The sequence below is a fragment of the Miscanthus floridulus genome, chromosome 8, assembly GCF_019320115.1.
Source record: "Miscanthus floridulus cultivar M001 chromosome 8, ASM1932011v1, whole genome shotgun sequence".
Taxonomy (NCBI): Eukaryota; Viridiplantae; Streptophyta; class Magnoliopsida; order Poales; family Poaceae; genus Miscanthus; species Miscanthus floridulus.
The window spans coordinates 187306936-187451114 of record NC_089587.1 but is presented as its reverse complement, the minus strand read 5'-3'; the positions used below and the strand labels follow the sequence as shown (position 1 = coordinate 187451114).

The window sequence follows — 144179 nt, the reverse complement described above, 5'->3', positions numbered from 1 at the left end:
CGTTCCACGCGGAGGGAAGCGAGTCTGCGGGAGCGGTGGAGCCGGTGGATCCGCCGCTACCCTCGGGGTGCTGGCGGAGGATCAGTGGATGGGAGGGGTCAGATCCGAGACCGTCCCCACGGTGCTAGTGGAGGGGGCGGCTCCGACGCCATGCCCCGAGAGGTGATGGAGAGGAGCGGCTCTGGTGCTGCGCCCCATGAGACAGTGGAGGGGAGCGACTCCAACACCACGCCCTGAGAGGTAATGGAGGGGAGCGGCTCTGGTGCTGCGCCCCATGAGATGGTGGAGGGGAGCGGCTCCGACGCCACGCCCCGAGAGGTGATGGAGGGGAGCGGCTCTGGTGCTGCGCCCCATGAGATAGTGGAGGGGAGCGGCTCCAACGCCATGCCCCGAGAGGTGATGGAGGGGAGTGGCTCTAGTGCTACGCCCCATGAGACGGTGGAGTGGAGCGGCTCCGACGCCACGCCTCAAGAGGTGATGGAGGGGAGCGGCTCTGGCGCCGCGCCTCATGAGACAAGGGAGATGAGCCCCCCTACCTCAGAGCAGGGGGCAGGCTCGAAACGATCCCGCCTGCATGAGTTGGAGCAGGGGTCTGGGGGTTCATCCCCGAAACGTACCCGCCGCCTGAAAGCGTCAGAGTACGTCATCGACTCCCCTCGTTGTTCCCTTTATTTTTCTGTTCCGATCTTACGCTTTTTCCTCTTTTGCAGATTCTTGCGACGGGGCCACCCTCTGGGGCCGGCGCCCAAGAAGAGCCTTGCCCTTCAGACGGGATGGCTGGTGCTGCCCGACGTCGCCCCTATTTTGGGCAGGAGCGTCGCGGCCTCGTTGGCCGGTCTGGCAGCGCCCGAGGTGGCGCCCGTGCCCTTTGTGGTTGCTGAACAGGCAACCGCGACCGCGTCAGGCCAGGAGCAGCTGGACACAGCCATGGTCGTGTCCGAGGGGGTGGTGCAGTCCGCGCCTCCGGTGGCCACAGAGACGGCGCCCGATGCGGATCGAGCGGGGTTGGATGCGGCCACATTGGCGTCTGAGGGAGCGGCGCAGTCCGCGCCACCGGAGGTCCAGATGGGGGAGGCCACGACCGTGTCAGGCCCGGCAGGGTCGGATGCAGCCGTGGTGGCCTCCGAGGTGGGCCGAACAGGGGAGGATACGGCCGGTGGGTCTCCGAGCATCTTGGCGGTGGTGGGAAGGACTCACCGGCCATCACCCCCAGCCCTATTGTCGGGGGGGGGGGGCAGCCGTTCCCCCACGTGGAGCGAGCCACCGCTCCATTGGATGGATGCTCAGGATCCGTCGTCAGCTCTGTTCTCGCTTGATGATGTTGTCGAGAGTGTGGAGCGGGAGAACCTTGACATCGGGTTCTCGGCCGTGATCAATGCCTTAAACCAGGCCAATGGAGCCCTGCGTGAAATCATCATTCCTTCTAGCTGGGTATTCGCCTTGTTCTCCTCCTTTTCATATCCTTGTGTTTTCATGTTTTTGATACCGGTCTTCTTTTTAGAATCTTGCTGCCCATAGCCGGAACAAATCCCGGTTTCTCCGCGAGCGAAAGGCGGAGTGGGACCGCCTCACCGAGGAGGCCCGGCTACGAGAAGATGTGAGCGCGCAGCTTGCTATCATCCAACGGCGGGAGGCCAAGGCACGTCGTGACGTGGAGGAGTTCCATGCGATGTTTGAGGATTTGTCGGCGAGGACGAAGCTGGATGAGGAGGAGATCGCCAGGCTCCGAAAGGAGCGAGACAAGCTGCTGCAGAAGAATGTCGCGGCTAGTGAGCGGGCCGGTGAGCTCCTGGCAGAGCTGTAGACGGAGCAGGACCTCAAGCTGAAGGCTGAGGAGAGGTCCGCGATGTTGCAGGAGAATGTGAACCAGGATGCCGTGGTGGTCAATCGGGCCATTCGAGAGCGCGATGAAGCGTGTTGGGAGGCCAAGGCACGCCGGGCGGATCTTGGAGTCGAGGTGGCCCGATGGCTGGATGCCGAGGAAGTTTCTACCGGTCTGTGCGCCAATCTCGTTGAGGCGCGGGGGCTTCTTCAAGTCAAAGGTGATGAGTATGATTGCCTGTCTTCCACTATCCTGGTGGTCTGTGATGAAATGCGGGTGACGCAAGAGGAGGGGGCTGGTTCCCTCACGGTCCATGCTACTAGTATCATGGCACGCGTGGGCCAGCTTGAGGAGAGCGCCTTTTGCCTTGGGATCACCCAAGCCTTCACTGTCGCCCATTCCCATTATGCTCAGGAGACCAACCTAGGGGTGATGAGCCAAGGCTTTGTGCCTATCTATGAAGACGCTGAGCTAGATGAGATGGAGAAGGCGGTGGCTCCCCTTGCGCGGAACCTGGTGGACAAGCTGAAAGAAGAGGTTCTCCCTTCGTGGAAGTAGTTAGTGGAATTGGTTTGATAAACACTTATTTGTAACATGTGAACAAGTGTCAGTGCTTTTGTGTCCTAGAAATGGTTGCGTAAGTCTCGTTTCGTTTGTTTTGATCTTACCTTCTCTTTTGCGATGAAAACGATTTAGACAGTCGACCCTTCCATTTGTTAAGACCATAGGGCCTGAGGTTTTTTTTAGGGAAACTTGATTGTGCTGGTGAGCAAAATTACCATAGCTGTCTGGGCGTGGGCCTTTTGTAGTCTTACCAGTCTGTTCCACCGAACCTTGCCACTGGTCTTGATGCGAAGAGGAGGTCAAATGTAATATTTTCTTGAAAAGAAAAGAAAGGAGGTTCCCATACCTTTATTAGCCCCCGAGTGAGATCCGACCCCTTGTGGTTGCTGGGGTCGGATGTTACTAGAGATCGGAGCGAGGGAGGCGAACTTACATTTGTATTTACTCGTACCCCTTACCTTAGGACTTTGATGATTGCTGCGTGACCGTGCGTTATGAGCTTGCTAACAGGGATGTTCGGACGGAATCCGATCCCGTTTGTTTCGCGACAGGGTCGGCGAAGCCCTCGGGTGGCATTCCGCTACTCCTTGGCCCGCCTTCCAATAGATTCCCCCTTAATGGGGTTTCTATGGGCTCGGCTAGAGGCTGGATTTGAACAAGAAGGTTGAGATGACCCTATTCACCTTAATGCGGGTCGGGCAAAGGCCGTTGAGGCTCATCTGTGTTTTCTCCCCTAGCTCTTGTTCGACGCGAGGCAGCCCTGGACCCTTCGCTGGTCAGCCATCGAACCTCGGTCTCTCAATCTTGGATCGAGTGGCTCGAGCCCCCGAGCCCTTGAGGGTCTGCTAGGGGTCGGCCGTGCTTTCGCGCGCTACCCTGTCCTCGGTTTCCATGGCCAAAGGGGCTGAGTTGATGACACTTGCCTTGATGGCTCGAGAGTCGCGCTCGATGAGCTCGCTAACGGGTATGTTCGTGTGGAATCCAGATCCATCATTCGCTGACGGGGTCGGCAGAGCCCTCATGTGGCATTCCACTACTTCTGAACCCGCCTCCCAGCAGATGCCCGAGCCGTTTGTTGGGCTCAGGCGGCCTATTGGCCTCTCCTTGACAGAGATTCTGTGGGTCTAGCTCGAGGTTAGAATCGAACGAGAAAGGTCGAGATGTCCCTGTCCGCTTCTGAACGGGGTCGGGCAAGGCCGCTGGGGCTCATTTTAGTTTTTCTCCCCTGGCTCTGTTTGACACGAGGTGGCCTCGAGCCCTTTGTGGGCTGGCCTTCGAACCTCGGTCAGGCGTCACTCATATTGAATGAGGCGGCTACCGCTTCGTGACGCGACATGAAGCGTTGAGATGCAAGGATTTGCATATGAAATGTTTGGATATATGGATTTAGCGTATAGATTAATCGAAATGAAAGCGGGGGTCGGTAACGTTACCTTGGTGGTATGAGCCATGGGAAGCTCCTACCAGACATGTCCGTGCCAGGTTTGGGTCCGACGTTTGCGACGAGGCCGGCGTGACCTGCATGAGTATCGCGATTTTTTTGTTTCCATCTCTCGGTGGCAATCCGAGCCGTACGATTGACTTTTAAGCGATCTGTCAGCTTCCCCCCGAAGGGGGCTCTGTAGGTGGACCCCTCCAAACTTCTTTCGGGAAGGCGGGAGCTAAGGCTAGTAGTGTGAGGAACTATGAACACGATTATGCTGGTGAACCAAAAAGACTCCGTAGCCGACGGAGCGTAGAGTCTGGTGGTTCGTCTAGTTGTACTTATTGATTTATTCCCACACGCCGTGCTTTTGGTTCCGCAAACATAAGGAGGGGTCGGGCTAAGAGGGTGTTTAAATAAACAGGCACCCCTGGTAGCCCCCGAGCGATGTCCATGCCCCTGCCGTTGCTAGGGTCGGAGGCTCGGTAAAGAATTTCAACACTCAAAGTAAGTAAACAGGGGTGCTTATCTTTCAATTGGCCGTTCGTTCGTTGTTTTTCCTGGGCCGCCCGATCGACCTAGGAGGCCCGCTGGGCTCCCCCTAGAGGGAGGTTCCATCGTTGGGTCGTTCCATGGTCCTGCCTGGGGAAGCGGAGAGTCGCCTGCAGGTGAGCGTGCCCCGGTTCTCATGTTCGGGGCGCATTAGTGGCGGGCCATGCCCGGGTGATGTTCTGGCTTACCAGGCGGTGTCCCGTCGACCAGAGCGCGTCCCGTCGTTTCTGGCGCGTCCTCTCATATTTCTGTCAGCATTGATTTCACATTTGTATTGAATAGGGGAAGGCAGAGAGTTTTTCATCCAAACCTTTCACCTTTCCTTAGCTGCTAAGCCCCCTCTTTAAATAGGGGGGGAAGAGTTCTCGCCCCACCTCCCCGCCAGCCTCTGAGCCGCCACCTCTTTTCCTTTCTTCTCACCGAATGCATCGACTCCTAAGTGAGAGAGGGTAATGTCAGGGAGAGAAGAACTCACAAGTCCGCCCATGATTCCGAAGCGCGATGTCGAGCTAGAGGTTATCTAATGTAGATGAGATGGCGTGGTTCACCTGTGCTGAGGAGGGGTCACCGCTGCCGAAGGAGAAAAGGTGTCGGAGGGCGATGAGCGTTGTCGATTTCGCCGCCGTTGGTTGCGGCCTTCCTTCAGCGGAAGGCGCTTTCTGCCCCGACACCATTGTCAGGGTTGCGGCTAATGACGATGGCGTAGTCCCTGGGCGCCCCGGCGTTGGGACACCACAGTCGCTGGCGTGGTGCTCATTATTGCAGATGACGACGCTTTTGAAGATCCAGCGAAGCGGTGGGACATCGCCGATGGAGGGCATGGCACGACGGCCGCAGTAGACGAACTGATCCGTGTACATGCCCGGTCATTGCCGATGGAGAGTTTGGCGCAGTGGCCGCAGTAGACGAACTGGTGTACATGCCCGGACGTTGCCGATGGAGAGCTTGGCACGGCGACCGCAGTAGTACTCATAGTAAAGCTAAGCAGAGACTGTAATTGAATAAGTTTGGGGGAGCCCCCGAGTGTACAGTCCTTTGGATTTTAGGAGTACGCTAGTCCTTTGTGTGATGTAATCACTTTGTAAGTGGTGAATCTGTGCAATAATGAACAAGTTTTCATGTTTTGTTACGGAGAACAGTAACTGCTTTTCAGTTCCCTCTTTTTGTGAAGAGGTTTTGATGCCTTCCCATGGCCCAAGTTGCAAAAGACTAGGAATGCGGGTGAATTAGTTCTGATTATGCTGGTGAGCAAAGAGGTTATAGCTGTTGGGGCGTGGGTCTCCCACAGTCCTATCACTCAGAACTTGTTCCTGAAATCTTAGTTTTTAGGACTTGTTATGAGAAGAACCGAAAAACTTAGATGAAGATTTGCAAAGACAATGCAGGAAGTGTTTGCAAAATGTGCTTGTATTATTTGTATCAGCCCCCGAGTGGGGTCCGGCCCCTAGCGATTTGCAGGGGTTGGATGTCACTAAAGATCAGGAATTTGTAAGGACAAAAACTGATAAGAAAAAACATGCGTTTATTTAAGGGTAAAAACGACGTAGCTGCTCAATGTTCTAGGCATTGGTGAAGACCTCGCCGTCGATGGTTTTCAACCTGTAGGCGCCCGGGCGAAGTACTTCCGTGACAATGTACAACCCCTCCTAGGGCGGGGAGAGCTTGTGGCGGTCCTTATTGCTCTGCACAAGGTAGAGGACGAGGTCCTCGACGTTGAAGGCTTGGTCCCGCACCCGTCGGCTATGGTACCGTCGCAACGCCTACTGGTACTTAGCTGAACGGAGGAGGGCGATGTCACGGGCTTCATCTGGCCGGTCCATGGCGTCTTAGTGGGATGCCTCGGCCCCCTATTCGTCGTATGCTCTGATTCTTGGTGCTCCATAGTCAAGGTCCGTTGGGAGATGTAACACCTCGGGTGTTTAAATATTAAAATCTGACATGTCATCATATGCATTGCAAAGCATCTGGCATTTGGTGAAAACTTTGATGTATATTTACTAAAAACAAGTTTACAATTGTGTAATGAATGTTTAATTGTATTGTTTGACTCAAGTTCAATATTTGTATGGATTTTGAATTTTTCCAGAAAACTCCGCTTTTCGACATTTAGATCCTACCCTGAAAATCCATTTCTAAATCTAGGAATATTTTGGGGTTGAGCCTTAAAGCAAAAGTGTAGGGCTTGACTAGTTAAGCAAAGTTTATCTTTGGAGTTTTTCAAGTTGTTTAGAAAATTTTTGAGTAATTCAAAAAGGCGTAATTCGTTAAATATCCCCTATTCAAGTTCAAAAGTTCATTTCAAAATCTAGACCGAATTAGGAGATGGTTATAGAAGCAAAGTTGTAGAACTTTTGATTTTGAACAACTTTTGTTTTTGGAGATTTTTGAGTTGTTATGAAAATTTGAGAGTAATTTGTGAAATTTGGCGAATGGCAAACTTGTAATTACTGTGAACAGTGTTCACCGCTTGCGCTACACCGCCGGCGAGCTTCGGCTTGCTTCCAGTCGCGCGCGTGGCCGTCTGGGCGTCGCGTTGGCGCGCTGAAGGCTTCGTCGTGGCTTCCTTGCGCTTCCTTGGCTGCCCTATAAAGCTCTGGAGCCGCCGCCGTTCTTCTTTCTTCGTTCTCTGTTTTTTTTCCCGTCGCCGCTGCTCCATCTCCGGCGAGCCCGTGCCGTCGTTGTCGTGCTCCACCGTCGCTGATAAGCTAGTCCCAGCTCCGCCTAAACCTTGCGCGTCCATCTGACCCACCAATTTGGCTTGTCTTCACCGGGAACTCGAGTTTCATCGCCTTCTTCCTCACGGACGGTAACCTCACCGTCGCATGCGCATCTCCGTGGCCAGAGCCCGTCGGTGAGCCGTTGCCCTTGATTGGTGTACCTTTAGCTTCGTCTCGATGCCGTAGTGCTCATTTCACTGTTGATTGGCCAGTTTTATCCACTGCAGTCGCCGGCACACCGTCACCGACGATCCTTGCTCCGCCGCCGTTGCTGTTCACATCGACCCACGTCTACGCTGCTTCTCCAGCCTTGCTTTCTGCTCTGTAGTGTTCGTGGTGAGCTCCTAATGCTTCCTGTGCCCTTTGATTAACTGCTACCGTACTCCTGTCGCCGGCGTAACGTCGCCGAGCCACCGCGTCCGCCATGGCCGACGCCAAGCTCCTAACTCGTAGTAATTCGTCTAGCTAGTGCCTTCAGTCGATGCGCCGTGATGATGTGGTCATTTTGGTACCTTGACTGTCGCCTTTAGACTCACCATCGGTGAGTTTGCGCCGGTCAGCGCCGTCGTCGTCGTAGTCAACACGCGGGAGGTAGGTGATGACATGTGGGGTCCGATGTCAGTGACTCAGCGTTGAAATGGATTTTTCTATTTTCAGATTTGAATGAATAGTGTCTGGTTTTTGTTATTTTTGTGTAGATTTATTTAGAGCTCCAAAAATTATGAAAATTTTTGTGTGACTTCTCTGAGATGTATAGTATTTAAGAAAAATATGAAATAGTGTTTTTCAGTAATTTTTAAATGTGATAAAAATTGCTCAATTTATTCATAAATGGATTTCCAGGATTTTTCTAGGCTTATTTATTTATCCAAAAATTATGAAATTTGTTTTGCCACTTAGTTAACATGTAATGAACATGTACTAAAATTTTGAGCTCAATTGGAATAAGTTGATTTATTTCATAATTTTGAATTAAATAATTAATTCATAAAAGCGAATAGTAACCTTTAATGATTTAGGTTTTTGTTTGGAATTTTGGATTGAGTGATGACCTTGGGTCATTTGTTGTTAATGATCCTTGGCAGTTGATGTATGTGTTACGAAAAAGATTTAGTTTGTTTGACTTGCAACTGTACCGCGAAGGAAAGTTGTATTCAAATTATTAATTTTGCATCCATCATCGAGCATCATGTTTCGAATTCCGCATCATGTTAAACATGGCATTGTTATTACGTGTAGTGAACGAAGGTGAGAACGTGGTAGTTAATCAAGTTGTTGAGGAGGTTAATCCGTCTGTTGAGGTCGGATCGAATCCTTGTGTAACGTCGCAGGAGCCGGACTTTTCGTCAACGAAGGCAAGCCCCGGATGCATACAACCCTACCTTGTGTTTTATAAATTAATTTCGCTTTTGCTTTCTGTTACTGCATTAAGTGATTAGGAGTTAAGTAAGAGCCTAATTGGTGCATTACCACCCTTGTTATTCCATATTTACCATATTACCAATTTTAAACTCGTGTATACCTAGCCTTGCTTAGCTATGCGTAGAACGAGGAAAGTCGGGTGACTACCTGCCACCTGCAAGTTTAAACGGAACATTGGTTAACTATGTTAGCATGTGATATGGGAATGTGGAGTAATAAATCTAGACCGGGCGGACTCGGTGTGTGTGAGCCACAAGACATGGAGGTCTTGTGAGCAGGGTCTTTCCGCCTGTGTCGATTAAGGCACGTCCGTTGTTGAATTGCATGAGGTGAGAATTTGTAGTACTAACCACATACTCCGGTAAGCCTGAACTTGGCAATTCTATTACGAGAATGGCTACTCGCGCACTGGGAGTGGAGAGATGGCGGGAATAGCGTGTACCCACGTGGCCATAGGCTGGAATGGTGGAGTACTGTGTTCTCGGGTGGCGCGAACCCGTTCTTGTTTTAGGGGATCCGAGGATAGGTTGGTATATGTAGGTCAGGGGACCTGCATATGTCGTGTGGTCTGGAATTCCCAGCTGGGTTTAATCGGTTCGAATCGTCGTTGCTCCTCGGTTAAGGAGACTCAACTCACTGTTCATCATCGTAGAATTAATAACCAGAACTTGAATAAGGCTTGTGAAGGTGTTGGATATGAAGTTTCATGATCTCAGTGCGGATCGTGTCAGCTTTGTATATAATTCTTGAGAAGTTTTCTATATAAAGAATGTTGTTAAAAGAGCTTTTACGCAAAAGAACTTTGATCATTGTTAAAGCTATACCTTGAATCCCTGAGCCTGCATTACTGAGTTTATCAGTTAATATTTCGGATAAGTCTTGTTGAGTACTTTTGTACTCAGGGTTCGTTGACCCCTTGTTGCAGGTGAGCCTCATGAGCAGATCTATTTTGGATCGTGCTGCATGACTATCGTTCGTTCTGACGATGAGAATGTAAATGTGTGATCCTTGGGCAAGATGTTTATTTGGTGTGATATGTCTATATTAATTATGCCACTCCACTACTACTATGGTTTGTAATAATCATCGAACTTAGTTTGTAAGGTTTGAAACAACTGGTTTGTAAGCTATGTTATCGTAAGACTTCCGCTGTTTTTACTCTGGTTTTGATAATTGAATAAATGTTGTAATACTGCAATGACTCTGTAACGTGATCCTGCTCGGAAATCGTGGATGATTCGGAGTTCCCCGAGGACACCCGACAGTCTTTTTAAGTTAATGGAAACATATGCATAAATGTCAAAGGTCGTCGGACAGTGACAGGTGCATGTGGGCCCTATAACTTAGGAGGTTCTGCCACAGAATGGTATCAGAGCGCCTCGTTACAAGGTTTTTGTTGTATTGTTTTACAAAAACTTCAAAATGATTTGGATGACTAAATTTAACTTGGTAATTTAGTCCAAATTGCTTCTGACTTATCTTATTTCTTTCTCACCATTCCCTATTTGATTAAAAGGTTTTTGTGTGGTGGAGTAGTAATCATACTATGCCCTATATAAAAATAAATGTTGTTTATGTGCATTATAAACTTTGATGTTTTTGTTCGTAAGAACGATTCATGCATCAGGAATAATTCACTTGTTACTTCCTTCACCTCTTAGTCTGGAATTAAGTAGTGAGTCTGGTTGGAGGAATGTAATCCATCTTAGCTACTCTTTGGATTTTGATCAAATGGGCTTACTTGGATTAAATTGGCTTCCTACAGTATGGCTCGTGCCAAGATGACGCCCCGTAAGTCCACCGGACCCAAAGGAGTTCCTCGTCACCAACTTGCCCCTAGAAATGATGGTGCTAGCAGTAGCAGCTCTAGGCCTGATCCCCAGGCAGAGATACTGAGGGTTTCTATGGAGTTAGCACAATCTACTAGAGATAGGGCTTTGGATGTTATACAAATAGGAGAATTACAGGGTCAATTGAGGCAGCTCACCACCGCGCATAGGAACTGCGAAAGTATGTTAGTTCATACGGTGGAAGGAAGAAATGAAGCTTGGCACAGGGAAAATGTAGCTAGAGCTAGAACTCATGAGCTAGAATTCTATGTAGAAGATTTAGAAGAACATAATACATATCTACATGAGGAAGTTCATAGGCTTAGCAATCTACTTAAATCCGAATCATGAGCCTCAAGCTGATGCCATGGACCCCGGTGTCATCCTTGCCGATGATGATGAATCGGGAGAGGAAGAAGAAGAAGATCCTGAAGAATTAGTAATGATCGATGAAAGTGATGATGAAGGCGGTAATAATTCCGGAATGGATACCGAGCCTGAAGTTTGAAGAAATTGAGGAGAAGAGTAGAGTTGTATAATAGTAGCTCTAGTTAAGCTATGTAGTTCTGTTTTCGTACTCGTGGGTTTGTTTGTACATTAGTAAACTCTATGTAAGGTGTCTAGAGTAAGCTTTGGTACAATTCAATAAAGACATGTGAATAAAGTTTGGTTTGTTATGAGCAGATGCGTCGTACACGGGGTTCGTTTATTCCGGGAACTTCACAAGATGAGGACGGTATTCCAGATCCGCCACCAGTTCCAACCAATTTAGCTGATGCTATAACTGCACTTGTCAATGTGACTGGCTGAAAATTCTCGTTTGCTTCATGAGATGGCTCAGAGTAATCAGAATCAGATGTACGGAAACCGTGGACGCCACCATAACCGACAGGAGGCTACATATGTTGATTTTACAGACACAAGACCCCCGGTGTTCACCAAGGCAGATGAACCATTGGAGGCTGATGACTGGCTTCGAACCATGGAGCAGAAATTTGACCTTATCCCATGCACGGAGTATCAGAAACCTACGTTTGCCGCCCAACAACTTAGAGGAGCAGCAAGTGCTTGGTGGGCAAACTTAGTGGCTATGCAACCAGCTGGCATTCCAATAACTTGGGCTGAGTTCCGTACAGCCTTCAGAGCCCATTATATTCCCGAAGGAGTGATGGCTATGAAGCTAGATGAATTCCTTGCTTTGAAACAAGGAGATCAAAGCGTGATGCAGTATGTGGGAAGATTTAATCATCTGTCCCAATATGCATCCGAACATGTCAATACTGATGCCAAGAAGAAGAGGTGGTTTATGAGAGGCCTGAATACCAAGTTGCAGACTATGATGACCACTTGCACCAATGTCACTTACCATGAGGCAGTAAATATTGCAATTGCTTCAGAATCAAAGTATCGGCAGCATAAGGAGCTCAAAAAGAAAAAGAGTGTACCGTCTGGATCTTTTGGGGGAAATCAGAAGAGGCAGAGGGTGATTTATCATCCAGTACATCATAATCGTCCTCCTTATCGTCCGCCGCCGTTCCAAGCTGGGCAACAGTCAAATGTCCGTCCTGCTATAACCTATCCGAGTTCACAGTCAACCAATGCTTCTGGTGGCAATGCTCCAACATCCCAGGGTCACAACTATCCGTGTTACAATTGTGGAAGGACTAGTCATTTCTCCAGGGAATGTCCATATCCTAGGCAGGCTAATCAAAATTATCAGAAGGCTCCTGCCAATCAACAACAGGGTCAGGCACCAAACAAGAACCCCAATCAGAATGCTCAGAAGGGCAAAGATGAGAGGAAGACAGGACGAGTGTTCTATATTCAAGCTGGGGAAATTCCGGAAGGGGAGCCAGTGATGATGGGTATGTTTCCTGTTGCCAATCACCCTGCAGTTATACTTTTTGATTCCGGCGCATCGCATTCATTCATCAATAGAACATTTGTCGTGAAGCATGAAATTTCAATTGGGGCAACAAAGGAAAGTTTCTTTATACAGTCGCCCGGGGGACGTCTGTGTACTAAGGAAATGGTATACCAGGTACCCGTAAACCTGGGTGGGCATATTTTTCCCACTACCATGATTATCCTTAAGGATCAGGATATAGATGTAATTTTGGGAATGAATTGGATGTATCAGCATAAGGCTGTTATAGATGCTTTGAATAGGACCTTACGAGTGAATTTGCCTGATAGTAATTCTCAACTTCTTATCCAACTTCCAACCCTAAGAAGATCAGTGAGCAAGATTTGTGCAACTGTTGTCAAAGAGATTAGAGATATTCCGGTAGTGTGTGAATTTCCGGATGTGTTTCCTAAAGATTTACCCGGTCTACCACCTGATAGGGATGTACAGTTCAATATAGAATTACAACCTGGAACAGCTCCGATTTCTCGGAGAGCTTATAGGATGCCACCTAAGGAATTGGCCGAGTTGAAAACTCAGTTACAAGAATTGATTGAGAAAGGGTTTATCCAACCTAGTTCTTCACCTTGGGGATGTCCGGCAATTTTTGTGAAAAAGAAAGATGAGACCCTGAGGTTATGTGTTGACTATCGTCCATTGAATGAAGTGACCATCAAGAATAAGTATCCATTACCTCGGATAGATCTGCTTTTTGATCAACTGGCCGGAGCCAAAGTTTTCTCCAAGATAGATTTGAGATCAGGATATCATCAAATCAAGAAAAAACCTAAGGATATTCCCAAAACGGCATTTACCACAAGATATGGGTTATATGAATACTTGGTAATGTCTTTTGGTTTGACAAATGCTCCAGCTCATTTCATGTATCTAATGAACTCAGTATTCATGCCTGAGCTAGACAAGTTTGTAGTAGTGTTTATTGATGACATTTCAGTATATTCCAAGAATAAGAAAGAACATGCGGAACATCTCAGAATTGTTCTGACCCGTTTAAGAGAACATCAACTATATGCCAAGTTCAGCAAGTGTGATTTTTGGCTTAAGGAAGTGCAATTTCTTGGACATGTCTTGTCAGCCGAAGGAGTTGCAGTTGATCCAAGCAAAGTGAAGGATGTGCTTGATTGGAAACCGCCAACCACAGTTCATCAAGTTCGGAGTTTTCTGGGTTTGGCGGGATATTACCGTCGGTTTATTCTAGATTTCTCAAAGATATCAAAGTCCATAACTGAATTGTTGAAGAACCAAGTTAAGTTTGTCTGGTCATCAGATTGTGAAGAGGCTTTCCAGACTTTGAAGAGACTGTTAACCACGGCACCAGTATTAGCCCAACCTGATATCGAGAAGCCGTTTGATGTTTATTGTGATGCTTCAGGTATTGGTATTGGATGTGTGTTGATGCAAGAAGGCCGAGTCATTGCCTATGCATCTAGGCAACTTAAGCAACATGAAGAACATTATCCGACACATGACTTGGAGTTAGCAGCTGTGGTTCATGCTCTAAAGATTTGGCGGCATTACCTACTTGGTAATACGTGTCATATGTATACAGACCACAAAAGCCTAAAGTATATCTTTACTCAGTCAGAGTTGAACATGCGACAAAGAAGATGGTTAGAACTGATTAAGGATTATGATTTGGAAGTACATTATCACCCTGGTAAAGCAAATGTAGTTGCAGATGCCCTCAGTCGCAAAAGTTATTGTAATTGTCTGACAGTGAGAACAATGGGTTTGAATTTATGTCAAGAAATGGAAAGGTTGAATGTAGAAGTAGTTCAACAAGGAAGTTTGACCAACATAATTGTTGAAGCCACTATTCGAGATCAAGTTATTGCTGCTCAGAAGGAAAACAAGGGTATAGCCCATATCAAGGAAAGAGTCAAGAATGGAAAAGCGGAATGCTTTAGTATTGACAATGAAGATGTGTTGTGGTTCAAGGATCGCCTGGTGGTACCAAAAGTTCTTGAGTTGCGGCAGTCAATTCTAGATGAGGCACATGCTACTAGGTTATCAATCCATCCGGGAAGTAACAAGATGTACCATGACTTGAAGCAAAGATTCTGGTGGACTAAAATGAAAATAGAGATTGCTAGATACATAGCAAAGTGTGACTACTTGTCAAAAGGTGAAAGCTATACATTTGAGGATCTGCTGGTGAATTACAACCATTACCTATTCCATCTTGGAAGTGGGAGGACATAAGTATGGACTTTATTGTTGGTCTACCCAAGACATCAAAGGGATTTGACTCAGTATGGGTTATTGTAGATCGACTCACTAAGTCAGCGCATTTTCTTCCAGTCAAGACAATATATCCTACGATCCAATATGCCAAAATGTACTTAGCAAGAATCATGAGTCTCCATGGAATACCCAAGACTATTGTGTCAGATAGGGGTACACAGTTTGTCTCCAACTTTTGGAAACAATTGCATTCTTCGTTGGGTACCAAACTTCTGTATAGTACAGCTTATCATCCACAGACTGATGGACAGACTGAAAGAGTTAATCAAGTGCTTGAAGATATGTTAAGGTGTTGTGTCCTTAACTATTCCAATAAGTGGGATGAATGCTTACCTTTGGCCGAGTTCTCATACAACAATAGTTATCAAGAAAGCATTAGAATGGCTCCATTTGAAGCACTCTATGGTCGTAGATGCAGAACATCATTGAGTTGGTCTGAGCCTGGAGAAAGAAGGTTCTTTGGAGTTGACCTTGTGAATGAAACAGAAGACAAGGTTAGGCAAATACAGAATAATTTGAAGATAGCTCAATCCCGTACAAAAGAGTTATGCGGATAGAAGACGGAGACCATTGGTATTTAACAAAGGAGATTTTGTATATCTGAAAGTATCACCAATGAAGGGAGTTACCCGTTTTGGTGTTAAAGGAAAGTTGGCACCCTCGATATATTGGACCATATCAAATTTTGGAAAGGTATGGAAAGGTGGCATATCGCTTGCAATTACCTGAACATCTCACAGCTGTGCATGATGTGTTCCACGTTTCTCAATTGAAGAAATGTCTCCGAGTGCCTGAACAGAATGTTGAAGTTGAAGGAGTGGAACTAGAACCGGATTTAACTTATTCCGAATATCCTATCCGAGTGTTAGATCAGAAAGATCGTGTTACTCGAAGACGGACAATCAAGTTCTATAAAATACAATGGAATCAACATTCAGAAGAGGAAGCTACTTGGGAATCAGAAGATTACTTGTTAGAAAAGTTTCCAGAGTTTTTAGCGTCAATATAGAATAGAGTAGTGTTAGTTGTGCTCGGTTACTACAAGTTGTGTTTTGTAAAGGAACCTCAGCTGTTTTATAGGCAAGTTTTGGATGTTTTTGGACTGACACATTTCCTTTTCCATTACTTACCCTATGGCTTTGAATCTCGGGACGAGATTTCTTTTAGGGGGAAGGATTGTAACACCTCGGGTGTTTAAATATTAAAATCTGACATGTCATCATATGCATTGCAAAGCATCTGGCATTTGGTGAAAACTTTGATGTATATTTACTAAAACAAGTTTACAATTGTGTAATGAATGTTGAATTGTATTGTTTGACTCAAGTTCAATATTTGTATGGATTTTGAATTTTTCCAGAAAACCCCGCTTTTCGACATTTAGATCCTACCCTGAAAATCCATTTCTAAATCTAAGGCATATTTTGGGGTTGAGCCTTAAAGCAAAAGTGTAGGGCTTGACTAGTTAAGCAAAGTTTATCTTTGGAGTTTTTCAAGTTGTTTAGAAAAATTTTGAGTAATTCAAAAAGGCGTAATTCGTTAAATTCCCTATTCAAAGTTCAAAAGTTCATTTCAAAATCTAGACCGAATTAGGAGATGGTTATAGAAGCAAAGTTGTAGAACTTTTGATTTTGAACAACTTTTGTTTTTGGAGATTTTTGAGTTGTTATGAAAATTTGAGAGTAATTTGTGAAATTTGGCGAATGGCAAACTTGTAATTACTGTGAACAGTGTCCACCGCTTGCGCTACACCGCCGGCGAGCTTCGGCTTGCTTCCAGTCGCGCGCGTGGCCGTCTGGGCATCGCGTTGGCACGCTGAAGGCTTCATCGTGGCTTCCTTGCACTTCCTTGGCTGCCCTATAAAGCTCTGGAGCCGTCGCCGTTCTTCTTTCTTCGTTCTCTGTTTTTTCCCGTCGCCGCTGCACCATCTCCAGCGAGCCTGTGCCGTCATTGTCGTGCTCCACCGTCGCTGATAAGCTAGTCCTAGCTCCGCTTGAACCTTGCGCGTCCATCTGACCTACCAATTTGGCTTGTCTTCACCGGGAACTCGAGTTTCATCGCCTTCTTCCTCGCGGCCGGTAACCTCACCGTCGCATGCGCATCTCCGTGGCCAGAGCCCGTCGGTGAGCCGTTGCCCTTGATTGGTGTACCTTTAGCTTCGTCTCGATGCCGTAGTGCTCATTTCACTGTTGATTGGCCGTTTTATCCACTGCAGTCGCCGGCACACCGTCACCGACGATCCTTGCTCCACCGCCGTTGCTGTTCACGTCGACCCGCGTCTACGCTGCTTCTCCAGCCTTGCTTTCTGCTCTGTAGTGTTCGTGGTGAGCTCCTAATGCTTCCTGTGCCCTTTGATTAACTGCTACCGTACTCCTGTCGCCGGCGTAACGTCGCCGAGCCACCGCGTCCGCCATGGCCGACGCCAAGCTCGTAACTCGTAGTAATTCGTCTAGCTAGTGCCTTCAGTCGATGCGCCGTGATGATGTGGTCATTTTGGTACCTTGACCTGTCGCCTTTGGACTCACCGTCGGTGAGTTTGCGCCGGTCAGCGCCGTCGTCGTCGTAGTCAACACGCGGGAGGTAGGTGATGACATGTGGGGTCCGATGTCAGTGACTCAGCGTTCAAATGGATTTTTCTATTTTCAGATTTGAATGAATAGTGTCTGTTTTTGTTATTTTTGTGTAGATTTATTTAGAGCTCCAAAAATTATGAAAATTTTTGTGTGACTTCTCTGAGATGTATAGTATTTAAGAAAAATATGAAATAGTGTTTTTCAGTAATTTTTAAATGTGATAAAAATTGCTCAATTTATTCATAAATGGATTTCCAGGATTTTTCTAGGCTTATTTATTTATCCAAAAATTATGAAATTTGTTTTGCCACTTAGTTAACATGTAATGAACATGTACTAAAATTTTGAGCTCAATTGGAATAAGTTGATTTATTTCATAATTTTGAATTAAATAATTAATTCATAAAAGCGAATAGTAACCTTTAATGATTTAGGTTTTTGTTTGGAATTTTGGATTGAGTGATGACCTTGGGTCATTTGTTGTTAATGATCCTTGGCAGTTGATGTATGTGTTACGAAAAAGATTTAGTTTGTTTGACTTGCAACTGTACCGCGAAGGAAAGTTGTATTCAAATTATTAATTTTGCATCCATCATCGAGCATCATGTTTCGAATTCCGCATCATGTTAAACATGGCATTGTTATTACGTGTAGTGAACGAAGGTGAGAATGTGGTAGTTAATCAAGCTTGTCGAGGAGGTTAATCCGTCTGTTGAGGTCGGATCGAATACTTGTGTAACGTCGCAGGAGCCGGACTTTTCCGTCAACGAAGGCAAGCCCCGGATGCATACAACCCTACCTTGTGTTTTATAAATTAATTTCGCTTTTGCTTTCTGTTACTGCATTAAGTGATTAGGAGTTAAGTAAGAGCCTAATTGGTGCATTACCACCCTTGTTATTCCATATTTACCATATTACCAATTTTAAACTCGTGTATACCTAGCCTTGCTTAGCTATGCGTAGAACGAGGAAAGTCGGGTGACTACCTGCCACCTGCAAGTTTAAACGGAACATTGGTTAACTATGTTAGCATGTGATATGGGAATGTGGAGTAATAAATCTAGACCGGGCGGACTCGGTGTGTGTGAGCCACAAGACATGGAGGTCTTGTGAGCAGGGTTCTTTCCGCCTGTGTCGATTAAGGCACGTCCGTTGTTGAATTGCATGAGGTGAGAATTTGTAGTACTAACCACATACTCCGGTAAGCCTGAACTTGGCAATTCTATTACGAGAATGGCTACTCGCGCACTGGGAGTGGAGAGATGGCGGGAATAGCGTGTACCCACGTGGCCATGGGCTGGAATGGTGGAGTACTGTGTTCTCGGGTGGCGCGAACCCGTTCTTGTTTTAGGGGATCCGAGGGATAGGTTGGTATATGTAGGTCAGGGACCTGCATATGTCGTGTGGTCTGGAATTCCCAGCTGGGTTTAATCGGTTCGAATCGTCGTTGCTCCTCGGTTAAGGAGACTCAACTCACTGTTCATCATCGTAGAATTAATAACCGGAACTTGAATAAGGCTTGTGAAGGTGTTGGATATGAAGTTTCATGATCTCAGTGCGGATCGTGTCAGCTTTGTATATAATTCTTGAGAAGTTTTCTATATAAAGAATGTTGTTAAAAGAGCTTTTACGCAAAAGAACTTTGATCATTGTTAAAGCTATACCTTGAATCCCTGAGCCTGCATTACTGAGTTTATCAGTTAATATTTCGGATAAGTCTTGTTGAGTACTTTTGTACTCAGGGTTCGTTGACCCCTTGTTGCAGGTGAGCCTCATGAGCAGATCTGTTTTGGATCGTGCTGCATGACTATCGTTCGTTCTGACGGATGAGAATGTAAATGTGTGATCCTTGGGCAAGGATGTTTATTTTGTGTGATATGTCTATATTAATTATGCCACTCCACTACTACTATGGGTTGTAATAATCATCGAACTTAGTTTGTAAGGTTTGAAACAACTGGTTTGTAAGCTATGTTATCATAAGACTTCCGCTGTTTTTACTCTGGTTTTGATAATTGAATAAATGTTGTAATACTGCAATGACTCTATAACGTGATCCTGCTCGGAAATCGTGGATGATTCGGGGTTCCCCGAGGACACCCGACAGTCTTTTTAAGTTAATGGAAACATATGCATAAATGTCAAAGGTCGTCGGACAGTGACAGGTGCATGTGGGCCCTATAACTTAGGAGGTTCTGCCACAGGAGAACGGCCTCAGAACCATAGACCATGAAGAAGGGTGTGTAGCCGGTGGCCTGGCTAGGAGTTGTCCTTAGGCTCTAGAGCACGGCCGGAAGCTCAGCGAGCCAGCGTGCGCCGAACTTGTTCAACCGGTTGAAAATTCTAGGCTTAAGGCCTTACAGGAGCATGCCGTTTGCACGCTCGACCTGCCCATTTGTCTGGGGGTGCATGATGGCTGCCCAATCGATCTGGATGTGTTGTTCATTGTAGAATCGAATGAATTTTCTGTCGGTGAACTGCGTGCCATTGTCTCTGATGATGGAGTTCGGTACTCCAAAGCGATGGATGATGTCGAGGAAGAATAGCACAGCTTGCTCGGATTTAATCGTGGAGATCGGTCGAGCTTCGATCCATTTTGTAAACTTGTCTATGGTGACAAGTAGATGGGTGAAGCCCTCGGGCGCATTTTTGAGTGGCCCAACCAGGTCGAGCCCCCATACCGCGAAGGGCCACATGATGGGGATCATCTGGAGCGCCTGGGCTGGAAGGTGAATCTGCCGAGCGTAGTACTAACACCCTTTGCAGGTACGTACAATTTGTTCGGCGTCGTTTACTGCGGTGGGCCAGTAGAAGCCCTGTCGGAATACATTTCCAACCAAGGTCCTTGGTGCGGCATGGTGACTGTAGACCCCACCGTGGATGTCGCTTAGCAGAAGTCTTCCTTGTTCGCTGGGGATGCAGAGCTACAGGATCCCGATGTGGCTCTGTTTGTAGAGTTCACCCTCTACAAGAACGAAGGACTTAGCGTGGCGTGCAAGCCGTCGGGCTTCCGTCTTGTCTGCCGGTAGTGTGTCGTGGAGGAGGTAGTTGAAGTAAAGTGTTCTCTAGTCGTTGAGAGGGTCGGGTTCTACCGCTGGACCCTCTTCAAGCTCCATGACCTCAGGGTTGGGCGGAGCAGTCAGCGGATCAGCCCCCGGGGTCAGATTAGATGGGCCATCATTGGCCTGTTCTGACCCATGTAGCATACCGAGGGCTTGTGTTGATCGCTGGCGAAGACACCTACCGGGACTGGCTCTCGGCCAGACACTGCTTTTGCGAGTGCGTCGGCTGCTTCGTTGAGGTGCCTTGGGCCGATGATCGGATCAACAACTAGTGGGTACCTTCCTGGGTGTGGGATGGTATCCGGATGGTCGGTCCAGTCGAAGGTTATGGCAGATTCTAACCACCGGAGAAAGGCGGGTGTGGCCGGTCCGGCCGTATAGACCTCGCGACGCGCGACCTTCTGGCGGCGTTTGGAGTCGTAGGCCGCTGATCCTCCAAAGATCATGAGGGAGCCGTTCGGCGTCGGGAAGGCATCGTCCTTCTCCTCTGTGTCGTCTGTGGTAGGGGCAGGTTCCTTCCCCTGCTCCCCTTTGTTGAGGCCCCCGAACAAGTATTTGCGCATGAGGCCGCAATCCTTGTATAGATGCTTGGCCAGGAAAGCATGGTTTGGGCATGGCCCCTCGAGCATTTTCTCAAAGTGGTTCGGAGTGCCCTCCATAGGCTTCCAGCCACCCTTACGGTCGGCGGCGGCCACGAGCGAGCTATCGCGCCGTTGCTTCTTGTTTTTTCTTTTGGCGGGACGGTTGGAGGCACCCTCGCCGGCGTCGTCGTCCCACCTCACCTTGCCATCGGAGTGGTCAAAGATGGCTCCAACCGCCTCCTCCCCTGAGGCGTGGCTGGTGGTAATGTCCAGGAGCTCCTTGGTGGTCCACAGGCCCCTTCGCCCTAGCTTGTGTACCAAAGACTCACAGGTTGTCCCAGATAGGAAAACTCCTATCATGTCGGCGTCGGCGACGTTAGGGCGCTCGTTGCACTGCCAAGAGAAGCACCGGATGTACCCGCGGAGGGTTTCATCGGCCTTCTGGCGGCAGTTCTTGAGGTCCTATGGGTTTCTGGGGCGTTTGTACATGCCCTAGAAGTTGCCCACGAAGATCTCTGTAAGATCCACCCAACTTTGAATGGCGTTGGACGGTAGGTGCTCCAACCACGCTCGTGCCGAATCAGCCAAGAATAGTGGGAGATTGTGAATAATGAAATTGTCGTCACTCGCACCACTGGCCAGACATGTAAGCCTGATAGTCTTCGAGCCAAAGCCTGGGGTTTGTTTCCCTAGAATATTTAGGGATGTTGGTTGGCGGTCGGTACCTTAGTGGGAAAGCAGCATTGAGGATGTGTCGGCCGAAGGCCTGGGAGGCCAGGGCTTGGGCTTCGGTCCTCGCCACTGTCGTAGCGTCCGTCGCATCGAGGATGGTAGCCGCAATAGACTCCCTCCCCGGCGTCGCCGTGGGTGCGCCTATGGGCGTCGATGGTGTTGCGCACGTCGCGGTCGTGGCCGAGACATTGATGTACCGCAATGGTGGTGTGCTGCCTACCGCCTGGCGGTGTCTGGTGAATGGACACATCCTTGGTGGGGTGCACCGAGGGTGTGCACTAGCTGGCGTCAGGCTCACGTCATCGAGACAATGAGCTTTCTGCCTACTACGCCTCTGCACGCTCGAGCAACGTGCGAATTTCTTGGCAGGCCCGGCGATCCTCGAACGTCGCAACCTCCAGAAGGCCGTTGCAGCGGCAATGTTTTGGCTTGCCCACGCGAAGTGAGGGAGGGTCCCGTCGTCGGTGAGGATCCTCTGGTGTACAGTGTGGGCCGTGGCGCATGCGCGCCCGCCGTCTACGTGGCGTTCGATCTCGCGATTGATGTCCGCGTACTCCTGGACGAGCCCTTGCCTGGCCTCATCGATCTCCAGCTTGCGGGCCCTTAGCTGCTCCATCCTTAGGTGAGATGGGGCTGCCGTCTCCTCCCCGGACCTACTGCCAGGGTTGCTTGTCGGGGTGGACTCTTCGCCGGAGACACTTTCGACGTGCCCCTTGGGGGTTTGTGCCATGAAGCATTCTCGGGAAGGGTGATGGCTCCCCCCGCTGGAGTCAGAGCTGGAGGACAATCTTGGCTCCTCCGTGAGGAGCCTATGGAGAGTCTCCGTATCATGTTCAATTGTCCCCACGAACTTGCTATCTGTGGGTGGCTGAACCATGCGTAGTGCCAGAAGGTGGCCAGCGGTCGCCGTGGCGTTGCGGAGACCGAACAGAAACGCTATCGGGGCACTCCGTACGGGGCCTTCCGGAGATAGGGTGATGCAATGCGGGGCCTCCCTGGATAACTGGGGTCCAAGGGAGTCGCCTGGCTGGCCCTCAAGTGTCTGGTGGCTGAGGCTAACGGAAGGGAGAGACTGCACGGCCGTGTGGGCCAGTGCCAGCTCTCCTCCTAGTGTGACGATGACATCTAGGTCACCGAAACATTGGTGTGCGCCCGGGACCTAGCTAATTGCGTGGGTGGCCATCCGAGGCCTGATTTGGAACGCACAAAGGCCCCTACCTGGCGCGCCAATAGTTAGTGTTTCGTACAAGCACCGACAAGTAAATTTATAGTAATGTGCGTTAGGCCCGGATGGTGCGCTAAAGGATACAAGATTTATACTAGTTTGGGCCGAATGTCCCTACGTCCAGTCTGTTGTTGCTCATGTTATTAGCACCAAAAAATAGTTCATAGTAGGGGGTATAAACGATCGAGAGAGGGACTGGTCCCAAGTCTCTGATGGAAGGGTCGAAAGGATGCCAAGAGCTTGGTAGCAGCTTGATTGTGTGTGTTGTGTGTTGTGTGTTGTGTTGTCAAGAGTCGGTCCCTTTGTTGGAGGAAGCACATCCCCTTTTATAGATGAAGGGGACGGCTTTACAAGTGAGAGGTCTAGGGTGTGTACGCTACCTAGCCTTGTTGTTCACGTCTACCAAGCCTTATTGTCCATTCCGGTGGGTGCGAAAGGATGATAAGCGCCTACATTACTGTCGATGCCACTGTAGAATGTCAGGATGGCTATAGAGTACTGCCCCGCATAGGGTATGGACTCTGGTACAGTGGTTTTGACTTATGAGCCTTGCCCAGCCTTGCTCCGTATGCCTTCTGGTTCCTATGAGTCTCTGTCGGAGGGACGCGGGGTCGGGGTCCGGAGTAGCGCTGTGGGCAAGGTCTTCCGATTGGAGAGGGCATCCGGAGGCTGAAGCGAGCTCTCTGATCTGGTGGACCCGAGGGGCTGGGAAGCGGACGCCGCTCCCCTGTGATCATAACGTGGTGACCGTACATTCACCATTTGTGGAGGATGCGAGTCCTTTCCTGGACCATAGTGGTTGTCGCATATCTATGTCGGGTTCCATGTCCCAGAGCTGAAGGCGGTGCCTACAACTCTACAGGGCAAAGAGCACGCACCCGCAACACTTTTCAGACTCTGCTACATCTGGGAGGGTCTAGAGCACCCATCCCGTCATTCCCTGGGAGTACTTTTCCTGCCGAGGCGCAGGGTATGGTCCTTGAATCCACGGCTGACCCGAACATCTTGTCCTACCCTGCACCTATCATCATGAGGGAACGGGGAGAGGTTGTCAGGCAAGACGAAACCAGTCCTTGGACATCGAGTGAGGCAAGGTTCATCCTTGAATGTCGGGCACGGCGGAGTCCAGTCCTTGTCCCTCGGGCTAGACCGAGCCCATCCCTCAGGGGTCGGGCAAGGCAGAGTCAATCCCTAAGCTCTCGGGTGAGGTGGAGCTGGCCCTTATCCCTCGGGCGGGACCGAGCCCATCCCTCGGGGGTCAGGCGAGGCGGAGTCAATCCCTAAGCTCTTGGGCGAGGCGGAGCTAGCCCTTATCCCTCGGGCGAGACCGAGCCTGGCCCTCGGGGGTCGGGCGAGGCGGAGTCTATCCCTAAACCCTCGGGCAAGGTGGAGCTGGCCCAAAGGCGTCGGGCGAGGCGGAACCAAACTCCCATCACTCGGGCAAGAAATGCAGTGGCGCCCTTGTCCATCTAGAAGTTTTTAACATTCGATGGTTATTGGTTCCACCTCCTGGGGTACCCCGGTGTTAGGTCCCCGACAATTAGCAAGATGATTTAGTTTTGAGTTTTCACCTTCCTGAACCCCCTTCTTTGGATTTTGGGTGATTTCATTTTCCCAGAGAACTTGGGACTGATCTGGGTGTTGAGATACGAGTTAAGACCCTTGAGGAACATATCTAGAAGTCAATTTGACCAGATTCCTCGTGTGGTCAAAGTTGGGGCATTTTGAGGAAAGTTTAAAAAAACCCATCGATCTGGTCTGGAGATTTCCCGATCTACGGAGTTCCCTTAGTCTTTTGGTCTTCAAACTTTGGGATTATCTTCCAGACTTGTATCTTTACCTCGCTGCCCAATTTCATCTCAATCAGAATTGATTTGAGTGGATTTGCCTTCTAGGAGAAAGTTTTTGGGCTGCTGAAAACAGGCTGCACTAAACTTCAGCGCCCGTACATTGAAGTTTAGCGTTCTGGAGGCTGATAATTGATCTCTAGCAGTTCCAAAGTGTTTCCTTGATTTGCGCTTGTTCCATGGGTTTTTGGTACTGACTAGGAACTTTTCCAAGTCATCAAACCACTGGTTGCTTTGGATGATTTTGGTTTAGACTCTTACTTCACTTTAATTAAAGTTGAGAGCTCCGTTTTCGAGTTTCGAAGTTGTGAGTGGTTTTATGCAGCGGCGAGTGTTCCGCTATGTTCGTTGGTCATCACCGAGAACATCCAGCCACCAGTTGGCTCAAGGACACCACCATTGTGAGTTTCAGTGTTTTTTGGAGGGTTGTGTGGGACAGGGCCTCTAGTTGCCTATTTCGGTCCTTCAAAATCAATATTGGATGTTTTGATGAGTGGTTTTCTTTCTATTTTTTGAGTCAGAGATGAGCATGGTCAAACAAGATACTTCACAAAAATGACTAATTGATGTTCAGCCAAATCAATTTTTCAAATGTTCAATAATCAAATCTTGGTATGAATCGGTAGCCTTGGAGTACAAACAACTTGTCTCCATGGAAACACATAGAGTTTTGTAGCTGGGTGGTTCATTAGTTTCAGCACACTACTCATGCCAGATTTGCCATCTTTATGCTAATCACATTTGAAGACAATTTGAGCTAATTACACAAGATCCACAGAATTATGGCTTGTCTCATTTAATTGATGTGACATATGACTTTCTGATTGCATGTAAGTTAATGGCTATCTCTCTCATTCTCATTCTTTCTCTTGGTAATGGAAGTGTGCAAGCAAGGGCAACTTCCATGAGGGATAGCTGTCGACACAGAATTTTTGTCCCATGCCGAGGACACACGCAGCAAGCCGGAAGGGTCTACTCGATGGAGCTGTAGATCCGCCTAGCTTCAGCGCAGGGGTGGTCGATCCTGCGCACTCCTCCCAAGACATGCCAATCAATTTGACCCTGTAATTGACAAGGAGAGAAAGTTCATCAGTAATTAAGGGCGAAACTTGCTGGTGTTGCTAGACAGTTCTGAATGTGCGGCTCTGAAAGCCGATATGAAAGGAGATCGACTAAATAGTCGATTCCAGCATATTCATGAGAATAAATCGGTTAAAGCTCATTGGGTTGTATAAGAGGAATCTGTTATCATTCAGGATAAATGTCGTTATTTGAACAAATATTAATCAATGGCAATAAGATGTCAACAATGATTGGTTTATACCAAGCCAATGATTACAAGTAACCGAACCCCTTTTTATATAAAGAAACAATTCAACACCACTTAACCGTTTAATAAAGGTAAATTTAATGAACATGTTAGATCTCATCTATCGCTATGACCAGTGGGGCATGAGGCAGAATCATGCAAGCCGTAGAAATCACAATAGACTCGACGACCCTAACTTATTACTAATATCAGTGGGGCATGAGGTAGAATCATGTAGGCCGTAATACAATAATAAGATCATGGGGCTAACATATCTTTCAACCTATCTTTACTTCAATGGTCTTGTGGTGTGAACTGTTCGTGAAAGCACTCGATATCGGCTAAACAGCCGATTCAGGCATAGCGCACAGTTAAAGTCATGCCTTGTTAGGAATAGATCTATCAAATAACGATCCCCACTCCATGGTGCCAACAGTGGGGTGTGAAGCAGAATCACACAGGCCATGATAACGGGCTATGGAATGGTTCTCGCTAGCCAATAAACATACTCAAGACGCAACATGCTTTAACCGCACGCTACGCACGATTAGGATTGACGTAAAACAGCCGATAAAAATGTAACTCATCGTTTAATGTATAGATTAGATCAGTTTCAGATTAGCAAACGATGGGCTAAACAAGATATAAGGCCGATCTATATCAATCCCAATCGGGCAGAGTGATATTGTTGTAATTTAGATAAATAATGAAAGCAACAAGCAATATCGGTAACTTAATGAATCTACCAAAGACTGCCATTCTAAGGTAGAGCCAATAACTTGACCTTGATCTAGTTCATGTAGTGGGGGTCGACCGGATCGATGCAGCCATACTTGAACTAGGCAAGAATTGATAACTAACTTATACCAGAGTCGCAGTGGAGGTCGAACGGATCGATGTAGCCATACGAACAGAGGTATAAGCCATGACGATACTTACAACAAGCAGTGGAGGTCGACCGGATCGATACAGTCGTACTTGCTGAAGAACTCGCCGAGATCTACTCTACTCCTACTCCTAAGGGGTGGCCGAAGCCGAAAAAGTAAATAACTTGTATGTTGGATTGATTGTTGTTCTTTACAATAGTCAGGGCTTGATATTTATACCCAGGACCTACGCATGACTCCTGTCTAAGTACGACTCATCACAATTTTTGACCCTAGAGAAAACATTCCTAATTTAAGATAACTTATACTCTAATCTTTCCCTTTTTGTAGAGTCCAACATGTTTTGTCCTGGCGCCGAACGTAGCCTTTGTCGTTATCCACTGGCGCTATCTAAAGAAAGCCGATTCTAGTTTTTGCATCCGAATCAGCTAGTTCCGACCTGTACACAATTGATTCTTCGATGACATGATCTTGGGATTTTTCGAGTCCCTATGACTCTTTCTTCCAAATTTTGGTGTAAACACATGCCCTCCAATTTTGGGATAAAAGTAATTTTATTCCAAAATTATCATGTCTGTATCCCTGATTGGTCCACAGTCATGGGTAGAGAACCTTGGTCTGGGGTCCACTGTTTGTCGCCGCTTGCATCCACCCATGAGCCTATGCCTCAAAACCTTTTACAGGAGTGTCACTGCTTCACGGGCACTTGGATTCATCTTCCTGGGCCAGCTATAAAATGCCTATCCGACCCTAGCGAGAGCAACTCAATAATTCAGTCATGTTTCTCTTCTATCTGCCTCCTTGAGTGCTCTCGGCTCCGCTGGACCCTCCATGGTCTATCTTATGAAGATCTCAAGCGACTAGAAGAATTCTTGTGTATAGGGTGATTGTGTCACTTACTCAAGCGCCTCGTTGAGCAAGAAGACCAACCATTGCGGTTAGAAGAATTCTTGTGATATCACCTGAGTCTTCTCTCCATGCTCACAAAGTTGTTCTATTGTTTGCGAGGGCTAGAATGTGTGGACACCTTCCCCTTGTTGCTCCTCCAAACGCCCACTGGGAAAGCCTCACGCTTCTTTCTCATAGTTCCTCAACTTATCGAGAAATCTACTGAGCATATGTTAGGCGGGCGACCTTTCTTCTTCTCTGGCACAATTTTATCGATGGGCTGATGTGACTCGTTTTACAACGAGTTTCGGCCTTGCGGAGATTTGGACTCCCTTCAATCCAAAGAAGTTTTGGTGGGTTAATCTCTGGTCAATGTATCCATCCCATGATATTTTGTAATCTAGGGAAGTAATAAATTCGAGTCCGTTATCTCTTTATTATTTGTCCCCTGAATTTCTAGAGTGTTGATCCATTTCTGTTTCTGATTTAAATTCCACACCTCCATCGAAATCTATCTTCTCGCTTTTCTGGGCTATATATACGGGCTATGGCTATGGATAAAAAACAACCCTTTTCGTCTCAATCCTTCTTCATCTCCAGTATATTTCCTGCCTTTCTGTAGGTTCAAGGTCATGGAGAACAACAAGAGGTCTACTGAAGAAGCCCTCAACGGATCTACATTGTCCCACCAACGCCTTCGTCATCAAGAGGACGCATCTTGGGGTGCTCCCATCGTTTCAGGTCAAAGGGTTGACTCTACCTAGCCCTTGGGGTCATCTTTGGCACCAATTTGCCACCAGCTTTCTTGTCACTCGAGGCCATAGATCGGTAATGATGATCTACTGGCCTCCATCGATCGGACCGACCAGCATCTAGCTAACTGCCTCTCCCTAGCGGAATCGGCTTTGGCCATGATTGAAGACCGATCACCCCCCGAGGTCGGCCTGGTGATGGAAAGATTGGCCAGGGCTGAAGCTAGGATCATGGGTGAGATGTCTGCCATTATTTCTCTGTTTTTCCTTGATTTACCCTCAAGATTCGTGATCACTCTTTCCTTGAATATTTTAGATCTAACTGCTCAGTTGGAGAGTCTTTGATCAGCCGCGGATCATGCAGCGGGATTTGTCAATGCTAGGGGTGCCGTTCTGGTGGTTCGCTTGCATGACATCCCAAATCGTGTCAGGGAGGTCGCCCTTCATGGCGTTCGTCATGGCGCTGCCATGGCGTTGGCTGCTGCACAAGCCCGTTCGGGCCATAATCTTTGGCTTCTTCCCCATGGCTTCCCGGATGCAGCGTGCCCTGGGGAGCATGAGCGCTTGGTTGAGGATTTTATGAGCGCCGCCAACTCTATAGCTTTCAATACCCTGGCCGATGATATAGTAGGCAACGTGTTTTTTGGCCCATAGCTTGTAATAGGTGTTGTTTAGCAAACAACTTCCTCGCCTTGAGTGATTTCCCTTTGTTTCATGCTTCATACACATCACTTTGTTCGTGTTTGCTTTGCTTCTATAGGCGATACACATTGTATCGGCTTTTACTCTTTTAGGTTCATTTTTGCACTAGAGACGATACCCTTCCAATATCGGCTATTAAAGTTATCGACTGAACATGTCGTTTATTAAGTATTGCTCCAAACGCTAGGATAATATTTCTTTAAATATTTCCCGTTGATTGCTCGGCCAAATTCTTCCTCTCCTTTTAATGTTTCTAAAATATAAGCATTACCAGGCGCACACCGTTTGACCCGATAGGGTCCTTCCCAGTTGGGTGACCATTTGCCGAATTTACTGTCTTTTGATCCGATCGATAATTTCACTTTCCAGACCAAGTCTCCTTCAGAGAATTGCTTAATCTTGACCTTTGTATTGTAATATTTCGCAACCCTCAGTTTATTGGCTTCAATATTTTCAAGAGCACGCAGTCGAAGGCAACTCAAGTCTTCCAAATTGTCTATCATAAGATTCTTGTAGACCGCGGCTGACAAATCATTCTATAGTGTAACACACCTCGATCCAGTCTAAACTTCCCAAGGAAGAACCGCATTATGGCCATACACAAGTTCATAAGGTGACGTTTTAATTAATCCATGGCAGGCCATCCTATATGCCCATAGCGCCTCATTTAGCGTTGAATGCCTCTTCCTTGGCTGTTCCTCGATCTTTTTCTTAATCAGCTTAATCATAATATGGTTGGACGCATCTACCTAGGCATAGTAAGGGGAGGAATTCAATAGCTTGATTCCCATACTGGCAGCAAAATCCCTGAACTCTTCTGATGTGAACATTGTCCCTTGATCGGTAGTTATAGTTTGAGGAATCCCAAAATGATACACAATGTGTTCCCTGACAAAATCAATCATGTTCTTTGAGGTTACCGTCTTCAAAGGAATTGCCTCAACCCATTTAGTGAAGTAATCTGTTGCCACCAATATGAACTTATGTCCTTTGCTTGAAGGCAGAAAAATCTAGCCAATTAAATCAATTCCCCAACCTCGAAATGGCCAAGGTTTGATTATTGGATTCATGGCCGATGCAGGCGATCTCTGAACATTACCAAAACACTGACAATCCTGACACCCCTTGTAATATTCAAAATAATCTTCTAGTATCGTTGGCCAGAAATATCCAGTTCTGCGAATAATCCATTTTATCTTATAAGTCGATTGATGAGCTCCACATATCCCTTCATGCACCTCACCCATCAACACCTTAGCCTCTTCTTGGTTCAAGCACTTGAGCAACACCCCATCGACTGTTTTATAATATAACTGATCATCTAACAAAACATACTTAGCCGATTTATACCTCAGCCTCCTGGTAACTTTTTAAGACAGATCTCTAAGGTAATCGGCTATTTCAACCCTCCAATCATCACTTGAGGTTTCACTACTCAAGACTTCTTGAAACCTTTGATACACTGATGCGCTTTGAGCTAGTCGATTAGCCTCTTGGTTTTGCGCTCTTGGAATATGCTAGAAAGAGATATAAAGAAACTCCTTGAGCAACTTTTGGCACTCATCATAGTATCCTTTCAAAGTCTCTTCTTTGCACTCATACAGGCCGATCAACTGATTAATAATTAACTGTGAATCTCCAAACACTTCAGCTACTTTGGCCTTTACTTCGTGAAGAAGTTAAAGTCCCTTGAGAATAGCTTCATACTCCGCTTGATTGTTAGTAATCATTAGTTCAGTTGGAAAAGCAAACTCAAAACTTGCCCCCCGAGGCAAAATAATAACAATACCAATGCCACCACCCTGTTTGCATGACGACCCATCAAAGAACAACGTCCAAGGCATCGGCTCTATATAACTAATGCTTGGCTTGTGATGCTGAGTGATAAAATTGGCCATTATTTGTCCTTTGACTGCTTTAGTCGATTAGTACTTCAAGTCGAATTCTGATAACGCAAGAATCCACTTTCCCACTCTTCCATTCAATATTGGCATTGATAACATGTGCTTAACCACATCAACCTTTGAAACAACCATACACTCGGCCGATAATAAGTAGTGTCGCAATTTAGTACAAGAGAAATATAAACACAGGCATAATTTTTCGGTGGGAGAATATCTCATCTCTAGATCCATTAGTCTTCTATTCATAGAAAATAACTCTCTCTTTTCCCTCAAATTCTTGCATCAGGGCCGATCCAATTGTCTTGTCATCAGCCGATATGTACAACTTAAATGGCTTACCTTGCTGAGGAGGAACCAGCACAGGTGGACACTTCATATATTCTTTTATTTCTTCGAATGCCCTTTGTTGTATGTCACCCCACTTGAATTCTTGATCATTTTTCAACTTCAACAAGGGAGAAAATGGTAGGATCCTTTCCGATAAATTTGAAATAAATCTTCTGATGAAATTAATCTTACCAAGTAGAGATTGCAACTCTGTTTTGGTAGTCGGGGGAACTGCTTCATCAATCGTCTTTATGCTTTTCTGACCAACTTTGATTCCTCTCTCGTGGACCATGAATCCCAAAAATTGTCCGGCTGATACTCCAAAAGCACAATTATTAGGATTCATCTTCAAACCATGCTTCCTCGTGCATTCCAGAGTCTCACGCAAGTCAGCCAGGTTTCTTTGTACCCTTTGGATTTTATCATTACATCATCGATGTAGATCTCAACAATCCTGCCGATCAACTTATGGAAAATGTAATTCATCGCCCTTTGATAAGTTGCACCGGCATTCTTCAGACCAAAGGTCATCATGACCCACTCGAATAGACCGATTGCGCTGGGGCACCTAAAAGCGGTCTTTGCTATGTCTTCTTCAGCCATGAAAATTTGGTTGTATCCTGCATTGCCATCTATGAAGCTAATAACCTTGTGCTCGGCTGCTGCATCTACTAACATATCAGCTATTGGCATCGGATAACTGTCCATAGGTGTGGCTTTGTTTAGATCCATGAAATCAATGCAAACTCTCATTTTTCCATTCTTCTTATATATAGGGACAACATTCGATATCCACTCTGCATATTGGCACGGTCGGATAAATTTTGCTTCCAGTAACCTTTCAGTCTTCTTTTTGATATCATCAAGCACGTTCGGGTTGAATCTCCTCGGAGCTTGTTTAAACGGCCGATACCCAGGTTTGATTGGCAACCGATGATCAACAATTGACTGGTCTAAACCAGGCATCTCATAGTATTCCCAAGCAAAGCAGTCTTTAAATTCCTTTAATAAATCAATTAATTCCCGCTTATACTCTGGATCCAACTTAGCACTTACGTACGTCGGCCTAGGTCTATCTCTAGGACCAATATCTACTTCTTCTAATTCATCAGCCGACGCGAAGCCATGTCCTAGTTTGCCATCTATACCATCTATTGGATTATCCATTAATACAAATTTTCAAAGCCGACTGCTTGGGTCGGCTGTTGGCTTTCACCATTGACTCTGAATTCTGATGGCAACAGAAAAGCCATTTGGATATTAGCCGATGGTTGCTTCCTATCGGCTATTTACTTGGTACGCCACACTTGAGCTTTACCGGATGCCTGAGCCTATTCCATCTCTTTGTCCCTTAGGCGTTGCACCCTCCTCTTCTGGCTTCTTGTCAAACCTCCTGTGCACCACTGGCCTTCCTGCCACACATATCTTCTTTTAGTGCCTTCCTCTTCATGATCAGCCCAGTCCTGATCAACGACTCTTTTTCCAAGCCGATCATGAACACTTTTATTTTTTAAGCACCGATCCATGTTATTATGATGATATGCATCTTGAGCATGGATAGACCAGCGGTTGGTTTGAGACCACCTATATTCCCGATATTGATTGCTACATTCCGGACAGTCATGTCTGGTAGGCAACTTCAAACCTTTATTCCAGCAATGTCTGAAGAAAGGGCAACTCCAATGTAATTTGGCTTGTTTCCTTTCATACCTCTCTTCTTTTAGTTGATGCTGGTACGCTTGATCTTTCAACCATTGTTGATAATCATTTTTCCTTCTGCCGCTGCCATTTATTTAACAGAATCCAAGATGTGACATGTGGCTTTGTCGTCTCTACTTTTGACGTCTTCCCCTACTCATATCGGCTCTTTTGCTCGGCACGACGTCTTCTAATCTCTCTGTACTCATCAGCCGATATTTGCATCTTGGGATCGACTGTTCTAGCTTCCTTTGATTTGGTTGATGTTAGGACCTTAGTTTTTCCTTTGAATAGCCCAGCATCAACCATGTTTTGATCTCCTGGGAAAGGATTATCATCAACTTTCATTTTCCAAGGCACATCAAATTTGAGCCTCCCCTGCTGAATAGCTCTCTGTATATGCTGCCTGAAGATTCTGCATTCATTAGTGGAATGAGAAGTAGCATTATGGAACTTGCAGAACTTCTTATTCTTCAACTGATCAGGGGGCAACATGACATTACCATCAGGCAACTTGATTTGCCCTTTCTCAAGCAAGAAATCGAAGAGCTTATCTGATTTGGTGACATCAAAGTCATAGCTCTCCTCGACTCCTCTTCTCCAAGGATTTGGCACCATCACTGTCTTCTTACCCCAATTCCATTCAGCTGCAGCAACCTCTTCTTCTTCATCTTCATAGTCGTCATCGACTGAGTAAGGATCATAAGCTTTGGCTACTGTGGTACTCTTCTAGAACTGAGTATCTTTACGCATACTCTAGAATTGGCTATTGAGCGCTGTTACTCATTGATCCAATTAACCCAAGTTGTCAAATTCCTATCCCAGCAGCCTTTCTTTCCACATCGGCAGCATTCCTTGAACAGCTAAAGCAGCTAGTTGATCATCGGCCAAGTTTAAGGAGAAGCACAAGTTCCTAGTTTCTTAGAACCTCTGAAGAAATCTAGTGCCCGATTCATTAGTCTTCTGTCTTATAGTTGTCAGATCAGTAATCTTCTTTTCTCCAGTCCTAGTGTAAAAATATGTATGAAACTTCTTCTCCAGGTCAGCCCAATTAGCAATGGAATTGACTGGCAATAATGAAAACCAAGTGAAAGCTGGCCCTGATAAGAACAGAGAGAAGAAACGAACTCGATGGGCATCCTCAACTGACGCTTCGCCCAATTATGTAAGGTACCGACTGATATGTTCTATTGTGCTTGTACTATCTTGGCCAGTGAATTTAGCGAATTCTGGGAGCCTATAATTTGTGGGAAGATAGACCAAATCACACCATTCTGGATATGGGCGTTTGTATGAAATGGTCAGCCCTTTTGGCTTCAGACCGAACTGATTCTTCATCATCTCAGTCACCCTCAGCAATAATTCATCAGCTTACAGATTTGGATTTCTCTACACCTGCTGACCCATCTGTGGATTGAAATCTCGTGTGCCTTGATATCCTAGATTTGGCATCATGTGAAGGGTGTTATAATCCATGCCATAGTGATACCCTTGTGGAATCTCAATCTGCTGGGTCCTTTGCTGGCTTGCTGCTTGAAGTCTCTGATTATAGACATAAGGATCTATATCTCTATGGATCCTTTGAATCGATGGTGCTATTTTTTGAGCTGACGACGATATGTGGCCTAATGTGCCAAAATTAATCACCTGGTTTTGACTTTGCCCCACCGGCTGTTGCACATGATGTACTGATAGTCCAGGATTATACTATGTCTGATTTATAGTAGTTCCTCGAGTTTGTTCAGATGAACCCTGAACTGTTTGGACATCACCACTACCAACTGGTGCTGCTTCTTAATGGTTGGTACCAACTTGATTGGTCCCTTGGGTCGACGGATCTGGAATGTTATAATAAGCTAGCCCACCTTGACCAATTGGAAATCCATGAATCGCCTTTATCATGGCGTTGTGGAATACATCCATGAAAGCTTCGTTATGGCTTGATATGGCATCACGAACAGATGTGTCTACAACTTCCTTAAAGAAACGCCTGTCTTCAGCTTCAGTTGTGTCTGTCTGTCTGTGTACCATAACTCTTGGTAGTGGAAATTTTTGAACAATTGTGTTGTCACGTGTTTTAGTGTAGGACAATAAACATTTGTTCTGAAACTCTTCTGTAGCTTTGCTGATGATATCCTTATCCCCATCAGGTAGATCTTCATAATGCAGCATAAGGATGTCATTGTTGTTGTGAACCGCCATGACAATTGTGGGGTCCCACCGGGCGTGCCAGAAACGTGTGTCGACACAGAATTTTTGTCCCATGCCGAGGACACACGCAGCAAGCCGAAAGGGTCTACTCGATGGAGTTGTAGATCTGCCTAGCTTCAGCGCAGGGGTGGTCGATCCTACGCACTCCTCCTAAGACGTGCCAGTCAATTTGAGGCAGAATCACACAAGCCGTGATAACGGGCCATGGAACGGTTCTCGCTAGCCAATAAACCTACTCAAGACGCAACATGCTTTAACCGCACGCTATGCATGATCAGGATTGACGTAAAACAGCCAATAAAAATGTAACTCATCATTTAATGTATAGATTAGATTAGTTTTAGATTAGCAAACGATGGGCTAAACAAGATATAAGGCCGATCTAGATCAATCCCAATCGGGCAGAGTGATATTGCTGTAATTTAGATAAATAATGAAAGCAACAAGTAATATCGGTAACTTAATGAATCTACCAAAGACTGTTATTCTAAGATAGAGCTGATAACTTGACCTTGATCTAGTTCATGCAGTGGGGGTCAATCGGATCGATGCAGCCATACTTGAACTAGGCAAGAATCGATAACTAACTTATACCAGAGTCGCAGTGGAGGTTGACCGGATCGATGCAGCTGTACGAACAGAGGTATAAGCCATGACGGTACTTACAACAAGCAGTGGAGGTCGACCGGATCGATGCAGCTGTACTTGCTGAAGAACTCACCGAGATCTACTCTACTCCTACTCCTAAGGGGTGGCCGAAGCCGAAAAAGTAAATAACTTGTATGTTGGATTGATTGTTGTTCTTTACAATAGCTGGGGCTTGATATTTATACCCGGGACCTACGCATGACTCCTATCTAAGTACGACTCATCACAATTTTTGACCCTAGAGAAAACATTCCTAATTTAAGATAACTTGGACTCTAATCTTTTCCTTTTTGTAGAGTCCAACATGTTTCATCCTGGCGCCGAACGTAGCCTTTGTCGTTATCCGCTGGCACTATCTGAAGAAAGCCGATTCTAGTTTTTGCATCCGAATTAGCTGGTTCCAACCTGTACGCAATTGATTCTTCGATGACATGATCTTGGGATTTTTTGAGTCCCTGTGACTCTTTCTTCCAAATTTTGGTGTAAACTATAGCACACATCGATAGACCTTGTTTTCTGTTGCCACTATTGCTTTATTAGAGCCCTTGCATTTTTCATGGAGGTCAGCATCAATGATATGTAAGCACCTGATCTGGAAAGTTCCTCTCCGCATATCTAACAATGCTGAGTTCACACCCAAAAGATAGAATCAGTTGGCCTTCTGCCTATAATCATCTCTAGAAGTACTATTCCAAAACTATAAACATTCCCACATGTTGATGCATAAACAGTTTGAGCATACTCTACAAAAACATAAGGAAAAACAATTAATACAAACATATATAAGAGGGTATGGCAACATTTGTTATCTGTACCTGGAGCGATATACCCTATAGTTCCTGTCATAGCAAGTGAACTACTATAACCTAATTGTCCAAATGCTATTCACCTAGAACCAACAACGAGACTTGCAATCCCGAAGCCTCCCAAATGAGCATTCATGTCATCATCAAGAAGGATATTAGTTGGTTTTAAATCATAGTGGATAATAGGCCTTCCACAATCATGGTGTAAATAAGCCAATGCATCGGCTATGTCAACACATATGCTTATTCTATGAGCTAAGTCCAAAATCTTTAGAGCTACATCGCCACGTTTCTGATGCAACCATGTATCCAAATTCCCATTGGGCATGAACTCATAAATTAAGGCTTTGAAATCATTATCGTTATTGTCTATAGTTGAACATGCAATTAGTATAGGAAGGAGGTTCTAATGCCAAATGGTTCTCAAAGCCTCACATTCAGTAACAAAACTTTTGTCTGCAAATCTTGTCCCAAGGTCAAAAACCTTAATAGCAACTTGGGTTTTAGCTGGAGTCAACTTCCCTCTGTATACTAAACTATAACTTCCTCTTCCAATAAGGTTGGACTCTGAGAAGTTCCCTGTAGCTTGAGCTAGATCCTTGTAAGAAACTCTAGGGAATTTCTTGCTAAAAGAAAGCAACAACAAGTATGGTCTTCTTGATATCTTCTTGCCATGGATTATGGTGTAAATCAATAAAATAAGTGACACGAAGCCAAATATTGGGATCAATATTTTGACCATATAGTTTATTATTCTTCCTTTTCTTGGATAAACAACATGGCATGAAGGCTCATTAAAATTCATGGCACCTCCACACAGTCCTGGATTACCATTGAGTGAAACAATTGTCGCATTATAGAATACACCATTTCTTGGTATTTCTCCTTGGAAATTATTGAAAGATAAGTCTGGTTTAGTGGGAGACTCTAGATCGTTTAGACAATTTGGGATGGGTCCTGACAAACTATTATGGGAAAGATTGAGTATGCTCAAGCTCTTTAGATTGCTGAAGGTAATCGGAGTGTTTCCTGTAAGAACATTTTGGTCCAATCGAATGGTATATATCTGTTGAAATTGCCCCATACTTTCAGGAATTTCCCCATTTAATCTATTGGATGAAAGATCTAAAGTGGTGAGTTGTCTAAAGTTACCAAACTCAATAGGGATGTTCCCATGGAAATCATTATAGCTTAGGTTCAGCATCAACATTGGTTTAAGGTTTCCCAAGCTAGGTGGTATAAAGCCTGACTCTATTTTTGGCAAAAAGAGAAATATATCAACTGTGTAAGATGATCAATGGAAGGTAGAACTATATCCCAATGAAGTTGTTCGATCGGAGATTCAAATATTCCAAATTTGTCATCTTTTTGACCCATTCCTCAATGGTACCAGTAAGATTGTTGTTTACTAGTGATAGTTTAATTAAGCTACTAAGTTTCTCGATAGTTGGGGGAACTATTCCAGATAGGTTGTTCCAACCCATTAGTAGATATTGAAGAGTGGTGGACAGATTTGAAATTGAATTTGGTATAGATCTGTGTAGAAGATTATCAGACACTGAAAGTTTATTAAGAGAGTGACAGTTTGCCAGGGCATCAAAGAATTGCCAGCCTTCACTATCCCCTGCTTCAAGCATGTTTACCTCAAGGTTTAGAATCTGCAACTGCGATAGGTTTCCAAAAGAGCTTGGGATTTTGCTAGTGAAATAGTTTACTGATAGGTCTATGATTTCTAGACTTGAAGGATTACCTAGGGAAGTTGGAATTCGACCCACAAAATTGTTCTGTGCTAAGTAGAGGTATTGGAGATTAGGGAGGGCATCGCCTATGTTTGATGGCAACGCGCTGCCTAGCATATTGGTGGTCAAGGATAATACCATAAGAGAAGATAAGTTAGACATGGTGTCTGGGATTCCACCTGATAGGTTATTTTGTCCTAGAATCAACTCTACTATGTTTGGCATTTGCCAAACCTCATTAGGAATGCTTCCGTTTAGTTGATTGTCTGAAAGATCAACTACCTCTAATGTGGAGATCTTTCCCAAGGTTGGAGGGATGACCCCGGTGAGATAGTTACTATAAAGGAAGATGATTTTTAGCTTAGTTAGAAAGCCTATGTTAGAAGGAATATAACCCACGAGGTTGTTTTCAGAGAGATTTAGGCCGACTAAGTTGGAACAGTTTGTAAGTCCATCAGGAATAACGCCCTCTAAAAGGTTGCCCCATAGAGAAAGTATGTTCAAGTTTTGGAGCTTGTTAAGAAGAGGTATGGGGTCACTGAAGCTATTGTTGGCAAGATCAAGAGTATTAAGGAAGGTCAGGTTTCCAAGAGAGGAGCTGATTTGGCCAACCAAGCTTTGGCCGGTGAGGTTTAGCCCCGTGAGGCGATATGGTCGCGTGGAATTGCAGTTCACACCATGCCAATGGCAGAAGTGGATGCTGCTGGTGGTGTTCCAATTGCTCAAGGCTCCATGCGGATCGTTAGTGATGCCCTTCTTGAACTCTAGCAATGAGAGAAGATATGTTCTATTGTTGTGGATTGTGGATCAACATGTGTTGCCAACTCCCAAACACAGCAGCAGCAATGGTAACAATATATGCATGCCGAGTTTTGTCATTTGCTTGGATAACACCCTTATCATATCTGCAAGGCATATTTTATAGCATAATTGCTTTGCTAATGAGCATCGACAACCACGAGCACAACGAATTTCAACCAGTAAAGCTAAGAGAGAGGACGGATCGAAGGAAGAGTGTACAAGTTAGTAAGGCGCACCTGTGTTTGTCTGGAAGCGCACAATGCCTTTTTGATCTTTGGGTCAGTGAATGCAATCTGCAATGCTGTGAGACCCGTGAAGGTTGAGTTGGATACTCGGCTGGTTGAGGGCTTGAGGCCTTATTATACGGGTTTAAAGAACAGGTTTATTTTACATCATCCTATCATCCACACACTTGCACTTCAGCTGCCACTGTCACGCCTTGCCTTCGCCTGACTGCTGCCATTGCTGCAAAGACCTTAAGTCTGTCAAACTTACTACTAGTTTGCACACGTGCTGGACTGCAGATATAGGAGTGCAGCATCGTGAGTTCCTGACTGACCGAGTAATCGATTCAATGGTACTTATTGGGCCTTCAGATGCACTCCTTGGTTTATTGGTCCACTTCAGTCACTGCCAAAATCCAGGTCCAGTTCTATAATTTTGCTGTAAGGCTATGTTAAGGCCCATTTTCCGGTCTTGCCCATGCGCTAGTCCTATGATCAATGGTCAGTTAGGTTAACACATACGAACTTAACCTTTAAAAAAAAACACATACGAACTTAAAGAGTCTTTCCCTCTGTGCTAGTCCTATCAAGGGTCAAGATAAACATACAAAGTTCAAGGGCTCACTGAAACATAGGGAATTTATCATAAATTCAAAGGAATCCTAAAAAGAGCATAGCACAAGCTGCCAAGCTTTGTTGATTAGTCCCTCTATTCCAAAGAAAATCGGTAATGTTGCGGTTCATACGTCCGATACCAGCGTAAATCGTCGAACGGCTCTACAGGAGTCCCACGTGTTCTTCTTTCTTCTACTTTCCCCATTCTCATCCAAGCTTGGAGCTCTGCACCATGATGTCCACACCTTCCTCGTGCTATCTGTCATCGATTGGCTATGGCTAGTGGAGATCGACAAAATTAGCTTGCATGAGCTTCAACGTACAGCACACGCCCCAGCCTCACCGTCACTGGACGCCCCATGAATCGGCAACCCAGCCCTCCGGCGTTGTGTCGCGAGAGCGACTGTGGCTCAGCAGTCGGCACTAGGTCAGGTCGTCAGCCTTCTTCTTCTCCCCTGTCGGCCAACAATGCTTCTCCTGCGAATAGGGCCTTTTTGCCCCTCAAGTTCCCTCAAAAAGTGCATCTCCTGCAAAGCTGAATGCAATGGAGACTCCCTTGTGCATCGCATCTTCAAGAAGGACATGCTTCTCACGCCCTCTCCACTGGTACATCTACAATTTTTTTATATATATGTTGCAATATGAGATTTTCAATGTCGATTGGTCATTTGCGATGTTGCAATTTTGATTTTTTTTTTCTTTTGTGTACTACGATGTGTGACATTTGCTATTCCGTGATGTAGCGGCTGTGATATTGTGATGTTGTAACTATTGATTTTAGATGTTGCATCATTTTTATCCGTGCAACATTTGTTTCATTGTGAGATGTTACAAGATTTCTTTCTGTTTGTTGCACCAATGGTACGTTGCACATGCTCTCCGTGAATATTGAACTTAACTTTTGACTTGAAGGTAGCAGGTTGCGGGAGGAGTTTTTTCTACTGTTTGCAGGAGAATGTTGGAGTATTTCATCTCAAATGTTGCAAAGTCTTATATTGTTGCAGTTGAGGTTTTAATTTGTTGCACAAGAACATAATTTGTGTTGCAGTAAATATTTTGTTTTGTTTCAGTTCTAATCACCGACTTTATGGTCACAAGCTCAATCTCCATCCCCCCACCCCATTTTTTGTTGCTAGGAGACTCATCCTACGCGGCTATGCCGGTGGCTGTGCGTGCCTCTCCGCGTCGTGCAGCCAGCCAGTGGCCTCCTTGCTGCTTCGCTCTCCCCCCTCGGTCGCGGGACAAGCTTAGCCGCTCGATTAACTATTAACAGTTCAATTAACGTGGAGTTAGAGCCGGTTGGACGGTGGATGTTGCGTCCGATGCTAGCCGCGTAGCAATAGCATGCGTAGCCACAGTAGGTGGGGCAGGCGCGGGCGTCCGGACGTCCGAGCGTTAGCCATGTCGAAAGAAAATACTCCCTCCGTCTCATAATAAGTGCCATTCTCGCTTCCCGATGAGTCAAACATTTCTAACTTTGACCAAATATATACAAGCAAATATTAACATTTATAGTACATAATTTATATCATTAGATAGATCATTGAATCTATTTTCATAATAAATTTTTTAAAAATATAAATGTTGCTAATATTTCTTGCATATCTAGTCAAATTTAATAAAGTTTACCAGCACGAATACCATAGCGACCATAAACAACACGAATACCATAGCGACCATAAACGAGACATGTTAGGTTGGTGGCCTAGGCAGCATCTCGACTAGGGCCATGTTTAGTTCACCCCCAACTCCCAACTTTGACACTATGCAAAAAGAAGATTCCCCGTTACATCAAATTTGCGGTACATGCATGGAGTACTAAATGTTAACGAAATAAAAAACTAATTGCACAGTTTGGTTGTACTTTGCGAGACGAACGTTTTGAGGCTAATTAGTCAACGATTGAACAATTATTACCAAATACAAACGAAATACTACAGTGCGCTACAGTGTCGCTGGAAATCCGGCGGCGCCAATTCCTGGCGCAACTAAACGCGGCCTAGACATCGATCTCGGCCTGACCAAATTCAGCAACTTAGATCTGTTGACCGGCCGCTCAATCAAACACATCCACAGGCCCTAAACCACTGCATAAGCGTAGGGCCTATGTATTGAGTTAGTGATATTAGTCCCTGCAGCGCAATCGCCATTAATGGTCCGTAAAGATGGGGATGGTTGATCCATGGAGCGAACCATGGCAGAACCACCGATCCATCTAATTAGCTAGTATAGGTGCACCAGTTGCTCCATTTCTGCTAGCTGCTGACCCCTGGGGCCCCAACGGATATTATGGGTCGCAGTTTGCAAGGAATAGCAATGAAGCTTTGGCGCTTTGCCATGAGAGAAGTACGAGTAGAAGAGAGATGATGGATGGATCTCACTGCGGAGCAGGCCCATGTTTGCGGCCTTTCCGGCGCCAAAGTCTAGGTCCTCCAGCCATGGCCGCGCTTCCGTGCCGAGATCACCAGGCTCGCCACTGGTTTCGTCCGGGCGTCGTGCCGCTCCTCGGGAGGTCCACCGTGGAGGCGAGGGCTGGGCCAAGAGGCTCGACGCCTCGTTCGCGTTCCCATTGCCGTTGGCGACGACGCTGATGACGCGGCCATTGTTCTCCGGGTGTGAAGGCGACGCGCGGCAGGCAGCGCGGCCGCACTGCCGCACAGGTCGTGGCGGTCGGTCGTGGGACGGCGGCGCCGGCACCGGCAGGGCATGGTCGTCGGCGCCAGTTTCTAGTGCGTCGTGGCCCAGGCGTGCGGAGGAACTGCACGGTGCCGATGCCATCGCAGAGACAGTGGTTCATGGGTAGTCTGCAGAGGAGAGAGGTCCATGCCGATGCCGTCGTCTGATGGCTCCACCATGAGACGAAGTGAGCTCGAACGGTGAAGGCTTGTGTGGAGGGTCGAGCTCATCCTGGGTAATTCGAGAAGGGAACGCTGGAACGAGGACGACGCATGGCTGGGCCGCCGCCGACGCCGCTGCCAGACGAAGAAAAAAGTGTGGATCGAACCGCTTGATCCTTTGGTTACGTGGCTCCTGACCCGTCGACCCTGACCTGCTATCTGGGTCAGAAGAGGAGCCCATTTGGATAAATATTATGGCTCGGTTCGATGAAGATGAACCAATGGGTTGAACCGAACCACGCCCATCTTTAATGGTCCGCAACGTGACTTGAGCAGCTCGGCTTCAGAAATACTGTGGCGGTATTGTTTGACATCGTAGCCTGGAGTATTCTTTTTTCCAGTAAAAAGCCTCTTGCGGAGTGAAGAAGCCAGCCATACAGCCCACACTAAATGGGCCTTAATACGGCCCACACTAAATGGGCCCTTAAACTAACAAACGGAACATTTTTTTCTTACTCATTACGAAACATTTGTTTGCAAATACGCAAAAGACCTACAATAATGACTTAGCAAATACGCAAAAGACCTACAATAATGACTTAACAACTCTATAAACATCGTCGGTAAACAAAAAACAAATGTCTTGAGAATTTTTTTAAGGGGTAAATAAAGTTGAGTGAACAATACGAAAAGGCACGGATAACAACCAGTGGTTCGATCCAAATGTTTTCAAAGCGACAACAAATTGTATCCTCAAAAAAAAAACGCTAATTGATGGGACTGAAAATAAACACAACAAAAGGCTTGAGAGTGTGAAGGGCCAACGATCGCTTTGGATCCAATATATTTTTGTATGTCAGTTCAAGCAAAGACCCAGATCCTCCCTCCACGTGACACGTGAGAACCTTCCCATTCCACGTGCCATTGATTAGTGCCAAAGAAAAGAGAGGTTAGTGAATGGGATTATATACAGAAAGATAAAGGAATTGGCGGCCGTCAGGCCGGCACATCTGACGTGAGCTGCGACACCGGGTCACCGGCTGGCCGACGCTGCAAAAAAAGAACCAATCTTTTCTTATCGATTGGTATCTGGAGAGAGAGAAAAAAGTCTCTGTGTACTCTGCGTTGCGTCCACCCGTTGTTTGCACCTCTTGAATCATGTCAAACGGCATCATCAAGGTGTGAAGTTGAGACATGTCAAAACGTCGAAAAATCTTATAAAAACAACGTGGAAAATTTTTGTATGGTCGTACCACCGGCATCAGTTTTGGTTTCCACATGAAACGAAGTAACGAAAACTCATCAGTTACCTTGTTGATGGAAAGATTTATTTTCTCCTGGAATTCGATGTGTGTGTCATTGAACTCTGCTGTAGATTTTAACGCTGCATAAGTTCAAATAAAATCTCCTGCAGTGAAAGTGTTTAGTATTATAAAATGCCTGCATACCAAGGTACATATACAGTAATACATTTTAAAAAAAAATTGCATTAGTGGTTTATTGATGATTTTATTTGTAAGTTCCTCGTAAAGTAAAGAGAAATAGGTGGAAGTTTTATCTCTCGTTCTTCCGTTGGAGAAGTAGATCACTTTGTCTTCGCAAGTTCACATAGTGATTACGAAAGTGATAGTAACGGATCAACTACTGCTAATTGCCATGAATCTTATCAAGTACCATTTTCTTAAAAGAAATGCTACATGTACAACAGGTATCCTAAAACTTCAATATGGATCATGTAATGTAGCCGCACTGTATTATTCGCTAGGTTGAGAGTTATTAGGGAATGATCTTTGTTTTTGCACAAAATAAAACTGTAGAAAATGTCTATGTTTTGTAATATTAATACGCACGTTCTTAAATTCCATGTTGCATTATTATTGTATCAGCAACTAATTTCATAGACTACTTTTAAAAATAGGGCAATAGTATATTAGGGCATGTTTGAACATCTCAACTTTTATAAGTCACAATATCAGCGGTATTTTAGCTTTTTATAAGCTATACTAAATGATTGGATAGTTCTAAGTAACTATAAGCTACTCCCTTCGTCCTGAAATACAAGGTACTCTAGTAAGCTTAGGACAAATTATGGAGTAATGCAAATGATGCAAGTAACCTCCATTAATTATAGAGATATTTGTGCTTATCATATTTTGACTCCAGTTATAGACACTAATGGTAGGTACACATGTGATTGGGACTTTGAGGAAGTTAATTTACCTAGAATACTTTGTAATTTGAGATAAATTTTTAATGCTTCAATACAATATATTCGAGGACGGAGGGAGTATATTATAAGTTGGATTATTTGGATTAGTTAGAGTTTTCCTTAGCAACTTTTATATAGCTCTAGCTGATCCAAATAGAGCTTTAATTTCGTAGTATGTTTGATCGTGTGAACTGGATCCTTGAATCGATAGGATCAAACAAGATCTTGATCTAACATCAAAATTTCTCAAACTAAAACCGAGTAATATCTATGAGTAAGTGGATTCAAGATTCTAAAATTTAATCAAAATTAGCATTATTGACTTCTAAATATAGAATACGATTAATGATGCAAATAAATACATCCATTTTCTCAAACAACTGATAAAATCATGATTCTACCATTCGATCATGTCATCATTGGGTATATCCTACTCTCAACAAAAGCGTCATATATATGTGCTTGATCTCATTTTAAGATCTGAAAAATGTCAAATGTTCAGTGAACCTTGCCTTTATGATTCAAAATTCTCACATGACCTTTCACGAATTCTAAAAACACGACACGTTAAAAGCATTCACATGTCACGTCACCAACCTAACCCGCACCGTGCAACGTGCTGGTGTTCCCGTTGCAAATAAGCGCCAATGCGATTAGCACCTGCACATCACGCTGATGCGTGCCGCTTCCGCCCAATTAAAACCCCCTCAGGCTGCATCCAACCGCTCGTTGTTTGCCTGTTTTTGTTGAGGCGGTCAGCGTTCCGTGGCCGCGCCAGCCTTCCGAGACCCTCCACCAAACCAGGCTCCAAGAACGCAACAACAACAGCACGCAGAAAGAATCAACCGGCCGCGCATCCGCACCACCAAAAGGGCATCGTGATACGTGACCATGTCCATGTCCGCCACCGCTCCATCGACGGAGCTCCGGTCTTCTCAGTGAGCAACAGCGGCAGGGCAGGAACGCGCGTGCAGTATGGCGGCGCTGTGGCTTAGTCTGCTGCTCGCCGTCGGGCTCCCCATCGTGGCGCTAGTCGCGTTCATGTTTCTGGTGTACCGGCGCAGGAGCTCGCCCCGTAATGCGCCGCCGGAGCTGCCGGCAGTTTCGCCTACTGCCGGCGAGAAGCCGACGGCGAGCCCCGGGCTGGCGAAGCTCAACATGAGGTACAACGCCGCCAGCGGCCGCGTGGGGCTCCGGTTCCAGCAGTTGCACCAGCACCAGCACCACGCCGTGAGGCACCGTGGCTCGGGCGGCGGCGCGCAGCAGGGCGCGTTCCAGTGGGCCGACCACCCGCGGCTGGTGACGGAGGCGGTGGAGAACGGGTGGGCGCAGTTCGTGTTCGCGGTGGCGCCGCCGCGGTCCAAGTCCGCGTCGTCGTCGCCGCTGTGGGGGACGTGCCCGCTCTGCGACGCCGGGACGAGCCGCGACATGGCGGAGGCGGCCGCGTGGGAGCTCCCCGCGGGGTCCTCCGAGCGGATGCAGGCGGTGCGGCTCAACCCGGCCTCCTCCGCCGCCGCCGCGTCCGGCAGGAAGTGGCTCCCCGGAAGCATCCCGAGCCCGCTCCGCGGCGACGCGGACGCGGGGGCGGGGAACCCCAGCGCGCTGTGCCTCGCCAGGATGAGCCTGCCGCTGCCGGGCCCGCCCCTCGCCGGCACGCCGTTCCCGCAGGACGCCTACTTCGAGATCACCATCATCTACCTGAACACGAAACGGCCGGAGTGGTCAGCGTCCAGGGCGAGCAGGCGTGGGCGGGACGGCGCCAGCGAGAGCGACCGCGTCAAGCTCATCAGTTTTGCACCGGACGCGAAGAACCCGGTCCAAGAAAACATAGCCGCCAAGGACGGTGAACAAGACAAACAGAAGCATCTGGTCATGTCGCTCGGCCTCGCCGCCGTGTCCACCGCGCCGCAACGGCCGTCGCTGGCCGGAACGTACTCGTCGTCCATCGGGTTCCACTCCGACGGCGCCGTCTATCTCGACGGTAGTTAGCAAAACACATAAAGCACGGTGCTTCCAATTAATGATTCTTGAGTGCAAGCAAGACATATCTGAAAGAGTTTCTCTTCGATGGATGATTTCAGGGATGAAGCTGGTGTACGAATCGGACAAGTCGTCGTGGGCGGGCGTGGACAAGGTGGTGGGGTGCGGCTTCGAGCCGGCGAAGCGGAAGATGTTCTTCACGGTGGACGGGCAGCTGGTCCACGCCGTGAGCTGCAACGCGGAGGCGTTCTCGAGCCCGCTGTACCCGGTGCTGGCCTCCAGCTTCGACGTGATGGCGCTGGTCAACCTCGGGCAGGGCAAGTTCCGGTACGCGCCGGCCAACGCGCGGCGCACGGCCAACCCGTGCTTCGTGCGCGCCGCGTCCGCGGTGGACGACGCCCGCGGCGGCAGCGGCTCGATGGGCCTCGACTTCGACGACAGCGGCGAGCTCTTCTCCATGGGGCGGGTGGACTCCGGGTGGCTGGAGACGGCGAAGGTGAGCAGGAGCAGGAAGGAGAGCATCGGCGGCTCCGGCGCGGCGTCCGTCGTCGGCGACCCGGAGGCCGAGTCCGACCTGTTCGAGATCCCGCTGCGGGACTGATGATGAACGCGACGGCCGGAGACCGACTGGTGGCCCATTTGTCAAACATGAATTAGTTGTAGTAATGGCGAATGGTCACGGCGATACTGACACATGCTTAGGAGTTAGGACACGCAGGTTGATTTGGCCGTTGCTGTTGATGTATCATCGTCTAGCTGTTGTTATCTAGATGTGAAAAAGTATTAGGTAGGTTAAAAGGATGAAAAGCTTGTCTTATGCAATGAGCTTTTGATTCGTTGCGTTCTTCTTTTTTCCCTGGGGTGTGTCTTTTTATCTTTATTTATGCTTTCATTATCAAGATGTACAGATGGTGGAGATAGATTCTGGAACTAGAATTTCGAATAAAGAGAAGAAAAAGAAGGTCTCGTTCGCTTCGCTGAAAAAACAAGTCGAAACACTGTTCCGGCTAATTTGTTGTGAGAGAAAAACAGTGTTCCGGCTGAAAAGTACGGATTATAAGAGAAGCGAACAGGACCGAAGTGCCTAGAAAACACCACAATTTGAAAAGATGAATCTTCCTGTGATTCACATTTGCATAGCTAATAATGGTATATCTTTTTACTTTGATTTGCAAAGTCCATGCACTTTATTATACTTTTGTTGGTGGTGACTACTTCCATCACCTCACCTATTTTTATATTTTGAGATTTATTTTTGTTATAACAGAAAATTTTGCATGTAAAGTCAGGTTTGCTTTATAGCACCAGTTGATTCCCAAATTCCCAATGGGCGCACGCTTTGACAATAAATAAAACCATGTTAATGGAGCCATGGAGGCACGGAGCAAGTATCCAACCCCAGCGTGATTGTGATTTTGTTGCTGGTGTTTGCAGCAACAAATGACATACAAAAGGTGACAATGCTTAGTTTTGTATGTTTAATAAGTTATAAACAAATCTTATATTTATTTTATTGAAGCTGTATAGCATGCCTTCTCTTTTACTTGTCAACTAGCCCGTGCAGTTGCATGGCTAAAGAATCCATGTGTGCATGTACCGCTATATTGTGACTTTACCACAAATTTGTAGTTTACCTTACTTTCAGTGGCGGATCTAGGATGAAAATTTAGGGGAGGCTTAAGTTCATACGGGGACAAAGGCATCAAGCTCAGCTCAACGCTCCAGCATCTTTTTCAACCTCAGCTCAACGCTCAAGCTCCTCCTTTCTATCCTCCAATGACAGAAAAATTTAGAGGGGCTGAGGGGAGGCTCCACAAGCTCAGCCACGGTAGAGGGGGCTCGAGCCCCCCAGCCCCCCTAGCAGATCCGCCGCTGCTTACTTTCGCTCTTCTTTATTGTCAATATTATACCTGCTAATAGATATGATTTAAATATTGGTCCATCATAATCATGTCTTCACTTTGCTCTAATTTTTATATGGATACTCTGTGCGCACTTATTCTCATTTTATTTAAAATTTCAGTTGCAAAAACTTTTGTTTATAGGTTGAGAGCTCAGGTCCATTAATAGCAGGTTGCGCCTTTCATTGATATTTATATAGAGTGAGAGAGATCGAGTGATGCAAATAAGTCCCAATGTAATTCATTGAACATTGTTGTACAAATATATACAAGTCTCTAGCTAGACATTTACTTGTGTGAAAGAGAGCAAAAGGACACCCTTATACTGTCTCTACAGGAACATTGTTGTTCCAAATTGTATAATATTTGTGGCTTCTTTTTTTTTACATAACTTTTGTTACGTATCTAGAAAAGCTAGAACATATTATAATTTGGAATGGGGGAGTACATAGATATGTATATTGATGCAGCCTCCAATATAAATATAATGGTTGTGTTTTTCAAGTATGTGTTTATTTTTTTTAAAAAAATATGAAAGTGCAAGTAATACCGTTTCTATATGAAAATTTAAATTGTTTATATGATCACTACTCATTATCTGATACTTTATTTTGCACAAGTGGAGGTAGGATAGATGGACTTTATTTTGCGGCTGATGCCATGTTCACTTGTTTGGCTTATCAACCATGAAACGGTGTTTTTCTCTCAACAAATCAGCTTCAGTCGGCTTATCAGCCGCAGAAACCATTAGCAGAACAACTCTAGATTTTAGTTTAGAGCAAAGCAATCCCTCTCCTTCAAATGAGTTTTCAGTGACTGCACTAAGGATGAGCATGCGGTGAAAAGAATCTGGAATTTGGATCAATGGCATCTCAAGCAACAGGTAGCTTGAATAATGGCATCCAGACATCTGTACCCCGGGAACCTTGTGGGCTGTGGCGATGTGAACCATACGGGAGTTCCCATCAAACCGCGCGGCAGACGCAACGGCAAGGAATCCGCACCATTCCACAACTTGCCATTTGGCCACCCCGTTCCACAAGAACTCTACGAGAAAAAAGCCTACAAGATAAGAATAAGATGAGCCCATGACTTGCTGCGCTTCCGAATAACGCTATCCAGGCATCCAGCAACGCAGAGCAGAGAACAGAGAACTGACAAGCAATTGCCGGCTGCCGCTAGTCAATTAAAAAGGGGTGGAAAACAACAAGCTCGTGCCGTCCGTAACGTCACTGCAGCTCGAATGATGATCTATCTAACAATTGGATCAGAACTAATCCAGGTGTCTCTTTGGCCTCAAGGGATCAATGGCGTCGCGGATTAGCAGCTGCACGCGAAACCAGTGACGTTTCTGTCCGAGTCCTGCCGCGGCACCCGCGGACTTTTTCGTGTTTCTTCATGCGAGTTGTCAGCATCTGAAACCCCTTGTGCGTTCAAGGTGTTGCCGGGCTCTCCTGTCCATTTCAGCTGCCCTGTAGAATACGGCCGTCCTTGTGTGAGCCGGTTTCGGACGGCGCTGCAGCTTCATCTAGAAGCTGAGGTTTGGTCCAGCAATGAGCCATTCACTTTTTCTTATCCCATTCTGCACACGGTTAGGCTACTGCTATATTCCTTTTCCATTTGTTTATCAAAGTAATTAAGTCAGAACATCACATTCCCGTTGAGAAGCCTTCTTGGGATGAGCACTTTTGCCATGACATTGAACAATCCTGCAGCGCTGATGCATTCAGATCTCTACAGTGACCATCCAACCAAATTCAAAAGGCAAATTGGAGCTCTCAAGCTTGCTCACATGCAAGTTTCGTGTGCCGATGTGTCCACAAGTATTAGGAGCAACGGAATACCGATTAGCTGTAACATACTATAATAAGGACCAACGGAGTACAGATAAGCGGTAATATATTATCAGGAGCAACACTCCCGCTATGCTGTAGAGAATAATTATCGAACAAATTCATTCTTTACCCTCTGGGTGCCTACTTAACTATGCGTGTCTGCTGACCCTATGTGTGCCTATTTGCCCCCACCTTCTGTTACGAGATACTGAGATAGCTAGGATAGCAGGAAGAGGAAGCATGAAATGGAGATAGAATCAGAAGAGCACGGCAGGAGCCCGTGGGAATGCCAGGATTTCTTCAGAGTTGAATCGGTAATCCTACAAACAGGACGTCCGACGCTAGCGACTCTCTCTGGACGGCCGCATGGCATGACGTGCCCCACAACTTTGCCCTTTTTTTTTTATTCCCTGATCATTTCCATGTCTCTTATTCGCATCTGGACGCCTCGCCTCACGCCGCTCACTGCTGCGGCGTTCTCCTACCACGCCCTAACCCTATGCCGCTTGCTCGCTCGTTCCTCGCTCTCGTGCCGTTGCGCTCCCCACTTGCGCCGCTCGCTTCTCGCTCCTCTCCCCCACCTGTCGCGCGCCCCACCCGCACCTCGCTCTTTGCTTTGGCCATGCACCGCGCCGCCCGCTTCCTCTCGTAGCACACGCTGCCCACCAGGCTGAGCCAAGGCCGGTGCTAGATGGTGGTGGTGCTCGCGCGCTACCACTTGCCGCCAGATCCCACCCCGATGACCAGAATCGACCGGCCCCAGCATTTTTCTTCCATATGTTGCAAATATATGTTTCAAGTTGTTAGAGATATGGGCCAGGGGTACCTGCACCGCCCATATATATGACTACCACCAAGTTATCGGTCCAGCAGCCGTCAAAGGGGAGGCCCGCAAAGGTTGATGCGATCAACCAACATGGAGATGAAAACAAACCAAGGCGAGCGTATCTGGACAATAGCGAGGATCAATCTGTTGTAACAAACTAGGAAACAATCTGTTAGCCCGATCGTCCTCTCTGTAACCCTACCTCTCCTGCCTATATAAAGGAGGGTAGGGACCTCGGGCTCGAGATCCAATCTTCCATCAATTACATCTACCTCGTAGCTAGGAGCAACAACCCCTGTACTTGAGCATACGAATACAAGAGCCGTCGCACCACTAGAGTAGGGTTAGCGTGTACCACGCCCCGAACCAGTATAAATCTCTATGTCTCGTGTGCTACCATCCGATTCTGTCTACGCGATCATGTTGTTTGATATCGCTGGAGAAAAACAATCCGACAGTTGGCGCGCCAGGTAGGGGCCTTTCGCGTTCAGATTTGTTTTTGTGTTTCGGATGGCTTTTATCTACAGGTCGAGTAAGGGTGTGATCAAGAGGCGGTCGAAGAAGGACGGCCACGGTGCCGCCACCTCCGCGCGATCGAAGGTTCCACGGCGGGGCAACCTCGAGACTCGCACGCCGGCCTCGATGTCATCATTGCCCAATCAGCTCTACCTCGCCAGGCTCAGGGACGCGATCGACGCAGGACCGCTCCAGCTAGCACGTCATGTAAGTCGCTACGCCAAGTCTACTTTTTCACAATTCTGTCTGGAGTACCTCCTCGACACCGCACGTATGATCTGGTGGGAATCACACAATCCAGATGATACACAACCATCGCCATCACTAGACATTGTTCTGCCTAGATTCTTTGACAGGCTCAAGAGCGCTGCGATGGCACGCGCCTGGGAACTCTTACCGACGCCCATGATCAACCCTAACAGGGCCGGGTCACCCCGGATAACGAAGAGAAATCACGGAACCAACTGGCTGAGCGTTAAGCGAAGTCAAAAGCCAAGTTATCGGGTAAATCTTGGCTACGCCATGAACCTTCCATGCCAGAACCATAGATACCTAGTGGCTCATCTCGCCAAAGATTGTAAGATGTATTGTGCGACAGCAGCCACGGTGACTCTCTCATGGGGCACCCCTCAAGTGGACAATCGGCGGTGTAAGGGACACTCGAAACAAACCCTCAAACGTGTGATGACCATTTGTGCCCATACTAGGATCCGGTCAGATTCGGGACATACACCTGTTGTTCGGGAGGCTAACACCGCAGCACCCGCGTCGATGACCCGGTTACCTTGGTCAGAGCACCCGATCACTTTCGACGAAAGTGACCAACCCGTACACTCGATCGACGTCGGCAGGTTCCCCCTGGTTGTCAGTGCAGTTCTAGAGACCGGCCGTGCCACTAAGATCTTTATGGACAGAGGAAGTGATTCCAATATGATATATTGGGACCCACGAAAAAAATAGCGCGCTATTTCGATGCTATAGCGGCGCTATAGCGGCCCACAGGAACTGGCGCGACGCAATTGCTCATTTTTGCGCTATGCGCGCTATTGCCGCTATTGCGCGCTAAAGCGCCGCTAAGTGCGTTTAGCGCCATAGCGCCGCTAACCAGCCGCTATTGCTGGATGTCCCAAAATTGCCAAATTGAACAGACCGGCCCGATCATTACCAAAAAAAAGTGTGTACTTCATGAGTTTATGGCTTTATGCATTTAAACTTTAAAGTTTAATCCCTTTATGATTGTTTGGCTTTGCATGTATGAACCTCATGTGGTTATGTTGCGTGTTTGGCTATCTGCTACTTTGCTCTTATGATTATTATGGTGGATGTTATCAGTTATCACTTATGACTTATGAGTTATGAGTTATCAGATTGAGACATTGAGTGATTGAGGATTGAGTGATTGACAGATTTTTATGTTTTCTGGAATTGTAAACAAATAGCGCGCTATAGCGTGCAAATAGCGGCGCTATAGCGTGAGCAGTCAGTTGACGCTACTGCATTTAGCTGCCGCTATAGCGGAGCCATAGCGCCGCTATAGCGTTCGCTATAGCGCCAATAGCGCCCAGGACAGCCTCACGCTAAAATTGATAGCTCGCGATTTAAAACGTAGATTGGGACACTTTCGAAAGACTAAAGATTGGCACAGACAAATTATGCCCACCAAGTGGCCCGATCACCAGAATAGTACCAGGGAGACAGGTGATGCCTCTCGGCACCATAGATCTACGGGTACGTTCGGTGAGGCGGTGAACTTTCGTCAGGAGATACTCTCCTTTGAGGTTGTGGATTTTCAGGACACCTATCATGCCGTCCTCAGCATACCGTGTTTCATCAAATTCATGGCCGTCTCTCACTATGCGTACCTAAAGATGAAAATGTTAGGTCTCAAAGGTATCATCACGATCTCTAGGGATCTCCAAAATGCCTATCAATGCAATCTACTCGCGCTCGAGAACGTGGTTGTAGGGTCAAGATGGTGGACTAGAGGGGGATGAATAGACCTTTCTAAAACTAATCACACCGGCTCACTAAAACAAGTACGGAATTAAAACTAACGGTCTAGTCAAGACTACACCCCTCTATCTAAGTTCTCAAGCACCTTATAAAAGATCCTAGTCAAGCAAATAAGGTGTCGGGCTAGCTAGAGCTCACCTAACAATTCTAGCTTGCAAGGTCACACAAACCTATGCAACTAGTACATCAAGCAACCGGGGGAGCTCCTACACAACTAGTGCCACTCGATGCACTCTCACAATGCATCACCAAGCTGTCTAGGAGGTGGCAACCTCCAAATGTAACAAGCACCACCAGCTTGCAACATGAACACCTAGTGCCACTCGATGCACTCTCACAATGCAATCGCACTAGAATCACACTCACACTCAATCGGATGATCACTATCAAGCGTATGTGAGTTAGAGGGCTCACAAGCACACCTACACAAGCCACCAAGGCTTAAGGGTGCTCAGCAACCAGCCTATGGCCGAGCTCAACCTCTATTTATAGCCCCCAAGCCAAATAGAGTCGTTGGAGCCTTGGATCACATTTCTGCGCGGTCACCGGACAGCAACGTGTGGGCACCGGACATAGTGTGGCAGTGCCCAATGGTCAAATTGCAAATGGCTATTTCAAACTAGCCATTGGGACCCTAGCATCAGACATAGGGGTGCGGTGCACCACCCTTGGGGTGGCGGTGCCCCTCGACGAAGTTCCCCCTCTCTGGAAAAAAGTGGCGCTGCCACACCGCCATGGTCACCAGATAGTCTGGTGACCCTAACTTGCTCCAAATTGAAATCTATCACTTCAATCTTGTAGAGCTACTTGTTAGCTTTCCAAAAAGTCCTAGATCATCAAAATCGGAGTTTGGAGCTAGTAGTTATGCCCGAAAATACGAAAGGGTGTTGCTGCTGCCCCTTGCACCGCCCCTGGGTGGTGGACTGGCGGTGCACTGCCGGGGGTGGCGGTGCCCTGTCCGGTGCACACCGAAAAGGGCGGTGCCACCCTCTACAATGGCTGCAAGTTGGCTAGAAGTTAGGTTGCAACTTCTGACCCCCGGACAACCAAAACCTTGCCCTTTTCTTCTCCTTTTCAACTCCGAAGTCATCCAAAACAACTCCAACACCTTCTCCTTTGTAAATGTGCCAACACCACCACGTGTCCACCATCTTGTGCACGCGTGTTAGTTTTTTACAAATATTTTACCAAAGGATTAGTCACTCAATTCACCACACCACTCGATCCTAGCAACGATGCAAAGTTAGATCACTCGAGTGGCACTAGATGACCTATATGCAAACAAGTTTGCCCCTCTTGATAGTACGGCCATCTATCCTAAACCTGGTCATAAACTTCTCTACACACCTATGACCGATGAAATGAAATGCCCTATAGGTTATACCTTTGCCTTGCGCATTTTATTTCATCTCCTCTAGTGTTGATGCAACACATGCACCAACCAATCACAAATGATATGATCCACTTCATATCATCACGTGACCTTATTGGTTCATCGATCTTGACCTCACTTGCTTTTCACTGTTGCCTTCGTCCATTAGCGCCAAGTCTTGCTCAAGCTTCATCGCCACGTGGTCCATCACTCCAAAGCCTCTAACTTGCCCTTCACGCTTGCAACCGGTCCATCAAGCCAAGTCTTGTCTTGATCTTCTCCACCTTAGTCACATGACTCCATGTCATGTCTCATATGCAATAATGAGTTTCTTCATCACATGTGTGAGTCTTGCAACAAATCCAAGCCATTTCACCTCCATGGCATAGGTTGCTCACACATGATGTACTTGTGGACTAATCACCTGTGTATCTCACTCAAACACATACTAGTCCACCTAAGGTTGTCACTCAATTACCAAAATCAAACAGGAACCTTTCAACGGTCCGAAACTTGGATCCGGCGTAGTGTGAGCTCGACTATGTCCTCATGCAAGGGCAGGGCTCGGGGGCTCCGACGTCAGCTCCGACGCGTCTCGATTTCTAGTCTGAACCTCCTAAAGAAAGGAGGCTGCCACCAGCCCAGTTCACGTCCTCAGAGCCAACCGTGGCCCATCATTCACGCCTGGGGAAGATTCGAGGAAGGTCCGCTTGGAGAGATCCAATACAAGTAAGACCACGAACATCGGGAGGAGCCTAAACCAGGCAAAAATAGGATGAACTCATCAAATTCCTGATTGACAATCGAGACATATTCGCCTCGAAACCCTCAGACATGCCGGAAATCCCAAGGGAAATCACTGAGCATTTTGTGAGAATCTAGGCCAATGCCAAGCCAGTCAAGCAACGCTTGAGACAGTTTAATGACGAAAGGCATAGGGCTATAGAAGAAGAAAAAGCCAAGCTCCTTGACACATGCTTCATCAGAGATGTCTTGCATCCCGACTGGCTTGCAAACCCCATCCTGGTGCCCAAAAAGAACAAGTGGAGAATGTGTGTCGATTATACGAGCCTTAACAAGATGTGACCGAAGGATCCTTACCCCTTACCCTATATAGATCAAATCATAGACTCCACTGTAGGATCAGAATTACTTTGTTTCCTCGATGCTTACTCCAGTTATCATCATATCCGAATGAAAGAGTCTGACCAACTAGCTACTTCATTTATCACCTCGATCGGAGCATACTGCTACATCACCATGCCTTTTGGGCTAAAGAACGCAGGGGGTACCTACCAGCACTGCATGAAGCACTACCTCCATGAGCAGATCGATAGAAATGTTGAGGCTTACGTCGATGATATCATCGTAAAATCATCTAAAGCTAGGAACCTTATTCAAGATCTCTCGGAGACCTTCAATAACCTCCAAAAGTTCAAGATCAAGCTCAACCCAAAAAAGTGTACCTTTGGGGTACCATCTGACAAAATGCTCGGCTACATCATATCGGCTCATGGGATTGAGACCAATCCAATGAAGGTTAAAGCCATCCTCGATATGGGACCTCCTCGAGCGTTAAGAGACTCCTAGAAGCTCATGGGGTGTCTGGCTTCCCTAAGCCAGTTTATCTCTAGACTAGGAGAGAGGGGACTTCCCCTCTATATGCTCTTACACAAAATGCTAGACTGGCGATGGACCCTGAAGGCTTAGAAAGCTTTCGATGATATCAAGGACTTCCTCACCAAACCCCCATTCTGGTGGCTCCTCATGAAGAAGAGCCTCTACTCTTGTACGTCGCAGCTACCACCTAGGTGGTTAGCATGGCTATAGTTGTAGAGAGAAAGGAAGAAGGCCATATTTAGACCATTCAATGACCAATATACTTTCTCAGTTAAATACTGGCTGAGAGCAAAACTCACTACCCGCACATCCAAAAGATACTCTATGGGGTGTACTTGGCAAAGAAGAAGCTGGTTCACTACTTCGATGCGTACCCGATTACCATGGTCACCTCCTTCCCTCTAGGAGAGAACATCAACAATTGGGACGCAATCAGATGGATAGCTAAATGGGCCCTAGAACTTATGGCGTATGGCATCACTTATATGCCATGCACGTCCATAAAATCCCAGGCTCTGGCAGACTTCGTTGCCGAATGGATAGAAGCACACGTTGAACTGGCTATAGCCGACCTGGAGTACTAGAGCATGTACTTCGACGGCTCTTTGATGCTATAAGGAGCCAGAGCGGGAGTTGTCTTGGTCTCCCCCAATGAGAACCGAATGAGGTACGTACTCTGTTTAAATTTTGAGGGTGATACTAATAACATAGCAGAGTATGAGGCCCCACTCCATGGGTTGCGAACCGCAGTCACCCTTGGAGTCAAGAGACTCTAAGCTTGTTATCAGGCAAATAATGAAAGCCTCAGCGTGCGGCGACCACAAGATGGAAGCCTATTGTGCTGAGGTTAGAAAACTTGAGGCAAAGTTCAACGGACTCGAGCTACACCACATCCCTCAAAGGGACAACGAGGAGGCTGACAACCTCGCTAGAGTCAGCTCGACCTAAGACATGCCCCCAGGTGGCGTGTTCCTTGATGAGCTTACAAGACTATCGACATGATGGGAAGTTGAAACTTAGCCTCCCCCGAGCTGAGAGTGCTTGCCACCACCAAGGCTGCAAGTTCTAACCCAAACTGGGCATAGGAACTCATCGACTATCTGTGATATGACCCTCCCTATTAACATGGATGAAGCTGATCGAGTACGTCAGAGAGCCAAATCCTACGTTATGAGGGATGATAAAATCCATCATAAACGCACGAGTGGAATCTTGCAACGGTGCATACCCATGGAAGATGGGATAAAGCTCTTGCAAGATATACACTCAGGGGCTTATGGCCACCATGCAACACCAAACACTTTGGTGGGTAAAGCCTTTCGACAAGGGTTTTACTGGCCCATCGCGGTTAAAGACGCACAACACATTGTGAGGACTTGCGAAGGATGTCAATACTTTGCTAAGCAAAAAACGCGTACCTTCTCAAGAACTCCAAATGATCCCGATCACATGGCCCTTCGCCATCTAGGGACTCAACCTTGTCGGGAAACTACCACCTGCCCTCAGGGGCTTCGACCACTTGTTTGTCTTGATTGACAAGTTCAACAAGTGGGTGGAGGCCAAACTTGTAGCTACAACAAGCTCGGAGGCGGCGGTCGAGTTCATCAAGGAGGTTATAAACTGGTATGGGGTCATGAACATGATCATCATCGACAACGGCACCTAGTTCACGAGGAGTGCCTTTTGTTAACTTCTGTGGCGAACAATAGATCAACATAAGAAGGGTTGCAGTGGCCCACCCAAAGGCCAATAGTCAGGTAGAAAGGGCGAATGGATGCATCCTTCAGGGCCTCAAACCCTGAATTTTTAGGAAACTAAAAAAGTTCGAGGGTAGATGGGTCCAGGAGCTCTAGCTAGTCATGTGGGGCCCATGGACCACTCCTACTAGGCCGATGGGTGAAAGCTCTAGTTTGGTTTTGGTTAATTGATGAAACCCTAAGTGCTAACCTAGTTTATCAAGATGATTATGAGATAGGTAGCACTACTCCAAGTGATGAAGCAATGGCGAAGATCATGACATGGTGATGGCATGGTGATGGTCAAATGCTTAAACTTGGAAAAGAAGAAAGAGAAAAACAAAAGGCTCAAGGCAAAGGTATAAAATGTAGGAGCCATCTTGTTTTAGTGATCAAGACACTTAGTGAGTGTGATCACATTTAAGATAGATAGCCGTACTATTAAGAGGAGTGAAACTCGTATCGAAATGCAGTTATCAAAGTGCCACTAGATGCTCTAATTCATTGCATATGCATTTAGGATCTAGTTGAGTGCTAACACCCTTGAAAACATTTGTGAAAATATGCTAACACATGTGCACAAGGTGATACACTTGGTGGTTAGCACATTTGAGCAAGGGAGAAGAAGACAGAGGAGATGCCAGCGTCGATCAAGTGATCGGACGCTAGATCTGAATGCACCGGACGCTGACTGCCTGCGTTCAATCATGCTAACTTGGCAGTACAGTAGCTAGGGTATACCACCAGACGCTGGGCTGTGTCCGGTCGAGGTGGACCGGACGTGTTCGGTCGAGGAAAAACGGATTTGGACCCTTACTGTACTCGACCGGACGCTGAGGCTCCAGCGTCTGGTCAGTTTAGCCAGAGCGTCCGATCAGCACTTAGCCGTTGTGATCTAATGGTTTAGTTTTAACTCAGAATGACACGTGGCATAAATCAGTGGACCGAACACTGAGTCCAGGGTCCGGTCAGTATTACCGGAGCATCCGGTCAGAGCGCGTTTGCCCAGTGAAGGGGTATAACGGCTCTTTTCCATAGGGGCTTCTATTTAAGCCCCATGGCCTGCTGAAGCTCAAACTCTTGCACATTTTCATTGACATAGCAACCTTGTGAGCTTAGCCAAAGCCCTCCCACTCATCTCCATCATTGATCCATCATCATTGTGAGATTGGGAGAGAATCCAAGTGCATTGCTTGAGTGATTGCATCTAGAGGCACTTGGTATTCGTGTTGCGCTGCGGATTTTGCTTGTTACTCTTGGTGGTTGCCACCACCTAGACGGCTCGGTGCAGTGGTGGAGGATTGACATGAGTTGGTGATTGTTCATGGCCGCCTTCGGTGATTGTGAGGGGAATTGTACCTTCTCCGGTGGAGTGCCAAAAGGTAACTCTAGTAAATTGCTCGTGTCATTGAGTTACCTCACTTATGGGTTGGTTCTTGTGGTGTCCAATCGTGTGGACGAGGTTTGTGAAACACCTCTTAGCCGCCGAACCACCAAGTGTTGGTCGACACAACGGGGACGTAGCGTGTTGGCAAGCACGTGAACCTCAGGAGAAAATCGATTGTCTCTTGTCTTTGGCATTCTGCCGGTGATTGGCTATATATTCATCTTGTGATTGGTTCATCCCCTACACGTCGGTATAATCACCATACTCACTTATTTACATTCTTGCAAACTAGTTGATACAAGCTCTTTAGTGTAATTAGAATTGAGAGCTTGCTTTATTATTTACATTCATCTAGTTGAGCTCTTTAGAGTAGCAAGATTGAGACCACTTAGTGAGTAATTACATAGCAAGTTTGTGTGCCTAAGTAATCATTGCAACTAGAATTGTTGGATAGGTGGCTTGCAACCCTTGTAGAGCTAGAGCAAGTTTGCATTACGCTATTTGTCATACTAATCAAATTGCTCTAGTTGATTTGTAGAATTTTAAATAGGCTATTCACCCCCCTCTAGCCATATTAGGACCTTTCAAGTGGTATCGGAGCCGTGGTCACCGTTTGATTGAAGGCTTAACAACCTCGGTGTCAAATTATGGCTCAAGTTGTGTTCAACCATATGGGGGGCAAACCACCATTCTTTGATGGCACATGCTATGATTATTGGAAAAGAAAGATGAGGATGTATCTTGGTTCAATCAATGATCAAGTATGGGAAGTGACCGAGAATGACTATGCTATCATTGATCCCGATGATCCAACCAACCAAGATAAGATCAACAAGCAATGCAACACAATGGCTCTCAACACCATATACAATGCCATTGATTCCAAGGTGTTTGAGCAAATCAAGGATTGTGAAAGAGCAAATGAGGTGTGGAAGAGATTGGAGGAAATATATGAGGGCACACCGGTGGTGAAGAGTGCCAAGTTGTACATCCTCAAGGACAAGTTGACAAGTTTCAAGATGAAGGATGATGAGAGCATTCCGGAGATGTTCCATCGGCTACAAGTAATTGTCAATGACTTGAAGGCTTTGGGAGAGAAGATCAAGGATGATGATGTCTCCCATCGATTCTTGATATGCTTACCTCCAAGGTTTGAGATGTTGAGATTGCTCATCATAAGAGGAGGATTGAAGGATATTACCTCTAACCAAGTACTAGGTGATGTCATGACACAAGAGACATATTGTGTGGAAAGGGAGGGGGATGACAAGGATGACAAGAAGGAAGAAGAAGACAAGAAGAAGAAAAGCATAGCATTCAAGGCTAGCTCATCATCATCAAAGAACAAGGGCAAGTCCAAGAAAGAATCAAGTGATGATGATGATCTTAGTGATATTGATGATGAAGCTATGGCTCTCTTTATGCGCAAGATGGGAAAATTCATAAAGAAGAAGGGCTATGGTGCAAGAAAGAGAAGAGATCACACCAAGAAGAAAGAGTATGTGAGAAGATGCTACAATTGCAAAAGCCCCGATCATGTAGTAGCAAATTGTCCATACAATAGTGACAATGATGAGGATGAGAAGAAGAAGCACAAGGAGGATAAGAAAGAAAAGAAGGAGAAGAAGGAGAAGAGAATGACCTTCCAAAAGAAGAAGAAGGGTGGAGGCTATGTGGTCACATGGGATAGTGATGGCTCTTCAGATAGTGATAGCTCTAGTGATGATGACAAGAAATCTATCAAGAGAGCACTAGCAAGCATCGCCATCAACAATAAGCCCTCCATCTTCGACACTCCATCGACGTGCCTAATGGCAAAACCTACCAAGGTAAAATATGATGTGAGTGATGATGATGAATGCAAAAGTGATGCTTGTAGGAGTGATGATGATGATGAGGAGTACTCCAAGGAGGAACTCATGGACATGTGTGAGCAAGTGCATACTTGCTTTGAGATGAAGAGAAAGGAGTGCAAGGAATTGAACAAGAAAGTCAAATTTCTTGAGCAATCCCTTGATGAGCTCAATGCAACTCATGAGAGGCTAATGGAAGCCCATGAGAAGCTTGGCAAAACTCACTCTAAGCTTGAAAAAGCTCACTCCTCTCTCATGGAGCAAGTCAAGAAGGAGGAGGCCAAGAAGGAGCAAGTAATAGTAACATATGATGTGGGACTAACATGTGATATTATTGATGATTCTTTTATGCCCACCATAGTTGCTCCCACTAACACTTCTTGTAGCACTACTACTTCCACTTCATCCTTGAGTGATGGTCTCACTTGTGATGCCTCACTTATAGTGGAAAATGAAACCCTCAAGGAGGTGAATGAGCTCACTCGTGCCTTAGGCAATGCCTATGGTGGAGAAGCCCACTTGCTAAAGTGCTTGGGTAGCCAAAGATTTTCTCTCAATAAAGAGGGATTAGGCTATACCTCCAAGAAGGGCAAGGTGGCCTTTGTCACTCCCAAAGCTAGCTTTATGAAGGGCAATGGTCGATTTTGTAATAGATGCAAGCAAGTTGGGCATATAGAGCAAAATTGCAAGACTAACAAGAATAAGCTACCTAATGTATCCTCAATCAAATTTGATTCTTATTACATGCTTTATAAGGGTGCCAATGGTGTGAAGGCTAAGTTCATTGGTACACCAATTGTGGGCCCAAAGAAGAAGGCCATTTGGGTACCAAAGTCCTTGGTGACTAACCTACAAGCACCCAAGCAAGTTTGGGTACCTAAAAGAAATTGATCTTCTCTTATAGGTCAATTATAAAGCCGGAGGAAGGCATTGGGTGCTTGATAGTGGGTGCACACAACACATGACCGGTGATTCAAGAATGTTCAATTCAATCAATGAAAGCAAGAGCAATGGGATTGATAGTATCACATTTGGTGACAATGACAAAGGCAAGGTCAAAGGGCTTGGTAAGATTGCAATATCCAATGATTTGAGCATTTCAAATGTGCTACTAGTAGAGAGCTTGAACTTCAACCTTTTGTCGGTAGCTCAATTGTGTGATCTTGGTTTCAAGTGCATATTTGGTGTGGATGATGTAGAGATCATAAGTGTAGATGGCTCTAACTTGATATTCAAAGGATTTAGATATGAGAATCTATACTTAGTTGATTTTAATGCTAGAGAAGCTCAATTGTCAACATGTTTGATCACTAAGTCTAGCATGTGTTGGTTATGGCATAGAAGGCTTGGTCATGTTGGAATGAAACAATTGAACAAGTTGATTAAGCATGACTTAGTTAGAGGCTTGAAAGATGTCACTTTTGAGAAAGATAAGCTATGTAGTGCATGTCAAGCCGGAAAGCAAGTTGGTAACACACATCCTAAGAAGAGTATGATGAGCACATCTAAGGCATTTGAGTTAATGCACATGAACTTGTTTGGACCAACCACATACACTAGCATTGGAGGAAACAAATATGGATTTGTGATTGTGGATGATTTCACTAGATACACATGGGTATTCTTTCTTGGTGACAAGAGTGATGTATTTGTAATATTCAAATTATTTATCAAGGGTATTCACAATGAGTTTGAAACAACCATCAAGAAAGTTAGAAGTAACAATGGTAGTGAATTCAAGAACACTAGAATTGATGAGTTGTGTGATGAATTTAGAATTAGACATCAATTCTTGGCCAAGTACACTCCTCAATCAAATGGCTTAGTTGAAAGGAAGAATAGAACTTTGATTGACATGGCAAGATCAATGTTGAGTGAGTACAATGTGAGTCATTCATTTTGGGCCAAAGCAATCAACATGGCTTGCTACTATAGCAACCGACTCTATTGTCACCCAATGATGAAAAGGACACCTTATGAGCTATTGAATGGAAGAAAGCCCAACGTAGCATACTTCTGGGTTTTTGGTTGTAAATGCTATATATTGAAGAAAGGCACTAGATTGAGCAAGTTTGAAAAGAAATGTGATGAAGGTTTCTTGCTTGGTTACTCCACTACTAGCATGGCTTATAGAGTTTGGAATTTGGCTAGTGGTACTCTTGAGGAGGTTCATGATGTGGAGTTTGATGAAACAAATGGTTCCTAAGAGGAAGATGAGAATCTAGATGATGTAAGAGGCACTCAATTGGTCAATGCAATGAAGAACATGGACATTGGTGATATAAGGCCTAGAGAGGTGATTGATATTGAAGATGACAAGAATCAAGTGCTCTCTAACTCAAATGTACAAGCTAGTGGTTCTCATGATCAAATCCAAGCAAGCACTAGTAATGGCAATGTGCAAAATCAACAAATGGCTAGTTCATCATCTCAACCAAGTGATCAATCAAATGCTAGCAATCAAGTGCAAGTGCTTCAACCAACCAATGTTGCAAGAGATCATCCATTGGATACTATCATTGGTGATATTTCAAGAGGTGTGCAAACAAGATCAAGATTGACCTCATTTTGTGAGCATTTCTCATTTATGTCATCCATTGAACCTAAGAAGATAGATGAAGTTTTGAGGGATGTTGATTAGATAAATGCTATGCATGAAGAGCTAAACAACTTCATAAGAAACCAAGTACGAGATTTAGTTGAGAGGCCTAAGGATCATAATGTGATTGGAACTAAGTGGGTCTTTCGGAACAAGCAAGATCAAGATGGGATAGTAATAAGGAACAAAGCAAGATTAGTGGCTCAAGGTTACACTCAAGTTGAAGGTCTTGACTTTGGAGAAACATATGCCCCGGTTGCAAGATTGGAAGCAATTAGGATCTTGCTAGCTTATGCTTGTGCCCACAACATCAAGTTGTACCAAATGGATGTGAAAAGTGTATTTCTCAATGGGTACATCAATGAGCTTGTGTATGTTGAGCAACCTCCCAGTTTTGAAGATGAGAAGAAACCCAACCATGTCTACAAGTTGAGAAAGGCCTTGTATGGATTGAAACAAGCACCTAGAGCATGGTATGAGAGATTGAGGGATTTCCTACTCTCTAAGAGATTCAAGATGGGAAAGGTTGACACCACTCTCTTCACCAAGAAGCTTGGGAATAACTTGTTTGTAATGCAAATCTATGTTGATGATGTTATCTTTGGGTCAACAAATCAAGAATTTTGTGAGGAGTTTGGCAAGATGATGGCAAGTGAGTTTGAGATGTCTATGATTGGAGAGCTTAGTTACTTCCTTGATCTTCAAATCAAGCAAATGAAGAATAGCACATTTATGAGTCAAGGCAAGTATATCAAGGACATACTCAAGAAGTTTGAAATAGATGAGAGTAAAGCTATTAGTACACCAATGAGGACAAGTGGAAGTTTAGATAGTGATGCTAGTGGCAACATGGTGGATCAAAAGATGTATCGGTCTATGATTGGAAGTCTACTCTATGTGACTGCATCAAGGCCGGATGTGATGTTTAGTGTATGCATGTGTACTAGATTTCAAGCCTCACCAAGAGAAAGTCATTTGAAGGCAACTAAGAGAATATTGAGGTACTTGAAGCATACACAACATGTTGGATTATGGTATCCCAAAGGAGCAAGCTTTGAGTTAATTGGATATTCGGACTCCAATTATGTGGGATGCAAAGTTGAGAGAAAGAGCACATCGGGCACATGTCAACTATTGGGAAGATCACTTGTATCTTGGTCATCAAAGGAGCAAAATAGTGTAGCACTTTCAACCGCCGAAGCGGAGTACATTTTGGCCGGTAGTTGTTGTGCTCAATTACTTTGGATGAAGGCTACCTTGAGTGACTTTGGAATCAAGTTCAAGCAAGTGCCATTGCTATGTGACAATGAAAGTGTCGTGAAGCTCACCAACAACCCGGTTCAACACTCAAGAACAAAGCATATAGATGTCTGTCATCATTTCATAAGAGATCGCCAACAAAAAGGGGACATTTACATAGAGAGTGTGGGCACCGAAGATCAACTTGCCAATATATTCACCAAGCCACTTGATGAAAAGAGGTTTTGCAAGCTAAGGAATGAATTGAACATACTTGACTTCTCAAATATGTGTTGATGCACCCCCACTATATGACATGCCTCTCCTTCGAGCAAAGCAAGGTAAAGTTGATTGACATGTCATTCATCCATTACTAAGGACTTGGTTAGTGCATCTAGTCATTCCTATCATGTCCTAGGCTCATTCATGAAAATCAAATGAATTTGATGCTTATATGGTACCACTATTGCTTGAATATTTGAAATGATCTAGTGGTAGCATATGACATGTTTGTGGGCTTGTAAACCTAGTGTTTGATTTAGAAAATGAGCTATAAGTGTTTAACTCAACATGGTACAAGATAACCCTTATTTGGAGGTGTGAAGAAGCTTGTCCTTGGATCAAACCGAGTTAAATATCTTTTGCAAGTAATCTAGATTGAACCAAATTGGGAAAATGATCCTCATTTCACATGGTATCACCCCAACATATCTATAATTTGAGGCTACCTTGTGTGCAAATTGTTGACATTAATAATCCTACCCTATCTATAAGCCTTTGTGATCATTGATGACAAAGGGGGAGAAATAGTGTACAAAGATAGTGAAACAAAGGGGGAGAGATAATATATGACAAAGGAAGGGGATCAATTAAAATTTTGAGCATACAAATAGGGGGAGCAAGCTCATGAACTCATATGGTAAATTTGAATGTGCATTACATATGTTTGCTTGCATGGCATAAGTTTTAATTTCAAATATCCATGCTTGTGTGGTGTATGCTAGTTGTAGGTTTGAATGTTGAAATGAAAAACTAGCATGCATAGGCTATAGTAACTAGACCTATGTTCATTCTATGAAAACTAGACCCTTATTTGTAATATTGATCTCATGGGGTATTCTAGTTTTTTTGTATGTCTAGTTACCAATGGTGCTAAAGATGGTATAATGGTGCACTCCGATTGCTATCACGCTTCAAAGGTCCATCTCTTATACCTTAGCATCATTTGGTAGAAATTGACTCCTATATTTCCTATCTAATCATATGTGCAAAGCTTCAATCCAAACTCTTAGCACATATGTAGGGGGAGCAATTGCTATCATATGGAGTTCATGAAACTTGTCCATATCCTTTACACATGATAAATATACTTAGGCAAGCAATATGGATTCAAATGAACTTTAATTCATATCTTTGTATAAGGGTTGTCATCAATTACCAAAAAGGGGGAGATTGAAAGCTCTAATTTGATTTTGGTTAATTGATGAAACCCTAAGTGCTAACCTAGTTTATCAAGATGATTATGAGATAGGTAGCACTACTCCAAGTGATGAAGCAATGGCGAAGATCATGACATGGTGATGGCATGGTGATGGTCAAATGCTTAAACTTGGAAAAGAAGAAAGAGAAAAACAAAAGGCTCAAGGCAAAGGTATAAAATGTAGGAGCCATCTTGTTTTAGTGATCAAGACACTTAGTGAGTGTGATCACATTTAAGATAGATAGCCATACTATTAAGAGGAGTGAAACTCGTATCGAAATGCGGTTATCAAAGTACCACTAGATGCTCTAATTCATTGCATATGCATTTAGGATCTAGTTGAGTCCTAACACCCTTGAAAACATTTGTGAAAATATGCTAACACATGTGCACAAGGTGATACACTTGGTGGTTAGCACATTTGAGCAAGGGAGAAGAAGACAGAGGAGATGTCAGTGTCGATCAAGTGATCGGATGCTGGATCTGAATGCACCGGACGCTGACTGCCTATGTTCGGTCGCGCTGACTTGGCGGTACAGTAGCTAGGGTATACCACCAGACGCTGGGCTATGTCCGGTCGAGGTGGACCGGACGCGTCCGGTCGAGGAAAATGGATTTGGACCCTTACTGTACTCGACCGGATGCTGAGGCTCCAGCGTCTGGTCAGTTTAGCCAGAGCGTCCGGTCAGCACTTAGCCGTTGTGATCTGACGGTTCAGTTTTAACTCAGAATGACACGTGGCATAAATCAGTGGACCGGACGCTGAGTCCAGGGTCCGATCAGTATGACCGGAGCGTCCGGTCAGAGCGCGTTTTGCCCAGTGAAGGGGTATAATGGCTCTTTTCCATGGGGGCTTCTATTTAAGCCCCATGGCTAGCTGAAGCTCAAACTCTTGCACATTTTCATTGACATAGCAACCTTGTGAGCTTAGCCAAAGCCCTCCCACTCATCTCCATCATTGATCCATCATCATTGTGAGATTGGGAGAGAATCCAAGTGCATTGCTTGAGTGATTGCATCTAGAGGCACTTGGTATTCGTGTTGCACTGTGGATTTTGCTTGTTACTCTTGGTGGTTGCCACCACCTAGACGGCTCGGTGTAGCGGTGGAGGATCGGCACGAGTTGGTGATTGTTCGTGGCCGCCTTCGGTGATTGTGAGGGGAGTTGTACCTTCCCCAGCGGAGTGCCGAAATGTAACTCTAGTAAATTGCTCGTGTCATTGAGTTACCTCACTTGTGGGTCGGTTCTTGCGGTGTCCAATCATGTGGACGAGGTTTGTGAAACACCTCTTAGCCACCGAACCACCAAGTGTTGGTCGACACAACAGGGACGTAGCGTGTTGGCAAGCACGTGAACCTCGGGAGAAAATCGATTGTCTCTTGTCTTTGGCATTCTCCGAGTGATTGGCTATATATTCATCTTGTGATTGGTTCATCCCCTACACGTTAGTATAATCACCCTACTCACTTATTTATATTCTTGCAAACTAGTTGATACAAGCTCTTTAGTGTAATTAGAATTGAGAGCTTACTTTATTATTTACATTCATCTAGTTGAGCTCTTTAGAGTAGCAAGATTGAGAGCACTTAGTGAGTAATTACATAGCAAGTTTGTGTGCCTAAGTAATCATTGCAACTAGAATTGTTGGATAGGTGGCTTGCAACCCTTGTAGAGCTAGAGCAAGTTTGCATTACGCTATTTGTCATACTAATCAAATTGCTCTAGTTGATTTGTAGAATTTTAAATAGGCTATTCACCCCCCTCTAGCCATATTAGGACCTTTCAATAGGGTTCACTCCTTTTTTTCTTATCTATGGTGCAGACATAGTACTACCCAAGGAGATCGGCTACGCCTCTCCTCACGTCTGCGCCTATGATGAGGATACAACAGAGGAAGCCTTACAAGGTTCCCTTGATAGGCCCGACGAGCACCGTGGAACGACACTCGTTCGCTTCGCAAGATATCAGCAATAGTTGCGCAAGTACCACAACAAGCACGTTCGACCACTAAACTTCATGCAAGGCGATCTAGTTCTACGTCGAGTGCAGACAACCAAGGGGAAAAACAAGTTTACACCCCCTTGGAAGGACTGTTTATCATGGCCAAAGTGCTAAGATCGGGAACGTATAAGCTGGCAAACATGAAAGGTGAAGTCTACACGAATGCATGGAATGTTGACTTACTACATCGGTTCTACGCGTAAGAGAGCAGCCCTATGGTAGGGCCAAGTTTACGGATGGTGTACCACCAACCCACAATAAATGCAGTAGGCTCCACCAATAAGATGATCAGTATGCACCTGAACTTAAACTAAGCACCCCAGTAGGTCACGCTGACCTGCTGAGGCACTCAGGGGCTACCCAATCAAAAAGTTTCAAAGAGTATAACACTTTCGGGCAGATCGTATCATGGGTTTCTAGTCAATCACCGCAATACATTATGCTAACCTATTACGGTGATCCGGGGGCTATAACTAACACTACACGAAGCCATGAGGCCATTACTCAGGAAAACACAAAACATGAAGTGCAGAAAAGTCTTTATTCTAAGGCTAATCCAATTTACACATCATGAGGAGCAGAGCGGATTACATCCTCTACTCTCTCAGATTCAATAATGGCGCCTGCTGCGTCTCTAAACTCCACGGCCAGTGCACCAACATTGTCAGGTTCTTCCACTGGTGGAAATCCGATCGCCATACCATGAAGGTCCTCGCCGCTCCGGAGTGTAGCAGCCGCCAATGCCAACGCAACCTCACGACGAACCGCGTACCGAATTACTTTGGTAAACCACCTCAGGACATTGCTGAGGTGCTCTTCCACGCTCACTCCCACTGGTGAGAGCACGTCAATCATGCCACCACATGCCTCTAGCAAGGCAGCATGTTGGTCTTGATATTGACCTACCCTGACCGCCATGGCGGAGGAGTTAGCCACAGCAGCGTCACGGTCGCGCTCTGCCTCCGTCACCTGCTCGGTCAGAATGGCGTTGGCATCATGAAGCATCGCCACCCTGCCTTAGGCAGCGACCAGCTGCTCTTGGACAGCTGAGAAGCATAATTAGAGCAACCGCTCATCAAAGCAAGACATCTCCAGAAGGATGAATAGGGAATCTCACCAGGAACTTACCGAGAAGGTGCGCCTAGGCTTCAGTGTGGGATGTCGTGGTAGCAGCCGCTTCCCGCTCTGACCTAGCCATCACTTCTTGTATGGCCTCCAACTGCGCTCGGAGACGACTCACTTCATCCCCGGCCATCGTGACTACCGGTGGAGTTGCGGCTTCCACCGCCGCAACACTGCCTGGCGATGCGAGAGGACTCGCATCGTCAAGCACAGGAAGCCTAGAAGAACACCTAGTGAGAAGAAGTACAAAGCCCCAAGTTCACCCGATTCAGATTGGTACAGTTACTTACCCGACGAAAGAAGGGTGGATGGATGGATAGCGCTTGCCTACCGCCCGTTTAGCAACCTCCGTCCTCGAGCTCCCCATGCTCTCCATAAAATTAGATCTAAGGGGATAGAGACGGAGGAAGATGAAGAATTAAAGAAAGGGAGGTAAGCTCAACAGTGCGTAGATAAGATTATGCCCATTTATGCCTCCCCTTCTTTATATAAGCAGGAACCGGAGCATGGATGGCATCCCAACCGCACACGCTTGTGCATGGGAAAACAAGCCATCAACATCGACACTCCGGCTTCTGGTAAGCAAACTCACCCACGGATTCAGGCGGTTCGTTTTCAATACACCCTCATCTGAGCCGGTGCAGGCGAGTGGTCTGACACTTAGATCGGGTTCTTGGCCCAGCTCGCCCCTTCAGCAGGTGTAAGCGGTAGCGATTCATTCGCTATCGACCCTGCCCCTCTTGAGTCAGGGGGTATTTGGGAGGGTCACCAGTCTGACTCTAAAACCTCTGGCACTCAGTGTCACATAAATCTCCTAATACTCGGACAAGCTCGAAGTACCTTATTTTAGCGGATGTGTGCCCCTTTGGGGGAAACTAGAAAACTGGTTGGCTCATGGCTGTAACCAAAGTACGAGCTCCTGGAATCTAGAAAACGAGTTTTATGACGTGCCCCTGCTAGTCTAGCTTTGTCCTGCCGCTTCCTTTCAGTGAAGCGGACGTTCACTCGTTCTATCCGTTATCAGCTCGAAGAGTAACACACACAGCTACCAACAGCTGCTCACGCGTTCGTTACTCGCCCGCAGTGATGCCCAAACCGGAACACTGTTATATTGGCCTCAGGGCTCTGGGACAACATCCTTACTCTAGCACTAACGAGGTTCATGAAAATTCGTATCACATCACTTGAGGGATCTCGAAGAAGAACGTGACACCCTGGTGCTCAGACGACCTGCAATAGGTCACCCTAAAAATCAACTGGCTTAGTGACGCACGAGCAATGGAGGTGCACCTACCCCATCCTCATTATTGTTTACGACTAGGACTTAATGATGCGCAACCACTATTTACACGCCGAAATACGTCGGGAACCAACTTATCGAGTACAGCGGTATTTCTACCCTAACACGGCATCTACGATGTCTTGGAAGCTACACTGTCGGTTATCGGGAACACCACCCGAACGCGGCGTTTACAACGTCCCGAGGGCTACGCCTAGGAAACTACGTTTCCCGATATGGGGTGTACCACCCGAGTCAGACACTTACAGTTGCCAGGGGCAACATCCCTTGATGTACGGTGTACCACCACCGCACTCGATGCTTGAAGAATATTCTCGCTACCCGAGAAATACTCTTAGTATTCGAACGGCAACATACTGGCTACCCAACACTTGGGAATATCTAATTACGCTGCTCCATACTTCGACACCCGAAGATGCTCACTATGTACTCACAGTACGCAGGACTTATAGGGGGGAGATTGCGACGTCCCGAGGGCTTAAAGCTACTGTCAGAGATATGGGCCATGGGTACCTGCACCGCCCGTATATGTGACTACCATCAAGCTATCGGCCCAGCAGCCATCAAAGGAGAGGCCCGCAAGGGCTGATGCAATCAACCAACATGGAGATCAAAGCAAACCAAGACGGACGTATCTGGACAATAGCAAGGATCTATCTGATGTAACAAACTAGGAAACAATATGTTAGCCCGATCGTCCTCTCTGTAATCCTACATCTCCTGCCTATATAAAAGAGGGTAGAGACCTCGGGCTCGGGATGCAATCTTCCACCAATTTCATCTACCTTGTAGCTAGGAGCAACAACCCCTGTAATTGAATATACGAATGCAAGAGCCGTCGCACCACTGGAGTAGGGATTAACGTGTACCACGTCGGAACCGGTATAAATCTATGTGTCTCGTATGCTACCATCCGATTCCGTCTATGCGATCATGTTGTTGTATATTGCCGGAGCAAAATAATCCGACACAAGTGTTTCAGATGTTTCAGAAGTATGCCGCAATTGTTACATATGGATGTTGCAGAAGTAGATTGGGACGTTGCACATATTGCATATTTTTGCAATTGTTTTCAGTGTTATGTTGCAAGCGTTTTGAAAAATATTTTCAGACGTATGCTGTAACAAGTATTTTATCTGGATGTTGCATATATTTCACATACATGTTACAAGTGTTTTATCTGGATGTTGCATATGTTTTATACATATGTTGCAACAATATGTTAATGTTTCATCTGTGTCCGACGTATGTAGCATCGAAGTATTTTATGTGGCAAGTGTTTCACAGGGCACGGTGAATGATGAACGCACCGCCCATGCGCCGGGAATGGGGCGCGGCAGAGCTAGGGACCGGCAGACGGGGGCGCAGCAAGCTGGGGCCGACTCTCGAGTCCCGCCCACGCGGAGAGAGATGAGGGGTTTTGAGGGAAGGAGCGGGGCGTAGCGACGTGGCTGGATGCTCATGCGAGGTGGGGCGAGGCGGAGGGGGCGTGCTACGCGGCCGTCCATCTGGACATGAGGAGCAGCAGGCGTAGGTCGCCAACGGTCCCCACAGGTGCGGCCCCCGGGTGGGCACGTGAAAAGTATGCACGAACAGGGTGCAGAGTGCAACGCGCGCTGGAAAACAAATCGGTTCGGTCTATATTATCTTCCGACGGATCAATATGCGATCGAGCAGTTCCGGAGTTGAATAGTTCGGTTTCAATTTAGTTACCGTTCTCCCTTCGCCATCTCGGCTTATAAGCAGTATAAGCACGCTGGACCGGCACAACTCAAGGCAACGACAAGGGCCCAGGCCCACACATACCGGCTAAACCATGAGGCCCACTACGGCTACACCTGATGCTACATTGCTACTACTCCTCTCACTCGTGACGGTGACTCCTTCCCACGGCTTCCACCGCTACGATGGATCTCCGCCAGCCGCTTCCACCGCCCACGGCCGCCACCTCCACTCGTCCCTTCAGAGACAGGCGGCGTTCCGGCGGCGAGCGGACAACAAGCTTGCTTCACTGGATCTCCGCCAGAAGCTTCCACCGCCACGCTGGATCTCCGCCAGCCGCTTCCACCCCTCCCTTCCGAAACAGGCGGCGTGCCCACTCCCAGGCAGGCGGCGTGTGGACGACAGGCTTGCCCAGTCAGCGGGCAGATGCAGGGCTGGTGAGGACCGAGCTTTGGTACAGTTCCCGAACTTGGTGATGATAACTCATCTCCATCTCCTGTTGTGAGTCTACATTGTCTGAAAATTGATTTAGGTGATGTATTTTTTTAGGTAATTTAGGTAATGTATGAGCTGCCTATTTTGAACTGTCATCTCCTTGTTGCGAGGCTTGCCACGGTGAAATTCTAACCAGAAATCTCTTGCCTAATTTCGTAAAGCCCATTACGCCTAACCGATCTAGCTGAGTAGTTAACTACCAAATCCCACTCCTACGACTGGCAAGAAGACCAGTGCCGCCACCTCCCCTTCTCTTGCTATGTAGCATACTCATATGTTCTAGACCAGCAACTTCTAAAAAAAATATTAGTTAAGCAGTGGCATCAATCTGTAGCAGTACTCTTTGGTCTTTCCATTGGTAGCACAAGGAGAATTATGAACAGTCTCAGGTCTTAGCTAAATTTAGTGATGTCTGTTTGGTTCAGGTAGTACAAATGACCAGTTTGGTTCCTTTAGTAGCTGAGACTAGTTTGCAGAGGATTGCCCAGCCTAGCTGAGCAAGGCAAGGCAAGAAAAGATATTAGTGTGTGTTTCACTTGCTGTTTTAGCTAGCTACCAAACAGCTAGGCTAGCTCAGCAAGGCGACCTGGTAGTAAGTAGAAACCATTCCTATCTTGTTTAATTGTTTTCTGATTGTTCTTTATTTGTTTAATTGTTTACACCACTCATTTCAGTTGTATGAGCGACGATGGATACTTGGTGACGGACAAAGACTTGACAGAGGACGGGTCAGATGATAGATACTTGACGATTTACAAAGACTCGACAAAGGACTGGTCGGACGAGTCCCCAACCGCCACGGCAGATGCTATGGAGGGCGGAATCGTATGTCTCTTCCTAGCATGGCTTTGTCCTCATTTTTATGTTTTTTGGCTGTTAATTCAAATGGTGATTGTTTCTTCTTGTAGGAGCCATGGGCTACATCAGTTGGTGAAACAAGTTCCCCGGCTGAATGCCTTGACAAAAGGAAACTATCAGATGACTGGATGAAACAATCTTATCATTGTCGTAAGATCCGACGATTGCAGAGGGACACTGTGTCACTAGATTTGCAAGTGATGGTATTACAGCTAGAAATGACCAGACTATATGCAGATCAGGCGGAAGTAACAGAAATGATAAGTGATTTGAAGGTATGCCTATCCTTCCTCATAGGTGACTTTTGCCTTATTCTTCTCATATCTAAGATTCATGTGTGTGATCCTTAACATGTCCATCTAATATTGCAGAAGTTCTTTTTTGGATAAAACTCAGATATCTTTTTTATGGAATTGAGATCTGCTGCGGTTGCAGTAACTGATGCAACTGGTCCAAACTGTCGAGGGAGCAAGGGGAGGCCTAACCCAAGCTGAGTATGGTTAAAAATACAGTTAACAAAAGCTTTGCCATCCTGGTAGTATGTTATCTAAAAGGCAATGCACAGACGTGAAATGGTTTTTATACTTATGTTTATGGACTCAAGAGGAAGTGCTTGATGCCAAGAACTATGATCTGTCAGCTTGCCGCCTGCTGTCTCACTATCCTGAGTAGTGTGTTGCAATTTGAACCTGATTCTCTGTTGTCTGTTGAATTATAAACCTGGTGTGACACTTGAGCATAATTATGGATTAATTTTGCACAAAATCTCCTGTTGTCTCGTTTACTACTGAGTGGTTCTGAACTATTGGATCATATAGTTGAGCAAATTCTTTAATAATGTGCTCAGTTCGTGGCTTCAAGAAAAGAAATTTAAACATCCAACTCAATGAACGTTTAGTTACATTTGCACTCATACTGGTAGTCGTAATGATACAACAATTATAAGCTAGGAATTTTTTCTACAGCATGTATGATCGTCATCTCTTATTTTAATGCCTTCCTCCCTCTTCTATACAAAAGAAAGCTGACCATGTATCCACAGCCTGAAAATGCCACAATATTCCATGCCGACAAGCCATCAACTCGTCAAACGTCTCCTCTGCATCGAATACATTCACTGGGCTTCATACTTCTTTTCTTCTGAATCTCACATCACCAGAACAACTGAAGGAAACTGTAACAGTTTAGGCTTATCGCTTCGATAATGATGAGAACCGGGCGGCTGGACGCGGTGTTCTGAAGGAAACTGTAACAGTTTAGGCTTATCGCTTCGATAATGATGAGAACCGGGCGGCTGGACGCGCCAATCCACCCTGATCCCCCGCACTCGCTTTCCTCCCGCTCTGCCCGCCCGCTCTCCAGGCCGTCCTGGGATGGGGACGCCGCGCGCGCCCGCCTGTGCTCCCTCCCTCCCTCCCCCCACTAGAGACGAGAACGACCGCAACGGCTCCAACGAGGTAGGTCGATCCTTCTCTGGATCTAAGCCCTCCTCCTCCTCCTTTGGATCTGAGGGACGTGGCGGTGGCTAGGGTTCCGACAAGCTTTGGGGTCCTATTCCCTCCTCCTATCGGCGAGCTCGAAGGTGATGGGCCAAGGGATGTTTTGTACGTTTTATTTTTGCTGTGTTCTCCCCATGTTGTAATGCGTTTTCGGGATGTTGCAACAGATGATTTTCGAATATTGCAATGAGATTTTTTTGGGTCGTTGCAACAGATGTTTTTGCGATGTTGCAGTACTACTATTTGAGATGTTGCAGTACATAATTTTCAATGTTCTAGCATATAATTTTCGATGTTGCAGTACATTTTTTTTTATGTTGCACTACATATTTTGCGATGTTGCAGTACATAATTTTCATTGTTGCAGTACATAATTTTCATGGTTGCAGTACATATTTCTTCGATGTTGCAGTACATGTTTTTCGATGTTGCAATACATATTTTTGCGATGTTGCAATATTTATATTTCGATGTTGCACTTCGTAGTTTTTCCATATGTTTTGCGATGTTGCACTTGAAGTGTATCGTGCTATTTTGGGACAGGGGTACTGTGGGGGAACCGGGTGCGTTGGGGAGGGGAGCAGCATCCGGATTCTATTCCATTCCATCCTGTTCTGGTTTGGGATCCGATTCTGCGGGGGTGGGGGTGTTGGGAAAGGGAGCGGACGTCTGGACGCTAGGATGCCTGTTCTTGCTTTACTAATTGAAAAATAATTGATATTGATTTCAGAAGCACATGATCCGAGCATGTCACCTTCAAGTTGTGTTATGTCTTGTAAGAGAGCAGAACATGAGTCCACTAATACTTCAAGTCCGTGCCGTCTGCGCTAGGAGAGGGAGATAGATGCAGGTCCTGTCCATCGGACTCCGCGCTTGCCAGGGAGCTGCCGGTGCGCTGAGGAGGTTATTGAGGTGTAAAAATACAATTATACCCTTAAAAATTTTAATTAGAAACCAGTTCATGGCCTTCGTATTTTTGTGGTTCCGGTGGTTCTTTATATTTTATAACCATAAGATCTATCTAAATAGATGGCTCTTCTTTTTTTCAAGAACCTTAAAATTTGACTTGTAGTTAGAAGGAGAAATTTGCTGCACTGATTTTGTCCGTAGTTTCCACTGCGGCACGCCGGCACTGCCTGATGATCAAGTCCTCTCGCCATAAATAGTCCACTAGTCCAGCAGTATAGGCAAGTATTCACTTCCAAAAAAAAAGTATAGGCAAGTACAAGAACAGCTCATAGAACACAATTCTGTTCTAGTACTGTAAGGATAAAAGAACCTATTCTCCTTCAATAAATTAACATTTGCACAACCGTGATGTTCATAAATACACACAAAAAAATTTGTCCATGTACGTCAAGAACAAAATGCAGATACGTAGCCCACACCATGTGTCAGAACCAGTTGGCATCAGCCACCACAAGGCTCTGGAAGATCGCTCACTGGGAGCAGGAAACGCATAAACAGAACACGCTAACAAGTACTCCGTAACAATGATCACAAAGTAGCAGCCCTGGCCGGATCCATGTCACACCTGCAGGCTGCAGGCTGCAGGCTGCAGGTTGCAGAGTGCATCCACCATGTCGATCAGTCGGTCTAGGAGCCGCCTTCCACTCTCTTCCTGAACATGATCCTGCCCAGCAGGCTCGTACTGCCCTTCTTCTTCCTCTTCGGGTCAGCGGAAACATCGTCCTGCCGCAGCGGCGCGGCGGCGAACACAGGATGGACGACTATCTGCATCGAATCCTTGTCGTCAGCACCAGCGCCGGTGTTCTCCTGCTGCTGTGCTGCGCTCCTCCTCGGCGTAGCACAGACCTCACCTCCGTCTTTCTTGGACAGCACTTGTTGCTTGGGTGTGGTGGGAGACATGGAGGCCTCGGCGTCGGCGAACTCCTCGGCGAGGATGCTCGCGAGCGACTGCGGCCTGTAGTCGGACGCCGCGTTGCTCGGCCTGGGGATGCAGATGGAGGAGGTGTCTAGAGGACCTGAAGTTGCTGGCATCTTTAGAGCTTTCAGCTGCTTGCTCAGAATCGTGATCGTCTCCTGGCACTCGGCGAGCTTGTCAGCTGCTGCGAGGATCTCTGAGTTCTGCAGTGAATGCTGATGTTGTGAGTTCAGTTCCTGATGATGATATACTGAATATTGTAACTACTACTATACTATTTTCCTGTAAGAATGTATAGCAAGGACACCATAACTTACTGTTGCTAAATGACTTTCCTCTTGAGCTGCACAATTTTCCACACTTGCTTCAGCAACAGGGCTGCATGATAAAGAATATACATCAAAATTCTAAACTGTTGGCAATAGTTTTTAAAAAAAAAAAACATGACTAATACACGTAGTGACATATAAATCTACCTTTTTATCTCACAGTATGCCGATTTTCTTCCTGGAAGGATACTATCATCCTGGGCTTGTATAACATGTATCGGTTCTGTATCAGGCTTCTGTAGATGATTGGCCATAATCTTGCTTTCCACTGACTGAACTGGTTCTTCCTCTGCTTCTGTCTGAATACCTAATTTTGCTGCTGGTTTAGCGCTTTCAGTGTCATGTGTACCATTTACGGGCACTGTACTCAATGACTTAACTCCATCAAAATTTTCTGTATTACTGTTCAAACTGTCAGTCTGATCTTGATCTGAGAAGTATTGGCTCACTATATACTTTAGGACGAGGCAAACCTCATCTATGAACTTTCCAAGGTTACATTTCCCTTCAAGTAGATCATGACAGAAATGAACCAGGTGCTCAAGGCGGCGAAAAAGTTCAGACTTGTTGTGCAACAGCACTCTTGATCTTGCAACATTGTCTTCTGCAGATGTGCGAATCATGGAAGTGATTTCCTCAACCATATTTCTCACCGCCTTCTCTATTTCAGACCGGTCATTCATTGCAACTGAATCATCTCTCTTGGCAGAAATAGCTGTCTGATCCAATGCTTGGCTTATCTGTTCAATAATAGTTTCAACACTTTCCCCACTTGCTTCATGCCTGTGCACAACTAGTTCCCAAATATTCTTAACCTTTTCAGTATGGCCGTTGGAGATACTACCATCCAGGACAGGACCACTGCCATTCTGTTCTTTCGTTACCAGTCCTGTATCTGCCTTCTTCAGAGATGCGCGTTGCGCGTTGCGCTTCTGATCACCTGATGCCATCTCCAGCTTCTCAATCTCAGCGAAATCATCGAGCAAGTTCATCTCAGATGAAGATGGTGCCATGATGGGCGCACCGTTTTGGTTGCCTGACCTGAACTTGTCCAGTTCAGAAACCAGAGCAGAAGCCCAGGATTCAGACTGACTGTTGGCGTCACTCAGCTGCCTGTTCTCCTCCGTCAGTTCCTTGAGCTGCCTCTGAGCCACGGTCAGCTTGCAGGCCTCGTCGGCGTACTTAATCTGCATGAACTGCAGCTCGCTCTCCCTCTTGGCGAGCGCCTGCTTCAGCGCCTTGTTCTCGTCCTCCACGGCGCGGAGCTTGAACGCGTAGCCCTCGGCGTCCGAGACGGAGGAGCGCCGCGGCGACGGGGTCCGCGGCGCGACGACCGACCGCGGCGAGGAGGGCATCGCGAGACGCGGCCGCCTCGGGCTGGCTGATGTGGGGGTCTGGGTCGGCTGCTGATCGACCTCGTCCCTCATCTTGGCGATCGCTGCCGGCCCGGGGAGGCGCTTTCGGACCATGGCGCGCAGCCGCTGGCACTCGGCCTCCAGCTCCGCGATCCGCTTCAGGTGCTCCGCCTGCTGCCGGCGCGCGGCGTCGACGGACTTGAGGTCGTACTCCCGCTCCTGGCCCCGGACCTCCAGCTCCTTCTGGAGCATGCGCACCTCGTACTGCAACGACCCGGCTTGCTTCTGCGCCGATTCTAGCCTCGCCGTCGCGTCGGCGAGCTTGTTCCCAGTGGCCGCCGCGGACTCCCTCAGCTCCCCGATCAGCGCGTCCTTGGAGTCAGCGGCCTTGCTGAGGTGGTTGTTCTCGGCGGCGAGCTTCGCGACCTTCTTGTTCGCGTCCTCCAGCTTCTGCTGGAGCTCGCGCACTTTCTTCTTCTCGGAGGATATCTCGTTGGCCGCCTCCACGATGATCTGCTCCCGCTCTTCCCTGGCAATGACCAGCCGTTCCATGCAGGATCTCAGAGCTTCTCCCATTTCAGCCATTGTTACCTTGATGCTTGCTTCTCCAGATTATCCCTTGAAAACAATCACTGAGTAGTATAGTTAAGCATTGTTAGCTCAGCCTGAGCAATGAGGATATCCAGCTAAAAATTTATGCAGAACAAAGAATACGTGGGAAAAGAAAGAAAGAATTTACGTTAACAACTTCTGTAAGAACAGCTGTTGGGCAAGCCAATTAGGTTTGCATGATGCTCTTTCTTATGTATGAACCCCCAACAACTGCACTAGTTTGGTTCTCACGTTTTGCCAACCAGCTGCTAAAGATAAATAGTCCTACTAGAACTGAACAGTTCTTGATTCCATCCAGCAAAGCTTTTTGTAAAGGAGAAATAGAAATGTGTGGGTTCTGAAGCAACCGCTACTAGTTGACGTGTCTCATTCCGAAGAAAAAAACTTGCTGTTAACTGAACTCTTTGTCGTCAGGAGCGTTGAACATTAGTTCCTCTCAAATTATGACCACCAAACCAACCATGTACTAAGTGTAACAGAACTAGAGAAAGTATGTTTTTGTACTGTTGGGTCGTACTGATGAACCCTGTCTGTCGTTTACATTCAAAAGTACGATGATCATCTAAACCCATGATCCATAATTTGATATTGACTGTCCAATTTAAGACCGATGAAACTGCTGATGTTCTGACAACTGCCTATTTGTTTGAGTTCATCATAAAACTGTAAGATTATTAGCTAAAGACTGAAGTAACGAAAATGTAACGATGAAGAAACAAACCGGAAACCTGATGAAGTGTATCAACTGAATTTGACGAACACATGAAGTAGTAATAATCTAGTTGCAAAACTGAAACTCAGCATTCGAATAACTCGAAACAGAAAGAGCAACGCAGTGCAGGACATTTTCGCGTCGAAAAGCATCAGAACCAAAGCGACAAGAGTCCAACCAGTACCTGGTTGATCAGGCTATGCAATTCGTCAGCCACCGCCCGCAGGGATGCATAGCTAGCTTCTCGGTCAAGGTACCACGGCCGGAGCAGGAAGCAAGAACTGAACCGGCGACTGGCGAGTGGAAACCTCACCTCACTCGCTCAAGGCATTCCGTCAGTAGCAGTAGGCAGCTTGGCTGCTAAGGTGCAAGCGGTACTGGCAGTTTGGTCGGTGTGCCTTGGAGGGGGTTGCGGTTGCAGGAGTAGAGCCTGTTGAGGAGGAAGGCGCCAAGGGGGGCAGCGCGGGTGGCGCTTTCGCTTGGCGGGAAGCGGAGGAGTCAAGGAAGACGCGGAAGCCTGGTGGTTCAGGCATGCTGTCAGAGAGACTGCAAGCTGGAGCAGCAGTTGGGCTGTTCAGTTCTGTCCTGGGTAGTACATCGATACGACCACACACGTCCCACCGGAGATCAGCCGTGGCCTCTTCGGTTCTTCGTCTTCCTCCCCTTGACATTGACATGGCTGCTCGACTGCTCTGCTGGAGGATCAGGATAACCAGTTTGCACGCGACGACTGGAATTTGTTATCAATTTCATTTTTTCCCTCTAGAAAATGTTAGTAACATCGATTTCATGAGTTCTACTTCTTACAATGAGATTGATATATATGTAGTGTGCGTGTGTTTTTTTCTCTCTCAGAAAAATATTCTGCATTTCTTGTCGTCGACAGCCTGAATTACCTATCCAGATAGGTTACTGACTAACTTTTTTCTGCAAGCGATCGATGTGGCATTGCACCTTGTGGACGTTGGGGTGACGAAGATAGGTCGGTAAAATGGCGCCGTCAGCTTTTGAGGTTTATAAGACCAACAAAAAAATCACTGACCCGTCCATGGCACCACTCTGTAGACTGGCAAGTACGTCAGGAACATTGTGAAATCGTCGTCCGGACACAGGAGAAATGCGGAGCACGATATCGGACATGCTCTCCACGTGTTAGGTCGATCGGCAGCACTTGAATCTGACTCAAGTGAAAGAGAAAAAGTCATCACTTTTGGTGCTGGATCAAAGCCATCATCCAGTGCACCAATCTGTGGACATGACTCTTTTTGAAGCAATTAATTTTTGAAGCAACATGACTTCACAACTACATTGCGTCTTTTTTTTTTGGCGGAAGGACTGACCGGATGGACAGTAAGATTCATTCGTACAGTATCTTATTGCATACTTGGATTTGGACACTAACGTACGTACAAGATGCTTATGGCGCAAGCGGCAGCTCCTCTGCACTTGTCATCAGCCAGTGCTAGATTTGCAGCTGTTGGGGAGTGCGTAGCAACGTCTCCGACTCCGACGACGGATAGGAATGGGATACCAGGACAGGAACAGGACGCACTTGTCACCAGCGCAGGCAGAGACACGTCCGCGTCGCCGCCCGGCTGCCGGTGCCGTGGGGCAGGCGCGTGAGATGAGCTCGGCACCGAACCACTAGCGGCGTTTTGCAGTGGGTTTTCAGCGAGCACTTCGTTCTCGCTCGGTCACGGTCACGGCCTCACGGGCCATTGGCCGGCCGATGAGCGGTCAACCGGTTGGTTGCACGGCGACATCCCACTGAGATGAGGTGCGGGGTGCTCTGCAAGAGTGCGAATGAGGTGATGAAAAGGATTGGGCCAGCACTTGATCCCGTCGATCGGTTGGCGTTCCGTGCTTGCAACCGAAATGGAGTGTTGAGAGTTAGTGACTAGCCAAGGGATGAAGGTATCACGGATACCAGATCATGTTGCGTTTCTCCACGGGAAATGATATGTCATGGGTTAGCAACTCCATCGTTCATCGGTTGAGGTTCCCGTCTCGCCTCTCGGTGGATTGTGCTTGTTTCCACCTCGTGAGTTGTGACACAAACTCTTCTGAGACCCTGAGTAGTTTGGGCGTGTTTGGGACCGCCTAGCGACAGCGAAAACAATCAAACAATTGCGCCAAACGCCCTGCGGCCACGATAATTTTTTTGACCGCACACGGGACGGCAATCGCAAAAATGAACTAACTCCCGCGTTTCTTTTGACCACACACGGCATGGGATATGTTTGTGCAACTAGCCCTATGTAGATTATTTTCTCTGATTGTGCATAATGTTATGCAACTATTATGAACTGTTAATTGTTATGGATGCAATTTCTTGCTGCTCACAGTTGGCTGTCGTATTAATTGTGCTGCATTTTGTGTTTGCACTTTAATTGCATAGGTAACCCGTCAAACTCTGCCTCTGCCTCTGCCTCAGTAACAAATGCACTATCATCACACCAAGAATGCACTATCATCACAAGCTGCTATCAACTCAGATGGCCCTGCATGGGCTCATTGTTTTTGCCCAAACATAACCAAGAAGCATTGGTTATGTGCAAGTATTGTGACAAGCTCTGCACCTCTGGGGTTACAAGAATAAAGTACCATATCTTGCTGGCATTAAAGGGTTCAATGTGACAAAGTGCAGGAAAGTTCCACCTACAGTGAAAAAAGAGATGTTTGCTTTGCTTACAAAGAAGGCCGGTGAAAGGGAACAGAAAGCCAAGGAAAAGGAAAGAGAGAAAGGGGATAAATTGACCTAGATCACTCGATGGTGAAAGTGGTAGTAAAGAATTTTCTGATTATGGAAATGAGGTTCTTGTAGTGGAGCCAAAGCCAAAGCCAATAAAAGGATCTAATCGCTCTAGATCTACGACAGGTGGTGGCCCTATTGAGAAGTTCTACTGAACAATTTGGCAGATGTTTGAGAGGGCTCGGCCCCTATGAGATGAGTGGACCATTCTTAAGGAAGCAAATAAACAAGTAACATGTTAGTGGTAATAATAATGTTGGATGACTACCATGCGTAGCAGGGGCGGGCCCCATGCAGTTCATGGGCATTCACTTGAATGCCCAAAATTTTTAGAAAAAAACTACAATAATATAGTATGTATGTTACTACGTGTGTGTGTATATATATATATATATATATATATATATATATATATATATATATATATATATATATATATATATATAGAACTATTACACCGTGGCTGGCTACAGAATACTCTATTTTGTAGCTGGACCCAACCGCCACGTCCGACCCAGCCAAGGATACGGACAGAACCAGACAGCCTCCCCACCGCTCGGCTCGCTCGGCTCAACTACATCCCACCGTGGCTCAGCTTGGCTAGTCATTTAATCATCCGATCCCCTAATCACGTGGTTTTATATCCTCAAATCACGTCATTTTCCCTTTTTTTTTTCTCTCTCTATCATCCCATACGAATCAGAGGGCAGCGGCGGTGGCTACCCTGCCCACGGCGTGGATCTGCATCAGGCGGCCGCGCTGGCGCCTCCTCACCGACCGGCGGCCCTTGCCATTTCAAGACCGGTGAGCTACAGACATCGAGGAGGTGACAATCCCCATCCGGCCCGTGGCGGCAGCTCCGGGATCCCGGCGCCCCCTCTCCAACACGGCCCGCGGCGGCGCATCCTTCTGTCCCGACGGCGGCCGGAGCGCCCGTTCTCCTCCCGACCGCAGCCGCGGCGCCCTTCCCCATCCCGTTGCAACCTACCTCGCCTCGCGCAGATGGCGCCCCGGCGGCGGTGTCGGTGCCCTCGGCGGTGATGCGTCTCGCCCGGTTCAGACGCATAGTTCGGGCTACCGTTTGCTCAAAAAAAATCGGTACCCAGCGAGAGAAACGAAATTCACGATTTTCGGTGATTTTCGGGATTTATCGCTACAAAAAGTTTTGAATTTGTTCAAACAGAAATTTGAATTTGACCGTAATTTGTCTAAAAATTTGAACTAGTTCAAACAGGAATTTAAACAAGAATCAGTCGAAATTTGAGAACTAATAGATTATGCATAATCTCACCTTTTTTATTACCAATTCATAGTCAACTAGAACACCTTTCACATTACAGAGGAGCAAATGAACAAGACGATAGAAGGCCAATCGAATACTCCAATCATACGAAGACTCGGAAGAAAAGTGTAGGCTCTGCACTGCAGCGCCATCCACGCGGGGGTGTCTCCAGCTGCGACGGCGCATCGGCTCGTCTCATGGCCGGAGTCAGAAAGGCAAGCGGAAGGGAACTGGAGCAGAGAGATCACAGGTGGCGGCAGAGCAGCCGTGCTGCCTTGCCCGTGCGTGGTGGTCCGGCGCGTACGCCTCCGCCAGCTCCATCACTACTAGTTCCGGAGCAAGCGAGCAGCAGATCCAGAGAAGAGGTGAAGAGAGAAGGCTAGCGGCGCGGCGGCGGAGTGTCTGAGGAGGAGAGAAATAAAATTCCCGTCGGATAGGGTTTCAAGTTGGACTTTATGTGATCGGAGATGGATAGATGGGCTGTATGGACTCTGCTGGGCCAAAAAAAAATCTAAATCAGGCCGAAATTTATACACTGGTATGGGCTGTTACCGGGCCTGGGCGATAGAATCGATTTTCGCCGAAATTCGGCGAATTTCGGCCGAAATTCTAAACTATGTTCAGACGGCGCCCCGGGCGTCCCCATCCCCGGCCTCCCCACATTGAGCAGTGACGCCTCTCCTCGCGTCGACGGGGAGCTCTGGTGGCGGTGATCAGGTGAAGTGGGCACGGTCCTTGCTAGCTTCTTGATTCTTTTGGTCATGGATGTGCATGTGCTCCTCCGTGTGTTCCTATGTGTTTATTATTTGAATGGTGCATTTGGATTCCTACAGCTAAACGCACTTTGCCTTGTATGCTTAATTATTTTGTCTGATCCGAAGCACAGACTAGCACTTCCATGCACTCCGGGGATCCAGGTGGGATGCCGAACATCCGTGTCCGTGCGGGGAGATGGCGGCGGGGTCGGCTCCCTGTCTGTGGCTGCGGCCACATCGTTGGCTGCCGGTGGTAGCAGCAGCAGCTTCGGCGAGCTCGCGGAGGCAACAGGAGCAGCGCCGGCGACAGGACCACAGCTGAAGTTACCACAATGGCGTCACCAGTCTGTAGCCGAACCCATACTAGTTGATCCATCAGTTGTTTGCAAAAAAAATCTAGATGCTTATTTGACTATTTGAATATTGTAACTGTATATCATGGTAAATTGGCCATGTCCTTATAGTGATTGATTGACGCCACATTATGGTAATTCCCATTCTGACTTACCGTGTTCATGGCCAGCTTAATTTATCCATGAGTATTAAACTATATTTTTCATCGGCAATTCCCATTCTGACTTATAAGCATCATATTATTTAAGATCATTCTGACTTATCAGCCTGTTCGCTTGCTCGTAAACGATCGTAAATTTTTAGTCGGGAACAGTGTTTTTCTCTCACACCAAACCAGCCAGCAGTAAATAATCCACGATACGATACGGCCTCCCGAACAGGCTGTAGGCTTCCCGGCAGCAGCTGCTTACTTTACTGAGCATCAAACAGGCATGACCGATTGATCTCAGTTTGATCACTAGTCAGTGCACCAGGTTGCATGTGTTGGAGTAGTGCCAGATAGAATATGCAAGCAAAGCTTCTGAGACGGCTTGGGCTGGCTGGTACTGGTTTATTGTGAGAGAAAAACACTGTTGGCTGACTGGTTTGAACTGACTGAAACCAACAAGCGAACAGGGTGAATGTGTGGGGATGGCATGTTATATTTTGCTAGATTCTCTAGTAAATAATTTTCATTGCGAATTTAAAGTAACTTGATCATCATTGTATATTATCATAACCAATTCTTGGAAAATGGCTTTGCAGCCTAATTGTGCTAACTCCAGGCCCCATCTTCATTCTCAAGTTTGATTTTCTCGTAACTATTTGATGATAATTCTTCTACTCATTATAGTAAATAGTTTCTCGGAACAACGTGATGCTAAATTATAGTAAAGTCTATCCTAGTTACCATCTCAAGCCACTGACATCCTGTACTATTTTAGTAAATTCGTCTTATTATTATAGTAACTACAATCTAAGCGTACACGGTCTGTTAAATTCTATTCTCGTAACTTCCTTTTATTATTCTCGTAACACCATGCAAGTTTACACTAGTAAACCTGCTTCATGTATATTCTCGTAAACCATCTATACACGCTTGCATGCATTGCACCGTGAAGACATGCACATAATTTCTCGTAAGCACCGGCGTGATTATATTTACTGCAATTACCTGTGCGTTGATGCCGGGTCATGACGTCACTAATTAACGCCATTGCCGCATGTGCGGCTCACATCCTCGCATGCATCAGCTGGCTTGTTTGCCGTAATTAGCTCCGGCCGGCTTGTTAGCCAAATCAGTAAACGGCTCACATCCCTGCATGCATCAGCTGGCTTGGTAGCCCGAACAGGAAAGCAGTAAACGCCTACAGGCTGGCCCGGTTGGATCGGATCGGCAGCGGGATGCGGTCGGTTTGCCTGGCTACAGAATAAACTATTCTGATATATATATATATATATATATATATATATATATATATATATATATATATATATATATATATATATATATATATATATATATATATATATATATATATATATATATATATATATATATATATATATATATATTAATTATAACATGGAATCAAACTGCATATAATAACCATGAATCATGGCCTAAAGTAATAACTTGCCTAGTTCAACACTAATATCTCGCGGCCCAAACATCCATCCTCATCAACACTCAATTACCACATAGTTCAACATTAAATAAAATTCCAACCAACTACTTCTATTAGGTTCTCTGTCATATTCTTCTATGATCTCTCTTCCTTTCTCCTGTTTTGTGGACCATCTAGACCAACACAAAACAACAACAATAAACATGGTCTGGAGCACATGAGGTGATGGTAGCTTCAGCCAAAGGGAAGGAGAAGTAGCTCATAACCAAGTAATGAATGACTCGTGAAGTAAGACGTGAGACATAGTATTGTATTTTGGAGGAGTGAGAGTCCGATGATACTGTTTGCAAATCTCATCTAAATACAGCGATATGGAGCCAATTTTCATAAATTTTATTAGGTTTAGTGTTTGAATACTCATTGTGTAAACCCTGGGTCCCCCATTTACGCGTAGGAGTTAAGCAATGTTTATTTGTTAGCAGTACATAGTATATAGGAAGTGTTTGGTGACGCTTACAAGCGTACGAGAAAGAGTTCCAGCTCCTATTGTATGTTTGCTTTATCATTCAACTAGATGGGTGCCTATGTGCTGCTATGGGAAAAAATATTAGCAATAAAACAAAAATATTATCCATAAAATAGAAATCTATTAGCAACCGCAAACAACAATGATCCACCGTGACTCTCGTCCGGATGCGGCTCCCTAGGAGCAGGCCCCAAACAAAAAAAAAAATCTCCCACTCCCTCATGCTTATCTGCCCGCTCCACACCCCACTCCTTCGTGTTTATTCACCGGGCCCCGAAGCAGTGTGGTCGCTTGTTGTCCGCGCCCCTTCCCTCACCGCGCGCTCGTCGGCTGCCACGCCGTGCCCCACCGCCGCGCACCCCAATGCCGGCCGCGTCGCGCGCCTGTCCTAGACACTTGTGCCACTCGCTCCCTCGCAATCTGTCCGTCCATCTCCCATTGCCATCGCGCACTCCACTAACCCTACCATGGCCGATGGGGCGCATGTGTCGTGGTGCCTCAGGTCTTCCTTGGTCGTCGACCAAGGGCACCCACGAGCACAAGGGGTGCTGAAAGCTCTTATTTGGTTTTGGTGAATTGATGAAACCCTAAGTGCTAACCTAGTTTATCAAGTGATTATGAGATAGGTAGCACACTTCAAGTGGAGAAGCTAATGAAGATCATAAGCATGACAATGGTGATGGCATGGTGATGATCAAAGGCTTAAACTTGAAGAGAAGAGAGAGAAAAACAAAAAGCTTAAGGCAAAGGTATAAATCATAGAAGCTATTTTGTTTTGGTGATCAAGACACTTAGAGAGTGTGATCACATTTAGGTTTGATAGCTGTACTATTAAGAGGGGTGAAACTCGTATCGGAATGCGGTTATCAAAGTGCCACTAGATGCTCTAATTCATTGCATATGCATTTAGAATCTAGTGGAATGCTAATACCCTTGAAAATGTTTGTGAAAATATGCTAACACATGTGCACAAGGTGATACACTTGGTGGTTGGCACATTTGAGCAAGGGTGAAGAAGTTAGAAGTGAAAACGAGTAAGTGTCGCTGGTTATACAGTGATCGAACGATGGATCTCGGAGGAACCGGCGCGTCCGGTCATGTACAACAATGAGATGCTGGCGTCGGTCAAGTGACCGGACGCTGGGTCGCTCAGCGACCAGACGCTGAAGGGCTGCGTCCGGGAGTATTGTCGGTTGACATAGTGTGTAGGGTTTAGCACTGGACGCTGGTCTATGTCCGGTCAGGCATGACCAGACGTGTTCGGTCGGCAAAGATACGTTTTGGACCCTTACTGTAAACGACCGGACGCTGAGGGTTCAGCGTCCAGTCGGTTCTACCGGAGCGTCCGGTCGGCTTGTCGACCGTTGAGATCAAATGTTCACTGTTGAACGCAGAAGACACGTGGCCGCCATTGGGCTATCGGACGCTGAGGAGCAGCATCCGGTCAGTTGGACCGGAGCGTCCGGTCACCCCGATCAGTGCCCAGTGAAGGGGTACAACGGCTCTATTTCGTGGGGGCTTCTATTTAAGCCCCATGGCCAGCTGTGGCTCACATGTTTTGGCCATTTTCATTGACACAGCAACCTTGTGAGCTTAGCCAAAGCCCTCCCACTCATCTACATCATTGATTCATTATTATAGTGAGATTGGGAGTGATCCAAGTGCATTGCTTGAGTGATTGTATCTAGAGGCACTTGGTGTTCGTGTTTTGCTGTCGATTTCGCTTGTTACTCTTGGTGGTTGCCGCCACCTAGACGGCTTGGAGCAGCGAGGATCGTTGAGCGGAGGTGGTGATTGTCTCTGGCTCCGATCGTGGTGATTGTGAGGGGTTCTTGACCTTTCCCTGGCGGAGCGCCAAAAGGTACTCTAGTAAATTGCTCGTGGCTTATGTGATCCTCATCTTGTGTTGGTTGTGCGGCACCCTATTGAGGGTTTGGCGTGCGAAGCCAATTAGCGCGTGAACCTCCAAGTGAGTGAATCACCACAACGAGGAGTAGCTTGCCAGCAAGCAAGTGAACCTCGGTAAAAATCATTGTCTTCATCATTGATTCCGAGTTGATTGGTCTTCATTGTTGTTCATCTTTGTGATTGATTGGTTCCTTTCTCTACAAGGCGGTATAAACTTCTTGATCACTCTCTTTACTTTACCGCAAACTAGTTGTCAAGCTCTTTAGTGTAACTAGTTGTGAGAGCTTGCTTGGTTGGTTGGTGTGGCTCTTTAGTTAGTCTTTAAGAGCACACTAACATTGTGTAGTATCATAGCTTTTGTGTGAGTAGATACTATCTAAACTAGAATTGTGGTAGGTGGCTTGCATTTTGAGTAGGCTAGCGCAACACTTGCTTTGCCTCATAATTATCTAACTATTTTGTTAAGTGTTGTTGTAGAAATTTTATTAGGCTATTCACCCCCTCTAGACATTAGGACCTTTCAAGTGGTATCAGAGCTGAGGTCACCGTAATTTGAGGCTTAACATCCTTTAGTGTAAAAATGGCTCAAATCAACAACACCAAGAGGCCACCCTAATTTGATGGCTCAAATTATCCTTATTGGAAGTCAAAGATGGTCACACACATCAAGTCAATCAATAGAAAGGTGTGAAAGGTGGTGGAAACCAAAATTGAGATTGGTGATCCAGAGAATCCCACCGCCGCCGAAGAAGTGCTCCTTCAAAATAATGATATTGCTCTAAGTGTCATTCATGATGCAATTGATGAGAGAACATTTGAGCAAATCAAGAACATTGAGATGGCTCATGAGGCATGGAAGAAGTTAGAAGAATTATTTGAGGGCACTCAAGCCGTGAAGGGTGCAAAGGCATACATCCTCAAGGAGAAGTTTGCAAGCTTCAAGATGAAGGAAGATGAGAGTGTGCCGGATATGTTTCATCGGATGGAAGTGATTGTCAATGATCTCAAGGCATTTGGTGAGAAGATAGAAGACAATGACTTCTCTAATAAGTTCTTGAGATGTTTGCCCGCAAGATTTGGCATGTTGATCACCTTGCTAGTGAGGACCGAGTTGAACACAATGACACCAACCAAATCTTGGGAGATATCATGACCGATGATGCCTATAGAGATGATGATGAGAAGGAAGAAAAGAAGGAGAAGAAAGATGAGAAGAAGAAGAGCTTGGCATTCAAGGCCACATCATCCAAGGGCAAAGCTAAGCAAGAAACATCAAGTGAAGAAGATAAATCATGGGATGATGATGATGATGAGAAGATGGCTCTCTTTGTCAAGGGATTTGGCAAGTTCATGGTGAAGAAGGGCTACCGCGCTAGAAGGAAGAAGTCTTCATCCAAGAGCAAAGAAGAGTCAAGAAGGTGCTTCAAATGTGGAAGCAAAGATCATCTTGTTGCTCAATGCCCATACAATAGCGACAATGATGATGACATGAAGAAAAACAAGAAGAAGGACAAGAAGGAAAAGAAAGAGAAGGACAAGATGATCTTCAAGAAGAAGAAGGGTGGTTCATATGTAGTCACTTGGGATAGTGATGCTTCCTCAAGTGATGATAATGATAGTGATAATGACAAGGCCACCAAGAAGAAGGTTCTTGTAAGCATTGCTATCAATGAGAAGCCTTCTCTCTTCGAATCTTTATCATGCTTCATGGCTAAGGCCACTAAGGTACAATCTTGTGATGATGAAAGTGATGAAGAACATGATGATGATAATGAACATGAAAGTGATAGTGATAGTGATGATGATGAACCTACTAAGGATGAATTATTTGATATACTAGAAGATGCTAAGGAATACTTTGACATTAAAAGAAGGGAATGAAAGAGCTTGAATAAGAAGGTAAAAGCCCTTAACCAAGCCCTTGATGAGCTCAAGGCATCTCATGAGAGGCTAGAGAATGCCCATGAGAAGCTTGGCAAGGCTCACAAGAAGCTTGAAAAAGCTCATTCCTCTTTGCTTAATGAGCAAACTAAAAAGAAGCATGTTGAAACTTGCAATGTAGGTTTAACTTGTGATATAATTGATGAATCACTATCTATGCCTATCATTGTTGCTTCTACTAACCCTTCTTGTAGCACTACCACTTCCACCTCATCTAGTAGTGATGGTCTTACTTGTAATGCCTCACTAGTGGTTGAGAATGAGAACCTCAAGAAGGAGGTCACTAAGCTCACTCACACCTTAGCTAAGGTTTATGGTGGTGAGGACCGCTTGCTTATGTGCTTGGGTAGCCAAAGAGCTTCTCTCTACAAATTGGGATTGGGCTATACCTCCAAGAAAGGTAAGGCGGCCTTTGCTCCTCACAAGACAAGTTTTGTGAAGAACAATGGTTGGTTTTGCACTAGTTGCAAGCAAGTTGATCATAAAGAGCAAGAATACACCAACAAGAGCAAAAATGCAAATGTATCCTCTATTAAGCTTAATTCTTCCTATATGCTTGTTAATGGTACAAATGGTGTAAAGGATAAGTTCATTGGCAAACCATGGATGGGCTCAAAGAAGAAAGCCATTTGGGTGCCGAAGAGCTTGGTTACTAACCTTCATGGACCCAAGCAAGTTTGGGTACCTAAAAAGAATTGATCTTCCTTTGTAGGTCAATTACAAAGCCAGAGGAAGGCATTAGGTTCTTGATAGCGGGTGCACTCAACACATGACCGGTGATGCAAGGATGTTCAACTCAATCAACACCAGTGGCAATGATGGTCATGATAGTATCACATTTGGTGATAATGGCAAAGGTAAGGTCAAAGGACTTGGTAAGATTGCAATATTCAATGACATGAGCATATCCAATGTGTTGCTAGTAGAGAGCTTGAACTTCAATTTGCTATCCATGGCTCAATTGTGTGATCTTGGATTCAAATGCATATTTGGGGTAGATGATGTAGAAATCATAAGTGTAGATGGCTCTAATTTGATCTTCAAAGGCTTTAGATATGAGAATCTATACTTGGTTGATTTCAATACTAGTGAAGCTAGATTATCTACATGCTTGTTCACTAAGTCTAGCATGGGTTGGTTATGGCATAGAAGGCTTAGTCATGTTGGAATAAAACAATTGAATAGATTGGTTAAGCATGATTTAGTTAAAGGCTTGAAAGATGTTATGTTTGAAAAGGATAAGCTTTGTAGCTCTTGTCAAGCCGGCAAACAAGTTGGAAACACCCATCCTAAGAAAAGCATGATGAGCACTAGTAAAGCATTTGAGTTATTGCACATGGACTTATTTGGGCCAACACAATATACTAGTATTGGTGGTAACAAATATGGCTTTGTGATAGTGGATGACTACACTAGATACACATGGGTATTCTTTCTAGTGGACAAAAGTGATGTATTTGCAATATTCAAATCATTTGTCAAAGGCATTCACAATGAGTTTGAAATAACCATCAAGAGAGTTAGAAGTGACAATGGTAGTGAGTTCAAGAATATTAGAATTGGTGAGTTATGTGATGAATTTAGAATTAGACATCAATTCTCGACCAAGTACATACCACAATCAAATGGTCTTGTTGAAAGGAAGAATAGAACACTCATTGATATGGCAAGGTCTATGCTTAGGGAGTACAATGTGAGTCAATCTTTTTAGGCCGAAGCTATCAACACGGCTTGCTATTATAGCAACCGCCTCTATTGTCGCAAATTGAAAGAGAAGACACCATATGAGCTCTTGAATGGTAGAAAGCCTAACATTGCATATTTTCGAGTTTTTGGGTGCAAATGCTATATCTTGAAGAAAGGCACTAGATTAGGCAAGTTTGACAAAAAAATGTGATAAAGGATTCCTACTTGGTTATTCCACTATAAGCAAAGCATATAGAGTTTGGAATTTGGATAGTGCTACTCTTGAGAAAGTTCATGATGTTGAATTTGATGAAACCAAGGGTTCACAAGTAGAGAATAAAAACTTAAAAGATGTTAGAGGCATTCAACTTTCAAATACCATGAAGAACATGGATATCGGTGAATTAAGGCCTAGGCAAGTGAATGATGATGAAGATGATCAAGTGCAAGTGATCTCAAACTCAAATGAGCAAGATGATACAAATCAAGCTAGTGCAAGTGTCTCTCATGATATTGATCAAGATCAAGTGGCTAGTATATCATCTCAACTCAATGATCAAGCAAGTGCAAGCAATCAAGTTCCAATCCTCCAACCAACCAATATTGTAAGAGATCATCCATTGGACACTATCATTGGTGATATTACAAGAGGTGTTCAAACAAGATCAAAATTGGCATCATTTTGTGAGCACTTCTCATTTGTGTCGTCCATTGAACCAAAGAAGATAGATAAAGCTTTGAAGGATGTTAATTGGGTGAATGCTATGCATGAAGAGTTGAATAACTTCACAAGAAATCAAGTATGGGAATTGGTAGAAAGACTAAACGGACACAATATGATTGGAACCAAATGGGTCTTTAGGAACAAGCAAGATCAAGATGGGATAGTTGTAAGGAACAAAGCAAGATTGGTAGTATAAGGCTATACACAAGTTGAAGGTCTTGACTTTAGAGAAACATATGCCCCGGTTGCTAGATTAGAAGCAATTAGGATCTTGCTAGCCTATGCTTGTGCCCACGACATCAAGCTCTATTAAATGGATGTTAAGAGTGCATTTCTCAATGGTTACATCAATGAAGAAGTATATGTTGAGCAACCTCCCGGTTTTGAAGATGATAAGAAGCCCAACCATGTGTACAAGTTGAAGAAAGCTTTGTATGGCTTGAAGCAAGCACCTAGAGCATGGTATGAGAGATTGAGAGACTTCCTACTCTCTAAATGGTTCACAATGGGCAAGGTTGACACCACTCTTTTCATCAAGAAGATTGGAAAAGACTTGTTTATATTGCAAATCTATGTTGATGATATCATATTTGGGTCAACCAATCAAGACTTTTGTGATGAATTTAGAAAGATGATGGCTAATAAGTTTGAGATGTCCATAATTGGAGAGTTGAGTTACTTCCTTGGTCTTCAAATCAAGCAATTGAAACATGGTACATTTGTAAGTCAAGGCAAGTACATCAAGGGCATGATCAAGAAGTTTGGCATGAATGATAGTAAAGCCATTAGCACATCAATGGGAATCAATGGCAACTTGGATAGTGATGCAAGTGAAAACATGGTGGATCAAAAGTTGTATCGGTCTATGATTGGAAGCCTACTCTATGTGACCGCATCAAGGCCGGATGTCATGTTTAGTGTATGCATGTGTGCAAGATTTCAAGCCTCTCCAAGAGAAAGTCATTTGAAGGCTACAAAAAGGATATTGAGGTACTTGAAGCATACGCAAAATGTTGGTTTGTGGTATCCCAAAGGAGCAAAGTTTGAGCTAGTTGGTTACTCTGACTCAGACTATGTGGGATGCAAGGTTGAAAGAAAGAGCACCTCGGGCACATGTCAATTGTTGAGAAGATCACTTGTCTTATGGTCATCAAAGAAGCAAAATAGTGTTGCATTATCAACCGCCGAAGCCGAATACATATCCGCCGATAGTTGTTGTGCACAAATACTTTGGATGAAGGCCACCTTGAATGACTTTGGAATCAAGTTCAAGAAAGTGCCATTGCTATGTGACAATGAGAGTGCAATCAAGCTAACCAACAATCCGGTGCAACATGCAAGAACAAAGCACATTGATGTCCGCCATCATTTCATAAGAGATCACCAACAAAAAGGGGACATTTGCATTGAGAGTGTGGGCACCGAAGATCAACTTGCCGATATATTCACCAAGCCATTGGATGAGAAGAGGTTTTGCAAGCTAAGGAATGAGTTGAACATATTGGATTTCTCAAATATGTGTTGATGCACCCCCCACTTATATATGAGATGCCTCTCCTTCGAGCTATTCAAGGTAAAAATTGTTTGGCATGACATACATTCTTGCTAAGGACATGTTTAGTGCATCTAGTCATATTTTCCATCTAATTAGGACCTTCAAATGGTTCAATTTTATTAGGCTCATTCATGAAAATCAAATGAATTTGATGTTTATATGGTATCACTATTGCTTCTATGCTTGACTTGATCTAGTGATAGCATATAACATGTTTGTGGACTTATAAACCTAGTGTTTAATCTAGAAAATGAACTATAAGTGTTTAACTCAACATGGTACAAGATAACCCTTATTTGGAGGTGTGAAGAAGCTTGTCCTTGGATCAAACCGAGTTAAATATCTTTGGCAAATATTCTAGTTTGAACCAAATTTGGGAAAATACTCCTCACCCCATTGATTGACATTGATAATCTCTACCTATCTATAGTTTAACCTTTGTGGTCATTGATGACAAAGGGGGAGAAGATAGTATACAAAGATAGAAAAGGTGGAGAGAAATGAAGATATAAATGATAAGGAAAGAAATGACAAAGGAAATGGATCAATTAAAACTTTGAGCACACAAGTAGGGGGAGCAAGCTCATAAACTTGTATGATGCATTTGAATGTGCATCCTCATATATTTGCTTGCATGGCATAAGTTTTAAATTTCAATATCCATGCTTGTGTGGTGTATGCTAGGTTTGAATGATAAAATGAAAAACTAGCATGCATAGGATATCTATTGATTTCATTGTTAAGTATTTCCAAGTGGTATCTAGCTATCATGTATTCAAGTGTTATCTAGCTAACCATGGTGCTAAGGATGCTAAAATGGTGCACTCCGATTGGTATCACGCTTCAAAGGTCCATCTTTTATACCTTAGCATCATTTGGTAGAAATTGACTCCTATATTTCCTATCTAATCATATGTGCAAGCTTCAATCCAAACTCTTAGCACATATGTTGGGGGAGCAATTGCTACCATATAGGATTCATGAAACTTGTCCATATTCTTTTACAACATGGTAAATATGCTTGGACAAACAACATGGATTCAATTGAATTTTAATTCATATCTTTGTATAAGGGTTGTCATCAATTACCAAAAAAGGGGAGATTGAAAGCTCTTATTTGGTTTTGGTGAATTGATGAAACCCTAAGTGCTAACTTAGTTTATCAAGTGATCATGAGATAGGTAGCACACTTCAAGTGGAGAAGCTAATGAAGATCATAAGCATGATAATGGTGATGGCATGGTGATGATCAAAGGCTTAAACTTGAAGAGAAAAGAGAGAAAAACAAAAAGCTCAAGGCAAAGGTATAAACCATAGGAGCTATTTTGTTTTGGTGATCAAGACACTTAGAGAGTGTGATCACATTTAGGTTTGATAGCTGTACTATTAAGAGGGATGAAACTCGTATCGGAATGCGGTTATCAAAGTGCCACTAGATGCTCTAATTCATTGCATATGCATTTAGGATCTAGTGGAATGCTAACACCCTTGAAAATGTTTGTGAAAATATGCTAACACATGTGCACAAGGTGATACACTTGGTGGTTGGCATATTTGAGCAAGGGTGAAGAAGTTAGAAGTGAAAACAAGTAAGTGTCACTAGTTATACAGTGACCGGACGCTGGACCTCGGAGGGACCGGCGCATCCGGTCATGTACAACAGTGAGATGTTGGCGTCGGTCAAGTGACCGGACGCTAAAGGGCTGCGTCCAGTCGTATTGTCGGTTGACACAGTGTGTAGGGTTTAGCACCGGACGCTGGTCTGTGTCTGGTCAGGCATGACCGGACGCGTCCGGTCGGCAAAGATACGTTTTGGACCCTTACTGTAAACGACCGGACGCTGAGGGTTCAGCGTTCGGTCGGTTCTGCCAGAGCGTCCGGTCGGCTTGTCGACCGTTGAGATCAAACGTTCACTGTTGAACACAGAAGACACGTGGCCGCCATCGGGCGACCGGACGCTGAGGAGCAGCGTCCGGTTAGTTGGACCGGAGCATCCGGTCACCCCGATCAGTGCCCAGTGAAGGGGTACAACGGCTCTATTTTGTGGGAGCTTCTATTTAAGCCCCATGGCCAGCTGTGGCTCACATGTTTTGGCCATTTTCATTGACATAGCAACCTTGTGAGCTTAGCCAAAGCCCTCCCACTCATCTCCATCATTGATTCATCATTATAGTGAGATTGGGAGTGATTCAAGTGCATTGCTTGAGTGATTGCATCTAGAGGCACTTGGTGTTTGTGTTTCGCTGCGGATTTCGCTTGTTACTCTTGGTGGTTGCTGCCACCTATATGGCTTAGGGCAGCGAGGATCGTCGAGCAGAGGTGGTGATTGTCTCTGGCTCCGATCGTGGTAATTATGAGGGGTTCTTGACCTTTCCCTGGTGGAGCGCCAAAAGGTACTCTAGTAAATTGCTCGTGGCTTGTGTGATCCTCATCTTGTGTTGGTTGTGTGGCACCCTATTGAGGGTTTGGCGTGTGAAGCCAATTAGCGCGTGAACCTCCAAGTGAGTGAATCACCACAATGAGGAGTAGCTTGCCGGCAAGCAAGTGAACCTCGATAAAAATCATTGTCTTCATCATTGATTCCGAGGTGATTGGTCTTCATTGTTGTTCATCTTTGTGATTGATTGATTCCTTTCTCTATAAGGCGGTATAACCTTCTTGATCACTCTCTTTACTTTACCGCAAACTAGTTGTCAAGCTCTTTAGTGTAACTAGTTGTGAGAGCTTGGTTGGTTGGTTGGTGTGGCTCTTTAGTTAGTCTTTGAGAGCACACTAACATTGTGTAGTATCATAGCTTTTGTGTGAGTAGATACTATCTAAACTAGAATTGTGGTAGGTGGCTTGCATTTTGAGTAGGCTAGCGCAACACTTGCTTCGTCTTATAATTGTCTAACCATTTTGTTAAGTGTTGTTGTAGAAATTTTATTAGGCTATTCACCCCCCTCTAGCCATTAGGACCTTTCAGGTGCTAGTCGTGCTCGTACGCCATCGCTCGTCACCGGCTCTGACCCCGACAGCTGGAATAGACTGGCCCAGGCTTCCCCTCCCCTATGTTGCAAATGTATGTTTCAGGTGTTTCAGTCGTTTGAAAGGTATGTTGCAGTTGTTTCATATGGATGTTGCAAAAAAGTAGATCGAGGGATGTTGCACATGTTGCATATGTTGCAAGTGTTTCAGAAGCATGTTGCAAGCGTTTGTTCAAAATGTTTCATCTGTTTTCAGACATATGTTGCAATTGTTTTTTTATCTGGATGTTGCATATGTTTTCACACACATGTTGCAACAGTATGTTTCAAATATTTCAATTATTTTATTCTTATGTTGCAGTAAGTGCTTTATCATGTTGCAAGTTTTTTATCTGGATGTTGCATATGTTTCACACGCATGTTGCAAGTGTATGTCCCAAATGTTCCATCTGTTTAAATGTATGTTGCATTCGAGTATTTCATGTTGCAAGTGCAAACCGCCAGCGTTCGTGCTCATGAGGGGCGGGCAGGGCCAAGCCACGGCCACCAATGCATGGAGGAGGCGTAGGGTGCGTGGTGCTGTTGTGGAAGAGGCGAGGGCAAGTCTTCCGGGCAGCCTAGAAGAGATGAGGCGCCGCGTCGGTGTGGAAGAGGCGGGAGGCCGACTCATCCGAGCAGCGTGGGCAACGTATCTGAAACGGGCGGTTAGGATGCAAGCGTGGGAAACGGAGTTGGAGCGGGCGACACGTGAATCCGAGCGGACGGGGTGGAGCAGCCACGGCCGTCCGGACGTCCGGACGCTAGTGCTGCCGAATCGCATATCATACATGGTAAAACACACATTGTATGTCTTTTCTTCATGTGTCTTGTTGATTTAAGACAAATTCAATACATCTTGTATACATAAAATTGATTCATAAACATAACCGGATACAGTAACTCAGTATCTATCGGTTTCCATACAGAAACAGACCAGAGTAATAACATGCAAAAAAAGATAGCAGATACATGTGCAGGAATTCGTAATTATCCTATATGGACAGGGTCTAAAATAATTAATAGATTAAGGAGGGGAGGAGCTGTTTTATACTTTTATATGGTGAAAATGTTATTTATATACACAAAAGTATAGGGGGTTATCTAACAAAAAAACCTAAGCAGATGCAAGGCGAGGGGACTCGTGGGGGAGGGTGGAGGCAAATTACATCTCAGTCTTTTTAGTAGCAGAGATAGAGATCTGCGTGACTAGTGTATGTTTATATCTTTCCGATGTCCGTCCATGGCACGAGACCCCATCTCATGCATTCTTAATTATTTCACCGCAAATTAAAGTGCAATCCAAAATACTAGTATTGCAATATTGGTTGCAACCCAAATACAATAAGGATACTAGGTACATAAATTAAAAATTATACAGATAAGGAAACAGAGCCTAGAAAAGACTCGGCAAAAGCAAATATAGATACACTGCCCGCAGCTGGAAATCCATCCAAACTATGTACATCACTCTGAGATAGACATAGACTGACCACTCTGGCAACGAGCATGTTATGGTCACACCGAAACTTCAAGTGGCTGACGACGCCCAATGCTTCCGGGTTCCTTGAGCTGAGGAGGCACGTCCCCAGTCGGCAGATGGCTCGAGCTCCTTGGTCCTCGCGTCCTGCCGAAGCACGACGTAAGCGCGTGCACGAAGACGAAGGCCAGCGCGGCGACGATCATGGCGACGATGTACCCGGACGTCTCCCACCCCCTGCTCGAGCCGGCGGCGTGCGCGCCGAGGAGGCCGAAGAGATTGAACACGATGGTCACGTTGGTCACCGTGAGCCACCAACCGATGTCCATCAGCTGCCGGGGCAGCAACAGGACGACGACGACGACGGACGCCACGAAGGAGGTGGAGTTGCAGTGGAAGAAGAAGAGGTACCGGAGCCTCCGGTTGGTGCGGAGTACCGGGTCGCCGGCAGCGTGCCCGTCGCCGTCGCTCTGCCACACGCCGCCCGGCGGGTCGAGCCCCGCCTGGTAGGTCACGCTCGCCATCAGGATGCCCAGCAGCATCAGGTATTTGCACTTGGCGTGTCTCTTCTTCGCCCTAACTTCGTCGACCTCTGCTCCTCCAGCCCTGGGCGCCACCGGCTCTGCGATGTCGCCGGCCACCGGGTTCCCTCCTCCGGTGCCACCACCGCCCGCTTCAACGGCGACCGACTCGTCAGCGACGTTGCTGGTGGTCTTCCCCTTGTTCTTCCCTTTCTTCCTTCCTGCTACTACGAAAAGCACGGCCATGAGCAGGATCACCAGAAACGCCAACACGAATATATATATCGACGTCTTGAGATGCTGCGTGCTCCCGGCGGCGTAGGCGCCGACGAGACCCAGCAGGCCGACCGCCGTGCAGACGGAGAGCGCGTAGCTCCGTATCGCCGGCCGGTACAGGTTCGGGTTCACAAGCAGTATGATGTGGGCGATGGCCGACATGAAGCTCAGCGAGTTGCTGTAGAAGAAGGCCTTGTAGCGGCGCGGGTAGTTGGAGAGGAGCACCGGCTCGCCGGCGCGGTGGCCCTGGTCGTCGTCCTTGGGCCAGAAGCCGCTCGGCGGGGTCAGCCCGGCCTGGTAGGTGATGGTGGCGGCCAGGATGGCGAAGAGGAGCAGCCGCTTGCGCCGCTTCTCGACCGAGACGTCGTCATCCTGCTGCCGCCCGGCGATCCTCTCCCCGTGGTCGAGGGTGAAGAAGATGACGTGGATCACCACGTAGACCATGACGCCGCCGGCCAGGGCCACGACGTAGATGGAGGTGCTCACGTCCCGGCAGCTCCCAGCGGCGTACGCGCCCATGAGGCCGAAGAGGTCGAGGATCATGGCGGCCTCCAGCGTGTGGCGCTTGATGAGCGCGGACCTCCGCTGGACCAGGACGATGGCGGCCAGGGACGCCATGAAAGCGGTCGAGTTGCAGTAGTAGAATGTCTTGTACCGCCTAGGGTCCGTCGTTAGGAGTATCGGGTCGCCGGCCAGGTGGCCGTCGCCGTCGTCCTGCCAGACGTCGCCGGGTGGGACCAGCCCTGCTTGGTAGGTCACGCTGGTTGCGAGAGTGGCGAGCAGTAGAACGAGAGAGCGAGCCTTGTCCATCGATTCATTGATAACTTCCTCCCTGATAATTGCAATCAAAGAAACAGAATTGAAATGCTGCTTGATTAACATGAATGAAATAGTAATTAAGAGTGGATTCCAAAGCTTGGCTGTCGTACCTGTCAATTTCAGCACGATGCCTTTCGGGAGCTTGTCGCCTGAAACAGGTACTTGCTGCTATTGCTCGCAACCACCCTGATGCTGCAGCATAGACGCTTACTAGCCATTGCCACAAGTTGGACTTCCGTGTGGTTTCCACGACTTTTACAGCAAAATAGACCTGGAACAACATGTATCCCAGAATAACGGCGACCAGGACGACGACGTAGGCGGTGGTCTCGGCGTCCCGGCAGCTCCCCGCGGCGTACGCGGCGACGAGGCCGGCCAGCGCGACGACGATGCATCCGTAGAGCTCGTGGGAGCGCAGGCCGGCGTTGGCGCGCAGCTTCTTGTCCAGGAGCAGCAGGATGATGAGCAGGGACGCGACGAACGCCGTGGTGTTGCAGAGGAAGAAGGTGACCAGGCGGGCGCGGTTGTAGTCCTGCAGGACGGCGTCTCCGGCGGCGTGGCCCTCCTGGGAGCCGTCCCAGAAGCCGCCGGGCGTGCTCAGCCCGGACACGTACGTGACGCTGACCGCGAACGTCGCGAGCAGCATCAGGACCTTGCGCGGCCGCTCGCCGAGCACCTCGCGGTCGGCGTCGGCCTCGGCGTCGGCGTCGCCGCTGCCGGCGGCGATCTGCTGGTCGCCCCTGTGCCGCGCCGACGACGACAGCGCCACCTGGACCATGAGGTAGGCGAAAACCCCAACCACCAGCAGCGTGCTGTACGTGGTGGTGACCGCGTCCCGGCAGGTGGCGGCGGCGTAGGCGCCCAAGATGCTGAGCAGGTCCAGCGCCATGACCACCCGCAGGGGCACGAGGGTGTGCCGCCACGTCCAGATGCTCGCGCCGCTCATGTCCTCGTGCTGGACGGACAGGAGGAGGATGAGGATGATGACCACCAGCGACGAGGCGAACCCGGTGGCGTTGCAGTAGAAGAACACCAGGTACCGGTGGTAGTGCGTGTCCCGGATAATGGGGTCTCCGGCGAGGTGGTCGGCATCGGTGTCCTGCCACACTCCGCCCGGCGGGCTGAACGCCGAGGAGTAAGTCAGCGTGGCCACCACGGTGGCCAGCAGCAGCACGTACTTCCGCAGGGTGTACTCCCATGGCTTGTCCGACTTGTCGCCAGCCATTATTGGCTAGGTCACTGAGCTTCAGATGCACGCTTAGCTTGTGCTTCTCTCTTCTCGCATCAAGTGGAACACTGTATCCCAGTGTGTGCTACAAAGCTAGCTAATGCTCGTCCAACTGCTTAATTTATAGAGCGACCACTACCCAGATCTTAACATCACTGTGGGTTTAAAAAAATCCCTTCACTGCCGGATTTTGAACTGGCAGTGACGTGGGATTGACATCACTGCCGGTTCTTATGAACCAACAGTGATGTGAACCGGCAAGCCAAAAAATTCAATGAAAAAATAGGAAAATTATTTTTAATACCAGGAGAGGCCCCACTGGACAATCACACGGTCGCGCGTCGCAAGTCACAAGTCAAGCAATTTTTCGTCCGAAAAACGCGTGCTTCGCGGCCACCAGCGCTCGAAACCCTGTCGTCTTGCTTCGCGTCATCGACCCCTAACCACTCCACCTGCAAGCTATTTGTGTCCAAACGAGATTTTCGTCCTGTCCATTTTATGTTCATCTAATTTTGAAATGAGTATTTAGGATTCTAAACGAATTCAAATAAAAAAGTTGTCAACTATAAAGTTTTATAACTTTTCGAGATCTACAACTTTTATTTTGGTAATTTCTCCATCCGAGGTCATTTACAAAATTTAAATTTTAAATTTGAGAAATTCAAACGTAGTTTTCCACGACAAGATGGTTTCAAATCAAAAAGTTATCAACTACAAAGTTTTATAACTTTTTGAGATCTACAAATTTTGTTTTTGCTGTTTGTCCATCCGAGGTCATTTAAAAATTCAAATTTTAATTTTTTTGAAATTCAAACGTAGTTTTCCTTGAGAAGATAGTTTCAAATCAAAAAGTTGTCAACTACAAAGTTTCATAACTTTTTGGGATATACAACTTTCATTTTGGTAGTTTCTCCATCCAAGGTCGTATATAAAATTTAAATTTCAAATTTTAGAAATTCAAACGTAATTTTGCTTGACAAGATGATTTCAAATCAAAAAGTTATCAACTACAGAGTTCCATAACTTTCTGAGATCTACAACTTTTATTTTGATTATTTGATCATTTATTTATCCAACATAGTGGTAGTAACATTGTTCACAAATGTTACATATCTCTCTTATTGTTTATGAAACTATAAGAGAGATATGTAAATTTTATGAACAATGTTATTACTACTTTATTGAATGAAGAAATAATCAAAATAAAATTTGTAGGATTTGATAAGTTTTACAACTTCTATGTTCATGATTTTTTTCAGCTGAAATCATTTAGTGTTCCAAAATGACGATTGAAGTTGTCATTTTTTGAAATTTAAAATTCAAATAGATAAAATACAGTCACATAAAAAGATGGATAAAATAATAGCGGTAAGAACATAATAAATTGATAGAGCATGATTTTAGAAATTTTAAAAAAAATCATCAAATTTGAAGTTTGTATAAGGGAGAAAGACTAGTTAAAGTTTTAGACAGAGATTAAAAAGAGAAATCAGAGTTCTTCAACAATTTCAAATTTTAATTTCAAATAGCATTTTCAAGTAGTAAATGATCTCAAATGAAAAAGTTTTCAACTATAAAGTTGCATAACTTTTCGAGATCTTTAACTTTTGTTTTGGGCGTTTCTCCATCTGAGGCCATTTGAACAATTTAAATTTTAAATTTTAGAAATCAAACGTAATTTTCGTTAGATAGATTATTTCAAATAAAAATATTTGGACATACAAACGATCTTAAATTAAAAAGTTTGAACTACAAAGTTGTAGATCTCGTCGAGTACTACAACTTTGATATAAAGTTCGTCTTCATCAGACATCATATGATAAACTTATGAAATTTTCTTACAGCATATCACTGTCGGTTCAAGCCACGAACCGATTGTGATAGTATCAGTGTCGGTTCTTGGCTAAAACCGGCAGTGATGACCCAGTACTACTGTCGATTCTTGGCTAAAACCGACAGTGATATGAACCGACAGTGAATACCCGAATATCAGTGTCAGTTGGTCCTACCACTGTCGGGTTTTTTTAGAATTCAGCAGTGATGAGGCCGACAGTGATTCCAATTCTGTAGTAGTGTACTCTCTTCGGTAAAAAATGTATGACATTTATGTGGTAGACGCCGGACTAATCCCCTTTCACACGGGTCACCATAGACCGAAGAATGCAACAAGGATCACACTTGCATGGTGAAGAACGGAGAGGTTGTAGAGCAAACGACCAAACAATAACCAATCGCGCTTACGTGATGAAGAATGGCTAGTTTCTAGGCAAACTAGCAAAGGAACCATCGAAACTCTCGCCTAGGAGGAACCCCGTTGGGACAAGCAAGGACATCGTCGGGTTGCCATATGTTGGCCAGCAAGCCTAAGGCGCCATCCTTGTCGTTAGATCAAGCGATGAACAACTTAGGGTTGGAAAAGATAGGGCAAAGAGAGGGTTTGTGTTGTATTTTGACGATTGTGAGTTGGGATCCTCAATCGGCCATGATCATCTCGTTTATATAGAGGGGGTCTTATTCCAGTAGAAAACAAGTCCCAAACATAATCTCCAAGTTTCCTATGTCCAAAATAGGTAAAAAACGATTTGGAAGTCAACCCGGCTCGGAAACAGCAGAAAAAGTCGGGTTAGACGACTTGGGAGTCAGCTACGCCAGCTTTTACAGGATCAGAGTGTTGTTTCTGGGCTAAAAACAGGAGAGTCGACGTTGGAAATTCCGGGCAAAAAGCTTTCGAAATTTATAATTAATTCATTCTGCTCCATACGAGGCGATCCATATATGCTTTTCGATCAACTTGACGAGAGAAACACAATGGTGAAGTCTATTCTTGCATTAGAGGAAGTTGGGAAGTCGGCTAAGCCAACTCTGTTTGGTTCAGGCCCCAAAAAGTTATTTTCTTCGTCCGGGCTCCAAATGCGATGATATAATTCTGTTTACTAGCCGTCTTAGACGATGGAAATATGATGGAGGAGTTCATTATGCACTTTGGACACTTTTGAGTGTCAACAGTTTGATTTTCTTTCATGGTCTTTGAGATTGCTATTTTTACCACTATTTTACATTAGAATATATTTTTACAATCTAGTAAGTGTCTATGATTACAAAAGCATTTTCGAAGGCAAATCTACGCATGTCGTTTTTATATTTTCAAACTAAATATTGTAAAAGCCATTAACAACTAAAGATTCAAAAGTTTAACCGGATTTTGATCAAAATATCGTTTTTGAAAGGAGTGAGTAGCTATCAGTTCACTGGTGGCAATAAATCGACTTTAATGATGTGCTTAATCCTTTTCACCAAGACTTGACTCCGTGATTTTCCAGAATATAAGAATGTACTCACGCTTCCCATGCATCTGGATATATATTTAATGTATTATAAAAGTGACAACTGACAAGCGACCTAACGGGTTAATATATAACTTGTGTGCCTAATCAGTGTGTATCAAGAATAAGAATGTAGTCACGCTTCTCATGTATCTGGATGTTTAGATAAATTATGTGCTAGATAATCCTAGTATTTGCAGCGGATAACACGTTTGACGATGCTATTGCGCCACCAGTACGATTAGCAGTTGCACGATATAGGAATATTCACATTTCGCCTAGGATGGCTCCCTCGTCCCTCTCCAGGCTAACGACAAAAGGTCACAATCGTTGTGTGGAGCTGCCATAGTGTGAACTCGGTACACTCCGTTTCGGTGACTGTAGCGCACTGTCACCCCCGTAGTGTGAACTCGGTAGACTCCGTTTCGGGGGACTGTAGTGCACTGTTCGCCAAAACATGAGGGGAGCCAGATTTTTCAGGTCCTCCGGCTCCACCCTCCCCCACGTTGACTGTAGCATGGAGCATTGGAGCCAGAAAACTGCTCCTGTGAACACAAAATAAGGGGAAAAAACGGAATGTGAGACCATTCGGACCGTGGTGGTTACCAAACTCACTACTCTCATATTGTTACACGTAATGTAACTACCCTACTGTGTTGGAGAGAAATAACACAGAAAATTCCTGTGCTTAGGGACAAACGAGTTGCAGATGCGCCGATGTAGCATAGTACACAAAATAAAAGAGAAAAAAACGTTGTATCTGCAATGGCAATTGCTAGCGTTTGATTGTTGGTGTCCCAGTTTGATCTCAGTGGAAGCCCTACTTAGCATTTTTCTCCTGAAGCATACTGCCATTTTGCATTCTTTTGAAACAAAACAGAATTAGATTGTGACAAGATTGGGTTGTTGGTGCCCCAAATGGCTCTTAGTGGAATCACTCCTTAACTTCTTCCATGAATTCATTATGGGTCTGTTTGGTTGCTACCCTCGTCAAGATTTGCCTTAACCTGAGCATACCTGGTGACGAGTATACAACTTTGGGGTCTGACCTCCACCGGGTGCGAGATCCGCACGCCATTGGGGGGGGGGGGGGCTATGTACCCATCGCTGATAAGGAAGCGAGGATTCCCGAACCACCACGCGGAGGATCTAACCGGATCGTAATCGAACCGGAGAAGAAGATCGCCCGATGACCTAGAGTAGGAAACCCTAAACCGACTTGTACTACCGGGGGTATGAGCCTACAAATATCCCCATAAACCGCCCTTTAGGGGCATGGAACTTCAATCTAGGGTTTAGCATAGCCATAAGAGCCCTTCGAGCACCATTGTAATTGGCTGAGCTCTAGACTCATCAATCCAATCCACAAACAGGATGTAGAGTATTACTCCCCTCACGGGAGACCTAAACCTGTATAAAAATATCAGTGTATTCTAGCGCGTGTCGGTGATGATCCCTAGTCGCATGCGATCTCCTAGTCGGCAGAGCACCCCCTGTCGGCCCTAATCCACGATCATCGGCATTTGGCGCGACAGGTAGGGGTATCTCTTTTGCAGGGTTCTCTCTTTGTCTCCGAAGCGCGCACTAGAGTTCCCATCCCTCAGACAACTTACCCAGATCAACGTAAGATCTATTCGACAAGTTCACCGCCGACTACTGCGCCGGCGCTCCACCAAAGATCTCTTTGTTACACGTAAGATTTGTAGGGGCGGCTGGTAACACCAGCCGCCTCTACAAAATTGATTTGTAGGGGTGGTTGTAGTACCAGCCGCCCCTATAATACCTATTTGTAGGGGCGGTTCAATCTAGAACCGCCCCTACAGTACATTTTTCCGCAAAAAAAATTTAGATTTACAATTCAAATTCGACCAGAACATATATATATATATATATATATATATATATAATTTGAATCTGACCCGAACATATATAATTCAAATCTGATCACAAGCACATGAGTATTATATAAACTATCATTACAAGTCTAATTCACAAGAATATATACAATCCATCATTAAATAGACATAATTCACGTGTCTAATTCGTTCCACTTCTCCCTCCCCTCTCTTTGGCACACGGTGCATTGGGTGAATGGGGCGACAGTGGCATAACAACTCTCTCTCCTCTCTGTCTCACGACGGTGCTCCTCGTCGGCGGCGAGCTCATGTGTTCTCACGGCTTCGTGCGCTCACGGCGAGTACACCGGTGGGCCAAGGGTGGCACCTTGGTGGCTATGGCGCTCGGCGTAGGTGTCGCGGTGCGGATGGCGGCGGCATGGGTCGACGGCAGTGACCTAGAGGCGCGGCGGAGTTCGCACCACGGCGGAGCTCCCACAAGGTAGGACCAATGTCAAATTCCATGCACATTGTTATCAACGGCCTAGAGCTAGCCTTTCAGTCTCACAAAGGTATTGGTACTAAGGATTTCTACCTAAGTCAGAATCTCAGTCATGGTAGGTGCCTTTGACGTGTACAATCTGGTCCAATATGAAGTTGCAAAGGTCGCCGACGAGCTCTAAGAGTTGGTCATCCTTGTATGGGTCTCTTTTCATTTCTTTTTCTTCTTTCCACTATAAGAGAACAAGTTTTGGTTTAGTATTTCATATCATGTGTGAAGTTTTTATACTACGGGTGAAGAGGTTTAAACTTACCCTTAAGGGGTGTCTCATGTAGGCACCGGTGTTACTCATCATAGAACATACATAGTATCCACAATGTACACTCCTAGGCTTCTGCTTGGGGCACTGTGTATTTTGCATATGGAAATGTTAAGTAATGCTTTTGACTGCCATGTAATGAAGTACTAAAGTAAGTTATAGTTACCGCACATAGTGTTTTTATAGCTAGCATTTCCTTCCTTACTGGATCACGCCTTCCGTGATGTTGATTGACATAGAACCTGAATGCCCTGTTTGAATTATTTTAGCAAATGCAACTTGTTAATATCCAAAAGTGAACGTTACAAGTATGTATACAAATATATAAGCTAATGAGGATTGTCGATATGTATATGTCTTGAGAATCGATATGAAGTCTTTGTATGTCATCGGGTCTGGATATTGATTTGCTTTTCTATCCCCTCGTTTCCTCTTTGGCTTGGTAGTCGTGTTCGTGGTTGTGTCTTGAGGTTGTGGAGCAGAGGCCTCAATGTCCATCTCTGTGTCTGTTGCCTCTGCTCTCCTTTCCTCTACTCTGTCTTGTCTGGCATGATGTCGCGGACGTCGACGTCGTCTTTTCTGAGTTTTAGGAGGGACCTGTATATACGATAGGTCAAAGTGTTAGCAGAGGTAACACAGCCAAAGCTTTAGCAAAATTTATAAGCTAAGGCTTTATCCCTACCTCCTCGTTCGGATCAAAATCCTTGTCCAAATTTTCCTCTGTTGGCCTCCTTCTGGCTTTCCGTGGAAAAGGATCCTCGGGACTTACATATCCCTCTTCTGAGTCCTCATCATCATCATCCTCTTCTTCTTCACCTTCAGCAGCCTCTCCTGCTCTTCCTTCTGCTCCCCCTTCCTCCTCATCACGTTGCTCCTGAGTAAACATCACTTCTAAACCCTTTTCTAACTCATTATTGAACTGCTCCTAAGTAAGCTGGTCCTCTAATGCTTGCTCCTCATAGGTTGGCTGCTCATCATGCTCGGGGCATCAGGCTACACTATCTGATGTCCGTGATATTATTTCGTGTTTTGTTCTAATAGATGCAAGAAAGTGTGCTTTAGGTACGCGAGAAGGTATAAGAAATCAAAAAGGTCTATAAACCAAAGTAGTCCTATAAAACAATAATATATAAAAAAAATGAGTAGTAGCAGTAGTAGAGGTCTCAGAAATATGTCAATCATTATTTGATCATGAACTTAGAGCATCAAGGCATCATAACAGATAAGAGAGGAGAAGGTAATGTAGGGGTGGCTGCTAATGATGCCAAGTTCCTTACAAGTTCTTGATCATGAACTTGGAGCATCAAGGCATCATAACAGAGAAGAGATGAGAAGGTAATGTAGGGGCAGAGAGGAGAGGAGAGGAGAGGAGAGGGGAGGGGAGATTTGGTAAAAAAAAAAGCAACAGCTGCTTAGCAAACATAGAGCAGCAGCTGATGGCAAAAGACAGGATCTGAGAGCAAAAGAGAGGACAAAAACAACAAGTTAATACATAGGGATGCATAGTAATGCATAGTATCTAGGATTTAACACATAGGAAAAAACAGCAACCAGTAGTACTAGTAGTAGGACAACAGTAATATTAATAGTAGGACAACAATAGTAAGTAGTAGAAGTAGTAGAGTAGTAGTAGAAGTAAGACAACAATAGTAGTAGTAGTAAGACAACAATAGTAGTAGTAGTAGTATCAGTAGTACTAGCAGTAGTACTAACAGTAAGCCAGCAACTTGGTCAGCACAAGTATTGAACAGGCCACCTGTACAGTCGAGTCTCGAGTCAAAGCAAAGAGTCGGTAGAGAGCAGCAGCAACCAGCAAGCCAAGCCAGGTCAGCGTGCACTACACTACCACAGTGATTAGGTAGCTAGGATATGCTTTTTTATTTGTCCTATTTCATTTGTATCAAAGCGGCAAATATATGTGGGTAGCAATTCACTGGAGTACCAAAACCCATGCCGAGAAGCAAGGCTCATTCTAATCTTTTTTAAAAAAAGCCTTATTCCAGCCATTATTTATTTACGAAAAAATGACTAGTTAACAGCCTCTCGAAGAGATGATCTAAATCATTTTTTAAAGATAAATTTGGCTATTATTAGGAAAAAAAAGGGTCTCCAGCAGGCTCTCCAAATCTAATTGCTCTCCATCCCTCCCTCTCCGCTCTCTATTCCTGGTCAGCCCACATCGCTCACCATCCGGCCTGTTGGAAAACGGGGGGGGGGGGGGGGGGGGGGGGGGGGGGTTGATGCGCTGTCGGGTGGTGCCTCCCTTCGGCTTGGGTGCCCAGATGCAGCAGTTCTCTTTCTCAGCCGGTGGGCAGCCACCGCACTTCCCCTTCCCTGGTGCAGCCCAGGTCGACGGCGAGGAGGAATTGTCTGGTGATGCCTTGCTAATTTTATTTGGTTTCTTAGTTTGTTCATAGCAGTGTGTTGGTCTTGCTCTGAGCAGCAATGATTTAATTCACAAAAGAAAATCTAACAATGAGTTGTCATGATTGTTGTCCATATCTTGCTCCTTTGTTCAACGGATGAATTTTGGTAATATACTATAGTGGATGGCTGAATTATACATGTCCTCTTGTTTGGGAATAATTGCATTCAGAAGTGATGCCAATGGAGAGTTTATGTAGCAATTTCAGAAATTGATGTTTGGCTGTGTGATCAGTACAAATAGCAATTTTAGAAGGGAGAAAATTGCATATTTGGGACTCTAATCATATTTGCTCTAGTAATTCTGATGATGTGGTTCTAGGTGAAGATGACAAGTGTTGAACAGGGTTTAACAGGATACTGAAATTTGGAAAAGAGATAAAACTATTTCCTCAAATGGTTTTAATCTTAATTAGTTGAACCAAAACAGACTATATTCCATACTACTTCATTGCAACTGAGCACAAGGAGGAAGCTGCTAGTTTGGACCGGGAGTGCTAGAAAAGGGTGCATTTCAGAATTTCAGGTTAATGGTAACGATATAAGTTGATGCCGATGAAGATGTTAGAATAAAAGCCAGCTGATATTTTTTTAGATTATGGAAGCATAACTTCTAGCAATGGCAAATACATATTTGCAGTACCATTTTAGATCAGTGGTTCCGGTTAGATGGCAATGGCAAATACAGAGGCAGGCTATGTCACTTGTGAGAGGGCAAGCAGAAGCATGTCAGAAATGCAACAAATGTAGCCTGTGGGAGCTTGAGGAGCCCTGATGCTAGACGTGATGTTTAGTCATTCAGCAGTACACAGAGGTAAGCGGTTGGCAGTGTTCGACACCATCCATCATCTCTGGTTTGCAGTCGCTAGATGGAGGCAAAGATGTTCAGAGAGAAGTGAGTAGCGGCAAGCGATGCAGCCCTTTCCCATAAGAGGTTGTGCCGGAAGTTTAGTTTAGTTAATCAGATGAGTGGCAAGTAGTATAACCACAGGGCTAGCTGAGAGCTCGCCATGCATGTGCATGTTCAGAAATAAAGCAGAGACAAGCACAAGCACTTGACCAGCTAGACAGCTGTCTTGCGACCAAGATTAGGAATGTATGTTCTGTAACAATGGTACTAGCAGTAGTACTAGCAGTAGGAGAGCATAGGGATGCATAGTAATACATAGAAATATCAGTAGTACTAGCAGTAGATAACACAGGCAAGCAGGAAAATTTAGAAAGAGTATTGCTGCCCAACTTCTTACAGAAAGTATCACCAAACATGGCCAATGAAATCCAATTGAAATAAAAATTTAACCAAAGCCTTGCCTCATCACGAGCAACACATTCCAGCAACTAGTTCAACACGACAGCATATTCACATAGCATCAAGTGGTAGTCAGGTAACATGATAAAAAAAGAGTTAAATGTATTATTGGTCCATTAACTTTTACCCATGTTTCACTTAGGTCCATCAACTACGAAAGTGGTTTTTTAGGTCCATAAACTTTTGAAGTGATGCATCTCTAGTACATACCCCTTCGTTTATCTTTTTAATCTGATGTGGCAGTCCACGGTGTCGCTGATCTATCTTTTGGAGGTAGTCCACAGTCAGCATAGGTAGCGGCGTCGCGTCCGGCTGCTCCACAGGGGCGGCGGCGATACCTGGCCACGCGTGAGCTCGCCAAGGTGCACTATATCCAGCCGCTCACCATCTTTCAACTTGATCATATGTAGATTCATAGTCCAGCCTCCGGCGGATGCAAGGCCAAACCAAGACTAGGGCCCTGGTGGGCAACCTCAAGGAGATGCAGACGCTGCAGCACCGGCACAGAGCACGCCTCCCTGACGGCGGCCGACACGCTGTTCTACCTCGCCGACGAGAACCCAACTCCATGAGGCCTGCGCCGAGCACCACCTGTGCTCCAGCAGATGCGGGCTCATCGAGGAAGCGGCTGCGGCTGCCGGCCCCGCTTCTGCGCTGACGTGACCAAGTACTCCATGGACATGTACCCGCTTGGGCACCACACGCGGTTCTATAGCCAGGCCGGCTGCCTCGCCGTGTGCGCACAGCTGCCTCGCGGAGACGATGCGTCCATGGACATGGACGGCGGCGGCGGCGATGACTGGGACGAGTGCATGCTGGAGTTCTTCCTCCCACCGGACTGCAAGGATAGCGCGACGCAGAAATAGCTGCGGACGCTGTTGCGGCTACCATCAGCGGACGCGCTGAGGCCGCACTACTCACCTCGGTGGCGTACCAGAACCCGTCCAAAGTGCTTGTCAGGACACGGCACGCCGATGTGCACCTCAACGTCAAGGTCGCCGGGTTCGGCCAGCCCGCCATCAGCACCACCGTCGCCACCAACCCTTGCATCTGGTACGCGTCGGAGGTGTGGAGATGGAGGCAGCCAAGTGCATCGAGGAGGCGAACGTGGGAGATGCTGACAAGGAATTCCCGTTCGAGGACAAGCACCTGCGGGGGGAGCACATGAGCAAGAACATCTGGCCGACGAGTGGCCGCTGTTCCCGTTCAAGGCACCCAAGTACCTGACCAGCCTCACCAAGCGGTGCTTGCTGGCACGGGTGAAGCGGTTCGTGGTCATGAACCCTGCCCCCATGGGGCAGCTGGACACGGCACAACCGCCCGTGCTGACCGTAGACTACCTCCAAAGACAGATCAACGCCACCATGGACAGCAACATCGGATTAAAAAGATAAACGAAGGGGTATGGAGTAGAGATGCTGTCGACAGAATATGCTCGGCTGTCCACCGAGGGGTATCCCGCGATGGTAGATTTGTCGGTGGGGGTGCGCGTAATCAGGAACCAGATGGTGACACAAGGCGCAGAGACAACGATTTAGACAGGTTCGGGCCGTCTGATCGACGTAATAACCTACGTCATGTGTCTTTGGTGTATTGTATTGATCTAGACGACCAAGTAGCTTGATGTAGCCTATCCGCTAGGGGACCCCTGCATCTCCTTATATAGTCTGGAGAGACAGGGTTACAAGTAAAGTATCCTATTTGGTACTATACAATGTCTTGCGGTGCACACCGAGCAGCACCGTGCACGCCTTGATCTTGTGGGCCAGGCCACCTCCGATGGTGCGGCCCATGTCTTGGGGGCCATACCCCCATAGCTAGTCCCTGAGCCTGACAGTAGGTGACGCAGTCACGTGGTGCCAGGGTCATAAAGTAGAAGACCAGCCGAGCAGGCAACCAGTCCCCGAACGTAGCCTCAAGATGAGAACAAACACATTCACTGCAAGGTGAAGTGTGCCCACTTAGTCCCCAAGCCTACTGGAAGATGAAGAATGAATTTTGTAGTAGGGTTAAAGAAGTCTAAAAGCTTGCCGACGTCGTCTGACATGCGCGTATCAAGACCCCAGACATGCTGCCCAAGATCAGCACTCTAATCCGAACAACATGGAGCAGCTTGATAGCACACCGACAAGACGTAGCAAGATCCGAGCAGCAAGGGAGTCCCCGACGTCGCTGGCGATGACCGAGCACAGAGGAGCGAGGAGTCCCCGGCATAGGCGGCGATGACCGAGCACCGAGGAGCGAGGAGTCTCCGATGTAGGCGGCGATGACCGAGCACCGAGGAGCGAGGAGTCTCCGGTGTCGCTGACGATGACCGAGCCCGAGGAGTCCCCGACGTAGGTGGTGATGACCGAGCACCGAGGAGTGACGAGTCCCCAGCGTCGCTGGCGATGACCGAGCACCGAGGAGTGAGGAGCAAGGAGTCCCCGGTGTAGGCGGCGATGACCGAGCACCAAGGAGCGAGGAGTCCTCGGCGTCGGTGGCGATGACCGAGCACCGAGGAGCGAGGAGTCCCCAGCGTCACTGACGATGACCAAGCACCGAGGAGCGAGGAGTCTCCGGCGTAGGCAGCGATGACCGAGCACTAAGGAGCGAGGAGTCCCCGGCGTAGGCGGCGATGATCGAGCATCGAGAAGCGAGGAGTCCCCGGCATCATTGGCGAAGACCGAGCATCGAGGAGCGAGGAGTCCTCGGTGTAGGCGGCGATGACCGAGCACCAAGGAGCAAGGAGTCCCCAGTGTAGGCGGCGATGACCGAGCACCAAGGAGCGAGGAGTCCCCGGCGTCGCTGGCGATGACCGAGAACCGAGGAGTGAGGAGTCCCCGACGTCGTTGGTGATGACCGAACACCGAGGAGTCCCTAGCGTAGGCGGCGATGTCCAAGCATCGAGGAGCGAGGAGTCCCTGGCGTCGCTAGCGATGACCAAGCACCAAGGAGTGAGGAGTCCCCGATGTTGCTGGCGATGACCGAGCACCGAGGAGCGAGGAGTCCCCAACGTCACTGATGATGACCGAGCACCAAGGAGCGAGGAGTCCCCGGCGTCGCTGGCGATGTCCGAGCACCGAGGAGCGAGGAGTCCCCGGCGTAGGCGGCGAGGTCCGAGCACCAAGGAGTCCCCGACATAGGCGGCAATGTTCGAGCACCGAGGAGTCCTTGACCTAGGCAGTGAGGTCCAAGCACCAAGGAGTGCTCGATGTAGTCGGCGTGGTCTAAGCACCGATGTAGCTGACGACGTCCGTGCGGTGAAGTGTGCCCACTTAGTCCTCGAGCATGAAGAATTCGAGGGCCGAGGAGTAACCAGCGCCGCTGACGATGAAGCACGAGCGACGAATAGTCTGGTCGACTGGTCGGTGGCGAAGTGAACATTGAGTAGAAACGACCGGCGAACAGTCCGATCAACTGGCTGGCGACGGAGTCAATGAACCAAGCGGTCCGACCAGTTGATCAGTGGAGAAGTCCGAGCACCAGGTGGTCCGATCACCTGGACGATGATCCTGCAATACAAACATGTACAACGGGTAGTACATGATGTACAAATAAATAAACTCCGGAGAAAAATCAGCAATGGTGATAAAACAGCGTATGCAGTTCGGCGATCAGTTGGCGTGAAAATATATTTATGTTTAATATAAACCGCCTGGACAATTAGTGTATAGCTGAGTCTCCAGCCCTAGCTAGCCCATAGTCCATAACGTCGAGCGTGGAGCCCGTGCACATGTAGGAGGAACAGGTGTGACCAAGGAGCCGCTGCTGACCACCCGTAACGCAGAGCGCAGAGCCCGTAGCACGTGTAGGGAGGAGTCGGAGACAGGGCCGTCTCTGGAGGCTTCCGAGCATCAACGTGACTGTTCGAGGGTTCGGAAAATCGTTTGGAGAGCAAATATGGAGAAAACAGTTCGGAGAAACATTATGGCGATATACAAAGATCAGAGAATATTTAGAAGAATATTAAAGCGTGACTTAGTTTTGGACGGAGCGTCTGGTCGGCGGCGTATGGCGTTGTCTGGTCGGCGTTGACGGCGAGCACCTGGCGGGCGGTGAGTTGTTGGTGAAGATGACCTTGGAGGTGGTTCCGAGATCGGATCTGCCAGCGATGAATCGTCGTCGTGGACCGGCATGGATCTCCATGAGATTGACGATGAGAACGCGTTGTTGATTTGAGGTCCATCTGGCTCGCCATGGATCAAGCGCACACCCCTACCTAGCGCGTCAACTGTCGACAGAATGTGCTCGGCAGTCCACCGAGGGGTATCCCATGATGGTAGATTTGTCGGTGGGGTGCGCGTAATCAGGAACCGGATGGTGACACAAGGTGCAGAGACAGCGATTTAGATAGGTTCGGGCCGTCTGATCTACGTAATACCCTACGGCCTGTGTCTTTGGTGTATTGTATTGATCTAGACGACTAAGTAGCTTGATGTAGCCCATCCGCTAGGGGACCCCTGCCTCTCCTTATATAGTCTGGAGAGATAGGGTTACAAGTAAAGTATCCTATTTGGTACTATACAATGTCTTGCGGTGCACACCGAGCAGTGCCGTGCACGCCTTGATCTTGTGAGTCGGCCACCTCCGATGGTGCGGCCCATGTCTTGGGGGCCATACCCCCACAGATGCATCACTTCAAAAGTTTATGGACCTGAAAAATCACTTTCGTAGTTGATGGACCTAAGTGAAACATGAGTAAAAGTTAATAGACCAATGATGCATTTAACTCATAAAAAAATGCTAGATAGGTAACAGGATAATTATATATGGTTAAGTAAGTATTTTTCATGAGGAGTATATATCGTATATTAATTTTGTAATGTCATTCTATATATATGGGATTTGATATTTGAATAGTCAAAGTTAAAAAGAATAGTTTGATTTAGGCATATGACCTAGATGAAATTATATTTATTATGACCGAAGGAAGTACATGATACCACTGCCGGTAACTAATGTTAATTGACAGTAGTAAACTCTTAACATGAATACTGCTCTGTGATTCCATGCTTTATTGTACAGATTGTTTTATAGTAATGTATGGCGCAACCTTGCTAGTTTCCATTAATTATCGGCTCAAAACTCAAATGTAAGTATATATGTTTCATGAGATTGAAAACTATCTAAAGAATACAGAGTACAAACAGAAAGTTCCGACTTTGAGTAGGGTATACATGCATATATCCCAACAAGAAATGAAATAGCTTGTACTAGCTAGTAGACCTATATATGCGCTGCGCTGCACCTAACTGCTTGTTATTCAAAACTAGCATCTGATAGTAAGGAGCACTAAAGAGATTTGTTTTAGTAATCAGGTGTCCTATGTATACGATTCAAAAGCTTCAAAGTTGGCTTAATTGTCTGACTTTCCTATATGTGATGATGGATGATATGACTATTCTACTACTGCTGCACTCTTTTTAAGAAATATGCAATTATTGAACAACAGCTTTCCAGACTTTTCCGTAAAGGCAGATTGCAGTTTTTGTTGGGATGCATAAGAATGCTTATATAATTTCATATACCCAAGTTCTGCATCTTATGGTTTCATGGTACACGGAAGTGAATTGTAGGGAGCTAAGAGTCATTCCACCATCATGTAAACATACCATTAGCTCAGCTAATAAACATCGAAGGTACGCTACGCCAGATTTAGACATCATTGTCAGTCTCATTACTGCCGGATTTGTGACAACTGATAGTAATGAACCTTCATTGCTGGTTATGAGCTTGAAAATGAAAAAATGATTGGGGTTGGACTAAAACCGACAGTGAAGGACCACATCACTGCCGGTTTGTGGCTTGAACCGGCAGTGTTTTGGCGGCCATTTATTACTGTCGGTTCAAGCCAAGAACCGACAGTGATTGTGCTCTATCACTGTTGGTTCTAGTCAAGAACCGACGGTGATAAGCCTACAGCACAAAAATGCCGCAGCCATCCTCTTCTTCCTTCTCTCTTCCATCCTGAGAACAGAGGCGTGCGTTTAGGCCCTTCCCTCCATTGTTGCGGCTGCTCTTCACTATGAATCTAGCGTTTGGATTTTGAAGAATGGCTTGATCTTTTTGCTTTAAGGTTAGTAACAAACATCCACTACTTTGCTTTTGTTGCTTAATTAGCTTTGTTTTGATGGCTACATTGCTTGATTCTCATTCTAGTTCTTTCTGCATTCTAGAAAGCACTTTTCCAATTAGACATTTGTGCATGGCTCAAATTATGGTGAATTCATCATCCAAAAGGTTGGTGTCTATGAACACATTTAAATTCCTAGCTAATTATTTCATGGTGGTCAAGATCATCATTGTTAGCGTGTGATGCTATAATTAGTTCTTAGATGTAGAGTAGAATTGTTGTTCTTTATTATTGTGCAATAATTATTTTTTACTACGATTTTCAATTTACAGGGCTAGGGCAACCAATTTTAATTTTCCAATAATTAGTGTACAATAATGTTTTCCAAAAATGGTACTTTTGAGCTACAATTGTTGTTCATGAAGCTCGATTTTTTATTAATTCTTTGTAATTATTGTCTCAGTATTTTTTTGTGCAGAGATGAATCAAGAGTGGATGCATCTGTCCCGAACGGACAAGTGGTACATGCATGGCGTCAGCCACTTTATCACCGATGCCAAAGTTCATGCTGGGAATGAGAACCCTGTCTTCTACCCATGCAAAGATTGTAAGAATCAAAGGAACTTTCGTCAAATTGAGTCTATACGATCGCACTTGATTACTAGGGGGTTCATCCTAAACTATAAAATATGGACTATGCATAGCGATGTTGGTGTGAATGTTCTGCAGGAAAACGATGATGATGTGGACATGCCTGTCGTAGCCATCCACGATGCTGACGAGGAACCCGGTGTCAACATGAAAACCTATGGCCACAGTTAATAATGTATTTAGGAACACGCTAGCTGACGACACCAAGGATAACGATGGTATTTCTCAGCTGCTACGTAATGTAGAGAACGGATGTCTTACTGAAAGACAACTGAGAAAGCTAGAGAAAATAAGATAAGATGGCAAAACACCATTGTATAGAGAGTGTCCAATGAGCAAACTGGAAGCCGACATCATGCTGTTAGAGTTCAAATCGACAAATAAAATGAGCGATAAAGGCTTTGATCAGTTGTTAGGTATAATAAGGAAAATGCTCCCAAAAAATGAGTTGCTAGAAAAGATATACTTGGCCAAGCAAATGATCTGCCCCATTGGCCTCGAGGTTGAAAAAATCCATGCGTGTTCCAATGATTGCATATTGTGCCATGGAGAAAAATACAAAGACTTGAACAAGTGCCCCAAGTGTGAAGTTCCACGGTACAAGGAAGGGCCGTTCGATGAGGGTACCAAGACTAGAGGAGGTCCCGTAAAGGTCGTTTGGTATTTCCCTATAGCTCTCCGGGTGCATAGGTTGTTTGCATGTGCAAAGTCAGTCAAGCTGTTGCGTTGGCATGGCGAAGAGCGTAAGAAAGATACAATGATGAGGCACCCCGCCGATGGGCATGACTGGAGAACTGTCAATACTATGTTCTATAAGGTCATCGGTGGAGAGGTAAGGCACCTTTGGTTTGCTTTGAGCACAGATGAGATGAATCCTTTCGACTAGGTTAGAAGCAATCATAGCACCTGGCCAGTAACGCTCTGTATATACAACCTTCCACCTTGGGTCTGTATAAAGCGGTTGTACATCCAGATGCCACTACTGATCCAAGGGCCAAGACAACCTGGGAATGACATCGATGTGTTTCTAGAACCAGTGATCGATGAACTAGTGGAGATGTTTGAAAAGGGTGTGCCGGATGTTTGGGACGAGTACAAAAAGGAACATGTCACGATCAAGGGAGTACTTATCGCTACAATCACCGACCTGCCAGGTCGAGGTTCGTTGTCCGAAGAGAAGACAAAAGGTTATACTGGATGTGTCGAGTGCTTGGATGATACTGATGCGGTAAATCTACCAAATAACTCAAAAATAGTTTATATGGGACACCATAGGTTCCTACCTAAGGATCGGCCTTACCGCAGGAACAGAAAAGATTTTAATGGTACTATTGAGAAACAGTTAGCTCCAAAATATCGAGACGGGCCTGCGATACTTTGAGAACTCAACAAACTAGAGGTTGTCCTTGGGAAGGGGGACAATGCAGTAGCAGCGCTTGATGAGAGCATTTGGAAGAAAAAATCACTTTTATGGAAACTACCTTACTGGCCATTTCTGAGTGTACGCCACTGTCTTGATCCCATGCACATCACTAAAAATGTGTGCGCTAACACTCTTAACACCTTGATGGACATAGGGGGACATCGAAGGATTCACTAGCCACACGCCTAGACATGCAACACATGGGAATTAGGACGGGGGGACATCAAAGGATTCACTAACCACACGCCTAGACATGCAACACATGGGAATCAGGAAAGAGCTGCATCAAGTGGAGCTAGAGAATGGCCAGTTCAAACTTCCGGTTGCGTCATGGACATTGAAGAAGGAAGAAAAGCGTGTGCTTATTTCTTTCTTCAATGAACTCAAAGTCCCAATGGGCTACTGTGCGAACCTGAAGAGGCTAGTGAACATGAGAGAACTCAAGTTGAACTATGGCCCTATGAAGGCCCATGACTATCATGTCATTATGACTTAGCTGCTCCCTGTTGCCCTACGTGGTATCCTCCCCCCAAAGGTTCGCGCCCCAATCATAAAGCTTTGCTCGTTCTTCAACGCGATCTCAAAAAAGGTCATTGATGTGTCCACGCTAGAGCAGCTGCAGCAGGACATAGCCAAAACTCTCGTTAGGCTTGAGATGCATTTCCCGCCGACTTACTTTGATATCTCATTGCATCTGCTCAGTCATCTTATTGACCAAATTAGAGCCCTTGGCCTAATGTACCTACATTAGATGTTCCCTTTCGAAAGATTGATGAAAGTTTTTAGGAGGCATGTTAGGAATAGATTTAGGCCAGAAGGGGGCATGGTTGAAGGATGGTCAACGAAGGAGGCCATTGAAGTTCTGCACATATTATCTAGACATCAAAAGGGTCGGAGTTCTAGAATCTCATCACAAGGGAAGATTACGTGGCAAAGGAACGATCGGAGAGAAATCTGTTATAGTAGACGACCCTATTTCTTTTAGACAGACACAGTTCATTGTTCTCTAGCAAGCCGAGGGTGTGATGCCATACATTGATGAGCACAGGCAATCGCTGCAAACTCTGTATCCAAGCAGGTCACAGGCTTGGCTGAATAAAAAACATAAGGAGGAATTTGTCAACTGGTTGCGATGTCGCTTGCTTGGAATAAAGTTGGATAATCAACTGGATGCCTTAGCCAAGGGACCTTTGAGTACATATCTTAAGTACCAAGGGTATGAGATCAATGGATTCACATTTTACACAAAAAAGCAAGATGGAAAGAGCACATACCAAAATTGTGGTGTTTGTTTGGATGCTCACGACGAAAACGGCAATGTGCAGGCGACATACTATGGTTTCATAGAGGAGATATGGGAGCTAGCCTATGGTCCATTGAAGGCAGCTCTTTTTTGCTGCCAGTGGGTTTAGCTCGAGGAAATCAACAATAACAGCGAAGGGTTCACTACCGTTGATCTCACTAAGACTGCATACAGAGATGACCCCTTCGTCCTTGCAAGAGATGTTATGCAAGTCTTCTATGCAAGGGACAACAAGACAAAAGGAAGGCTAAAAATAATCCTAGAAGGGAAAAGGAAGATTATCGGTGTCGATGGAGTGATGGACGAAGAAGACTACAGGGGCTATCAAGAAATGCCTCCATTTGGGGCGAACGTACCCCTACCTATCATTCAAGAGGGTGATGAACTTGCTTACGTACGACTTGATCACAATGAGGCCCTCATTGTTGATGCATATAAAGATAGTTAGATTATTGTTAACTATGTAATCATTATGCACATAACCGTGAAGGATGTTTGATCCTAATAAAACTCTCATCTCCTCTCTCCTCCTCGTTAATACTCTGCCAACTCAGCAAATATGCCGATGTATCATAGCAATTAATGAGAATGAAAGTTATTTAAAACTGCCATTGAGACTAACCTTATTACTATTCAAACACTCGATTAGACACCCGATGTAACATTTCTAAACTTTACTCTCTGAATTTAAACACCAGCTAAATATAAATATAAATATATATATCTAGACTTCTGATATAAGGACATTGGGGAGGCTATTCTCTTCTGAGCTACTACTAGTAGTGAGGGATCCATAGCTCCTCGGTGCCACTGGTCCCCAACCAGTTTGTAGTCCCTGCTCGCAATACTCGAAGGAGCCTAGCCCACAATCATCATCGAGCAAAGGTGTAGTAGCTCCATTCCTCCTCCAACCTTCATTGATCATTGATGTATGTGCTCCTAGAGATGTGAATGGGAACGCCTGTGGCTTGTGTGTTGACTGTTGAGTGATCCATTTACTTGATGCGTGTACTGTTCTAGTCTCCAGATTAGGCCAAAATGAAGAGGAACGCTAAGAAGGCCACAGAGAAAGAAGGTACAAAGGCGCCCCCGACGACCCGCGCTTGAATCTTAGGCGTGCTAAATTTTTTGATTTTTTCATTTATTTATTATATAGTAGTAGTGCGTTATGACAGGATAAAAGAAAAAGAACAACTAATTATAACGTAATTCCTATTCTAGCGTAGTGGTTAAGGCTCCAAACTAAGAACCCCGAGACCTGGGTTTGGATCCTAGGCTCGGTAAATTTTTTTATATTTTTATAAAAAAATTGTGATGGCAGGCTCCAAACCGATAGTGATTTTTTAATATTTTTTTACTAAAAGGCTGCGATGGCGGCAGGGCCCTTCACTGTCGGTTTTGGTTTTAAAACCGGCAGTGATAGCGCTGCGATGGCAGGCTCCAAAATGATAGTGATTTTTTTATATTTTTTTACTAAAACCGATAGTGATAGCTTCTATCATAGTCGGTTGCTCGAACCGACACAGAAGGCTCCATTCACTGTTGGTTTTTAAACTAAAACCAATAGTGATGTATAGATGCTCCTCACATGCCAACAATGCTTCCACTGACTACAACAGTTGGAACACTGCACCCACCTACCCCGACAGCTTTAGTTCAGAAATAAAAATGTACCACGACTGCTAGCCCCTATAAAGTGGCCCTAGGCCAGGAGCTAGCCTCTCCATGCATGTTGGTTTCAACCAGGCCTTATCAGCCATGATACAATGTTTTCCTCTCACAACAAACCACATATATCGTTATGTGTCGTAGTCCACCAAAATGGTGCACACAAGAGTTACTAGAAGAATGCTACTGAAGATAGAGCAATGCCGAAGATTGAAGATGCCACGAGGTTCACAGAGCCATCCGCTATGGTGTGCATCTAGAAAAAGGCCATGTACAGACAAGGCATATTCATCGATGCCACCTTGTTATCTCCAACCGGTATAGCTCGTAGACCACCTCGGTGCTGCTATTTGACCCTAGTTGGTGCTAGAAGAATGCTACTGAGGTGGTTACATTATAATGTGTTGATACACATTGATTGTAACATTGACATGTACGCAAATAGGTCATTGTTATCGTATATGGAATTTTAGTGTAAGGTCTTTGTTATCGTATATGTAATTTATTTCTAATATTTTTGTTATTTTTTGATGTATTTCATTACTATCTAAATAAATATATCGTTGTTGTTAAAACTTTCCCACTGTACTATCTAAAGAAATATATCCTTTATATATATGCACCTTCACTGTCGGTTCTTCTTACAAACCGGCATTGATATTAACTTTCACTATCGGTTCTATTTAAAAACCGGCAGTGATATTAACTTTCACTGCCAGTTCTACTCAAAAACCGGCAGTGATGTCCATGCCCCCCTATATAAAACAAACCGCCAGCCACACACATCAATCCCACCCACCCACGAACTCTCAGTCTCATTTCTCATGTTTCATTCTCACTTCTCAAGAAATCCACTCTCTCTCTCTACGTGATTTGGTCATGGCTCCTGCATTTTTCAATGATATTGATATGTTGTCTTCTCCAATATTCTATCTATATGCATTTGATCTATATTTATATTCATGTTTCTTTGCATTCTACATTTATATATATTTTATTCCTTGCATTCGATCTATATTTAATTATGCTGCCACATTTTACTTGGAAGAATTTTTTGTGCATATATTTTATGTTCATATTTTTTGGCATTTTATCGATCAGGCGGTATGAACAACGGACCTCCCCCACCATAAGAACCAGGTTTCCACCCTGGCGATGAGCCATTCGCTCCTAATGTGGCCATTCCACGGTTCCCTGTTCTAGCTATTGTATGAAATATTTTCCAATATCTTTTATTTTTTTATGCTAACAAATAAGTGTAATTAGTTTAATATCATTATTGTATACATATATGTCACAGACTATATCCTCAATAGATTGGCTGCGAACAGCACTTAGCTAGTTCTTTATCTCAGACATTGTCGAGAACACGGCATATAATGCAAGTGGTTGGCTATGGACATGTGAACTCAGTTTTTCCATCCCTTTGAGGGGTGCAAACCATCAGAACCATATCCATGAGACGGAAAGACAGAGCCCGGACATGATAAGTGCCCAATTCAGTGCCGTGCGCATCTATTTAGAGGCACTTCGATGTGTTTGCTATGATGTGCCTGATTTCTCGCACTTCAACGCACTTCCTTTGAATGATGGTGATATCCTCATCCCTCAAGCAAGCGAATGGTTTGTGTCAGTACAAAAAGTGACCAACTAGTCAATATTTATAGTTTTGTCGTATGTTGTGATCGAAGGTGGCCTAGCACTCAATGACACAGGGTTTATACTGGTTTAGGCAACGTGCCCTACGTCTAGTTTGAGTCGGTCGGTGACTTTATTCCTGAGCCTAGGTGCTCGAAGTCTACAGTGGGGTTACAAACGAGAAGGAGAAAGATGGGGTGTATGAGAGGTCCAGTCGACTCCGGTCAGAAGGGCTGAGAGCGATAGGAGCTCCGCTATGAGCTAAGTGTTCAAGCGTGTGCTTAAGGTCTGAACCTGGCGGTTCTGTGGTTGTGAGCTAGTAAACTTGATCGATCTAATGAATCTGAAGGCACTGAGCTTGAATCAACTTGGGTTAACTTGGTCTACTAGGAGATAGCGCATCCCCTTTTATAGATGAAGGGGATGGCCTTACAAGTGAGAGGGAGATAGTACGAATGCTTCTAAGCCTTTTTGCCCATGCCAACGGGTGTAGGATAATGGTAGGCACCCACAACATTGTTGATGTCACTGTAGGATGTCAGATGCATGTGGGAGGTTACGTCATCTTGTTCGGGTATGGCAGATATTGGTATCTGCTATACTGTTGATGCCTAGAGGCATGTGAGGGGTTTTCACCATGTTTACTCGGTATGGTAATTTTGGCGCCCACAACACTGTTGATGCCCATGGGCATGTGGGGGGCTTACCATATGGGAGTCAATGGCGCCAACAACACTGTAGAGGAAAATGTTGGCACCTACAATACTGATTGTGTTAGGGCGATTATGGAGTACTATTTCATGTAGGGTATGGTCCCTGGCACAGTGGCTTTGACTTGTGAGCCTTGCCTTGCTTTTCTCTGCATGTCTCTTGGTCCCTTCTGAGCGGGCATCTCTGGTCAGTTGATCTCAGTCGGCTCTGTTCGTGCCAGTTGGAGAAGGACAGTGAGCAGGGGCTAGATGTATAGAGAGAGCGGGGTCGGAGTTGGAAGTGGTGCTTTTGGCCAGTCCTTCCGGTCGAAGAGGCCGTCTAGAGGCGGGCTGGTGACCGAATTGAGCGCTCTGGTCGGAGAGGTGGGACGGAGTTAGAAAACAGGCACTGTTCCTCCTCGGCCTGACCTTCCGGTCGGAGATTGGACCACTCCCTCGGCCTATTACTCCGATACTTGGGCCAGTCCATGAGTTGTGCGTTGTCAGTTTGAGCTAAGCCTTTGTCGAGGAAGCCGGTCCTCGAGGGACCTAGGGTCTATGAACCCGACAGGAGCCCTCGAGCCCCCTTGCGATTTGGGCAGAATCATCTAGGGGATTTTTGCCTTGACATCAGGTGCGCGCGAGCGCACCTGCGGTTGTAGCCCCCGAGCCCCCGGGTGGTTCGGGTAGAACCGTTTGGGGGGGTTTTCCTGTGTCGCCAGCGGGGGAGGTTTTTTTGCTTTGTCATTGGGTGCGCGTGAGCGCACCCGTGGGTGTAGCCCCTGAGCCCCTGAGCGGTTCGGGCAGAATTGTCTAGGGGGTGTTTGTTAGCGGCGTGTGTGCGTGTTTTTAGTTGAGACAGAGTTGTCAACCAGGGCATCATTGCGCAGCCATGGTCTTTAGTCATTTTAGAGATTTGGGTGAGATGGAGTTTGTGGATCCAAGCGTCGATGCGCACCGTGGGATTAGGTGAGGCAGCTAGTTTAGTTAGTTTGGGATCGGGCGAGCCAGAGCTCGTAGATCCTAATGGGGTGAGATCAGGGTCGTACACCTAGTTTTGTTTTTGGAGCGTAGTCAAAAGTGTAGCCAGATGGTGCAAGATCGGGGTCGTAGACCTAGGTGTTTGGAGCGTAGTCAGAAGTGTAGCCGGATGGGGCGAGAACGGGGTCGTAGACCCAGGTTGTTTTTGGAGCACAATCAAAAGTGTAGCCGAATGGGGTGAGATCACGGTCATAGACCTAGGTATTTGGAGCGCAGTCGGAAGTGTAGCCGGATGGGGCGAGATCAGGGTCGCAGACCTAGGTTTGTTTTTGGTGCGCAGTCAGAAGTGTAGCCGGATGGGGCAAGATCGGGGTCGCAGACCCATTTGTTTGGAGCACAGTCAGAAGTGGCGAGTTCAAGGTCACAGACCCAAGCTTTTTGTGTCTTGAGCCCCCAAGCCTTGTTGGGCCTTTGTAGGGTTCAGTGTGAGTTCTATGCGTTACCCCATCCTCGGTTCCTCACAACCGGAGGGGCTGAGTTTTGTTGCTTGTCCCGATCGCTCGGGCTTGAATGACACGCTCGGTGAGTTCGCTAATGGGTATGATCGAGTGAAATCTAGGTCCATCATTCATGATGGGGTCAACATAGCCCTCTTGTGAGATTCCCCTACTCCTTTACCTGCAACCCGATAGATGCCTGGGTCGTTCCGGAGACTGACCCGGGTGGCCTAATAGCCTTCCCTCAATGGAGATTCTGTGGGCTTAGCGAGAGGTTCAGGATCGAAGGAGAAGGTTGAGATGACCCTATCTGATAGACTAGGCGAGGGCCACATGGGGCTTATCTGCGTTTTTCTCCCCTAGCTCTGTTGGTTGCTCATGTTGAATGAGGCAACCGCCGCTTCGTGACGCAACATGGAGCGTTGTGATGCGTTTCGCTGCACGTGCGATGCTTAGTTCCTGAGCCCTCGGGCGGTTCAGGGCCAGAATCGTCCGGGAGGCATGGGCATATGGAATGAATGCGCATATGGATGTATGAAATGATTTATAAAGAAATAGAGGGGTTGGTAGTTTTTACCTTGATGACTCGAGTGACAGGGTTTGGAGAGCTCCAGTCGGAAATGTCCGTCCGGGACCCATGCTCGTCGTTCATGACGTAGTCGGCATGGCCTTTATGGGGCATCCCTTTGCTCCTTACCTATCTCTCGATGTTTATCCTAAGCGATTTGTTCGACTCAGGGGCACCTAATGGTCTCTCCCAGCAGAGATCTCGTTTTGGGTTTTTCTAGGTCTAGCCTAGGGAAGCAGGGAGACGCCCGTGTGCAGTGGTGCTTTGGTTCTTGTGCTCGGCGTGTGGTAGTGGTTGGTCATGCAGTAGTGGTGGGACATGCCCAGGCCATGTCCCGTCTGATCAGAAGCCATTCCGTCGAGTAGGGCACATCTCATTGGTCAGGGCGTGTCTCATCTGCATTAAATGGGAAAGAGAGAGTTTCTCGCTCCACCATTTTGCCTTCCCCAATCGGCATGCCCTTCCCTAACTGTTGGTCCCTTTTCCTTAAGTAGGAGAAGGGGAGGGTTTTCACCCCGTTCTTTTGCCTATTTCTCATCTGCCACCTCCTTTCCTCTTCCTTCTTGCCATGAGCGTTCCTGAGAGTCGTGGTGGTTTCTAGGAAAGAAAGGGGAGAGAGCGAGGGAGAAGAGAGGAACTCACCAATCCTTTTGTGATCCCAAAGCGAAATGTCGGACTGGAGGTCATCCACCATGAGGGAGTCGGTGTTGAAGGCCTTTGTTGCAAAGGGGTTCCTACCGCCAAAGGAGGTGGCGCACTGGAGGGTTCCCGAGAGGGAGGAGTTCCCGCAACCTCGGCCTAGCGAGGTGGTGTCCTTTCTTACCTTCCATGAGCGTGGGTTAGGGTACCAAGCGCACTGGTTCCTGCATGGGCTCCTTAATGAGTGGGGTCTAGAGCTGCAGCACCTTAACCAAATGGGGGTGCTGCATATCGCCAACTTCGTCACTGTCTGTGAGGCTTTCCTCGGGATGTAGCCGCACGTGGATTTCTTCTGACGGCTATTCTCTAGGAGAGCCTTGACGGTGGAGAATACGGCTGAGATTGTGCTGGTGGAGGGTTATGCCCTGTAGAGGAAATTGAGCGCGGTGGCTCGTATCTTGTGTACCTCCCCTATGACTCCAACCGAGGGTGGCATGGGGAGTGGTTTTACATTAGGAATCTAGAGAGGCATCGTTCCCGGCATTCACCGGTGAGAGGCCGGAGAAGCAGGAAAGTTGGTCGTGGGGTTGCGCCCGCAAAGAGAGGAAGAAGGTGGAGGTCATCGAGGAGGAGCTATGGAAGCTTGTGCGGCATGGTCTTCATGGGGCGCACCTTCCCAAGGGTCTAGAGGGCGTGGCCTGGCAGGCCACTCAGAAGGAGGTGGCAGATGTCAAGAAGAAGAAGAAGATCGAGGTGGTTCATTGGAAGTACAAGAAGGAGAAGGAGGTTGCCCGGCGCATGAAGGCTAGGGAGAGGAAGAGCGATTTGAGTCCGAGCTCGAGCTAGAGGATCCCACGGATGTGGACAACATGGTTTCCTCTAAGGAGGAGGAAAGTGGGGAGGCCATTGTGACCTCAACGCAGCATCGCGACCCTACGACAATGTTCGCTGGTGATGAGCAGGAGGCCACGCGGCGCGCGGTGGTTAACATGCCGAGGAAGTGTGCGGCGAGCGTAGACACCGTTCGTGAATGGGAGGCAAAGCGGACGCGGTCACCATGCCCCTTGGTGGCATCGCTGGTCCCGTCCCCGCCTACCACGGACATGGCCAAGCAAACCGAGCAGTCCAAGGAGCGGACTAGCACCAGTGCATCGCCGGGAGCGGTGCCAGCGTGTGACTCATGGCCGAAGGATGCCCCGCCTGCCGTGGATGTGGTTGAACATGTCGGGAGGTCCAAGGAGCAGACTGTCACTAGTGTGTCGCACAACTCATAGCAAGAGGGTGCTCCACCCGCTGCTCCGGTCGGGGAGCCCCGAGCCAAGGGTCACAGTGACCGTTAGGTCGGGCAGGAGCCGGTTAGGAGGACTCTACCCTCGGCTGAAGTGAGGGGGCCCAGGTCATAGCCTGGGAGCGGTCCTAGCCCTACAGGCCTGTTGACGCTGGGTCCTGCCTTTAGAGTCATGCCGCTCACCTCCCGGTATGTTTTCCTTTGTCCCTTTTTGATCTTTTGCTGTTGAGTCATTTTGGAGTGTGACTTATCTACACCCTCTGTCAATGGCCGGGCAATGATGGGTTGAGTATTGCCCCAACCTCCATGCAGGAGGCATGGAGGCCCACCCTATAGCTTGTCATGGTGAGTGGCGGAGGGAACAGGGTGGCGGCGGGGAGCCCTTCCCTTCTGAGGGTAATTACTGCTATAGTGATAGCGGCGGTGGTGATATTGGCGGTGATTCCGATGTCGATGGCAAAGGTCATGTCGAAGGTAACCCTTGCAGCCCCTCCTCTATCTGCTATGGTAGAAGAGGAGAGGGAGACTGAGCTCCCTACCTCGATGAGCGAAGGGTTGCACGGCTCACCCTTGTGGTCAAAGCGGAAGGTGCTGGGGGGAGACATGGCTAGGGCAGAGTCAAAATGCTCGGCGGTGGCCCATGCAACTAAGGTGGTGGACATCCTATCCGACGACGAGGCTGATGACATGGTGGAACTGCCGGTGTCATCGCAGGAGCTGGCGGTGGTTCCATCGGAGTCTGGGCCCTCTAGTGGGCTGCTGGAGGGTGACTTGGAGTGGTCCTGCCCTGAGGACCTAGCAAAGGTGCGGTTCATCCTTCAGGATTCACAGGAGCATCAGCTCTAGGACATCCTTTGAGAGCAAGGACATGTCATGGTGTCCAAACTCGCCAATCTGTCCGTGAAGCTCAAAGACGCCTAGGAGTGGGTTAAGTCCGCTTAGCAGTTAGTCGAGGTCAACCTGTAGCTTGCCGCGGAGGTGAGTTTCCCGTACTCATCCTTGACCTCTGCATCTTTTGTTGGCTGCCTTAGCATGCTTGTTTTTCATAGAGTCTGAAGGGGATGTCATCCTGCAAGTCTTGCTTCCTCCGAATGGAGCACACCTGGATGGCTGAGCTTGAGCATCAGCTAGAGTCCACTTGCTATGAGTCCCAGGACTAGGCAGCTGAGGTGACCATGGGGCGGCCAGAGGGGCAGCGTGTAGCAAAGTGGGTGACTGCTGTTGAGCAAGGGCTCAAGGCGGCGAAGGCCTGTCAGGCGGAGTATGAGGTAGGGTTGCGATCATCCCTGGCGGACACCAAGGCGGTGCTCCCAGAGTCCTTAGCGGCCCTTGAGTCAGAGCGGAGTGCTTTGGTGTCAGAGTAGAGCACCCTAGAGTCAGCACGGAAGGCCCTGGAGGTGGAGTAGAGGGCCCTAGAGGTGGAGCGGAAGGCCCGGTCAGAGGCAGACCAGGAAGTGCTTGCGCTTCAGGGCTGGGTGATGGGGATGGAGGAGGCAAGCACCCAGTTGCATGAGCAGGTGGCTCGGCAAGCGGGGGAACTCTCCGTCCTTGAGAACTTCTACGTTGGTGCGTACCTTTTCTATTTCTCGTTGTGTTGGTTTCTTCCTTCAGCCTATTTCTGAGCTTGCCCTTCTTTAAGAGCTGGGCGGAAAGGTGAGGTTGTTGGAGCAGAACCTGGAGATGGCCAAGGCAACTTTTGGCTAGAATGCAGAGGAGCTAGCCAAGTCCAGTGAAGAGCGACATGCTCTTAAGGGGGACCTTGACCAGATCCGCAATGTTGCGTAGCTCGTCGTCTTGGAAGTCTTTGGGTCGGCGCTAGGCACTAGCGCGCCCGTCGTCCAGCTGGCGGAGGTCCCGGATGTGGTCTGAGACCTTATCAGGAGTGGGCTGTTCTATGGAGCATCGGGGGTGTTGACTTCGATGGTGATGCACCACCTGAACCTAGACTTCGCTACTATCTATAGTGGGTATGCTGAAGGCTTGAGCATGGAGGACATCCAATCGATCGGGGAGGGCTTGCTGCCGCACGCAAGGTCGGTGGCAGAGCAAGTCTCTGCCTAGTGGGTGATGGACGTTCGCCATGAAGACATGGCCAGAAGCATGTATGGGGAGGACATTGCCTAGCCTACAGATGGCACAGAGCCGAGGTCGGAGGTGGACGTCACCCCGGCTTTGACTGAGCAGAATGTCGTGAAGCCAAGAAGTGAGCAGCCCGCGCCTTCGTCGATCGCACCGACAGTAGATGCCGTCGAGCTGGTCCAATAGCTTGTAGAATATAAGTAGTTTAGTGAATGTAAAAAGTTTTAAGTTCGTGGGGGAGCCCCCATGTAAACATTCCTATGTGCTTATTGACTATGGTTGGTTTTGTTTTCTATGATGGAGTCACTCCATTCGGGGAAGCTTGTTCCCCTTCTATTCCTTAGTTTTTTCTTAGCATAATTTTGTTTTTTATTCTTTCTTTCGTGTACCTGCCCATTTGACCCATAGGCTGCAACCTTAGGAGCCTAGGGCATGGCCCATGAGGCTAGGCTGCTCGTAACCATATGGAAAGGCGGGGTGCAATCGGTTGGAATGTTTAAAGCAAAGCCACGTAAGGCAAATTAAAGGAATGAACTACCCTTTTGATTGGGTAGGAAGGAATTTCACCATATGATAGTAAACAAAATGGAGAGGTAGTGGTGTACCCTAGTGGAGCCCCCGAGCGCCCCTGGCCAAAAAGTGCTCGGGTCAGGGTGCTTTTATAGGAGCATACGCTAAGTAAATAATGGTAAGACTGAAACTTAGGGGAAGAAAAATGACATAGCTATTCCAAGCATTCGGAGAGAATGTCATCATTGTTGTCCTTCAGTCAGTAAGCGTCTGGTCGGATCACTTCAACCTTCAATCATTCAGATCCTTGCCCGCTATGCCCCCTTTCTCAGTTGTTGCTTCTTTGCCTTTCTCTTCCTTTGTCCTGCCGTAGAAGGCGCTTGAGGAGCTGATAGTCCTTGTAGAGGTGTTTGACGGGGTAGTCATGGTTGGTGCATGGGCTCTCCAAGAGTTCGTGAAAGCTATAACACCCTAGGTGTTTGGCTTCCACGAAAGTGCATTTCATTTCATAAACATGTGCATCATCTATCTCATCATGCCATTGTCACTGAAACATACATATGCAACATTCGCAATTCTGTTTGTTTCATACTTGATTTGCTTGTGAATGGTAGTAGTGCAACATGTGAATGCAACATGAGTTTCTCATACCTTGAAACATGGCAACATGGTAGGAATGTGGCAAGTTAAAATAGCAACAAAGGCATGAAACGTGTGAAACATGGAATTGCAACATTTGAGTGAAAGTGATTGTTTTGTTGCTTCATCACATGTGATTAGTAGAAGTTGGTGTAGCACTTATGTAAAATGGTTAATTAGGGTCTAATACACCTTAACTACACTTAGGGTAATTGATGGGACATTGTTCATGTGGATCAAAATGACTAAATTGCCCTTTAAGTGGAGGTTTGACTTAGAATGACCTACAGAGTGCCACTATTTGACTGATTCAAAAGACCAACTTAGAGACCTTGCATGGCTATGCACCCTTTACCAAACTTGTAGCCAATTTATCAAGGAACAAAAGTCTCAATATGACCATCTCATGAAAATGGCTAGAACATGTTCAAACAAGGCCCACAAGTCATATTTCCATGCTGATTTCATACTTAGAAAATTTGCTAAGTCATAAATCCAGTTTCAGTTGGATCGAGCCAACTTTGGCTTGATGTGCCTTCTGATCCATGGAGAATTAGATGATGATCCTTGAATAGAAGTTGGAGATGGATGGTAGGCCTACAATTTTCATGTACATGGTTTTTGCAATGGATCAATGGTTTAGCCGTTTTAACGCGTTGAAGTTGCACTGTCAGGCGGTTCAAGTTGTCTGAATGTGAGCTACAGTACCTGACAGCCATCAGACAACGAACGTTGTGTGGGTGACACTTGTCGCCGGTCTCCTGCTCATGCTACCACGCACCGCGGATGCCCTAGCACGGCCAGCCACGACTTGAGCAACACCCCACGCGCCTACCCGACCGGGTTGTCAGCTCCATTTGCATCTCTTTCGCCTCTACCGCGCGCAGCACTGAAGCCACAGCAGCTCCTCCATTTCTGACCGAGCTTCTCCATCGCCTTGCACGCTCGCCACTGTAAAAACACGTCGGCCATCTTGTCCCTAGCTTCGCCGTGATCTCCTCTACCAGCTCCACCTCTCAGCCGGGTCGATTGGGGCTTGGTAAGGGCGTATTCGCCATTTCTTCCACCGCCGCCATGGCGGGACCTCGCTGGAGTTGATGCTCCACGTGGCCAACTGCCACCGCGGCCTTCTCATCCCCTCTTCCTTGCTTGGTTATCTTGGTAGTGAACTTCGGAAGCTCATACCGAGCTTAGCCGCACCCTACGGGGTCGGGCCTCACCGGAGCCGGCCAAACCGTGGCCGTGCGCCGCCATGGCCGTCGCCACCCCCTCTCGCTACGGTAATAGCTGAAAATGATGGCACCGTTAGATGCACAGGGTGAGGCGAACACCGTAGCACTGATGGCCTCGCCGGAGCTGCCACCGGCGATGAGCTACACCGCCGTCCTTTCTTCCTCCCCTGCCTGTCTCTCTGTCTTGCGGGACCCGCGCGTTAGTCGTCGTACCTAGGCGGGAACCGGCGTGGGCTGTGCCGCTTCTGGGCCACGCTGGCGTTTGCTGGCGCATGCGTTGTGGGCCGCCGTGTCCTTTTGGGCCAGCCCAGCAGTAGGGTTAGGTTTTCATTTTTGTTTTGTTTATCCTTTTTCACAGATTTGTGTATATATTCAAAAATGTGTATCTCCTAGTTGGTAGATCCAAATGATGTGGTTCTAATTTTGTTGAGTTCCTGATAATGTCTAGTTTAGAGTAAAAATATAATTTATGCCATGTTCTGTTATGAAAAATGGAGTTGCTAATTATCTCTTTTAATCATGTGGAAAATAGGGGAAATTATATCTTTTTCTGTGTAGCTCCTAATGGCTTGAAATTTTTATGGTGTACTGCTCATATCATGAATAGCTTGTAGTTAAATTTGCATACATTTTGGACACTGTATGTAGGAGTTAGAAAATTCTCTTGTTTGCATGGATGGATCTTGTGTGAATTTTCATAATTTTTCTACAGATCCTGTAAAGGTAAAATTTGGTGAGTGCTATTCTTATGCTAGAGTGATACTAGGAAAAATAAGAAATCTGTTGCTTGACACTTTTCAATAGGGTTTCCTAATTATGCTAAAAATAGACATGCCATCTGTTATTTTGGATACAGCAAGTTCTGCTTGCCCAATTGCTTTGAAATTTTTATGGTAGTCTATGTGAAGCATGAGATAGCTACTGTAATTTTTGTAGATTTTTGTGAATAGTTTTACTATATATTGCTTTAATCACCTAATTAACTAAATAAATTAGAAAATGATATTAAATAATTTATTTAGAAGTTGGCACTATACTTTTTGATGTTCCTCTAGTATGCACAACAAGTTGGTAAACTTGGTTTGGTTCAATTATGCTTTTGCATCATCACTAAATAATTAATTTAGTAACCCTATCATTTCTGGATAGATTCTATGTTTGCCTTAAATCGATTTGGTTAACGTAAGAATCATGCTTTGAAGTTTACAAATGAATTGTAGAGAATTTCATAAGCTTTCCAGAATGTCCTCATGCAAGTCATTTGGATTTGTAGAACTCTTGTTGTGATTGAATTAAGGAACTGCTCGTTTACATATGAAACTTTGACTGTTGATTTAAGTATGCCTTACTATTTCTAAGTTTGTGGTAATGTTCCTAGGTGTTAGGCCTTTAACTGAAGATGAGCATCGTTATCTTAGGTTATGCAAGTTAGGTAAGTTGATCTTGTTCTTCAAGTTAAGTTAGATACATGTTTTAAAGTGATTTGAATAGAGCTATTCTTAATCGGTAAACGAGTGTCCAGTGATGCTTCCGTTAAACACTTACTATGATTCATTCATCATGAGCATCATGTCATTCCTTATGCATCCATGATATTTATCTTGTGCATCGGCATGCAATAGGTGTACCGGAAGGTGTGACACTGCTGGAATTCGAGGAACCGAGCGAGCAGCAGCAGCCAACGTCGGAGGTTCAGGAGGTGCAGCCCTTAGGAGAAGTGCCAGACGAGGTCACCGTTGAGTGCCCGGACCACTGTCCATGCAACTTTGTGAAAGGCAAGCCCCAGAGCATATTAAGCCTCCTAATTTCTGAAATGCAGTTAAAGTATTATTATTACATATATATATTGTTGCATTAAGTTTAGGTGTTGGATGAAAACACTTGCTGCATTGGTTATCCAATCCTTGTCGAGATATTGATACCCTAAATCCTATGTAGCTCAGGCTCGTGTAGTGCTTAGCCCTGCTTAAACGCGGTAGAAGTCAGGTGATTTCCTGTCACCTGCGAGATATAGGGACATACATATGGCACGATTGGCTATATTTGCTATCGTGGAAAAGAACCTGTCTTAACTTGAAATGAAGACCAGGCAGAGGCTTGCTGGTTTGCAGTGACTCCGTCTATGTCGCTTAAGGACTGAATCTTGGAGCCTTTCCTGTTCATGTTGAACGCATGCCTCTCTCTTAGTTGGTCGGGTCTGGAGACCGACCACGAAGCCGAGTAGCTCACCTTAGGCCGGGAGTCAATAAGTATAAAGTGTGCCTCAGAAGGGAGCCATAGGCGTGAGTCCAAGGGCAGGTGATTTAAAAGTCCTGATCGTCCTGGCAGAAGGGTAATCCCTAAGAGTGCTGGCGCTGATCGAACCCGCAAATTTGTTTCCTGAGATGTCCCAAAGGTGACCCACGGCTACCCTTACAAAGCATGCCAGGGTGAGAGTTAGGAATACCCCCTCAGCTGAGTTGTAATTTGATTCGAGTCGCCGTCTCTCCCGGTTAGTGAGAACTTGACGGGCTTATCTCCAAAGTAGATACACTAAATAACCTAATGGTTCGGAAATGATGATATGATGATGACAGCCTGATTATACCTGCTATGGTTAATATTGTTTGCTCCTAATAAGTGAGTGCTCTAGTACAGGTGCTAATCTAGTGGACAAGTAAATGATGATAAGCTTGATGCTAAGTTTAAATTGGGCACTACATTCATAAGCTCTTTTACGCAATTGTGTCTAGCTAGCCCACCTCATAAGCCTTGCATGACCCTTGGTGTCTTTTATTTCTGGTTTGATGGGTAAGTCTAGCTGAGTACCTTCTCGTACTTAGGGTTTATCTCCCACCTGTTGCAGATGACCAGTTCTACTTTTGTTGCTGCAAGTATTGCCTTCTCCTGGCTAGGGATGAAGACTAGACCATTGGGCGCGGTCTCTCATAGTTCTCGTACTTGATGATGCTTTTGTGGGACATGACTCAGATCTAGCAATGTATTTAAAACTATGAAGTTATGTATTAAACTATGTTGCTTCCGCAAATTTGAACTTGGTTTGTAATATTTTATTTGAACTCTGATGGATGTAATCCAAATGCTACTTGTGAAATGTTGTAACAAATGATGTGTTGTGTTGAATCACTATGGTCTTGGTTTGTATGTCGAGAGTTGGTTGAAATCCTTCGTGATTTCCAGACTACCGAGATTATGGGAGCTTAAGTACAGGAATTTGATCACTTCGGTGATTGTTTTTGTACTTACGTTCTTATGATTTGGTCGGTTCTGTTATAGAAGTGGCCTAGAGGGTCCTATTGGGGCAGCATGCCCACGTGATCAGTCGTGGCATCTAACGTGGAGTTGGTTGGTCGGTGCCGATCCTTTCTATTCTTTCTTCCCCTCTATGTGGAGGGGCCCTCGTCCTGATCCTGGCGCTTGGCCTTTCCTTTGCCCCGGCCTCTGTTGGAGCGTGGCGGGAGCAGCGCTCGCTGAAGGTTTTGGACATAGGTCCACGGTCCTGGTCCATCAGGGCTAGGACTCCGGTCGCTACTACATGTGTCTTGGTTTGGCCCAAGCCACACGTAGACAGGCGGTCGGTATGGAGCGGCCGTCAAGTCAAGGTGAGGTGCCAATGCGGCCTCCTGTGCCGCGCTCGGCGGCCATCATGGTGATCAGGTGGAGCGACCCATCTGCTGCATCCCCATTTCCTTAGTAGGGAGTGAGGTCACGAGCTGGCATCACAATATGGAGCTCTCTGCTTGTTGCACGGCGGTGGTCTCCACTAGTGCCCAGAGGTTTCAGTGGATCACCTGTTCATGAGGGTCGTTTGGCTCGGACAGGCCACGTAGAAGCATTGCCGCGGTGACGATGTTCTGACTGGCCTGAGCGAACTATGGTGGATCAGTCCCCCTATCCATGGTGTTATGCTGGACCTGACGGGCGCGACCGCGGGCATCGCTCACCGGTCTATGCGCATAGGGCGCAGAGTGGTGTGCCAAGCATGCTGGCATAGTCGGTGGCTGATGCAGCCACTATTGTCGTAGTGCCTTGCCGTGCTCCCTTGTGAGCTCGAGGGTCTCCACATGAGAGTCTAGTGAGGTGTGAGTCTATGAGGAGTCTACTTCCGTCGATGGGTGTCCTGGAGCGTCCGCCATGGCACATTCCCGGGACGGACGGTGGCTAGGCGCCATGTCGCCGATACTTGAGCCGTCACTCTCGCCATCATCATCCATGAGGTCAAGGAAATAGGTGGGAGCATAGTCTGCCATTCCCACGAATTCAAATGTGAGAGGGGGCGGCGCTGGCATCCTTCGGAGCCCCTGGGTGTATGCATCCGTGGAAGATGCGAGGCTGTAGGGTAACCGATCGTATGGTGGTCGCGTCGGGGATCCCGGGGTTCCTCTAGGTAATCGGTGGAAGATAGAGAATAGCAAGTAAATAACAGTATGTATATTACTCACAGCGGGGTTTGAGCAGAGAGTTTGCTCATAGTGAAGCGCAGATGCCGCATAGTTGAAGTCATGTGTCCCAGAGTCAATGGAGGGCGCCCCTCCAATGAGTGCCAGGACGTGAGCCTCCTCATGGAGGTGTAGTACGCTGAGCTGGTCAGCGACAAAGTCTAGGCTTCTGAAGAGGAAGGCCTAGGATGGCTCTAAGACGGGTGGAACCCACATCCCAACAGGTGAGCATGTGGAAAACTTAAATGGGCCAAAGCGAATCGTATCGCCTGAGCCCGCCACGGCGAGGGTGGTGGAAAAATGGGCCATCTAATGACCAAAAAGTGTTGAACGCACAGCATCCTCCCCACAGATGGCGCCAACTGTCGGTACAGAAACTGACCAACTAGTGTATATTTGTAGTTTTGTCGTACGTTGTTGATCGGAGGTGACCTAGCACTCAATGACACAGGGTATATACTGGTTCTGGCAATGTGCCCTACGTCCAGTTTGAGTCGATCAGTGACTTTATTCCTGAGCCCAGGTGCTCGAAGTCTGTAGTGGGGTTACAAATGAGAAGGAGAAAGATGGGGTATACAAGAGGTCTGGTCAGCTCCGATCAGAAGGGTCGAGAGTGACATGAGCTCCGCTATGAGCTAAGTGTTCAAGCGTGTGCTTGAGGTCCGAACCTGGTGGTTCTGTGGTTATGAGCTAATGAACTTGATCGATCTAATGAATCTGAAGGGACTGAGCTTGAATCAACTTGGGTTAACTTGGTCTATTGGGAGAGAGCGCATCCCCTTTTATAGATGAAGGGGGATGGCCTTACAAGTGAGAGCGAGAGAGTGCAAATGCTTCTAAGCCTTATAGCCCATGCCGACGGGTGTAGGATAATGGTAGGCGCCCACAACACTATTGATGTCACTGTAGGATGTCAGATGCATGTGGGAGGTTATGTCGTCTTGTTCGGGTATGGCACATATCGGTATCTGCTATACTATTGATGCCCAGAGGCATGTGATGGGTTTTCACCATGTTTACTCGGTATGGTAATTCCGGCCCTCAACACTGTCGATGCCTAGGGGCATGTGGGGGGCCTTACCTTATGGGAGTCAATGACGCCCACAACACTATAGAGGGAAATGTCGGTGCCTATAATACTGTTTGTGTTAGGGCAGTTACAGAGTACTATTCTATGCAGGGTATGGTCCCTGGTACAGTGGTTTTGACTTGTGAGCCTTGCCTTGCTTTTCTCTGCATGTCTCTTGGTTCCTTCCGAGCAGGCATCCTCGGTCAGTTGATCTTAGTCGGCTCTATTCATGCCAGTTGAAGAAGGATGGAGAACAGGGGCTGGGCGTATCCTCGGTCAAAGAGAGCGGGGTCGGAGTTGCAAGCGGTGCTTTTGGCTAGTCCTTCCGGTCGAAGAGGCCATCTAGAGGTAGGCTGGTGACTGAATTGAGTGCTCCTGTCGAAGAGGTGGGTTGGAGTCGGAAAACAGGCGCTCTTCCTCCTTGGCCTGACCTTTTGGTCGGAGATTGGACCACTCCACCAGCCTATTGCTCTGATACTTGGGCCAGCCCATGAGTTGTGCATTGTCAATTTGGGCTGAGCCTTTGTCTGGGAAGCCGGTCCTGAGGGACCCTAGGTCTATGAACCCGATAGTTTGCAAGCTACAACCGTGCAGATGTGTTAAAATGGTCACTTATACCTGAGCTGTGGTTATTTGTTGTTTATTATTGTAATAACATTCTCTAATTTTTTTTTTCTTTTTCTCCGCATGCAGATTACGCTTCAGGACCTTACCTATGCTGCATGTGGCTTATGGGCTATTCTAGACCAAGCTACGGAGCTACTCGGATATGATTGGGACTTCTACAATGGTAACCTCGACCAGCTCACTTTAGAAGGATGCCAGTACTACATAAGGATTACTAACAGGGACAATGGTCGTTCAGTAGGCTACATCTATGCCGACCATTCTTTCGGTATTGTGAGGCACGAGAGAGTGCACTCATATGGGCATTAGACTTCATCGATACAAGCGGATACATATTCTGTGACATCAATTACCATATATGGCTATAGATGCATGTTAGTGTGCATGGCCCGATCGAACCCGGTAGTGATTCCGATAGTAATAAATGTTTATTTAGCTAGGTTTTCAAGGTCATAGTTTAATTGGGTTCTAATTTTAATTTGTACGACTTTATGTGTTTAATTATTGTCATGCATGTAATTCGTGTAACATTTGTTGAGCAACTAGAAATATACATTCTGGTGTCGTATTCATCTCAAACTTTTTCTTAGGCTTGCACGTGCCACATGTGAAGGAAACATCTAGTTTGGGATTTTCTGGAGATGGTTTGCTACTTTCTGAGGTTTAATTGAATTTCCGCGCGACGACACCATATAATTATAGGTTGAATTGAGTCTACCCACAAAAAGATTCAGAATGGTGCCAAACTTTTACATAGGCTCTAATGTGCCCTAAGGATAAGAATTTTGTGAAGGTCGATGAAAAAAATCTATTGGGTCCAAGATGTAATTCACCCTCTTTTGTCTTATTCAGCACAGAGAAAAATATATTACTAAAAAATGATCAAAAAAACCTCAGATCTTGTTTGGGGCCTTAATTAAGGTATATATGCTTGCCAAAAAAATTTCAAGCCATTTTGACATAGGCGAAGTATACACTCTTCACAGAGGTACATGAGCCCTTTCATCGAACCATGACTATACACATATGTTATTAAGGTTTCTATGGTTCATACGTATTCTGATGTCGTATTGGTCTCAAACTTTTTCTTAGGCTTGCACGTGCCATGTGTGAAGGAAACACCTAGTTTGGGATTTTTTGGAGATGGTTTGCTACTTTCTGAGGTTTAATTGAATTTCCACGTGACGACATCAATTTAATATAGGTTGAACTGAGTCTATCCACGAAAAGATCTAGAATGATGCCAAACTTTTACATAGGCTCTAATGTGCCCTAGGGATAAGAATTTTGTGGAGGTCGATGAAACAATCGATTGGGTCCAAGATGTAATTCACCCTCTTTTGTCTCATTTAGCACAGAGAAAAATATATTAATAAAAAATGATTAGAAAAACCTCAGATCTTGTTTGGGGCCTTAATTTGGGTATACACGCTTGCTAAAAAAATTTCAAGCCATTTCGACATAGGCGGAGTATATATTCTTCACAGAGGTACATGAGCCCTTTCATCGAGTCATGACTATACACATAGGTTATCATTGTTTCTGTGGTTCATACATATTCCGATGTCGTATTCATCTCAAACTTTTTCTTAGGCTTGCACGTGCCATGTGTGAAGGAAACACCTAGTTTGAGATTTTCCGGAGATGGTTTGCTACTTTCTGAGGTTTAATTGAATTACCGCATGACGACACCGTTTAATTATAGGTTGAACTGAGCCTACCCACGAAAAGATCTGAAATGGTGCCAAACTTTTACATAGGCTCCAATGTGCCCTAGGGATAAGAATTTTGTGGAGGTTGATGAAAAAATCTAGAGGGTCCAAGATGAAATCACCCTCTTTTGTCTCATTCAGCACACAGAAAAATATAATAAATAAAAAACTGATCAGAAAAACCTAAGATCCTATGTGGGGTCTTAATTTGGATGTGCATGCTTGCTAAAAAAATTTCAAGCCATTCCGACATAGGAATACACATGCTTCTATTTATTCAGTATATAAAAGAATTTTTAAATTATATAAACATCACTGTCGGTTTGAAAAAACCGGCAGTGATGAGATGAAACAGACAGTGATGCTGGTTATCACTGTCGGTTTATTTTGAAAACCGGCAGTGATATATAAAAAATTAAAAAAAACTATGCCAGCCCTCGGGTTTGAGCTCGAGTCTCGAGCTGCAGAGTTCTGAGACATAACCACTGCGCTAGTATAGGATGTGTGCTAAGGCTAATTTGCTTTTTTCTTTTTAACCATTAGACCGCTTAATAAATTATAATATTAAACCAAAAAAATTGGGCTGGCCGGGATTCAAACACGGGTCTCGGGGGCTAAGTTGCGGTGTCTTAACCGTTGAGCCAGTCGGAGGTATTTGAAAGAAATGGAAAAGTTATCCTACTTAACCCCTAACTGCCACACCCACATCACTGCCGGTTTGAGGATTGATCCGACAATGATATTTCCTCATCACTGTCGGTTTAGACTTACAACCGGCAGTGATGAACAATTTCCCAAAGTTATTTAATAATTTATAAAATTAAAACAAAAAATTTGGGCCACAGGAGACTCGAACATGGGTCTCGGGGGCTAAGTTGTGGAGTCTTAACTATTGAGGCAGTCGAAGGAATTCGAAAGGAAGGGAAAATTTATACTACTTAACCCCTAACTGGTAGACCCCCATCACTGCCGGTTTGAGGAATGGCCCGGCAGTGATGGTTTCTCATCACTTTCGGTTT

At 46.3% G+C, this 144179-nt stretch overlaps 4 protein-coding genes and 1 long non-coding RNA gene across 8 annotated transcripts; 3 read left to right on the top strand and 2 right to left on the bottom strand.

Annotated features, from left to right (window-relative positions):
* The first annotated feature begins 45573 nt into the window (after positions 1 to 45573).
* LOC136474311 (uncharacterized) lies at positions 45574 to 48035 on the top strand. Its single transcript, XM_066471904.1, has 2 exons — positions 45574 to 47058; positions 47159 to 48035. Exons 1-2 carry the CDS (start codon positions 46053 to 46055, stop codon positions 47656 to 47658), a joined length of 1506 nt encoding a protein of 501 aa, XP_066328001.1. The 5' UTR covers positions 45574 to 46052; the 3' UTR covers positions 47659 to 48035.
* A 25712-nt stretch (positions 48036 to 73747) lies between these two features.
* On the top strand, positions 73748 to 75652 carry LOC136474310 (uncharacterized). Of its 2 annotated transcripts, none has more exons than XM_066471903.1 (4): positions 73748 to 74017; positions 74750 to 74900; positions 74984 to 75208; positions 75305 to 75652. In XM_066471903.1, the coding sequence occupies exons 1-4, from the start codon at positions 74007 to 74009 to the stop codon at positions 75320 to 75322; spliced, it is 405 nt and encodes a 134-aa protein (XP_066328000.1). In that variant the 5' UTR covers positions 73748 to 74006; the 3' UTR covers positions 75323 to 75652. The 2 variants fall into 2 exon arrangements, with proteins under 2 accessions (XP_066328000.1, XP_066327999.1); XM_066471902.1 differs by having other exon boundaries at positions 73748 to 74034.
* Positions 75653 to 77702: 2050 nt separating this feature from the next.
* LOC136474309 (filament-like plant protein 7) lies at positions 77703 to 81787 on the bottom strand. 3 transcript variants are annotated; one of them, XM_066471899.1, is made up of 4 exons: positions 81510 to 81787; positions 78794 to 80633; positions 78635 to 78695; positions 77703 to 78532 (listed from the first exon to the last, which is right to left on the bottom strand). In XM_066471899.1, exons 2-4 carry the CDS (start codon positions 80584 to 80586, stop codon positions 78029 to 78031), a joined length of 2358 nt encoding a protein of 785 aa, XP_066327996.1. In that variant the 5' UTR covers positions 80587 to 80633; positions 81510 to 81787; the 3' UTR covers positions 77703 to 78028. The 3 variants fall into 3 exon arrangements, with proteins under 3 accessions (XP_066327996.1, XP_066327998.1, XP_066327997.1); XM_066471901.1 differs by having other exon boundaries at positions 77703 to 78520; positions 81510 to 81785; XM_066471900.1 differs by lacking the exon at positions 81510 to 81787 and adding an exon at positions 80741 to 80876.
* Positions 81788 to 85977: 4190 nt separating this feature from the next.
* Positions 85978 to 86611, top strand: LOC136474308 (uncharacterized). Its single transcript, XR_010762893.1, has 2 exons — positions 85978 to 86076; positions 86246 to 86611. It is a non-coding gene; the product is annotated as an uncharacterized lncRNA (long non-coding RNA).
* Positions 86612 to 100757: 14146 nt separating this feature from the next.
* Positions 100758 to 103841, bottom strand: LOC136477757 (uncharacterized). The gene is made up of 2 exons (XM_066476019.1): positions 102624 to 103841; positions 100758 to 102526 (listed from the first exon to the last, which is right to left on the bottom strand). The coding sequence occupies exons 1-2, from the start codon at positions 103736 to 103738 to the stop codon at positions 100936 to 100938; spliced, it is 2706 nt and encodes a 901-aa protein (XP_066332116.1). The 5' UTR covers positions 103739 to 103841; the 3' UTR covers positions 100758 to 100935.
* Positions 103842 to 144179: the final 40338 nt, after the last annotated feature.

Bases quoted from the DNA above. Each gene is read 5' to 3' on its own strand.
- LOC136477757 (XM_066476019.1), bottom strand. From the start codon at position 103,738: ATGGCTGGCGACAAGTCGGACAAGCCATGGGAGTACACCCTGCGGAAG. The intron at 102,527-102,623 runs GTACGACAGCCA...TGCAATTATCAG, and splicing joins CATCGTGCTGAAATTGACAG to GGAGGAAGTTATCAATGAAT.
- LOC136474311 (XM_066471904.1), top strand. From the start codon at position 46,053: ATGGCGGCGCTGTGGCTTAGTCTGCTGCTCGCCGTCGGGCTCCCCATC. The intron at 47,059-47,158 runs GTAGTTAGCAAA...GGATGATTTCAG, and splicing joins CGGCGCCGTCTATCTCGACG to GGATGAAGCTGGTGTACGAA.
- LOC136474310 (XM_066471902.1), top strand. From the start codon at position 73,766: ATGGATCTCCGCCAGCCGCTTCCACCGCCCACGGCCGCCACCTCCACT. The intron at 74,035-74,749 runs GTACAGTTCCCG...CACTCATTTCAG, and splicing joins CTGGTGAGGACCGAGCTTTG to TTGTATGAGCGACGATGGAT. The intron at 74,901-74,983 runs GTATGTCTCTTC...TTCTTCTTGTAG, and splicing joins ATGCTATGGAGGGCGGAATC to GAGCCATGGGCTACATCAGT.
- LOC136474309 (XM_066471899.1), bottom strand. From the start codon at position 80,586: ATGGCTGAAATGGGAGAAGCTCTGAGATCCTGCATGGAACGGCTGGTC. The intron at 78,696-78,793 runs GTAGATTTATAT...TTTATCATGCAG, and splicing joins GCATACTGTGAGATAAAAAG to CCCTGTTGCTGAAGCAAGTG. The intron at 78,533-78,634 runs GTAAGTTATGGT...TCACAACATCAG, and splicing joins AGGAAAGTCATTTAGCAACA to CATTCACTGCAGAACTCAGA.